This window comes from Homo sapiens, chromosome 10, assembly GCF_000001405.40.
Source record: "Homo sapiens chromosome 10, GRCh38.p14 Primary Assembly".
In the NCBI taxonomy this organism is placed as follows: domain Eukaryota; kingdom Metazoa; phylum Chordata; class Mammalia; order Primates; family Hominidae; genus Homo; species Homo sapiens.
This window is the reverse complement of record NC_000010.11, coordinates 122558678-122701411: the sequence shown is the minus strand read 5'-3', so window position 1 is coordinate 122701411 and position 142734 is coordinate 122558678. Positions and strand designations below refer to the sequence as shown.

The 142734-nt window shown below is 47.9% G+C and overlaps 3 protein-coding genes across 7 annotated transcripts, besides 3 other annotated features; 1 reads left to right on the top strand and 2 right to left on the bottom strand.

Moving 5' to 3' along the window:
• The first annotated feature begins 1565 nt into the window (after nucleotides 1-1565).
• C10orf120 (chromosome 10 open reading frame 120) lies at nucleotides 1566-3703 on the top strand. The gene is made up of 3 exons (NM_001010912.4): nucleotides 1566-1797; nucleotides 2000-2075; nucleotides 2924-3703. Exons 1-3 carry the CDS (start codon nucleotides 1622-1624, stop codon nucleotides 3677-3679), a joined length of 1008 nt encoding a protein of 335 aa, NP_001010912.1. The 5' UTR covers nucleotides 1566-1621; the 3' UTR covers nucleotides 3680-3703.
• An 18214-nt stretch (nucleotides 3704-21917) lies between these two features.
• SPADH (spermadhesin family member) lies at nucleotides 21918-28562 on the bottom strand. The gene is made up of 4 exons (NM_001364461.3): nucleotides 28485-28562; nucleotides 25742-25771; nucleotides 24521-24656; nucleotides 21918-22565 (listed from the first exon to the last, which is right to left on the bottom strand). Exons 1-4 carry the CDS (start codon nucleotides 28528-28530, stop codon nucleotides 22364-22366), a joined length of 414 nt encoding a protein of 137 aa, NP_001351390.1. The 5' UTR covers nucleotides 28531-28562; the 3' UTR covers nucleotides 21918-22363.
• Nucleotides 36217-36717: an enhancer, noted in NCBI's record as "H3K4me1 hESC enhancer chr10:124424211-124424711 (GRCh37/hg19 assembly coordinates)". NCBI's record gives its function as "activates a minimal SCP1, AML or CMV promoter by ChIP-STARR-seq in primed H9 embryonic stem cells {active_cell/tissue: H9 hESC(primed)}" and the evidence as "EXISTENCE:reporter gene assay evidence [ECO:0000049][PMID:30033119]".
• Nucleotides 53785-54079: an enhancer, noted in NCBI's record as "tiled region #5374; K562 Activating DNase matched - State 9:DNaseU". NCBI's record gives its function as "activates a minimal TATA promoter and a strong SV40 promoter by Sharpr-MPRA in K562 cells {active_cell/tissue: K562}" and the evidence as "EXISTENCE:reporter gene assay evidence [ECO:0000049][PMID:27701403]".
• On the bottom strand, nucleotides 57676-140658 carry DMBT1 (deleted in malignant brain tumors 1). 5 transcript variants are annotated; one of them, NM_001377530.1, is made up of 56 exons: nucleotides 140581-140658; nucleotides 135416-135445; nucleotides 131203-131250; nucleotides 130475-130522; nucleotides 129051-129098; nucleotides 127650-127697; nucleotides 124690-125013; nucleotides 123572-123601; nucleotides 122653-122694; nucleotides 121511-121834; nucleotides 120517-120546; nucleotides 119587-119619; nucleotides 118489-118812; nucleotides 117061-117090; nucleotides 116103-116141; nucleotides 115029-115352; nucleotides 112145-112468; nucleotides 110718-110747; nucleotides 109895-109933; nucleotides 108817-109140; nucleotides 107814-107843; nucleotides 106884-106916; nucleotides 105786-106109; nucleotides 104358-104387; nucleotides 103400-103438; nucleotides 102315-102638; nucleotides 101319-101348; nucleotides 100389-100421; nucleotides 99292-99615; nucleotides 98283-98312; nucleotides 96330-96362; nucleotides 95233-95556; nucleotides 94224-94253; nucleotides 92271-92303; nucleotides 91174-91497; nucleotides 90165-90194; nucleotides 88212-88244; nucleotides 87115-87438; nucleotides 86106-86135; nucleotides 84152-84184; nucleotides 83072-83395; nucleotides 82075-82104; nucleotides 81121-81159; nucleotides 80032-80355; nucleotides 76109-76135; nucleotides 75447-75479; nucleotides 71419-71572; nucleotides 70922-71124; nucleotides 70131-70451; nucleotides 69537-69557; nucleotides 68522-68551; nucleotides 68071-68221; nucleotides 65213-65421; nucleotides 64100-64284; nucleotides 60963-61372; nucleotides 57676-58290 (listed from the first exon to the last, which is right to left on the bottom strand). In NM_001377530.1, exons 1-56 carry the CDS (start codon nucleotides 140639-140641, stop codon nucleotides 58014-58016), a joined length of 7629 nt encoding a protein of 2542 aa, NP_001364459.1. In that variant the 5' UTR covers nucleotides 140642-140658; the 3' UTR covers nucleotides 57676-58013. The 5 variants fall into 5 exon arrangements, with proteins under 5 accessions (NP_001364459.1, NP_015568.2, NP_001307573.1 ...); NM_007329.3 differs by lacking the exons at nucleotides 86106-86135; nucleotides 87115-87438; nucleotides 88212-88244; NM_001320644.2 differs by lacking the exons at nucleotides 86106-86135; nucleotides 87115-87438; nucleotides 88212-88244 and having other exon boundaries at nucleotides 68071-68218.
• Nucleotides 60871-62070: an enhancer, noted in NCBI's record as "BRD4-independent group 4 enhancer chr10:124398858-124400057 (GRCh37/hg19 assembly coordinates)". NCBI's record gives its function as "activates an origin of replication core promoter dependent on BRD2, P300/CBP, MED14 and CDK7 cofactors, and independent of BRD4, by STARR-seq in HCT116 cells {active_cell/tissue: HCT116}" and the evidence as "EXISTENCE:reporter gene assay evidence [ECO:0000049][PMID:35650434]".

Genomic DNA, 142734 nt, shown 5'->3' with positions numbered 1-142734 from the left:
TAGCAGTTGAGTGTGGGACACATGGGAAAGTCAATGAATGCACTGCAAAAGGCATTTTCTTCACTGCTCAGAGGCCCTCTGCTGATGTCCAGGCTCACAGATGGTCCAGGTAACTGAATTTGCCTGTGTCAACTGGAAAAGTACCTCTGTATTTTAGTGCCTACATGGGTCTGAACACTGGCCCAACTCTTAATATCCACCATGGATTTCTGGTAAGGGAAAGGAGTTTTAGGACCTGTGTTTGTCAGCGATAACATGGCAATCTTTTTCCATGAGCTGCTTCCTTACTTTTTAAATTTATGTTTTCAAATACCTAATACATTCATGTGGTTCTACATTCAAGACAATATCTTCATGTATACCATGAAATGGCTCATTCCCACCACTTCTTCATCTGCTGAATACCTACTGTCTTACTAGTTTTTTGTGTATTATTCTGGTTTCTTTATGCAAATACAAATATATACATGCTTATTTTTTCCCTCCCCAACACAAAAGAGTATTCTAGAATTTATATATGTTTTCATCTTGCTTTTTGCATTTGATTATGTTTCTTGGAGTTATTTCCATATAAGTAAAGGTCTTCCTTCCTTGATCTTTTTGACTCCTATAGTCCTATACTCCATTGTATGGCTAACTAGAATTCTCTGACCAATTACTGGTTAATGGGTATTTGAATTTGCCATGAGGTTTGTCACCTCAAACAAAGTCACACTGACCAACCTTGGGAGTAATTTATTTTGTACACATAACTGGGTGAAAGGGCAAATACATTTATAATTTTGATACATATTGCCAAATTACCTTCCATAGAGTTTTGGCAATATCAATTCCCACCAGTGCCATTCTTAACCACACCTTTGAACAGGGTCTCAGGACAATTGTTTACTGAGTTAGCAAACTGAGCATCTGCCCTACACCATGCCCTATGCTGACAACCACACACCAAAGAAGAATAAGATGCTGTTGGTACCTTCTTTCAATAGAGGGAGAGACAGACTTACCAAGAAATCTGACTTACCAAGCAAGTCATTATGTGAGAAAGCACCATAGCATGAGGCAGAGAGTGCTATGAGAACATGGACAAAGGGTGATTTATTCTGCAAGGAGACATTCAGAGGAAGCAACAATTAAGCTGGGTCCTGAGAGACAAGCAAGTTGCCAAGGATAAGAGAGTTATTCAACACATGAGGGGACTGTGAACAATAGCTCAGACGCTTGTTTTGAGAATGATGGATAGTGTGGCGTTGATCAAGCATGAGGAGCTAAGGCTGAAGAGACTAGTGAAAGCCAGTGAGAGAGATTTTAGTTGACTGAGTCTTCCTCTTGTGAAAACTGAGCAGTCTTGTGGGTTTTTCAGTGGCAGTGACATGGTCAGATTGCCTCCCAGCCACATTCTCTATCCATTCTCTTCGACTCCAACACACCAGGAGCCTGGTAATGTGTGTCCATTTCACCCCAGGGGATCATTCAATGTCTTAAACTCAGACCTCACAATAGCCCCCAGGTAAGCCAGTTATGATGCAAGAAATGTTTGTGACTTACCCTCGGGCCCTCATCACATTGTCTTAGAAACAAACTCCAGGTGTGAACACCTCCCGTCCTAGCTTATTGCCGGAGTATGATCAGAGAATGGAAGAATGACTGTCAGAGGATTGAAAAACAGAGGGCTAGTGACACAATGGTGCAAGAAAGGAAGAATGAAAAGCCAGTTAGAATATTTAATACCAACTCTTCCTTTCAGGATCAAGCCCCAACGTGTTGCCAAGAGGATCTGAGTTCTGCTTCACCGTTGCGGTGAGTCTGACTTGCACTTTAGTCTGTCCATGTCAGAAAGAGGCCAAGTGGAGAAGCCTACCCAGTGGCTACAGAAACCCCTGCTCATGGCGGCCTCAGCCTGGCTAGTGTAGAATAACCCTTTATGAGCCTTCCCACTCCAGGAGGGAAAAGTAGGAAGAGCCTTTCCAGAATTCTGATATTCCTGCTTCTCTTCTTGCAGGATATGGAGCAAATTCTACAGATCAGACCCACGGATTGCCCTTGGGAAATACTCCCCCTTGGAAAAAGAGATCCTAGTAAGTGTCCCGCAGTTTTCACACGGAGAGGCCCCACTGAAGCCAGCCAGTTTAGCTAGAGGGAGCCAAAGGTTCAGAAGCCACCAGTAACAGAGCTGCCTCTCAAACAGTAGACTCCCATTGGCTGAATCTGCTAGTGGCTTCCACACTTGCACAGCAAAATACTCTTTTTTTTTTTTTTTTTTTTTTTTTTTTTGAGACGGAGTCTCGCTCTGTCGCCCAGGCCGGACTGCGGACTGCAGTGGCGCAATCTCGGCTCACTGCAAGCTCCGCTTCCCGGGTTCACGCCATTCTCCTGCCTCAGCCTCCCGAGTAGCTGGGACTACAGGCGCCCGCCACCGCGCCCGGCTAATTTTTTGTATTTTTTTTTTTTTAGTAGAGACGGGGTTTCACCTTGTTAGCCAGGATGGTCTCGATCTTCTGACCTCATGATCCACCCGCCTCGGCCTCCCAAAGTGCTGGGATTACAGGCGTGAGCCACCGCGCCCGGCCCACAGCAAAATACTCTTATTGACACGTCCCACTTACAAATATGAGTAAATAACAAATGATGGAACAGTTATTTCTTCAGCTCCTACCTTGCACTGGTCACTTTCGTATATGTTGTCTTGTCGAGGCTTCACCATGACCCTGTAAAGTCAACAAAATTATTCTGAATTCATTGTAGGTCAGAGGAGAGTCAGGATTTGAACCCAAGGTTATCTGACGCCAAAGGTTCACCTGTTTTCCACTACAGAGAGGCTCAAACACTTTCCACAATGGAGGGAGAACCAGCCACTAGCAAGTTTCTGTGGGTGCCGCCTGCCCCTGTGCTCTTGAGATTTTAATAGTCCTTTCTCCATTGTCAGCGTCTAGGTGGCATTCACACCATAGCAGCAAGAAGGCTTTTGGCTTACAAGCAAGAGGAAGAATGCAGAATGCTCAAGGAACTACAGTTGCTGTCTCCGGACTACAAACAAGCAATGGAGTATAAAAAGAAACATTCCTCTCCTTGTGCTATTTGTGTACCCCTAGAAAAAATATGGACAGCAAAGGTGATTGCGCCCCTGGAGGCATTTAAAATGCCACAACGAGAGCAGGTGAACGTCAGTAAGCACATAGAGAGGATGAGGCTTGCTCGGGCTCTGGGAAATCATCAGCCTTTACCCTACATTGAAAGGTTTACACGCTCCTCATTTCTGTCTGGGGTGGGCCTGGGTCCAATGGCAAAAAATAAGGCCAGACGAAAGGAAGACAACTATGACACCCATAATTGTGATGATGCCAACCAAGATAAGAAAGAGGAGGCAGAGGGAAAAAACACAAAAAGACGAGAAATAAAAATGAATGTAGTTTTCAAGTCAAAAGAACCAAAAAAATGTTTAACATACCATGGAAATGATCGCAAATCATTCCTCCCCGCAAAGAAACCGGAACGGTCCATCGCAGGCCTAACAAACCGAAATCTTTTCTGCATATCAGAATTCCCTGGTGACTTAATGCTAATGAATCAGGATTTTATATCACGGAGAGACCACTTCAGTGATCTGGTCAAGACCTACAGCCTGGAAGAAGAGAGTATCTGGAAAGAGCGCATGCGTAAAGCAACTCCTTATCATTATTAAAGTTTTATTTGTTGCCCAGGGTAACCAGGTGTACTAGTCCTTATTATTCCCGTCAGCTGTGCCCCAGGCTCCTTGCCACCCCATCTTATATTGGGATTTTGGCTTCCCCTGCCCAATCTCCAGGAGGGCCTCAAGGTAAGACCTACCTGACGAGGCTTCCTGACCTCAGGCAACTCTTGGCTATCGCTCCCACCCTCAGCAACAGCCCAGCCTTCTCCTAACCTACTCCCATTGGGGTGTGTGTCTGTTATCTATTTCTATGAAACAAATCACCCCCAAATTTAGTGGCTTAAAACGACAATCATTAATTTTGCTTGTAATTTTGTGGGTTAGCAATTTAAGCTGGGCTCAGCTGGGTGCCTCTCCTGATCTCACCTGGGTTCCTCATGTGTCTATAGTTAACTGCAGGTAAATTAGTTGGCTCTCCTTCTGGGAACTGACAGCTATCAACTGGGTCCATGGGGGTGACTGGGCCACATTTGTCCTCCCTCACGTAGGCTAGCCCAGGCTTGTTCACAGGGTCATTATGGGGCCCAAGAGGGTAAGTGGAAGTTTGCAAGGCCTATTAAGATCAAGGCTCATAACTGGCACACTGTCACTTTTGCCACATTTCTGTTGTCCAAAGCAAGACCTGAGGCCAGCCTAGATGCAAAAGTGGGTAAATGAACTTTATCCCTTGATGAGAGGCCACACTGCAAAAGGCATGAAGACAAAGAAGTGGGAATATTTGGAACCATTAGACAGTCAATAGCAGAGTCTCTGGAACTGGGAGCAGCCTGTAGTACAACTGAAGAAAAGAACGCTATGCCCACATCTAAAAGTTGGAGGTCTATTTCATGCTCTCCACTTCCTGCCCAGGCATACAGCTTCTGCCTTGGAAGGCAGAGCCAGCCCTTTCCAGCCTTATTTCTTTGCTACCCTCATCTTCAATGCAGCCAGGCAGTCCACACCCTCCCCATCAAGTCAAGTGCAGCCACAGGGCAGGCATGGCTGTAGCATGCACAATTCCTTTGGGCATGTCAGGAGCAGGTACCAAATGTCTCTGAGGTCACTATTGCTGCAACTATCAAGGCTTTGCCTGTGCCCCAATGTGGCAGATATAGTAGACAACAACTAGGGTAGTCAGACTTTACCAAGATGGAGCTCTTGTTTCTTACAGATGCTTGGCCATCAACAAGGAGGATGGCTCAGAGAAGGGCTGACCCTTCCAGGTTTGCTTCAAAATATGAAAATGGGTTCTCATGGGAGGAAAGAATTTGAAGCCAGGATTTTTCTAGCCTCTTCCCTGTACACTGCCTCCTCTAAACGGACACACACACACATAGACACTGCCAAGGGACCTTGTTTATTGTGCAGTTCTCATGACAAGTCTTAAGTTTTCACCAATGACCCTCACACCTGCTCTGAGCCACACTCACAACCAGCCACCAACTCATAGCCATTCTGTCAGACTTTCATGGCTAGCACAGACTTCATCAAATTCAAAGCACACATAGCCTGTATAGAACCTGGACATGTCAGTCCAATCTCCTTCCCTCCTTTCCTAATAATCAAGACAGAAGACAGCTGGCAATTGTCCATGACCTCAGGGAACTGTTCCAAATTGTAGGCTTGCTCATAGGCCATTTTCTTGATGCTGAGCTATTCAGTGAAAAACTGGAGTGCCCATTAATCAGTGGGCAATAGGAGTTGGGGGACAACCAGACCCTAAGCTGCACAGAGACGTGGGCCCTCACCCTCCTAAGTATCTTATGGGTCAGACTCGAGTTCCAGGTGTAAATATGAAGTGAAGCATTTTTAGACGTCTAGAAGAAATGAGGATTTTTTTTCCCCAAAAGACAGAACTCTTGTTGCCGAAAAAGGGGGTCCTGATCCAGACACCAAGAGAGGGTCTTGAATCTCGTGTAGGAAGAAATTCAAGGTGAGTTGCAGAAAGCACAGAGAAGAGATAGCTTATTGAAAGCTACTCAGTTACAGAGTGGGGCGTCCTCAGAAAGCAAGCAGAGGAATGCATCATCTTTAAGTTTTTCTTATACAAGGGTCTTATCTATGTAAAAGCTAAGCTATGACAATGTGAGGGTGGGCTAACAGCGTGACAAAATGTATTACTTTGTTGATTTAAAGAAAGTTATTTTTGGTATTTTAGTGTGTAGGTACATCAAAGCATGTCTAGAATCATCTTAAAAGCATATATTATTATGTGATATCGGGACATCTGGACATTTCATTGTAGTAGGAGTTTCCTCAGCCAGAAACATTTCATGACCATGGGTCATGACCAGCAAGGAATGTGCCTTGCTAGTTTAAAGATGGAGTTGATTTTAAAATGGTGTCACCCTGTTTCCCTAACAATCTCACCCTGAGTCCAGCCAGCACCTTCACCATTTGAGATGCATGATGCACTTACTCACTGTCTACATCTGAAGCATAGAGGAATTCCTCCGTTAATCACACTGTGTCCTCAGCAACTCCTCACAGAGTTGGGAAGACAGTGAACTTGTCTACAGGGACCTACAACTGCCTGAGGCAAGGTCAGGTTCCTTTCTAGCTCCCTCTTGCCAGTGGATTTTCCACAATCAGCCCTTTCAGAGCCACAGCTCCCCTCCAAGCAGAGGGAATGTCATTAGCAGGAGGCTTCACCCTTTCTGATTTTTCAGGACAACTCCATTAGCCACAGCTCCAAGTTAAGAGCATTTTGAAGTATTCTATCAGCAGCTGCTGTGGCCAAGACAGTGATTCTGGGCAGTGTAGCATTGTTCCCAAATATCAGTGGATTCTGACTAAAGAATCAGCATGAATCAAAGAAATGGGTTAACTTTTCAGCTGAGGCAAAGTTAGAAATTGGAGTTGGTGGGGGGGGGAGGAAACTATTATTTCCAATGTTGATATAACCTCCTAAATATGTATAAAATAGTGAATACCAAAGCATCACCTGAAAACTCAAGCCAGTTTGAAAAAACTGAAAACGATTTATCTGGACCCTAAAAATTGCTTAGGATCAGCAATATGATGTGGTATAAAGTTCTCTAAAGGAGAAATAAGGAGATCAGTGCTCTCCCTACAGCTCTGTTCCCAACCAGCTGTGAGGCATAGGTAAGCCACCAGGCACTCTGTGACTCAACTTACCCATCAGTTAAACGAGTGCATTGAACTAAATGGTCAGCAAGGCTCAGTTCTATAATTCATTTAATTAGCTGCGTTCAGTGGAGTTGGGAGTTGACTCAATACTTGCCGACTGCTCACCACCTGCTTAGTGTGGACAGTTACAACCTAAGTATTGTGTTACAAGAAGGCCAGGTGGTGCTGGCATAGAGATATTTTCACTGACCCAAATTCTCTGAGATGCGGAAATCACCTATGAGAACAAATTCAACCCTTTGGAAAGAGAAGAGGTCAACAGAATGCCAAGATATTGCCTTACTGGCTGTTATCAATACCAAACTTCTTGATAAGTGTGATATTAATTGCCGTAAACATTAATTACCTGGAGCCATCCAGAATATGCCCACAGTTTACCATGTATGTGTATGCCATCTTTCAGGAAGTCTATATGAAAATAAATGTAGATTCGGATTTGAATTTTTGAAGGTTTTAGAAAATTCCCTGGATTAAGTACTTATTTATCTTAAGCACCACTTACCTGAGTTTCATAAATACATCCAGATGATAATATTTGATAAAGAGATAAGTGACCACAAGGCCCTATGAGACTCTTATGCTCAGTAGATTATGCTAATGGTGATGACGAATTTAGAAAGTCTTTGACATAGCACTGGACACAAAAGAGAGCTCTGGTAATCAGTTGCTTAATCTGAAATTTCTAACAATCCCTGTTCCCTGAGAACGCTGATTAACAAAGAAGGCTTGGAGAACAAGTGATCAATTAAATTTTTACCAAAAGTTTATTATTGGGTTATCCAGCAGACGAAAACAAAATATAAATAGGCTGGGCATGGTGCCTCACACCTGTAATCTCAGCACTTTGGGAGGCTGAGGCGGGTGGATCACTTGAGGCCTGGAGTTTGAGACCAGCCTGGTCAACATGGTGAAAACCCATCGCTACTAAAAATACGAAAATTATCCGGGTGTGGTGACATGCCTGTAATCCCAGCTACTTGGGAGGCTGAGACAAGAGAATCACTTGAATCCTGGAGGTGAAGCTTGCAGTGAGCCAATAGTGTGCCACTGCCCTCCAGGCTGGGCAACAGAGCGAGACCCTGTCTCAAAAAACAGAAAGATAGATATTTTGGAGGAAAAGAATCTGATAGTAGATTTTCATATAAGCTGAAAGTAGTCATTATTGAACAGGTCAGAACTTCCTTGAACTTCCTTTTACTTATAAATTGGTATTGGTTTTATTTAGAATTGCTTTTGTAAACAGACGCCATCATTTGCTCCATTCCTAGAGGCTATATAGTTTTTAATGTGGTCTCACCCCTTACTCACGAGGGCCCTGTGAAATCAGACAGGGCTCACCTATGATGATGGTGTCAGAAGTGGGTGACTAAATTGGGGTCAAACAAGCTAAAGAAGGCTGAGTGTGGTGGCTTACCCCTGTAATCCCAGAACTTTGGGGTGCTTAGGCAGGTGGATCACTTGAGGTCAGGAGTTGAAGACTAGCCCGGCCAACATGGTGAAACCCCATCTCTACAAAAGAAAAAAAAAAAAATTAGCCGGGCATGGTGGTGCATGCCTGTTATCCCAGTTACTCGGGAGGCTAAGGCAGGAGAATAGCTTGAACCAAGGAGGCAGAGGTTGCAGTGAACTGAGATTACGTCACTGCACTCCAGCCTGGGTGACAGAGCAGGACTCCATCTCAAAACAAAAACAAAAACAAACAAACAAACAAACAAAAACAAGCTGGAGAATCCTGAGGTAAAACATCTGGCTAACAATTTGGATATGACCAGACATTTACCTCCATTTCCTGAAGAGACACTGCACTCGTTCTATAATTCATCCCTAAACCAAATCCATTGCCCTCTTCAGGGATCCCATAGCAACTTGACTCTGCTTCTTCCCTCTCACTGACTGCCTTCCTCCTTCCACATGCCATCTGTCTCATGTATAACCCACTGGATGACAAGCCATTTCTGTAGCCAGTGCATAAGCCCAATTTAATCATTCTAGTATCCCTAGTACCTAACATACTGTATGTACTTCAATAAATGATTTTAAAATCATAATGAGGCAGCATTTATATTCCTTAAGAGCTGGCACCCAAAATTATCTTAAGGTAAATTGTTTTTCTTGGGGAAAAATACCTTACAGTTTATTTGGGGCTGGAAGGGGATACTTGAGAAGCCTCCTAACAATGAAAGAATGGTTAGCCTCTTTGCATGAGGAAATGAGAGGAATTTTGTTTTTCTCTTAAAAAGAAAAGGAAGAAGGGAGGAAGAAGAGACAGCCACTAGTGAGATGTACCCCACTGCATGGGGATAAACAGCCATGTAAAACCCCACGTATCAAGGAGGCTGTGGGCTTTTGAGACGAGAAGTACCTAACATGTTGTTGTAAGTTGTTTGCTATGCAGAGCTCCAGAGATTACTCCCTGAGACCCTCACCATCAGAAAAGCCCATTAAATTCATGAGTACGTTGTATGAATGAGCTTCGGGGACTGGCGTTTGTGAATTGACGACAGGGCTGAGTTTCATATCAGGCAGAGAGTTCAGAAGAGAGACAGCATGTGTGGAAATGGTGTCCTACAGCCTGCTGGCAGTTTGCAGAAATCCCAAAGAAGGCTTTGAACTTCAACCAGAGGGAAATTGAGAAGTGGAGCCTGCCTCCTCCAGAGCCTAAGAAGCCAGTGAGCTCAAGCTAGATTTGGGGTTACAGACTGAATGAATGAATGAATAAGTGAATGAAAAATATAGGTGCTTAGAAATGCAGGCAGCTTGAATATTGAGTTAGCCATACATTATCTCAGTCACCCAGCTATTTGCTCTAGTCAGCTGACCATGAACACAGAACAAGACCGCCATTTGTTACCATATTATACCATTTTCAGAGATGGTTCCCTTTGTAGAAGAATTGGCCCCAAGTCCACCTTGCTCTGGTCAGGATGGGTTTCTCACCTGGCTCTTGGAGAGCAGCCCCAGTGGCATTGGAATGAGCTACTGTTTGCCCTGCACATGACCACTTTACACTGAGAATGCACTGCACTGGGTTAAGAGACTAGAAGGCTTTAAACTTAAACTTGACCACTTTGGAGTTGATAGAATAGTAATCAAAGTAGTTAGAAAATAAAGTTAATATGAATGAAGTGCCTTCTGCTCTGGGGGATGGGAACATCTAAATTAAAAGGGTATGAGTGAGTCAGGGTGGGGCACAGTGGTCATGTCTATCTGTAATGCTGTCACCAAAACCTTGACAATGTGAGAGATAAAAGGGAGCACTAAGGGCTGCCCATAGACAAGGGGATTAGATGCCTTGGACTGTAAGGAGAAATAGATTAAGCAAAGGAGAACCTCTTGAGTTCCCCAAATCCAGAGCTGCATCAAAAAGGAAGAAGAATGATTTCTTCTGATGAATTTATGAGGAACACTCTACATACTACACACAAGATATTTTATTGGAAAGGAGATCATGAAGAAGTTGAGTGCCTATTTTTCCTCTTTTGTCTCTTTCCTGGATTTTTAGTAAGTGTTTCTTTTTTTAATGCTATGTCAGTTTTAATGTGACTATAGTGGAATCAATTGGCATTCATTATGTCTCATACAATTTTGTCAACCAGTAATAATTGAATGGATGCGTTGGATTCCTGTTTGATCATGCAGTGATGCTACCCCCGACCTTCAAATAAAAGTCAAAAAAATGGTAGGTGGTTTTTATTTAATTTAAATGCCAAGTTGTAGCTTTGTTGGCAAATGGAGATTTTGTCTGTTCACTGCCCATTTATGTTTTGGAAATTACTGGGAGCCAGTGAACAGTAATTGCATTAAACATTCACAGGGGGTTGTAATTAATCCTTATGCTCTTATTACCAAAATGTCTGGGGAGTGACAAGAAGCAGGATGCCTAGAGGATCTTATGTAATTTGGTAGAAAGAAAATTTCATAAGAGAAGAGGAAAGGAGGAAGCAGAAAAGCATCGGTGATCTTTGGAACATTTCCCTTCCTGGATGAGGTTACCCTCTAATCCCTTCTGACCCCAGGCCCAAAGATCCCAAATATGAAGTTATCTTTGAAGATGGGAGGGAGTCTTTGAGTTTTCTGTAAACTTCTGCTTTTCTCAGATCACTACGCTGGTCAAAAACCTTTCATGGTTTCCTATAATGCTTAGCCATGCATAAACATCTCTGCCTCAATGTCAAAGCTACCTGCAATCCATCCAGCAGGTGTCCTGTCAACATCTGCCATGAGCTCAGATGTTGGAGGGGTTATATGAACCCTGGCTGTATCATCTAGGACATCTATCTCAACATCTCTGAGCTTCGAGTTCCTCTCCCACAAATGGAATCAGAAGAGTAGCTGCCTAATGGGGCTCCTGGATATGTTAAATGTGAGGTATTAGACAGTAATTCTCAACTAGGGGGAATTTTGTCCCTCAGGAGGTATTTGTTAATGTCTGGAGATATTTTTGGTTGTCACAACTGGCATCTAGCGGAGGGTAGAGATGCTACTAAACATCCTGCAATGCACAGGACAGCCCTGCGACAAAGAACGACCTGACCAAAATGCCAATATCGCTGAGGTTAAGAAAACCTGATTCAGAACGAGGCCCAGAACATGATAATAGCTCAATATTAGCATTGATATAGATAGATAGCTGAATATCTATATATCTATATATGGGTGTGGGAATATATATACACCCTTGTTAAGGGTAGAGTCCAGACTATATATATACTTATATATGGGTATATACACACCCATGTCTACCTCTATATGGATATATATATAGAGAGAGAGAGCCTGGACTCTACCATCAACAAGCTTATAAATAGTTGAAGAATGAGACAAATACTCATAAATAATTAAAATAGGAGCCCCACCTAACCAACGTTATCTCCCTCTGTGCCGTAAATCTCCAGTCTCAGCAAACAAGCCTTCAGCGTGTTCTGAAATAGAGTGCTGAGACGTCACCAAGAGCCTGGACGTGGCAGCAGCAGACATGGGTGGGAATAGCTGCTTCAATATCAGGTGAGCTGTGGGATCTCAGCCAGGTTTCTAGGCAGTGCTCAGCTTCATGTTCCCCATCTGTGAGTAGAGGCAATTATAGTGTCTACATCATAGGTAGTTGGAGGATTAAATGAGATAATTCATGGGAAAGAATAAGAACAGCTAATTGAGCATGAGGCTTAGTGAGTACTTCATAGTTACTTCATGTTAGCTAAGAGTTTATAATATCTGAATCTCTATTATTATCTTTGGCTTCAAGCTGCCTCACTTCCTGCCTGTACCGCAAGCTCAAGCCAAGGCTACAGCCAGACAGCCATTTCTCTCCATCCAAACTACCACCATCTTTCACCTGGACTAATGCAGGAGGCTCTTCAAAAGGACCCTCTTATAACTCACAATCCACCTAGCAGCCAGAGTGATATTTTTAAACACATTATGTTACTTCCTTGTTTAAAACTGCTATGTGTTAAATTGTGTCTCCCTCCCTGCAAAAGATATGTTGAAGTTCTAATCCCAGTACCTCAGAATGTGACCTTATTTGGAAATAGGGTTTCTACAGAGGTAGTTAAATTAAAACAAAGTTGGGAGGATGGAACCTAATCCAATATAACTGGTGTGCTTATAACAAGGGGGAATTTGGGCACAGACACTTGCGGGGGAAAAGGATGTGAAGAAACATGGGGATGAGATGGCCATCTACAAGTCAAGGAACACCAGAGGCTACCAGAAGGTGGGAGAACAGCCTGAGACACATTCTTTTCTAGCTCCGTCAGAGGAAGTGTGGCCCTGTTGACAGCTTGCTGTTGGACTTCTAGCCTCTGGAACTGTGAGAGAAGTTTCTGTTGTTCTAAACCATCCAGCTGGTGGTGCTCTGTTACAGCAGGAAATGAATGTAAAACCCTTCCATGCTTCCTCTTGCACTTAAACAGGATCCAAGATTCTAACAGTGGCCTACAAAACCTCCCCTGGTCTGTCCCCTGGTCCTTTCTCTGCTCTCACCTCTTCCTCTTCCCCCACCCTCACTCACTTGAGCAACACTGAACCTCTTTGAGCACCCAGAACAAGCCTAGTTTGCTCTTGCTAAAGATCCTCTGCGCTTGCAGGAATGCTCTTTCTGCAGATAGCTGGCTGCACATTTTGGCCGAAATGTCACCTCTCCAGAGACAGAGGTCACTGAATGCTTAATATATCTGGTCTTCGTCAGCACGACAGAACAAATGGTCTTTGCTGATCTTCCCTCACCCACAGATGATTGCCAAGGTCAACAATATGTCCCCAAAAGGCAGAATATTTGATGGGCAAAGACAGTTTCCTCATTCCTCTGCTGGATTCACTTTTCCACTGGTCATGTTCAGTTTATCGTAACTTTCCCTTTTTAATTTCTTCTCTTTAAGCACTCATTTCCTACTGGATACCTGAAGTATTCAGTAAAGATAACATAAAAACTCAAATTCAAGAGCAATATGGAAAAAAAAATGTCGGCCAGGCAGACATGACAGGTGACACTGTAATAGTTTCTGGAATGACTGCTCCTTGGGGCCCTACCAACCTCCCTCTGAAACCTGAGCCCAGTGCTGCCTGAATGGGCACCCCCACATTTGTGCTCTATGAGTCTCCCCTGCTGGTGATCAGCCATCCAACCAGAGGTGGATCCTCAACCGAATTCACACAAATCAGTCTCTCCCTGGAAATTTCCAGACAGAAATCAGAGGTGCAAGCGAATCTTTGCTGTCGTTTTGAACTATGAACAGTGATATGGCTTGAATCTGCGTCCCCTCACAAAATCTCCCGTCAAATTGCACCCCCCGATTCCCCAGCATTGGAGGTGGGGCCTGGCGGGGGGCGGTGATTGGATTATTCCCCAGCATTGGAGGTGGGGCCTGGAGGGGGGCGGTGATTGGATTATTCCCCAGCGTTGGAGGTGGGGCCTGGTGGGGGGCGGTGATTGGATTATTCCCCAGCGTTGGAGGTGGGGCCTGGTGGGGGGCAGTGATTGGATTATTCCCCAGCGTTGGAGGTGGGGCCTGGAGGGGGGCGGTGATTGGATTATTCCCCAGCGTTGGAGGTGGGGCCTGGTGGGGGGCGGTGATTGGATTATGGAGGAGGGTTTCTCATGAATGGTTTGGCACCATACCCTCGGTGCTGTTTTCGTGACAGTGAGCGAGTCCTCTTGAGATCTGGTCATTTGAAAGTGTGTGACACCCCCCACCCCCTGCCTCTCTCTTGCTCCAGCTTTGGCCCTGTGAAGTGTCTGCTCCCCCTTTGCCTTCTGCCATGATTGGAAGCTTCCTGAGCCCTCTCTGGAAGCTGAGCAGATCCCAGCGCCATGCTTCCTGTACAGCCTGTGAAACTGTGAGCCAACTAAACCTCTTTTCTTTGTAAGTTACCCAGTCTCAGGTATTTCTTCATAGCAACGTGAGAATGGACTAACACAAACAGACACGCTTGGGAGCTGAGCTGTAAGGCAGCTGTCCTCTACAATGTGCACAGAGAAGAGGATGTCGCCAGGCTGGAGGGGAGGAGAATGAAACACAAGGGTCAGGTGAGATGGCATCAAAAATAGAGAGGTGAGGGTAGCTTCCCAAATTGCTTCCCTGTCTACACCGCCCCTTCAGTTCTGAGACTTACTCTAGAATCCTTCAGTAAATTTCCTCATTTTTTGCTCAATCTACCTAAAGTGTATTTCTGTTACTTGTAACAAAAAGGACATTCACTAAGGTAATAGCAAGTGATTCTTCTCAGCATTCAGTCAACCTGGAAGAAGCAGGTAAATGGAGGTAGATAAATAGATATATTAATATATTGGTTTATACAGAAATATAGATACAGGAACAAATATTGGTTGTGATTCTTGCTGGTGTCATTATCCTGTTTTGGAACAGCATGATAAGAAGTACTGAATCAGGCTGGGCATGGTGACTCATGCCTGTAATCCCAGCACTTTGGGAGGCCGAGGCAGGCAGATCACCTGAGGTTAGAAGTTCAAGATCAGCCTGGCCAACATGATGAAACCCTTTCTCCACTAAAAATACAAAAATTAGCCAGATGTGGTGGTGGGTGCCTGTAATCCCAGCAACTCAGGAGGCTGAGGCAGGAGAATCACTTGAATCCAGGAGACAAAGTTTGCAGTGAGCTGAGATTGTGCCACTGCACTCTAGCCTGGGCAACAGAGTGAGACTCCATCTCAAAAAAAAAAAAACAAAACAAAACGGAAGTACTGAATCAGATTGGCCAGCCAATCAGTCGGGTCCCTGACTGCTACAGTTTGGATGTGTATTCCCTCTAAATCTCACAATGAAATGTAATCCCCAGTGTTGAAGGTGGAGCCTGCTGGGAGGTGATTGGATCATGGGGGTGGATTTCTCATGAATGCTTTATCACGATCTCCTTGGTGCTGTCTTTACAATAGTGAGTGAGTTTTCACAAGATGTGGTTGTTTAAGTGTGTGGCACCTCCTCCCCAACTCTCTCTCTCTTGCTCCTGCTTTGCCATGTAAAGTGCCTGTTCCCTCTTTGCCTTCTGCCATGATTGGAAGCCTCCTGAGGCCTCCCCAGAAGCAGATGCTGCTATGCGTCCTGTATAGCCTGCAGAACCATGAGCCAATTAAACCTCTTTTCTTATAAATTACCCAGTCTCAGGTATTTCTTTATAAGAATGCAAGAATGGCCCAACCCACTAACCCAGCTAGATTATGGTATAGTAATAGCCATTAAGTCAGTTCACTAAAACACTGAACTTTCATCTCGTTAGGAGAGGATGTCTTCCCAGAAGGCCACAGATATTTTTCAGTAGAAAATGGTTCCAGGAGCCTTCAAAGATGTCAAGTTAACCCAACAGCAATTGGAGAAGGGCACCAGCCTGTAAGTGAGGAGTAAAAAGGTTAGATCCCACCTCAAACACCCAAGATAGCATTTGAAGTCAACTTTCCACTCAAAGCAAAGAGCATTTAACTGATTCTCATCCATAAATATTATCGAAAGTTTCATTTTATACATAGCAGGAACTTAAGCATCATTTGTAGGCCAACTACTATCACGAGCAAGACAGAACTACTGGTTTTATGGAGAGTTGACTATACATATGGTCATGCACATTTGAACTATGATTGAAGAGGTTTCTATTCCTTAATCTCTACATTTCACAGAAAAACCTTAGCTGGGTATATTCATAGAGATACCAACGTCTGTTTAAAATGTTATGTGACAGCTGAAAACAACATAGGTAACTGGAGTGTGATGATCACACAAACAAGGTGGGCTTTTTGTTTTACTCCATGCAGAGGTTTTTAAGGGACCCAGTTCCATATGTAGTCTAATGTGTTTTTGACCAGTGGGAGATAGTAGAACTTTAACACCATCATCATAGCATACTGCATCACCACATTGGCAGAATGGTGATCAGAAAGCCGGCACCTTCTCAATTGTGTGTCCCTACAGGTCTTTTCCCAGTACAGGGGAGAGAAATAGCAAATAGGCTGTTCTCCTGCCTCAAGAGAGACCTCAGACAAACAAGAATCCATCTTATTTTAAAGACAGGTCAGAAGAGGCTGCACGATCATGCTCAGTGATGCCCAGGTCCCCAAAGTGTGATAGGAAGATTGTCAAATAATAAACCAAATCCCAACGTAGCTTTAAATAGATTGATATGGTTTGGCTGTGTCTCCACCCAAATCTCATCTTGAATTGTAGCTCCCATAACTCCCATGTGTTGTAGGAGGGACCTAGTGGGAGGTAATTGAATCATGAGGGTGGGTCTTTCCCATGCTGTTCTCATGATAGCAAATGAGTCTCATGAGACCTGATGGCTTATAAATGGGAGTTTCCCTGCACAAGCTCTCTTTTTGCCTGCCACCATCCATGTACAATGTGACTTGCTCCTCCTTGCCTTCTGCCATGATTGTGGCTGCTCCCCAGCCATGTGGAACTGTAAGTCCATTAAACTTCTTTTTTTGTAAATTACCCAGTCTCATGTATGTCTTTATGAGCAGTGTAGAAATGGACTAATACAAAGACTTTATTCAAAATGCTTATAGCAGTACTGAGAATGCTCCAACCAGAGGATTGGCAAGGATCTCAGAGGTCAGAGAGAAAGGAATTTGGTTTCTAGGGAGGATGACAGAAGCTAGAAGGACTGAGGGTGGGAGATGGGATGAGCAGGTAGTGTGACAGGTGACCAGGAATTTGTGTCTCCTGGTCAGCTCATTTCCAGAAGGGTCTTTGGGAGGATTATTCTGCTTTGCAGTGCTTGTTTATCTTGAGGGATGAATCAAAGGTGGGGAAGCTGTGGTGGGAGACCAGCTTAACTAAAGTTTGGTTAGGTCAATTTGGCAAGCATTTCATTTCAATTGATAAGGAAGGAAAATAGTTCAGCTAATCATTGAAGAGAAAATGAGTGAGAATTTGGGGTGTCCAGGTTGCCTAAGGAAAATGTGGGATCATATGAGTCTTATCTAAGTCATACAGGTGAGGGTGGTCTTTCTAGTAAGCCATTCTCCAGAACAAAAATGGTGGAGAACTTTCCTTAACCTTGTTGTTTTCCATTATCACAGATAAGGAGGATTAGTCTCAGATAAGTTTAAATTGTCACGATAATTGTACCTATCACAGTGGGTGATCTAGGATCAATTGTGTTCTTATTTGTAAAGCACTTAGCCCATAATTGAGCCCATAATTTCTGCCTTTTAAGCACTAGGTGGATAAACACTTTGGAAGTCCCCTATATCCTGAGAAAAACTCTCCTCCCTCCAACCAGCACCCTCCATGCTGCAGTTCTTCGCTCTTCCTTCAATGCTCTCATCTCTGACACTGAGGATGGAGCCGTTCCTCAGCTCTCCAGACTTCAGGGGTTTACAGGAGTCTCCTCTCCTGGGAACAGGCTCTGGAGGAGGTGGCCACTTTCTCTGCCCAGGAAGCTGCCCAGAAGGGAGGGCAGAGGAAGGTCCCTAGGACTTGGAGTTGCAGAGGGAGAGGGGAGGAGGAACAGGGAGGAAATAGTGGTGAGCACCTGGTAGGGAGGGTGATCTAGGGATTGTGAAGTGCTTAAGCAGATAGTCAGTTACTTATTCCACTTTTCTTTGGCCAAGAACATGTCTCAGAACATGATTTTTAGGGGTGAGCTGTTTGGATTCCAACCTGAAAATGCAAAGCCTCCTTGTGAGAAGAATGAAAGCATGAAATTAGATTGCCCACATTTACCTCATATCCTTCTTGGCTAATTGATTTTCCATAAAAGGACACAAAACAAAAAACAAAATGCCAAGCTGGGAGTTAGCTGTAGGTCAAGGCAGGAGAATCAATAATGACCACACTGTGAAAAGGGACTTGAGTGCAAAGAGATGGAGCTGAGCAGGGAGAGGAGGTGGCATCGCTGTCCCCATCCCTGGGAGCAACGCTGGGTCCCTCAGGGGCAGGGAGGAAAGAAGGACTGGCTCTCAGCATTTACAGACCAGCTCACTCACTGCTTTCTTCTTGTTTCTTTGATTCCACTCAAAGTACAATATCCCCACTCTGGAGCCACAGACAGAAAAGTCAGCCCTGACCAAGGCAACCTTCACGTCCTAGTTTTTGATAACGTTTGTTGTTTAGGACTGAAATTCTCCTGTCCCTGAAACCTCTTATTCCGGGCAAACCAGAAAAATCAGCCAATCTAATGCTCACCTGAATATTTCTTGTTTTAAATTCTGTAATGAGACCAATAATCAACCTAATGTTGAAGTAAACCTATTGAATACGATTTTTTTTTGGAGTTAGGAGAAATAAGCCATCTTAATTTATGAAATTTTCACCATTTCAGGGACCTGTCATGGACTTGAATGCAGGAGCCCTGAGTGCAGTCACAGGGCCTCCCTCTGGGACATGACTCTGTGGCTCGCACTCATGATGGACGTGTTGGCAGGAGCCCAGCCTCTGCATCAGATGGCCCTCGTCACAGTCCTAGCTGGCATGACAGTGTGTGCCTCTGGAGAAGTTATTTTCAACTAACTTTCTCAAATCCTAGGCCAGACACAATGGCTCACACCTGTAATCCCAGCACTTTGGGGGGCTGAGGCGGGTGGATCACCTGAGGTCAGGAGTTCAAGACCACCCTGGCCAACATGGTGAAACCCTGTCTGTACTAAAAATACAAAAATTAGCCAGGCAAGGTGGAGCGCACCTGTAATCCCAGCTACTAGGAAGGCTGAGGCAGGAGAATTGCTTGAACCCGGAAGGCGGAGTTTTTGGTGAGCCAAGATCGTGACACTGCACTCCAGCCTGGGTGAGAGAGTGAGACTCCATCTCAGAAACAAACAAACAAACATACAGAAAACAAAACAAAACAAAACCTTCTCAAATCCTAAGTAAACTAGGGATAGTAATACTACCCCAAAAGACTTCATGTCATGATGAAATTAGACAACCTGTATGACATTATTAAGGTAGTACCTAGAGAATGTTGTGTTGAATAAACATTTAATGGTTTTCACTATTATTATTCCTTTGTCATCTGTTTCTATCTCCAGTTCACACATGAGAAAACCATGGTTGACAGAGGTAAAAGGTCTGATGTTTCTATCTCCAGTTCACACACGAGAAAACCATGGTTGACAGAGGTAAAAGGTCTGATGTTTCTATCTCCAGTTCACACACGAGAAAACCATGGTTGACAGAGGTAAAAGGTCTGATGTTTCTATCTCCAGTTCACACACGAGAAAACCATGGTTGACAGAGGTAAAAGGTCTGATGTTTCTATCTCCAGTTCACACACGAGAAAACCATGGTTGACAGAGGTAAAAGGTCTGATGTTTCTATCTCCAGTTCACACACGAGGAAACCATGGTTGACAGAGGTAAAAGGTCTGATGTTTCTATCTCCAGTTCACACACGAGAAAACCATGGTTGACAGAGGTAAAAGGTCTGATGTTTCTATCTCCAGTTCACACACGAGAAAACCATGGTTGACAGAGGTAAAAGGTCTGATGTTTCTATCTCCAGTTCACACACGAGGAAACCATGGTTGACAGAGGTAAAAGGTCTGATGTTTCTATCTCCCGTTCACACACGAGGAAACCATGGTTGACAGAGGTAAAAGGTCTGATGTTTCTATCTCCAGTTCACACATGAGAAAACCATGGTTGACAGAGGTAAAAGGTCTGATGTTTCTATCTCCAGTTCACACATGAGAAAACCATGGTTGACAGAGGTAAAAGGTCTGATGTTTCTATCTCCAGTTCACACATGAGAAAACCATGGTTGACAGAGGTAAAAGGTCTGATGTTTCTATCTCCAGTTCACACGTGAGGAAACCATGGTTGACAGAGGTAAAAGGTCTGATGTTTCTATCTCCGGTTCATACATGAGAAAAACCATGGTTGACAGAGGTAAAAGGTCTGATGTTTCTATCTCCGGTTCACACACGAGGAAACCATGGTTGACAGAGGTAAAAGGTCTGATGTTTCTATCTCCAGTTCACACACGAGAAAACCATGGTTGACAGAGGTAAAAGGTCTGATGTTTCTATCTCCAGTTCACACATGAGGAAACCATGGTTGACAGAGGTAAAAGGTCTGATGTTTCTATCTCCAGTTCACACGTGAGGAAACCATGGTTGACAGAGGTAAAAGGTCTGATGTTTCTATCTCCAGTTCACACGTGAGAAAACCATGGTTGACAGAGGTAAAAGGTCTGATGTTTCTATCTCCAGTTCACACATGAGGAAACCATGGTTGACAGAGGTAAAAGGTCTGATGTTTCTATCTCCAGTTCACACGTGAGGAAACCATGGTTGACAGAGGTAAAAGGTCTGATGTTTCTATCTCCAGTTCACACGTGAGAAAACCATGGTTGACAGAGGTAAAAGGTCTGATGTTTCTATCTCCAGTTCACACATGAGAAAACCATGGTTGACAGAGGTAAAAAGTCTGACCTGGAGCCGCACGTCACTCAGCAACAGAATGGACACAGGTAGCTTGTTATTTTTCTTTGACTCTGCTTTTTGTCCAGGGTTTCCCTGGACCTTTTCCAGTCAAAGACATCAGCACGCTAAGCAGAAGTCATGTTCAGCTGGTCACATTGTATTATTCTACTCCAAGATGCTCTTGGAACATTAAAGACCTGACCTGCTCACACAAAGTCCCAGGCTACCGTGTGCTGTGCACCAGAGCTAGAGGACAAGTCCTCCTGCTGTGTCTCCATATCTGTACATTTAGAAAAACCAGAAAAGCCAACCAAAACTAGGATTTGTTTTTTTTTTTCTTCAAACATGTGAGTTTCAGGTGATCCTTCAAGCTCCAAGACAAACATTCTGGAACAACTTAGATGACAGACAGAGATGCTTGCTTCATGTGAGGTTTACAGGGTCCAGATGCTCCTTCCAGCTTCAAGGGTGGAGGGAAACTCCACAAGGTCAGCTCTGGAAGGTCCCTGACCCTGTGTCCTCCTCTCCCCTGGTCACATTCAGGGAGGACTGTGGGCCTCCTGGGGACTGACCAAGTATCCCGGGGAAAAAAAAACAAAACAACAAAAAAAACTGGACTCATCCAGAACCAAGACCAGGAGCCAAGCCTTCTTCTGTCCCCAGATAGACCTCACCCATGGTGAAGGAAGAAGTAGCCACTTCAGCGATGTGCCTGAAATGCACTCAAATGTGCCCAACACAGGCCCCACTGGGAGCTCTGCCCTTTCTGAAACACTCAGAAAGATGGAGGGGGCACCTTTCTCTGTGTTCTCTTTGTTCCTAAATTCACCCCATTCGGGTGACTCCACCTCTGCTCACAGCACCTGCTCAGCATGTCCTATTCCGGCCTTTCCAGACCTCCCCATGCTGGAGGCCAGACCTGAGCTCCACCTCACTGGGAAGCCTGGTGTGAACAGCATAGCTGGGTGAACCCCAGACCTCACAGTGTCTGCAGCTGTCACCCACTGCCTGATGGGGGTGTCAGGGGCCATTGCTTCTTGTGCTGCTGTTTGACTCTATGCAAGCTGGTTTCAGTCCTCAACTGAATACAAGTCTCTTAGGGATGGGGAGTGTGTGCTGTGTATTTCAGTGTGTCCAGAGACTCATAGGGCACCAAGTATAATCTCAGTCCAGGAGGCACAAGTTTCTTATTTATATATATTTTATGTATATATAATATATATTTCTTGTTTATATATATTTTCTAGGATTATATATTCATATAGAATATGTGTATTATACATTCCTTATAGTATATAGTTCATATACTACTCACTTTGCAGAAATACACTAGAAAATGCTACAGGGCATATAATAAGATCAATAGAGAGAAAGATGGCTTCTCAGAGATACCCACTTCTATATCAAGAAGACAGGAAAGATAAAGTTTTCACATATGATCTTCTAACACTAAAGATGTGGGTGTACAGAAATGCTGAGACAGAACCCGTACCTTTTTCTGGAAGGGTCACAGGGTCACATTCCCTCTCCCTCACCCAATGCTGATCCAGGAGAACTATGACTCAATCTTATTTCTGCAGTCCCAGGTATAGCCTCTGTCCAACATATGCAGAACCAGGCTCAGGCAGAGCAGGGGAGCATCAGCAGGTGCCTCTTCCCCCGATCTTCCTATTAATGTGTTGACCAAGCGTCAACAAAGTAATATATTTCAAAGAAGGTGGGTGGATGACTGGGTTCTCTGGAGTACTTGATGGTGATGATGTTGGAAGAAGAGTAATAGAATGTACTGAAGGCTTTACAAATCCTGTCCAAGGACTCAGACCCTGGAGGTCCATCCAGCACTTCCACGTATTCTTTGCCACATGCGAATCCTCTGGGTCAGAAGAAAAGGCAACCATCAGCATTTGGATTTGTCCTCCAGCCAGGCTGCCACCTCCCTCCACCAATGAATCCACACTAGATCCCAACAGCTTTGCTCATGAGAAGTGCAAGGACAGATGAGAACGAAAGAAGGAAAGTTTGTCAGTTCTTCAATAACGCAAGCAGGGGCCCGAGCACCCCCTCCATCTTCCCAGAAAACTTCACCTCCACCAGGGCAGCAGGTGGCTTCCCAGTCTCATGGTTTCCATGTCTTCCAGGGAGCCCAGCCCATGGCCCTAGGATTCCAACCCAGGAATTTTAGTCAAAACATCAGCTGTGTTTCAAGTTCCCCAAACAGGGAATGCAGCCAGCAGAGTGGTATGTTTCCTTAAACCACAACCTCTGTGTCAGGACAAAAATCACCAGAAATGAGTGTGTGGACACCACTCCCTGGTTCCTGCCTTCCTTTCCCCTGGCAGATGGGACAGGAAGAGGTGAAGCATGACCCCCCACTAGCATAAGCTTGGCCTTGCTTACTCACTGCAGAGGAGAGAGGGGTCTCTATCTCCATCCTGTGAGAGACAAGCTGCACATGGAAGTTCTCAGTCCTAGGAGACCTCCCTACTTCCCTCTCCTCCCTGTGCTTTTCCAGTCCTAATCTCCACCCCTCATCCTCAGGCCCCAGCAGGTCTCAGTTCACAAGGAGGGGCTGGAGCCTCTCTGGGGTATAATAAGACAACAAGGGGACACCCCACCAGGACACACACAGGGCTGACTTTATACTAGTTTTGCTCTTGGCCCAGCCTGTGTCCCTCCTTGGTGCCAAGGACAATCAGATTCAAAATCAACTTTGAAAAGGACAAAGGGACAATATGGGAAAATGTCCACAGCCGCCCATCCCGCTGGCCTTGGGGAAATTATGACACAGGAAGTGCACGACTCTTTCATTCCAGGTCCCTCCTCAAGCTCCTTCTCTCCTTGTTTCCCCATCTGGGTCTTCATGGCCACACATCCTTTTTGAATCCCTGGGCCTCAGGTTGGGTAGACAGTTTAAGCCCCGTATTTGAGGCAGGTGTCTCGAAGTGTCCTTGATCCCATAGAACTCCTGCATAACGTAGTGGGATTCTGAGCCCATAGGCTGTCTGGAGGGGACAGGACCTCTGGGTCACACAGTTCCACCATCTGTCTCATCCACCATTGTGGGCTGTGTTTGGCTTGGTCTGGAATTGATGGAAATGTGGTTTCCATGCTGAAATCTGTGAACACTGCCCTGGGATATCAATGCAGTAACTTAGGCTGCATTGGAAATGCCTTCTGTGGCTTTATCACTTCATTCATTCATTCATTTAAGAAAAATACCTGCAATCCAAAGACAGACTCCTAGTAGACACAAACAAAGTCATAGCCAAGAGTAATATTACACTATAAATTCAGTGTAGAGCTTTCCAGGGGTATTATGTAAACCCCTGTGAGAAAAAGATCTCTCCTCCTCTGCAGAGAGTCAGGAAAGTGGTTTTATTGTTATGGAGGTTGTTGTCCTTGAGCTAACTCATGAAATACAACATGAAAACCCTTTGCAGAGGGCAGATGAGTCTGGCAGGGATTGAAGGATGCATTCCAGGCAGAGGGCAGGTGTGAGCAAAGGCAAGGAGCTGCTGGACTCTGGTGTGTCCAGGAAACTCAGTGTAATGGCACAGCCCATAGCAGGGTCCAGAGAGGAGAAGTGATCAGAAGTGAGCAGAGAAGAGAAACCAGTTGTGAGGAATGAGAAAGGCATGACAAGAAAATCAACTTTATTTGGAGAAAACGAGCCAGTGAAAAGCTTTCAACAGGAAGTGAAAATGTCGTCAAATTGTGTGTCAAATGGCTGTCATGGATAGGGTGGAAGGTGAACCATATGAGGTCAAGATGGGATCTTTCCTAGAAATACCAACAACATCAAAGAAAACTCACAACCCCAGTACTCACTTGAGGTCTGGAATGGCCACCGTGACTATCTCCCCGGGGTTCAACTCGATGATCCAGACGCATTCAGTTTTCGGCCCAGCGTAGTTGAAGATCCTGCCATATTCATCTGTGTAGTGGCCCCCACAGTCACTGGGTGCTACAAGAGGAGAAACGGGGCCCAGGCACTGCAGGGATGCTCTAGGTCTGGGATTGGCTTGTGTCATTCCAGGGGCCCCTGTTATTACTGATTCTCCCAACTTCCCATCCTTGGGAAGAAAATTCAACCTTAATGGCCCAGTCTGATGGCTCCACAAACAAGGTGGGCTTTTTGGTTTCAGACTTTATTAGGTGACCCACACTTATTTTAAAGTACAATTTGTTTATGACCAGTGGGAAATAGAGGAACTTAACTCCCCTTACTAAAACTTTCTCACCAATCGTATTGCCCGATTAGTGAACAGAAAATCAGCACAAACACTATCTTTCCATTTCCCTACAGATCTTTTCTTAGGGCAGGCTGGACAAATAACAAATAGGCAGTGCTCCTGCCCCAATAGTAGCCCAATCCCTGAACAAATGAGAATCCATCTCCTTGAGGTTCAATGATGCCTCAGGCTCCGAAAGTGTGACTGAGGATGAAAAGAGCACTTTCCTTGAGTGGTCAAATGTGTTCCAGTTTCTAAAGCACTTAGCTTGTGCCCAGCAACTGGTTAAACACTAGGTGAATCCACCAATCAATCAACAAGCCACCCTGCATCGCAAGAAACTGCTCCTCCCTCTAGCCTGCATCCTCACGGAGAAGCTCGTAGGAAGAGGGAAGAACTGCACCCTGGAGGAAGCAGGTTAGAGGGAGGAGCAGTTTTCTGACACCCAGGATGGAGCAGCTCCTCAGATCTCCAGACTCCAGGTGTTTAGAAGAGGCTCCCAACCTCCAGGAACACAGGCTCTGTGGAGTGGTGGCTCCTTTCCCTGCCCAGCAGGCTGGTCAGACAGGAGGGCAGAGGAGACTTCGGGGGGGCTTGGAGGTGTTGGGGAAGTTGGGAGGAGTCTCATGGAGGGGAGCACTGAGAGGGTGGGAGGGGGAATTAGCGATTATGAAGGCTGAATCCAATTACCAAGTCCTTTTGGACAAGAATTATCCCTGGTACGTGCCCTTCTCATTGATCCATTTGGATTTCAACCCCAAAACAGTGTCTCTGTGTGAGGCAAGGGAAAGAGGGTAACAGTCTTGTCTGCATTTACCTGTGGCAAATGGAGCTTTAACAGTTGTGGCTGAAAGACAAAACAAAACAAAAAAAACCATGAAAATCTGAACTTACCAATGGGTGAAAGCAGAAGAAAGGAAAATGACTACACTGTGAAGAGGAGCTTGAGTGCAAAGGGACAGAGCTGAGCACAAAGGGACAGAGCTAAGCAGGAAGAAGAGATGGCGTCACTGTCCCCATTTATGGGAACAGCCCTGGGTTACCCAGAGAGAAGGATGGAAGGAAGCATCGGCTCTCAGCACTCACAAATTCACAAACTAGCTCACTCACAGCATTCTTGTTTTTCCCATTCCACTCAATTAAAGTTCAATTGTCTCACTCTGGAGCCATGGTCAGAAATGACTGCTCTGATAGAGTAGTCAGCTTATCTTGAATTATCCGAGACATTCCTGATTTTTTAGCTAAAGGTCTCACGTCCCACTTTCCTGGGAAAAAATAAAAGTCAGCTACCTTAACTCTGATATAAACACTTCTCCTTGTAAATTCTATAACAAAACCAGTGATTAATTTGAATTTGAAATAAATCTGTTGACTAAAATTTTTAAGTGAGTAGAAGTGAGCCATGTTTATTTATGGAAATTTCACTATTCAGGGACTGGAGTTAGATAACGGGATCCAAGCCAGCCCTGCACACAATCTCATACGTCCCACGGTGCACGTGACACTGGGATCATTGTCAGGCTATGATCTAGCGGGCAGGCCCACGGGTTCAGAATCAGATGTCCCTGGTTAACTGTCCCAGCAGCCTAGAGCTGAACGACTTTGGACAAAGTTTTTAACTCTCCCTAAGCCTCAGTCACTCATCTATACAATGGGCATCTTGATTTTAACTACCTTACAGGATGAAGCTGGGTGCACGAGCCCATGGCCCAATGCCCAGCACAGGGTAGCCTGGCATACACCTGATCTGTCACTCTAACGCTTTCAAGACAGTTGCTTCGTTTTCCAAATTAGATGATGTTTCTTTACTAAGTAAATTAGCAATCCTCATAATGCTACACAACCTATTCTGACAAGAAAGTCAACCAGGACATCTTAGCTGTCCTTCCTGAGCCTGAGACTATATTGGTCCTTTGTGGGTGCAAAGAAGAGTCTCCCCACAGCTGGGGCCTCTATCAAGTTGGCTCTGGAAGAAATAAATCACGATTCCCCAGAAAGCAGACCTCAAGTGCAAATCCTGAACATGCCTGTCATATTGAGTGACATTTCTGTACTGTAACCACATCTACCTTAAATTCCTTTCATCTAGATTCTTAGGCAAAGGCCTTGAGGCATGGGGAAGAAGCTGCTACTTAACAATCACTAACCACACAAGCTTTCAGGCTGTGAGGCTAGTGATCACTCCAGGGAGCTTTAGTAATGAACTTTTCTAAATTTGCTTGAATGGAAACTTTTGCTTCACTAACTCCTCACAACAGCCCTGTCGAGGCACCCCGATTCTACAGCTGAGGTTAAGAGGGGTTGGGTGACTTGGCCAAGCCTATGCAGCACTCATTAGTTTCTGCATTTAAGCTCAGCACCTCTCCCTCTTTTTCATCAAGTTGTCTTTGTGTCTCTTGATTTCACCAAGGATGAGGAAACCAAATGTCAAGCATATTAAATTTTTCCACCAAGCTGTTAGGGTTCCTATGACCAGTTGCCCTAAGGCCTCACTGTAGCCCTAATTTAGACAGAAGCTGTAAGCTGTTATCTGAGTTGGAAATGTAGATGGGCATCTGAAGCTTTAGCCAGAGGCAGCCATGTGGAGCTGGGGCCTACAGTGAGGCTGAAATCCTGGCAGGGGAGGAGAGCACCCGGTGATGGGGCAGCCCCTGACGTGAGTGTGCAGTCAGCAAAGTGGAGCAGCGCAGGAGAAATGGGCAAGGTTGGAAAGGACCCGGCAAGGGCAAGAGAGGAGAAAGAAGTGACGAGAGTAGGAAACAAGGAGCTCAGGAAGGAAAGGGGAGAGAAAGAGGAGGATACAAAGAAAGAAGGTGGGGAGAATGAGGGAAACAGGAAGCCAGGGGAAGAGAGACATAGAGACGAAGACATCTCCCTGAGGAAATCTATACCCTCTTCCTTTCCTGCCTGCATTCAAAATCAGTTGGCCAGTCCTCATGCAGTTGACACAATTCCCAGGGTCCAGCCCTCTAGAGGGCAAGTGACTCCCCCTCTTCCAGGCACTCCCAGCCAGCGGTGGGAGCTGCTGGTTATTGCTCCTCCCGAAGTTGCTGCAGCAGCCATGTGACAACCCGCTGGGCAGATGCAGAGCTCCCTCCTGCTGTGGGCTCCCCCAAGGGCCACAGTTACCCCCTCAGAAGTCCCCAGACACATTCAATGCAGGGCACCCTCACCAAGACACTGCCTGCCGTCAGACCACCTGGAAAGCCTCGAAAGCAAGACCATGTCTGATTTTCTCAGCCACTTCTGGGTGAGCCCTGCAGAATCTCAGCATACATTGCTTAAGGCAGGAAGGAGGGTCACAGAACACATCAAGACCGGGAACTCAGGAACCCAGAAATGTTTAAAAATCACGATGGCATCAGCACAATGACATAGATATTTTCCTATTTGTCTCTTCTTCCACCAGCACTAAGTGAAACATTCTGTATGGAAGAGAGTATCTTTCAGCTAATCAGCCATGGGCTTCTTCCTTGGCAATAAGCAAATTTTAAAATCTCTGCAGTTGAAAAGGAAAACAGTGCGAGGCCCAGAAGAAAGGGCCTGGGGCCATGCGTTACCTATACTGCACAGCAGCGGCCAAGCGAAGGCTCTGGACAGCCTCATCCTCAGCAGGGCCTGGCACCAACCTCAGGAGTGAGCTCAGCTCTGGTGGCTTGGGGTTATATAGAAACACCCATGAAATCTGATCTTCTCCCTCCCATCTGGAGCCAAGATTGGCCAAGCTGTAGGATCTGAGGGTGCTGCAGGATCACCTGGGTGGTCTAGAGAGGGAGGGATGAGGTGTGGCTAGATGCTAATCAACACTGATCTTTCTCAGCCAGGTTCCAGGTTTCACCTAGACAGAGATATAATGGCCAGGTGCTCCTTCTCCTTTCCGCCCAGGCAGACTCAAGGGAAGTATCACAAGCTGGCCTCAATCTGTGATCTCCTACTGGGGCAGCCCTCTTTCTTTGGGTTAACTTGTAGCATCTGCAGCTGTATTATGTTGCGGAAGCCTCACAACACCCCAGAGGTGAGGCAGGCCAGGAGTCCTTGGAAAGCTGAAGATCCGAGACCCAGAGAGAACCAGGAGACTTTCCCAAAGTCACAGGGCATCAGGGGCAGAACCAGGGTGAGGTCCCGAACTCCTGACTGCCCATCTCTCCCACAGCCCTCTCTGTGTCACAGGAGAGCAAAGGCATGAAATCAGGCCCTTGAGCAGATCAATGTGTGAGTGGGTCACAGTGGGGCCACTGCAGGGATAGGCCCACCCATGTAGGAATGTCCAGGTAGATGGCATGAGTACCTGTGTCTGCCTGTATTACCCATGTGTCATGCCAGGATCCACATGGCTCAGTCCCAGGGCAGGGTCATGGTTAAAAGAGGCTTCTGTGGAGAACAGGCTGGAAATTTCTTAGAAGGTTACACAGAGAGTTCCTTTATGGTCTAGCAATTCCACTAGCTGTATGCTAAAGAGAATTAACAGCATATGTCTAGATATAAATTTGTACATGAATGTTCATAGTAACATTGCTTATATTAGCCAAAGAGGGAAACTATCTAATATCAACTGAGAAACAGATGAAGAAAACTTGGTATAGCCATAATGGGAATTTATTCAGCCATATGAAGGAATGCAAGCCAATTTGTCAACCAAAGACTGTGACCAATTTATACAACAACCAGGACTTCATGAGGACCCATTTTCCTAAACTCTAACCAACTCCTGATTTTGTCACATCTTTTAATATGTCTTGTAATCAAATATGATGGAAATAATACCTAATGTTATAAAATGCATTTCCCCAAAGTCCAGTGGGGCTGGCACCCTTTCAATGCCTCCACTCCCACTACAGCTCTTTCAGAAATGCCTGTTCATATCTTCAGGGCAATCTTGTATTGCATCACTCGTCTTCTTATGGATCAAAGAAGCCACCCTCGGCCTTTATTTCCCACAACTTTGTTTGCACAGGCCATGATGGGTTCACAGTGTGAAGGGGCTTTCCAACTCAAGTAGAACAGACCGACACTGCTGGGCTGGGAGCCCAGTTGTTTCTCCCTACTCAGAAGTCACTGAAAAAGGCTGTTTTAGTGTTAAGTCCCCATGTATTACCAAAGTAAACTGCAATACTTCCTCACAATTCTCCTTCCTCCTCTTACTCCAGATACCCTGTCCCATTACCCCTCATTCACCCTACCCCTGGCCCTGGGCTGGGAAGAGGTCAAAGCTCCCCACAATTGGATGTGAATGCCCAGATGGAGCAAATGCTGGAGCCCATGGAGAGGATGCTTCCTTCCTCTTGTACCCCAGCCCAAGGATCCTGCCATGGGCTCCAATGTGTCAGGATGGCTACATGTCTTCCAGCATCGTCCCCGCATGGCTGTGGCTGTCTGAAGGAACAAAGACCTAGTATCTTTTCTGGAGGACCCTGGAAACCAAAGTCTTAGGTGCCCCAACTCACGATGTCAGCTTGGAGGAAAGATTTGGGTTAGCACCAGCTTCTGAGGATTTGCGTCCCTCAGATCTTTATCCTCCCAGGTCGTCCCTTGCTCCTATCTAGCCCTAAGTGGATTTGTTTATTTCCCTTTGTATGTTCTTCTCTCATAGCCTGCTGCACTCAGACCTGTCCTCTGCTTCTCCAGGAGAGGTTAGTAATTCTCTGCACCTTGTTCAAAGACCCCTGTGACTGATGCCATCCACAGTGTCAGAACTGTCCAACTGGTCTCCTCTGTTCCAGGTCTGCCATTATCTGCCTCCCCACCACCCTTACTTTTACTTTACCAGGAAGAATTTTAGGGTCTGATGGGCATTTTTTGTGTTGTCTCCCTAGCATGATTTCCCAGTTGGAAACAAAAAACCCCAACTTTTTCCAGGTATCTATTCTCACCCAGCATACCCAATGTGTCCTAGGAGCAACTGGCTCCAAGCCTAGCTCCAAATGCTGGCCTGAGTAGAGTAGGAAGGTGGCATGGATGGTGACAGAAGGCTCACCCTCTGCATCAGTGATGGATGCGGACTTGAGTATGTGACCCAGATTGGTCCAATGGCATCAAAGGAAGGTGTGACTCAGAGGGAGGCAGACATGGCTGCTCCCCCTTGCTACCAGGATGAGGATGAAGCCAACTGGCAGAGCTGCAGAGCAAGGCAATGGTGGGAAGGCCACACCAGAGCTGCTGCTGATGTCAGCCCTAAAGCCTCTGCATTGTCCAGACACAGGCATCAATCCCTGTCCTCATTGTTTAAGTCAATTTGAGATGAGGTTTTTGTTCATGTAGCTGAAAATATCCTAAGCTCTTCAAGGCCCCTTGAATACCAGAAATTAAAGTGCTTGCTCTTTAGAGAGTCTTAGAAGAATGAGAACCATCCATCACCTGCTAAAATCCCCCAGGCTGAGCAGACCTGCCATGGCACCTCATTTGGGAGATTCCAAACAGCTTGGGCAGGTGGCGCCACAGAAACCTCCAACGTCCCTTTGACAAAATGCTGACTATGTCAACTTCTCAGAGGCCCTGAGGCACATGTGCATGTGGGTCCTTCTATTTACTGCCTCACCAAAGTCTCCAGAAGCCAGCCACAGCCATCAGAAAATACAGCCATCTAAATTACAAGAATAAGCAGAGGGACATATGCAAAACATTATGCTTGGGAAACACTCATCCTGAAGATTTACATAAAATGGTAGTTATTGAGTAAAGTAACCATAATCTATTGACAGGGCTTCTGAAAATCAAATCATGGAAAGCCAGGCTATGGCTAAACTCCAAGCCCTTACGCTGGTAACTACAACAAAAATTCCATCTTCATTTGGCAGTATCTTTTCCTATGCTTATTTGTTATCTATCTTCTGTGAAAGAAAAATAAAAACTCCAAACTCCAATTTCCTATGCCAAAAGGAAAAAGGAAACTAAGCTGAAAGCTGAGGCATGCAAGAAGCTGCCTTTCCTTTTGTTCCTAAGCAGAGAGCTACAGATAAAAGGTTAAATATCTCCACAGGTAGTTACTCTATGTTCACCTTATCTTATATAAATGCCTATTTACTGAGTGTGAGACAAACTCATGATTGACTATCCCCTACCTGCTCCTTTTCTTAAGACTTAGAAACATTTTTAAAGTAATTGAATTAAGATTATTGATTGGGAAGGAAAAAAATTAACACAATGAAATGTAGGAACAGAAATGCAAGAGAAGTTGCTTAATCCTATGCCTTCCAGCCAGGATTATTGATTGGGAAGGAAAAAAATTAACACAATGAAATGTAGGAACAGAGATGCAAGAGAAGTTGCTTAATCCTATGCCTTCCAGCCCAAGCGGCACAGCGTAGACATGTGGATGACCATACCCTCCCTCTTTCCCTTCCAGCCATCTTTTCCCCTTTAAGTATTGAAGCCCACAAAATCTTCTTGGGACCACAAGCTTTTTCTGTGTGTGTGTGTGTGTGTGTGCATGTGTGTGTTTGTTTTTTCAATTTCTAGTCATGTCCTTAACCTTGGCAAAATAAACTTTTAAATCAATTGAGACCTGTCTCAGATACCTTTTGGTTTACAAATTGGCGACCAACTGAAGAGACTCTGAGTGGAGGTGCCCCTGACCTTTGATGAATCTCCTGTGGGTGCTTGGTACTGGCTTGGGCTATCTTTATTGCTCAAACCAATGGGACAATTTGCTGAGGCCTGGGAGCTTCCCCACTCCAGAGAATCCCTGATCTCCCCCAAACTTGGGTGAGATCTAAGGTGTATTTCACCATACGACTGCTTTTCTGGAGTTTTACTCACTTCTAACAGGGAAGGCAAGTTTTCCTGCTTTCCATGACATTGGAAACAGGAGAGCAAGTCCTTCCTGGAATCTCTGCTTACTTGCAAAAGGGAAGGTGAGTTTGAGTTTCTTTCCTGCTTCTAAGATGGTAGAGAGCAATCTTCGGCCTGGGCCCCATTCCTAGGTAAGTAGCTGAATTGGGATATTGTGTTGAAAAGTCTCCTTAATGACTAAAAGTTAAGACTGATAACCAGCTGGTCTTAATTTCTCCTTACCATTAGAGCGTTCAGTGGGGCAAGTGGTGACACAGAAACCTTCAAGGTCCCTTTGACTAAATGCTGACTATGTCAACTTCTCAGAGGCCCTGAGGAACATGCACATATTGGCTCCTTCAGTTTACTACCTCACCAAAATCTCCAAATAGCCATCCTCAGTCATCCAAAAAATACAACTATATGAATAAGAAGAATAAGCATATTGTTTGGCTTTTCGCTGTTTTTTTTTCAGTCTTTCTCCCATTGGATTTGACCAACTGTACTGGACTTGGTCAAATCCGGATAAGAATTCCAAATTATGGAGGCCTCTGAATTGGCTAAAATCCCCCACAGCTGCAAAAAGAAAAACAAAAAGGTGCTTGGCTTCTCAGTTCACTTCCTTTCTTAAAAATTGTTGTTTCACTTACTTCCACCCTGTTGCCATCTTCAGTACCAAGTGAAAAACATATCTAGAAAGGCTTCTAATAATTTGGGTCCCTTAAAGAGCTCAGGATAAAGGCACCGCTCACTCCTTTTAGGGGTGTTCTTTCTTTGTGGAGTTTCAACAGTCATGGGCAGATTGTTCTCAGGTCTAAAGCTCTTCTGTCTTGTATTGCGTTACCTGGTTTCTTTGGCTTTTGGGGGTACCAGAGATTACCTTGTACTGTGAGAGGATCTGACTTTAGTGTGTGTAATGGCAGAAGATAGCTACAATTTTAGGGGTGGCTGAGGACAGTTGGCAGGAAATGGTCATTACTACAGGGAGATACTCTTTTCTTCACACATTTGAATAAGAACATTGTGGTTTAGTCCTTAAAAAATGCATGAATTCTTGGCCCCATTCCCCAAAGAGCTTTACCCTAAAGCCGGTGATCTAATCAAGCTAAGTTAAAAGACCACCTATCATTAGCTGGGCGTGGTGGCGGGCCTCTGTACTCCCAGCTACTCAGGAGGCTGAGGCAGGAGAATGGCGTGAACCCAGGAGGCGGAGGTTGCAGAGAGCCGAGATTGCGCCACTGCACTCTAGCCTGGGCAACAGGGCGAGACTCTGTCTCAAAAACAAACAAACAAACAAATAAAAACACCTATCAAATTAAGTCACTTTAATAAAAACATTTTGTAAAGAAAATTTACATCATTAAAGGAAATCTCCGTTTTGTAAGAGCATCTCTGTCTCTGCATCTGTACCACCAGGAACCTTAACTAGGGGGAAGACAATGGCTTAAAGTTTACATAACAGACCTTGACTTTGTTTAGGTCTAAGTCTGTGCCTTTGAGATGTACATTTTCTACCCTATTTCACCAAAGTCATGTCTTTGGAGTTGTACATTTAGAGTTGCTTCGTTAACAATTATTTTGGACTTGGAACAGATCATCAGGAGACCAATAATCTGAAGTAGGGGACAGAAAAATTTTGAAAACACACAAATGAAAAATCTAAAGTGTTTAAGATCTGCCTCTGTCTGTGTCCGTCTATAGAACTGTATGTGTCATGTGAAGTGATATTTCACGACCAAGTTATATGAAACAGCGCTAATTAATTGTCTTAAAGTCTAAAGAACTCTAATTAATTGTCTTAAAGAAAAGTCTAAGTGTTTATTGGACTAACAGAAACTAGTTCAGAGGCTTTTCAGTTCACATGACTTTGGTCATCTTTGGTAAGTTTAATTTGGTAAATTTAATTTTCTCTATTGATTTGAAATCTTAAAGTCATGTTATGTTAAATTAAGTAATCCTAGAATTTTCACTAGGAATTAGAGTTACTAGGAGTTAGAGAAGTAGGAGAATAAGATGTGTGTTTGGTGAAACAAAAACATAAGGATATGGTTTTTGCTTAAGAAAATGTATTTTTTCTAGTTTAGAGGACCATTCTACTGGTATTAAGATAAAAACAACTGCTTACATCCAACCATTTTTTGATAAGCTGGTGAGTTTGTGTAGATATCTCTTGGCTAGAGTTCCAAAGTTAAAGCTATAGGATCTTTGTATGAGTGTGTATGTGTGCTCAGATGTATTTATGTGTGCATACATCTGTTTTGTTATGTGTTGTGGCCAGAAGGTACTAAATTGGCTTAAAAATAAAGGAGTACTCATAAATTAAGGAAATGTGCCCAAATGTGTGAGAAGGCCCCATGCACTGGAGCCCTTTCAGCACTTTCTTGAAGAAAACTACAAAACAAAATAGAGGACCAGTGACTTAGAAGCCCACCTGAGCAGATAACACCAACCCCTCACCCATGGCCACAGTTATGGGAGAGCAAGTTGTTGTTAGGGCAGCTCCACAGGAGCAGCCCTGTTCTGAGCAGAGCGTGTCCTCCAGGAAGAAGGCCTGCAGCCCTGGCCAGACCAGGCACTTTTCAAGGCCAACACTTCAGCCTGATCCACCACCCCTCGTGTTCACTTAGCCCCCAGTGTATCTCCTGCTCCCAGGCGGGAGCCCAGAGGCTCTGTAGGATAAGAAGATAAGAGGGGCACATCTCAGAACAGCAGAAATATGGGGACCTTCTGTACGAGTTTTCCTACTGGCTGAACCTTGAGCCTCTTGGTGACAGGGACAGTCAGAACCAAAATACCTTTGAAAAAGGAAAGGGTCCTTAGGAAAATGTTCCAAACATCTCACTCTTCTGACCCCTGGAGAAATAGCGACACAAGAAATGCCTGGCTCATTCAGCCCTGTCCTCCCCTCAAACTCCTCTCTGTTCCCTGAATCATGACCTTCATGAACATACCATTATTTGCTGCCTTATGAAAACAAAGTTTTGTAGAGGGTTGTAGCACTGCTCGTGTAAGAGCCATTTCCCAGGTGTCCTTCATCCTAGAAAGCCCCGAGAAACTTAGTGGGGGTCCTGACACCACTCCACCTCTGGAGCGGGAGGAGCCCTTAGTCACTCAGATTTCATCACGTCTCTCATCCATTACTGTGGCCTGCCCTTGGCTTTGTCTGGAGTTGATGGAAATGTGACTCCCACGTTAAAATCCATGATGATGGCCCTGGGATAGCAGGGCAGTAACTTACTGCTATGTTGCTAATGCCTTCCGTGATCTTATCACACTAGTCACACATTCATTCATTTAGGAAATATGGCTTGAACCCAAAGTTAGAGTTTCCATAGTGGCAGACAAAAATAAAAATGCAAGTAACATTTTATGCTAAAATCCACTATAGATTTTCATGGGGTGACTGATGAGGCAAAAGGAGAGAGAGACGCAGTCACCTGAGGAGTTAAAAAAGAAGTGGCATGGAAGAGGTGTTCTAGGATCCAATATGTTCCTATTTTAAAAGGTTTGTTCTGTACCTGGCAAGTCCTCTGTCCTTGGTAAAAAATAAATGAATAAGCTGCCTGCATCACAAGGAAACTGCTCCTGCCCCCAGCCCGCATCCTCCATGCTGCGATTCTTCCCTTTTCCTTCACAGCTCTCACTTTTGACTCTGAAGTTGGAGCAGCCCGTCCGCTCTCCAGACTCTGGGTGATTAGAGGAGGCTCCTGTCCCCCATGGGACACAGGCTCTGTGGAGAGGCAGCTCCTTTCCCTGCCCAGTGAGGCTTCCCAGATGGGAGGGCAGAGGGGCCCCCCATGCTGGAGAGGAGTTGACAGAGCTGGGGGGATGTTCCAGGAAGGAGACCCCTAAGAGGTCCAGCCTCATGTCTGAGCCTCTCAAATGCTCCACCCAGCCGTCCTGCCCCAAACCACCCCAGTGCACACATCTCTGCACCAGCAATGCCTACAGGGCCCATGAGGAAGTGCCTCTCTCTCCTTGTCCTTCAGTTCGCCCCACTCAGGTGACTCCACTCCTGGTCATGGAACCTGCCCAGCACGTCCTTTGCAGTCTTCCCAGACCTCCCCATGCCGGAGGCCAGGCCTGAGCTCCACCTCACTGGGAAGCCTGGTGTGATCAGCGCATGTGGGGCCGACCTCAGACCTCACAGTGTCTGCAGCTTCCACCCATTGCCTGGTGGACGTGTCGGGGGCCATTGCTTCTTGTGCTGCCACTTGACTCTGTGTGAGCTGGTTTCAGTACTCAACTGAATACAAGCCTCTGGGGATACAGACTGGGCATTATTCTACTCATGTGTCAACATGAGTTGCTCCAGGCTATAATCGTATGTCCCAATGCATTTTTTGTACTACCTGTACTCAATACTTGGCCACTGGAAAGCGGTCTCACCTTTTTTTCTGGCAGTCACAGAAACATCTCTATATGCAGCATGCCACTCAGCTGGCTTCCACAGAGAAGGGGAGAATCAGCAGGTTTTCCCCTTCCCCACCTACCTTCTGAGTCACTATGGTAATATGCATCCCACAAAGAATGTGGATGGTTGGCTGAAAGTTCTGTTATATGTGATGGTCATAATATTGGAAGAGGATTGGTAGGTCAGGGACATATCTTTACACATTTTGCTCAGGGATCTGGACCCCAGAGATCCATCCAAGACTTCTACCTGTTCACTCCCATAGGTGAGGCTGTGGGGCAGAGAACTGACAGGTGTCAGCATTTGGAATCAGCCTAACTCCAGCAGGCAGCTTCCTCCCCAGCGAGTGGCACCAGCTCTCATTAGCTTACTTCTCAGAAGTGCAAGGCCCGGGGCGAGCAAGGAATGGAAAGTCTAACAGCTCTTCTGCACACAGATTAGTCTCTTTCCATAACCCCTGAATAAAATAAATGTTTTCTTCACCAGGACTGCAGGCGTCTTCCGAGTGCCCTTGGAAGCCCTGCCTGTGGATGGGAATACCACTCAGGAATTTTAATTCCAGCCACCAGCTGTGTTTCAGGCCCCACAAGCTACAAAATCTGCATCTCAGGGACATGTGTTTTCAGCCACAGCCTCTGTGTCAGGATGAGATGCTCCAGACATGAGTGTGTGGATGCCACTCTGTGATTCCTGCCCTTGGCAAATAGAGGGGCAACAAGGGTCCCCAGCCCAAGCTTGGCTTCCCTGACTCAAGGCAGGGAGGGGCCTCCATTTCTTACCTACAGTGAGATATTGTGGACATGGAATGTCGCCCTCCTGAGGGGTCTCCCCACTCCTCTTACCCCCTTCAGTCTTCAAACCTGACCTCTCATCCTCAATTAGCCCCCAGCAAGCTTTATGTACATGGGAGAGTGTTTACAGCTTATTTGAAGTATGAGAAGACAGTTAAGACATATCCCATTAGGACACACACAGGGTTGACTTCATACTAGTTTTGCTTTTGGCCCAGCCTGAGTGCTTCCTTGATGCCAAGGACAGTGAGATCTAAAACCAATCTTTGAAAAGGGCAAAAGGACAATACAGGAAAATGTTCAGAGCTGCCAATCCTTCTGAGCCCGGAAAAATGGTGGCACAGGGAATTCCCAACTCCAACCTCCTTCTCTCCTTGTTTCTCCATCTTGGTCTCCTGTGCTGCAAGTCCTTTTTCAGAATCACTGGAGCCCGTGTTGGGCAAATGGTCTAAGTTCTGTATCTGAGGCAGCCATCCAAAAGATGTCCTTTGTCACACAGAGCACCTGCATAACCTTGAGGTCCCAGCCCAAAAGCCAGTGTGGAGGGAAAGGGGGACCTTAGTCACATATATTCCATCATCTTTCTCATCCACATCCTGGGTTGTGTTTGGCTTTGTCTGGAATTGATGGAAATGTGGCTGCCATGCTCAATCAAAACAGACTGTCTTGGGTATAAATGCTACAGGGTTTTCTGCCTTCTGGGATCTTATCACTGCTTTCATTCATTCAATCATTCATTCATGTATTCATTCATTAACAATTTTGCCTTGAACCCCAAAAGAGAGCTTTCATTGCAGTGGCGTCAAAGAATGAAACAAGTGTCGGTGTACATTGAAAAGACAACTCGGCCTTTTCTGAAGGTATCTAGTAGGGTGCAAAAGAAAGAGCTCTGCCCGTCTGGGAAGGAGTCACGCAGACACTACAGAAGAGCTGGGCCTCCAGCTGAATCATGAAATCCTCGTAGAGGACCCTAAGGATAGGGCAGATGAGTCTGACAGGGGTAGAAGTAGGCGTTCTCATCAGAGCCCAGTGTGAGCAATGGCATGGAGCTGCTTCACAGGTGGTGCCAGGAACCCCAGTGTGGAGGGGGCCGAGGGCAGGAGTGGGTGGAGGGGAGGAGAGGTCCAGGAGCCACATTGGGAAGTATTTTGCAATGCAGGCTAAGGAGAGAGCACCTGACCTGGAAGACAGGGAGGCACTAAATGCATTTGCAGCAGGAGTGGAAGCCTCCAATTCTATTTAGAGGCCTCTGGGTTGGGTGGGGGTAAACTGGCAAGACGCCATGTGGATTTCATCCCAGCAAACTATACCATCAACAAAGGAAATCACATCCTGAGCACTCACTTGAGGAAAGGAAATAACAGATAGATTTCCTTTTAGTTTCACCTGGATGGCCCAGACAGATTCTGTTTTGTTCCTGAGTTGAAAACCTTCCCAGAGAATGCGTGAGGACAACCCCCACACTGAGGACACCCCCCACACCGAGGACACCCCACACACCGAGGACACCCCCACACCGAGGACACCCCCACACCGAGGACACCCCCACACCGAGGACACCCCCACACTGAGGACACCCCTACACTGAGGACACCCCTACACTAAGGACACTCCTACACTGAGCGGGTCCTACAACCAGAGAATCAGGAACCACCGTGGCTCCAGGGCATCTCCTGAGCTGAGGGACTTTGCTATCTCTGGGGCAAATGGTTGTTGATACTCTCAACTTCCAGGTGTTCTCAGAAAAATTGGTGATCAGGCCAGGTGCGGTGGCTCACGCTTGCAATCCCAGAACTTTGAGAGGCCGAGGCAGGCAGATCACTTGAGATCAGAAGTTTGAGACCAGTGTAGCCAACATGGCGAAACCCCATCTCTACTAAAAAGTACAAAAATTAGCTGGGTGTGGTTGTGCACGCCTGTAATCCCAGCTACTCAGGAGGCTGAGGCACAAGAATCACTTGAATCCAGGAGGTGGAGGTTGTAGTGAGCCAAGATAGCACCACTGCCCTCCAGCCTGGGTGACAGAGCCAGACTTGGTCTCAAACAAACAAACAACAACAAACAAAACAAAACAAAAACAAAAAAGGAAATTGGTGACCAGATAGCCATTCCCCCAAAACTAATGTGGCTTCTGTTTCATACACTCAGAGATTTTGAGTTATCACACCCATTTGTAGTATAATTTCTTTTAGATCACTGGGAAATAGAAGAAATTTAGCACCCCTCACCAAATCTTCTTTATCATCTACCCCACCGCCACAGTGGAAAACAGAAAGTCAGCACGAACACCTCCTTTCTACCACTCTGATTGTCTTTTCCTAAGGAGGCCAGAAAAAATAGCAAATAGGCAGTGTTCCTGCCCCCAGAGAGGCCTAACCACCCCCATACATGAGAATCCATGTCACTGTAAGACCTGAGGGTGCGGTTCCAGAACACTGTTCAGTGAGGATGAAAGTAGCACCTCGCATAAGGGGGCAAATGTGTTCGGGTGTGTAAAGTGCCCAGCAGGTACCCAGCAACTGGCTAAGCACTAAGTAAATGAATCCATCCATCAACAGGCTGCCTGCAGCAGGAGGAAACCTCTCCTCCCTCCGACCCACCCTCTCCACGCTGCAGTTCTTCCCTGTTCCTTCAAGGCTTTCATCTCTGACTCCGAGGATGGAGCAGCCCCTCAGCTCTCTAGGACTCCAGGTGTTTAGAAGAGGCTCCCATTCTCCTGGGACACAGCTCTGTGGAGAGGTGGCTCCTTTCTCTGCACAGTGAGGCTACAGAGAAGGCAGGAAAAGAGGGGGGCTCCATGGGGCTGGAAGGAGTTGAGGGACACACAGAGGAAGACCATGTGTGGAGAGAGAAGTTTCAGGATTGAGCTGAAGTTGTATCAGTGCTGAAGCTGATATTCAGATACATGTACCACATTCTTTTGGCCCAGAAAAAGGCTCAGGTCCTACACTTCCTGTCGAGACATATGGTGTCCAACTCAGAAATACATAGTCCTTGTGTGAGGAGAGGGAAAGGGTGAATATATATTGCTCATGTTTACTTCTTGTCATTGTTGGTAAATGGATTATTCCTGAATAATCATGAAAACAGAAAAGCAAAATGAAAAGCCGAAGTTACCAATGGGTCAAGGGAGAAGAATGGAAAATGACCACACTATGAAGAGGAGCTTGAGTGCAAAGGGACAGAGCTGGGCAGGGAGAGGAGGGGATATCGCTGTCCCCATCCCTGGAGCAGCCCTGCATCCCAAGGAAAGAAGGAATGGCTCTCAGCACTCACGGCCCAGCTCACTCACTGCTGCTTTCTCCTTGCTCGGTTCGACTCAAAGTCCACATTCTGACACCACAGTCTGAAAAACTGCTCTGATCAAGGGGACTGTCTTGTCCTAGTTTTGATGATTTTTGTTGCTTTAGCGTGGAAGATCACTTGTCCATGAAACCTTTCATCCTGGGCAAAACTGGAGAGTTTTTCACACTAAACCTTTTCTAAACATTTCTTATTGTAAATTTCATAATAAAATCAATAATCAACTTGAATAACATTGTTAAGTGAAGGGAAATGACACGTTTATTTATGGAAGGCTCACCATTTCAGGGACGTGTCACGGACTTGGATGCAGGAGCTCTGGGTGCAGTCGCAGGGCCTCCCTCAGGAGACGTGGCTCTGTGGTTCACACTCGTGACAGACATGGCGGCAGGAGCCCAGCCTCTGCATCAGAATGGCCCTCATCACAGTCCTAGCTAGCATGACAGCATGTGCCTCTAGGGAAGCTGTTTGCAACTTATTTACTTTCTCAAACCCTAAAAATTTTGGGAAAATTATTACTATTCAAAAAGTTCCAATCATGGTGAAATTAGACAACCTGTATGAAATTATTGATGTAGTACCTACAGAATGTTGAGTGTTGAATAAGTGTTTAATGGTCTTCACCATTATTATTTCTTTGTTACCTGTTTCTATCTCCAATTCATAAATGAGAAAATCGTGGTTGACAGAGGTGAAAGGTCTGACCTGGAGCCGCATGTCAGTCAGCAGGAGAATGGACATAGGCGCCTTGTTATTTTTATTTCTTTGGCTCCTTTTTGGCCAGGGTTTCCCTAGACCCTTTCCAGCCAAAGACATCAGCGTGCTAAGCAGAAGCTAGGACTCAGCTGGTTCCATCATATTATTCCACTCCAGGGTGCTCTGGGACCATCAAAGACCTGGATCTGCTCTCACTAAATCCCAGGGGACCGTGCGCTGCATGCCAGAGCTAGAGGACAAGGCCTGCCTGCAGCACCTCTGTATCTGTTAATTTAGAAAAATCAGAAAGGGCAAATAAAAGTAGGATTTGTTTTTCCTCTCCAAACGTGTCAGTGAATTTCAGGCAATCCTTCAAGCTCCAGGACAAACATTCAGAACAACTTAGACGACACGACAGAGATGCTCGCTTCATGTGAGGTTTACAGGATCCAAACGCTCCTTCCAGCTTCATGAGTGGAGGGAAACTCTGCAAGGTCAGTTCTGGAAGGTCCCTGACCCTGTGTCTTCCTCTCCCCAAATCACATTCATGGAGGACTGTGGGCCTCCCCAAGGCCCACCAAGTGTCTTGGAAAAAGCCCAGACCTATCTAGAACAAAGACCAGGAGCCAAGCCCTCTTCTGTCCCCAGAGAGACCTCACGCATAGTGAAGCAAGAAGCGGCCACTTCAGCAATGTGCCTGAAATGCAGTTGAACATGCTCAAATGTGCCTAACCCAGGCCCCAGGGTGAGCTTTGCCCTTCCTGAAACACTCAGACTAAGGAGGGAGCACCTTTCTCTGTGTTCTCTTTGTTCCTAAATTCACCCCATTCGGGTGACTCCACCTCTGCTCACGGCACCTGCTCAGCACGTCCTATTCCGGCCTTTCCAGACCTCCCCATGCTGGAGGCCAGACCTGAGCTCCACCTCACTGGGAAGCCTGGTGTGAACAGCACAGCTGGGTGAACCCCAGACCTCACAGTGTCTGCAGCTGCCACGGCTGCCTGGTGGGGGTGTCGGGGGCCATTGCTTCTTGTGCTGCTATTTGACTCTGTGTGAGCTGGTTTCAGTCCTCAATTGAATACAAGCCTTTTAGGGATGGGGAATGTGTGCTGTGTGTTTCAGTACAGAGAGTAATTCATAGGGCACCAACTGTCATCACATTCCATGAGTTATGAGTTTCTTTATTTTATATATTTTTTCCAGGATTATATATCTTATATAGACATTGGGTATTATACATCCTTGATATTATAAAGTTCATATGCTACTCATTTCGCATAAATACATTGGGAAATGCCATAGGGCTTATAATAAGATCAACAAAGAGGAAGAAGATAGAGTCTAACAGACACATGCTCCAATATCAAAAGGACAGGAACGATAGAATAGTTTTCACATCTGACCTACTGACCCCAAAGAAGTAGGTGTACAGAAATGCTGGAACAGAATCCATGTATGTTTCTGGAAGGGTTACTGGGTCATACTCCTTCTCCCTCACCCAAGGCTGATGCAGGAAAACTGTGGCTCAATCTTATTTCTGCAGTCACAGGTGCAGCCTCTGCCCAACATGTGCAGAGCCAGGCTTGCATGAGCCAGGGGAGCATTGGCAGATGCTCACACCACCTGGAACGCCTCCAAAGCAAGACCGTGTCTCATTCTCTCAGCCACTTCTGGCTTGCCCCCCGTAGAATCTCAGCCTAAGTTGCTTAAGGCAAGGAAGAGGCCCATAGATCCAAGAGCTGAGAAACATTAAAAATCATGCTGACATCAGCCTAGTGACCAGAACAATCCCTGTCTGTCCCTTCCTCCTCCAGTACTAAGGGGAAAGTGACACATTTTGTATGGAGGAGAGTATCTCACAGCCAATCAGCCATGAGCTTCTTCCTATGCAAAAAGCAAACTACAACAACCTCAGAGTGGAACAGGAAAGCAAAGAGAAGCCCAGGACAGAGGGCTCGGGGGCCACACATTACCTGTACTGCACAGCAGTGCCCAAGCGAAGGCTCTGGACAGCCTCATCCTGAGCAGAGCCTGGCACCAGCCTCAGGAGTGAGCACAGCTCTGGTGGCTTGGAGCTATATAGAGCCGCTCCTGAAATCTGATCTCCTCCCTCTCACCTGGAGCCAAGGCTGTCCAAGCTGCAGGATCTGAGTGTGCTGCAGGATCACCTGCAGCACTGGGTGGTCTAGAGAGGGAGGCGTGAGGTGTGGCTAGCTGCTAATGAACACTGTTCCTTCTCAGTCTGGTTCAGAGTCCTCTGTCACCTAGAATGAGATATAATGATCAGGTTCTCCTCTTTTCCTCTCTGGGTGGTCTCAGAGGAAGAATCACAAGTTGACCACAGACCATCATGACCTCCTGATTGGGCAGCCCACCTGCCTTAGGTTTAGCTCATAGCACTTTCACCTGTGTTACATTGAAAAAGTCTCATAACACCTGAGAGGTGAGGCAGGCCAGGAGTCCTTGGACAAGCAAGGAACCAAGACCCACAAAGAGCAGGAGACTTACCCAAAGTCACAGGGCATCAGGGGTGGCACTAGGGCGAGGTCCCAACCTCCTGACTGCCTGTGGCTCCCACCGCCCTCTCTGTATCTGTGGAGGACAAAGGCACAGAATCAGGCCCTTGAGCTGCTCGAGGTGTGAGTGGGTCATGGTGGGGCCACTGCAGGGGCAGGTCCACCTGTGTGCGAATGTCCAGGTGGATGGCATGAGTACCTGTGTCTGTATTTATTATCCATGGGTCATGCTAGGACCTACACGGCTCAGTCCCAGGGCAGGGTTGTGATTAAAATAACACAGCACAAGCCTCTGTGGAAACAGGTTGGCAGTTTTCCTTAAGGTTACACAGAGAGTTCCCTTATGGCCCATAAATTCCATCAGATATATACTTCAGAGAAATGAAAACATAAGCCCACACAAAAATTGGTACATGAATTTCCATAGCAGCATTGCTCATAATAGCCAGCATGTGGAAGCAACCCAAGCGTCCATCAGCTGATGAGTAAGTAAATAAAACGTGGTATGGACTTAAGATGGACTGTTCCTCTACCATGAATAGGAATGTGAGCTGCAGTGCCTACCAAGGACTGTTGCCAATTTATACAACAACCAAGACAACAGGAGTATCCACTTTTCTGAACTATTTACCAAATCTTTTAATGTGTCTTGCTGATCAAATATGCTAGAAACAATACCTAACTTTATTAAATGTGTGTTTTCCTGAATTCCAGTGGGACTGGCATCTTTTCAGTGTCTCTGCTCCAGCTGAGGCCCTTTTGGAAATGCCAGTCCATGCCTTCAGAACAGTTTTCTCTTGCATTGCTCTTCTTCTTCTTATGAATCATAGAGGCCACACTTGTCCTTTCCTTCCCGTAATTATTTGCACAGGCCCTGATGGGTTCACAGTGTGAAGGAGCTTTCCAACTCAAGTAGAACAGGCCGACACTTCTGGGCTAGGAGCCATCTAGCCACTCATAGCATCCCAACTGAGGAAGGGAGGCAGAAGCGAAGTTGGTAAGTTTCCTCTCTGCTCAGAATTCAGTGCTAAGGCCGTTTTAGTGTTAAGCTCCCAGGTATTACCAAAGTAAACTGCAATGCTTCCTCACAATTCTCCTTCCTCCTCTTACTCCAGATACCCTGTCCCATTACCCCTCATTCATCTTTCTTCAGGCCCTGGGCTGGGGGAGGACAAAGCTCCTCACCATTGGATGTGAATACCCACATGGAACAAATGCGGGAGCCCATGGAGAGGATACGTCCTTCCTCTTGTTGTCCATGCTGAGGATGCTACCATGGGCTCCAATGTGTCAGGGCAGCTGTGCTCCCCGCCAGCAGCATCCCAGCATGGCTGCGGCTGCGTGGGAAGAAGAAGCAGTTAATCTCTTACTATCTAACTTGTTTTCTGGGGGACCCCAGAAATCAATGTCTTAGGTACCCCAAGCAGTGTCCTCTTGGAGGAAAGATCTGGGTTCACACCAGCTTTTGAGGAGTTATGTCCCTTGGATCTTTGTTCCTTCAGGTAATTCCTAGTTTCCAAATGGTCCTAGGCAGACCGGCATTTCTCCCCTTTGTATGTTCCTTCCTCATGGCCTTCTGCACTGCAGTTTTTCTCTCTGCTTCTCCAGGAGAGTTTAGTAATTCTCCACATCTTGTTCAAAGACCCCCTCTGACTGTCTGTCCCCCACAGATTCAGAACTGTCGCACTGGTCTCGCCACTGCCCCAGCGTCTGTCATCATTCACCTCCCTAGCACCCTTGCTTTTATTTTACCAGGAAGAGTTTAAGGATCTGGTGGGCATTTCATAAGTTTCTTCTCCAGCATAGTTTCCCTCCTTTTTTATAGAACCCCAATTTTGTCCATGTATCTATTCTCACCCCATGCGCCCAATGTGCCCAGGGGGCAACTGACCTCATACTCAGGTCTGAGAACTGGCCTGAGTTGCCACTTCCCACCTGCCCATTATTCACTTAGGAGCCATCTGGGTTACCAGATTGAGTGTGTTGGATAGCAGTGCTTGCATCCAAATAACCTTTATTTTATTTAAAATTGGCCTTAAGGTGCAGGACATGGAATCACGGCAATCCGGATATGCCATAGGGAAGTCATGAAGTGGTTTCTTTAAGTGAAAATGTGAATCTTCTCGGCTTAATAAGGAAAAAAGATGTGTATGTGAAGTTGCTAAGATCTACAGTACAATAAGATGTTTTGAGAAACAAAGGCAGACCACATTTACATAACTTTTATTATAGCATATTTTTATAATTGTTCTATTTTATTATCATTGTTAATTTCTTACCATCTAATTTATGAAATAAAGTTTGTCATAGGTATGTATGAATAGGAAAAAACACTATCTGCAATTTCAGATATTCATTAGGGTCTTGAAATGTATACTTTGTGGATAAGGGGGAACTACTGTATTTGTCCTTGCTGTTTAAGCCAACTTGAGTGGGTTTCTTTCATATGAAGCTGAAAATATCCTAACCCCTACAATGTCCCATGAATACCAGAAAATAAAACACTTGCCCCTTAAGAAAATCTTTCAACAGTAAGAACAACACTCCATCACCTGTTAGTCACGCCCCTTCCAAAACTAACCAGACATGCTCTGCCTGTTCACTTTTAGAGATACCAAACTCCTTGGACAGGTGGTTACAAAGAAATCTTCCAGGTCCCTCTGACAAATGTTAACTTCACCTTCTTAGAGGGATATGTGCATATCTGTGACTTTGGTTCAGTGCTTCACCCCAATCTCCAAAATCCTGTCAAAGCTGTTCTAGAATACAACCAAATAAATATCAAAAATAATCAGATAGAAATATGAAAAATACTATGCTTGGAAAACACCTATCCTGACAGCTTACACAAAATGATTCTTAATGACTTTCCTAATCTTAAAATATATTGACAGGGCTTGCAAAAATTAAACCATGGAAAACGAGGACATAGCTAGAACCAGTGGACTATATGTTGCTAACTACCACTACAATTCCATATTCACAATGCAACAGAGAACCCCAGTACCCTTGTGAGCAATTATTGCTCATCTTTGGTACAGACTCAGAATGCTTTAAATTAAACAGACCCAGAAATTTCAAAAGACTTCATTTTCAATGAAAATATCCAAATTCCTATATAGATTAATTGATGCTTTTGTTTAACCTCTCTCTCTTTTTTTTTTTTTAATTCTGTGGTAATAGCCATCAGAGAGATGAAGCACTTAGGACTTAAAGTCTACAAAAATACCAAATGCATCACTGAATTTCACTCCATTCCAAATTGGCCTATCACTTGTCATTCGGTAACTGCTCTTATTAAGGAGTTGTATAGTTTTTAGCTTTCAAGTCAGCCATTATCTGGAAATCCTTTTCATTCACTGCTTTTGACCATCCAATTCATCTCACATATCAGAGGTTGTTTCAGCCATTTTTGACATGGAGAGCATAAAATATTCTTTCCTGCTTATAGGGGAGTTTTTTCTATTTAAACATGAAATGCTTTCAAAGAGAAATACCATGACTTTTAAGGAGTTAGAAAGCATTCCTGTCACGGTAGTATTTATTGCTTGTAAGGTGGGGGTTAAATGTTAGCCAGTTATATTTACATCCTAATGAGTAACTGGTTCATAGCTACCAAACGATAAACATTATGACCTTAGTAACTATGTCTCCAATAGAAAAAAGAAAGAAAAAAGAAAGAAAGAAAGAAAAGAAAAGAAAAGAAAAGAAAAGAAAAGAAAAGAAAAGAAAGGAAGAAAGGAAGGAAAGAAGGAAGGATCAACATCAACCTACTTTCACCTTGCTCCTTATATCGAAGGTGATTGTGTACACCCACAAATGTAGGCCCAAGAAACTTTTATTACAATTATCCAGGCTTATACAGTTCAAGGCTATATGCCAACTGATGAATTTATTTGGTTAAAGAAAAAATGTCCAAGGCAGAGGGAAGGGTGATGTGAGCAAGATGGCAGAATAGGAATCCCCAGCTCTCACTTCTCCACAAAACAACAATTTGGCAACCATCCACAGACACATATACCTTTATGGAAGCTTCAGGACCCAGGTAGGAGGTTGTGACACACCACTGAAACATAAGAGCATAGAAATCTGCTTCTAGAAGGTATGCCTGTGTCCCAGGAACAGGTCAGCTACCATAGACTCAGCCCCAGACTGAAAACCAGCCTGCATAGTCAACTCTAGCCCTGGTTTCTGTAGTGTTAAAGGCAGTCTCTTTTCTCTGGGGACCCCACAGAAACTATACTCACCCACACCCAGGATAACAGGACTGCCAACCATGGACCCAACTGAAGACATGAAAGAAGCCCCATGACCAAGGGCCATCCCAGCTTGACTGCAGTCCCAGAGGCGGCATATCTGTCTTGAGACCCAGTAGATCTTTTCCTACCAAATCCAGTCTTTAAAGATCAGAAGAGGCGACTGCTCCTTCTGATGCACAGACACCATTGCAAGATTACAAGGACCATGAAGAATCAGGCAAACATGATTCCATCAAAGGAAACTAATAAGGCTCCAGTAACCAGCTCTAAAGAAGTGGAAATCCATTAACTACTTGACAAATAATTCAAATAATTGTCTTGAAGTTCACTGAAAAGAACAGATTTAGTACTACATGAAATCTATGAAACAACAATGAAAAAAATTATAAGTTCATTTAAAAAATAGAAACCATAAAAAAGAAACAAGCAGAAATCCTACAGCTGAAGAATACAATGACTGAGCTGAAAAACTCAAGAGATCTTCAATAGTAAGCTTGATTAGCAGAAGAAAGAATCAGTGAACTCAAACAGGTTATTTGAAATCATCTGGTTAGATAAACAAAAAGAAGAAAGATGAAAAATAGGGGGAAAAGACTGGGATTTACGTGATACCATCAAGTAAACCAATGTACATATTCTGAGAATTCCAGATGCAGAAAAGAGACAGAAAAGGGAGAAAAACATATTTAAGAAAATCATAATTGAAAATTTCTGATATCTAGGCAGAGAAATGGACATCCAGATTCATGAAGATCAAAGGTTCCCAATAGGTTGAATCCTAAAAGGTTTACAATGAGACACAATATAATTAAATTTTCAGTAGTCGAAGAGAGAATTTTGAGAGCGACAAGAAAAGCAACTTATCATATACAAAGGAGCTCCCCTTAAGTCTATGAGTTAACTTCTCAGCGGAAACTTTGCAGGCCAGGAGAGACTGGGATAATGATATATTCAAAATACTAAAAGACAAAAAGTCAGTCAACCAAGAATACTTTAGACAGGAAAACTGTCCTTTGTAAACGAAGGAAATATAAAGACTTTCCCAGACTAACCATAACCAAGGGAGTTCATCAGTTCATAACCACTAGACCTTCCCTACAAGAAATGCTAAAAGGAATTATTCAAACTGAATTGAAAAGAGACTAAAAAAGTGAAAGTCTAAATTTCATTGCTAAAGGGTTTCCAGTCTTCTGTGTTTGATGATTGTTATAGCATCTGGACCTCCTCTTCCCTGTAGCCTTGTCCAGAGGCTCTAGAGTGACCAGCCATTCTGGCTTGTCTGGGATCGAAGGGTTCCAGAACTTGAGATTTTCAGTGCTAAAACTGGAAAAGTCCCAGGAAAATAGTACTGAATTGGTTCCCCTACCAAAGTTCTGGGTGTAATTTAAAGGAAAATCCAGTGATCAGAGGAAGGGAGAAGAGACAGAGATTTTATTAACCAAAGTCCCAGGAAAATAGTACTGAATTGTTTCCCCTACCAAAATTCTGCATGTAATTTAAAGGAAAATCCGGTGATCAGAGAAAGGAAGAAGAGACAGCAATTTTATTAACTAGGCAGCCATCCTGACACAATGGGAGCCAACCACATCCTGACCAAACTTAACCAGTGAGGCTTCCACAAAGATTTAAGAGTTCCAGTAGCTTCCTGATACCCCCTCCCCAACTCTTCTGCTCTCCTCACAGCACACAGAAGGCATCCCTCTGGGAGAAGGTGACAAGCTGGGACAGTCACTGTGGGTCTCTATCCTGAGAAGTTACTGATCCTGTGTTCCCTGTGAGTTTCTTCATAATTTTCCACCCCCACCCACCCCTCCAATACAAAAGTCTGAGCTTGGCACTATGCCTAGGCACCCCAGGCCAACACTCAACCCTCCAGTATTTACATACTTGGGAGAAGACAGGTATCAAGAAGCAGACTCCCCATCTTTGCCACCTGTAGTCCCATATGTAGAAATCTGCAGTGGTGCATGGGGTGGAGGTGGGTTGGTTGAGGAGAGATTCTAACTCATCAGAACACAGGAAAGCCTGGGTGGCTGTGCACCCATTCCAAGCCTCCTTGACCATAGAGAGCTCCCCAGCAGGCTGTGAATGAGGATGGAGCAGATTTTGAAAGCGTTCACTCCTCTATGTTCCCTGCTAGCTCTGTACAAATCTTAGATCTCAATCAGATGAGTCATTACCCAGCATGGTGGCCTCACTCTGCCTTGGCTTCTCCTTTGTCCTGAGCAGTTGTCCCAGGCCAAGCCCTTGGAGTCATCAGTGCCCCCACATGACTCCATCACTTAATCTTGGAGCTTAAGCCTCTTGGAAGATGCTGTTACAGAAACAAATCTTTGTCTCTGATTCAGCAGGGATGCTGTTCCTCATTTCGAAGCTTGGACAAACCATATGGGCTCCCAGGCACTTATAGGTATAGAGTTCCAGGGAAAACAGAACTGTCACCTGAAGGTTGGCTCAGGCCAGATATCCAAAGATGGAGCTGAGGGATATCAGACGTCCTCATGGCTAAGAGGAGCAGGAGAGGGAATTTGGTGCTGGACTCAGGCAGAGGGAGATGAGGCAGGACTCTGACGTGTGCCATCCCATAGCCTCCACCACCTGGCTTCCCGTCTTTGGCCTGCCCCTAACCTGTACCTGGACAGCTTTCCCTTCCCCAGGGGCCAAGAGTAGGCCAGGTGCCACAACCACTGCTTTCATCAGAGCCTGTGGGAGCTTCCCAAGGCATCTCCCTGCCGAGGTAGCTTTGGATTCCACACTTGCTAAAACACAGACGCTTTCCAAAAAAATTTAATGCCAATGAAGGAAACTTGAACATGGTGGCAGGCCAATGAAGCCTTTTTCCAAGCTCTCCTAGTGTATTTGCCCCTTTCTGGGTGAGCTGTAGGCAGTGGGGCATTGTGAAATCTTTAACAACAGGCTCTGGGAAGGTGGAAGCTTCCTTTGTAGCGTGATTTCCATGGTGTGAATCCTCCCCCCATGGCCATTTTATGCCAGCAATAAGACGCCATTGCATGTGGAGCTGGGAGAGCTGGGCAGTCACTCCGCGGGGGACAGTATTTCCAGCAGACAGACACAACGTGATGTAAATATCCTTGGGCACAGGTAATAGTAAAATGGAGTCAAATAACCAGAAAGTGCTGAGTTTTGGTATTTAATATTTTTATTTTTAATATAATATTTATTTAATTGTAAGACTCTACAATTTAATTTTTAATAATGGCCACATAACATCCAGCTTGTATGATTTCTGAAAATGCAGCATTTCACAGACACAGGTTTCCCGAGAGGACCTTCTCCCTCCAGTCAGTGCACACCTGAGTGGCCTTGCCAAGCACTCGGGACACTAAGTACTCCAGCCAACACAGGCAATGGGAAGAGATGCTGAGGTCAAAGTTTCATCCCCTACAGGAAACGACCATTGGCTGGGGCTGTCCCTGATTCCCACACACCAGAAGCCATTCAGGTGCCATCAAACCTGCAGAGGATAGAGCCCCTGCCCAGGGCAGAACCCCTTACTAGCCACTGCAGGGATTTGGATGCCAGGAACAGGGCTGGAGGGGACAAGATCTCAAGGGGCTGCTGAATGCCACCTTCAGCCTGTGGTAGGGACCAGGCAGAAAGGGGAGCTACCATCCACTCTGTTGTCAGACAGTAGATCGGATTCTGTCCCCTTAAAGTAATGGAAAGGAGCCAGGACAGGCTTTCACAGGAGTCCTTTATTAGAGCTGAAAACTGTGGAACCCCTTCCTGTAATGGACAACCACGGGCACTCACAGTAAACACAGTAACAAGTTCTTCAGGAATAAAATAGCTCCAAGGTTGTTCTGCAGCGCCCTCTGGCACTGGCAGGTGGGATAACAGGAGGATGGTGAGATGCTGTGGTTCGAAGGGGCTGGAGGGCAGCCTCTGTCCCTACAAGGTCACAGGAGACAGCTCAAAACAGGTGCCATGTGGCCCGGCCTTGTGTTCTCTTGGCCCCTGGTTGTCAGTCACTCTGCTGAAGGTGGAGCCTGGAGCAGGATCACCGGGCTATGAGCAGGTACTGGAGGTGCGGAGAACTTGGAGGAGCCACCACAGGTCAAGTGAGTAGTCCCGTGGGGCCAGCTGGGGTGTGGGTGTGGTGTAGACATCACAACCCTCCTTTAAGCCCTCCTTTTGCACCTGGTACCACATCTTACATAGGAGCTGCAGACAGGAGTGTGTCTGATGCAGTTCTCTGTGCAAACTCAATGTGAGGCCAGGCCTCCTGGGCTCCTGGGCTCCTGGTGCCTTGGGGATGATGGAACAGGGAGGAGGGAACCTAGGACCAGAAGTCAGTGACCCCGACTCAGACCCCAACTCTGCCACTCGCTACCTGAATCCTGTGCAGTTCTGTGCTGACTTGCCTCTCTCAGCCTCAGTTTCCATCCCTGCCAGGTGAGAATAATACCTGGCCACATGGAGGATTAGAGGATTATGTCCAAGGTGCCAGGCTGGCAGAAGATGCTTAATCAGTGTTTCCTCCATGGCATGTTCTTATGGATGGCAGAGGCTGGGGCAAATATGAATCAGCAGAAATGAGGCACTTTAGGTCAGTGGGATTTTGATACGGTCTTTTGGGACTTGGAAAGTAGATCTTTCAGGAACACTCAGGGCAAGCCTGCTGAGAACCCCGCACCAGGGTCCCCCTCATCCTCACAGCAGGGACCCATAGTCTCCACTGCTCCTTCTTAAGCACAGGGCACAACCTGGACTCTCTCAGAGGGATTTAAGGAGTCCTAAACCAGCAGCTCTCAATCTTGGAACAACCTGAGTCTGGTGGGTCACCAATGTCCAGGCCTACCCTCTGATTAGATTCTGATCTAACTGGCTTGGGTGCAGCCTGGCAGCAGCAGGTTCAAAAGCCCCCGGGCCATTCTCACGTGCAGTAGAGTTGAGCACCCTTGCCTCAAACCACAGTCTCAGTTGCTGGGAATCACAGCCACTTGGTGTCAGCCCAATCCTCCCTGAGTGTGGAGATGTGGTGTGGATGGGGAGGATGGGTCCCTGCTCCCAAGCAAGCCCACTTCTCTGTGTCCCCTGTGACTGGACCCTCAGTCACACTCTGACAGCTTTAGTCCAGAGCCCCTGTCACCGGTGGCCCTGTCTTCTGCTCTACCTTTCACCTGGACCTCACTGCCTCTTGCTACCAAACTCATCTGTCCCTACTAGCCACTCTCCTGGCTGGGCCCTGCTGATAAAGGGGCCATTACCTCCTTCCTTGAGAGGCTGCCAAGTGGCTAACACTGTGGTGGTTATCTGTGAAGAAGCACTGGCTACTGGGGCTATTTTTAAGGAGAGGGGACACTTCAGGAGGTGGAAATGTTTCCTGTGGAAATAAATTTCCCCTTATAATGGTGACCCCTGCATGACCCCTCTTTGTATCCACAGGTTCAAGTACAGAGCCTGGCTTGGGGCTGGCGCTCATGGGGACCACTCAGGGCAAGCCTGCTGAGCCCCCAGCCCCAGGGTCCCCCTCATCCTCACAGCAGGGACCCACAGCCTCCACTGCTCCTTCTCAAGCACAGGGTACAACTTAGACATTCATGAATGAGTGAATGAACGAATGAATGAATGAATGAATGAATGAACGAACGAATGAATGGATGGAGTTGGGATTCCATGTTGGGTTCCCAGCCTCTGAACTTTTTTGAATTCTCGGATGTCTGACTTGCCACTTTGTTACTCTGATTGATGTGTACCTCAAACCCGCACACCACTCCAGCTTCCTGCTGCTTCTGCATCTGCTCAGATCCAGTCCTGGGCTGGTGCCTGCATTCCACTGCATTGACATTGCTTTTCAGGGCAGACTCATGGTCACAGGGGAACCCTTAAGGCTTTCCTTAACTGCCCCAGCCTGGGAGGTTAAGGGTGAGTGTTGGGGGTGATGGCAAGGAGAATGGAAACCAACAAGAGACAGTCCCTGGGGCCCCCTAGCTCCTCTGACTCCTGGTAGGGCTCAGGACGCACTCTGAATCCCACGGAGGCTCATGGCGTCTCACCACAGCTGCCGGTGGTGGGCAGCTCTTGGGCAGCCCTAGTCAGAGCTGGCAGCTATGGCCAAGTCTCTGCTGGAATTCTCTGTCCCCTTGTCCTGGGGTTTCCCCTGTAGCCATTGCCCTGCTGGGGTCTCATGCAGCTCAACTCACACATCCAGAGTTAGGCTGTCTTAGCTGTCCCCTCTTGGGACAGGGGTCCTGAGATTGGCTTCATGGGGCAAACACTGGCATTGCCAGGGCAGTACACAAAAGCTCCCATTCCTGCCAAGCCTGACCTAGGAGCCCTGAGCCTGATATCTCTCTGATTTTCTAGGCAAATGTACTGCTTCCTTGGAACCCAGCTCATCCCTTTGTTTCTTCTGAGCTCCTTGGGTCACCTGTCAATCTCCTTCTCTCTGGAGACCTCATGCAAACAGGACTCCCTTCCTAAGGGCCCTAAGGAGTTTGCTTCTTTCCCTGAACCGCCCCAGCCCATAGTTCTGGAGATGAAGTGTCAAAAACCAAAAGAGGCAGATCCCTAGAGAAATGGAGGCAATCATCTTTAATTTTCAATCACAGCCACTGAAACTTACAATGCATTTAGCATTCTTGTCTTTCTCCAGGCTGCATCCTGCATATCCTGCTTTGGGAAGAACCAACACTCCAAGGACACTGGGAAGACACACGAGTTGCCCCTTCTCATTCTGTATGACAACCACCCCACCTGTCTGCTTAATTTGAAAGGATCTAGTTCTTAGGAGAAACGAAGGCAACAGTGGCCAAATTGACACTTACTCTGAAAAAGGTTCTTTATTCAGCTGGCTCTACCCTAAGGAAAGGCTGAGATTTATGCTACAGGCCTAAGAAGCGAGCTTATAAAAGGTCAGAAAAGAGGCCGGGTACAGTGGCTCACACCTGTAATCCCGGCACTTTGGGAGGCCTAGGCAGGCAGATCACTTGAAGTCAGGAGTTTGAGACCAGCCTGGCCAACATGATGAAACCCCGTCTCTACTAAAAATACAAAACTTAGCTGGGCATGGTCTAGCCTGTCTGTAATCTTAGCTACTAGGGAGGCTGAGGCAGAAGAATCGCTTGAACCCAGGAGACGGAGGTTGCAGTGAGTTGAGATTGTGTCACTGCACTCAAGCCTGGGCAACAAAGCAAGACACTGTCTCAAAAAAAAAAAAAAAAAGGCTCAGAAATTCCACCTAGAGAAAGCTCTGCTGTTACTAATGTTTGGCTTAGAGTTGCAGGTGAGGCTTTAGACGTTAGCACCTGTTTACCTTTGACATTTTGACCCAGCACTGAGCCTTCGGATCTGGGGAAAACCTCGCTCCACCTTTCTTCACCCCACCTCTACCCACCCCATCTTTCTTCACCCCACCTCCACCCACCCCACCATACACCTGTGCCAAGCTAAATGGAGTTCAGGTGCTGCTGGGCGCCAAGCTCTGCACCCTTGTTTCTTCCATCCTCTCTCGGGTGCCTGGGCTGGCAGAGCCAATATCTAAACACCTTCTCTGGGCTTCATATCTAGGAGCTCAGAGGCCGGCCACTGGTGCTGTGTGCCTTCCTCCCCAGGGTGAAGGCTGCCACAACCAGAACCACAGCCAGGAAGACCCCAGAAGAGATGGCAGTGCTGTGATACCTCCCCTGGGTGCTGGCTGTCTCCTCCACATCAGCCACCAACACGTCTGGGAAGGAGAGGAGACCACAATAACAGACAGGGCACCAGGACAGAGCCTGGCAGAGGAGGAGAGGAAGACAAGTAAAGGCCATGGCCCCCTGGGCATAGTAAAGGCAATCAGAACTGTTTGGTGGGAAAGGATAAAAAACTTGGAGAAGGAAGTGCTGAATGGGAAACTGAGGCCAGACCCCAATGGGCAGCTGACTGTCAGACTAGAGAGATTTCACGTTTATCAGCCAAGGAGAGTCAGGGAAGTTTTTCTTAGCAGGAACTGGGAACTGGGCTTTGGGAGAACAAATCTGGCCTGAGGCTCCAGATGAATGGGAGGGGAGAGAGTTGGGCATTTTAGACCAGCTGGGAAATGATTACAAGAGTCCCAGGTAAGAGGCCCCCAGGACGTGAGCTACTACGGCAGCTGCAGGGAACAGGAGGGAGAGGAGGGAAGTGAGCCTGTGCCCACAGGCACCTTCGCCCTGCCCTGATGTCCTTTGCTCCTCACTCCGACCCCATTGCATGCACCATTCATGAGACTTATTCTGAATTGCATCTTTTCCTCCAAGACTTTATCTGCCTCCTGGTGCATAACAGTCCTTCATTAAACATGCATTGAATGAATGAACAAGTGAGGAAAGAGTCTGGACTCAGGTGGACATAAAGACGGCCTGAATAGGAATCAAGAGGAAAGAGCTGTCAAAGATGCCCCATGGGCAGCGCCCTGACCAAGGAGAGGGCTTGTGACAACTACTGCTGCCCCACCCACCCCCAACACCATGGCCACCACATCTGTTGACCTAGCCCCAGACTGGGCCAGAAATCCTGGGCATCACTCTGCAAACATTCATTCCCTCGTCCATGCCCACAACACAGCAGCACAGCCGCACAGCAACACAGCAGCACAGCCGCACAGCCGCACAGCCGCACAGCCGCACAGCATCACAGCATGACAGCAGCACAGCCGCACAGCATCACAGCAGCACAGCATGACAGCAGCACAGCAGCGCAGCATCACAGCCGCACAGCAACACAGCAGCACAGCCGCACAGCAACACAGCAGCACAGCAGCAGATGCACTCCCTGTTCTGGAGAAGAAAAGTGACATAGCTTGTGCCCAGTAGAGCCTGCCAGCGATCAGGACAAATCCATGCAGCTGGCGTCCCCATGGCCCTGTCTAGACCCTGATGTCAACACGTCTGCTGTTATAGTTATTATCGTTGTGAGGAATACTGTCATCATTGGTGTTGTTAACATGGGTGACAACAACAGGAGTAACAAAAACTACCATTTACCAAGCACTCAATGACTTGCACCAGGAACAGGCTGAGGCAGTTTCACCAAAATTCCTTTATGTAAGTAACCCTCTCAACAGTGCTAAGAAGTAAGTATTGACATTTTCATTTTGCAGATGAGAAGCATGGATTCTGGGACGTCAGGTCTATGGGCCATCCAGGTCAGAACTCTCTTGACCTCACCCTGCAACGGGTCCTCCAAGGACCATGAGCCTTGGGGGAGGCGGGAACCAGGTCTGATTCAACTCCGTATGACCAGGTGCAGCACAATGTAGGGCTCAATCTGAGTTGGAATATGACACCAAGAGGAACATCCCAAGTCCCCGAGTCAGGGGTCTGCGCCCCGGTGGACAGTGGGGTCTGAGAGCGACCACCTACCGAGGCTCCTCTTCTCGGCGTGGGGGGGTCTGCAGCTGGATGGGACCCAGGACGACGTCCACCTTTTCCTGGTAGGAGCCCACATCCCTCTTCGACCTCAACACACAGCCTCGGTAGCAGCGGGAAGAGGGGTCATACGCTCTGCACACCACCATTTTACAACGCAGGTACACGGAGGGGAAGCGGTTCAGGAAGTGGAAGGCCCTGAACCGGAAGCGGGCAATGCGAAGAGATGGCGAGGAGTAGGGTCCGTAGGTGTCATCCCTCACGCATCTGGAAGAGAACAGTAGCCCCTTAGCTCTCACCAAGGCCCGATTCTTCCTTCATGACTCAGTTGTACCAGGTGAGGAACTCCACAGCCTGTCCTCACTGCCCCTGCCTCCTGCACACCTCACCTTCCTTCTGTCAGAACGTGTGGATCAGACACTCACTGAGGGGCCTGCAGAGAAATCCTGGCAGCTCCGGTACCTCACCGCCATCCTTAGGCAGCAAAGCCTGTGAGAGCTTTCCCGATAGACAAGCAGGTCCCATACTGCACAGTGGGTTGAGGCCTAATCCCACAATGACCACATGCTCCATGCACCCAGGTAAACCAGATGAGTCAGGGAAGTAGCTGGAGTTTGGAGCCCAGGAGCGGGACCCAGAGACAGGGCAGAAAAGTAAATGACCTTCCCTTCTCTCACCTGGTGTCAGGGCCAGGCAAGGTCTCATTCGGCTGCACTCTGAGTACAGTGCCCTGACCCTCCCTCTCCCAGGGCCTCTCTTTCCTGACCCTCCTCAGCCTGCCCTGAGCCCCATGCAGCTGTACGTTCCACACTGGCCTGCGAACCCTCCAGGAGCCCCTATACCGATATAAACCCCCTCCTCATTCCCTGGGGCACCTCCTCTCAGCAGGGGTCAGAGGGAAAATAACCTAAGGATATGCTTACAGGAATTTTCCTAAGATGGAAGAAGCAGCTCACACTAACCCAGTTATTATAGATTGGTGGGATTTTGAAGGGCATGGCAAAGAGAAAAGCCAGGAAAACTGGCCCACTGGCCTAGGATGGGCATTTCTCGTGGGTGGTGGATGTGGTCTCCAGGGCAGTCTGGCTCAGCCTGGGAACCTGGCCAGGATCTGCTCCCCTCCTTCTGTCTTCTAGAGCCTCCTTCCTTCCTCCATAGGCAACCCAGATTCTCTCAAATACCAAGTTTTCTTTTTTGTTTTTGTTTTTTTTTTCACAGTAGCTCCCTTAGTGGCAAAGGAGGAAGCAAAAATAGCCAGAGGCTTGTTCAGAGGTGGGACACTTGGGAAAAAGGTCAGGGTCACTTAGAAGCCCCTGGGCAGTCATTGCATTTGCCGTAAAACCCTGCCATTCAGGGCTCCACGCAGACCAGAATGCCACAGCGAAGCCACAGCCATGACTCCACCTCAGAATCACTCAAGATTTTTTAAACGTAACATGCCCAAGCCCCACCAGGCCAAACAGAGAATGTATGGGTAGGGCCTGGGCAGGGTGTGTTTGGAGCCCCAGGTCATTCTAATGGACTTCCAGGTGGATGATCTTGTTGATGGCCAGGTGTAGCCAATAAGTCCCTGTGCTCCAGGTATAGCCAGGGTACATCTACCCCTGCACACACATCCCCGTCTTCCCAGCAAATTGCATTGTCATATAGAAATGGCAGGATTTGACCAGAAAGAATCCTTTGGCAAGGAAGAACTAAGGTCACCCACTCATTTTCATTAATGTCAATCAATTCACACAAATTCAAAAGTCACCTTATGACTATTTGTACAACGGGAATCTGGTTAAGCTTTCTCCCCTCCTCTCAGCCACCAAGGGGGCTGCTGTGAATTGAGCAAGCTGCATAGACTGTAAACAAGGTGAGCCTCAACACCTACCTACTGAACTGACATATGTTCACACTGTGCCTGGAAAGAGGTGCTACGTTTAGCATATCAAGAGGGTGTCGAATTGAATCTGCCCACCTCTAATTCCTAGTAGAACTCTTTATCCTATTGGTATAAATTCTCTTGGAAGGCAATGGCTACTGAAGTGTCCAGGTCTATATTGTAAGCCAAGAAGTGTGGTACACATCTATCAACAGAGACTTCAGAGGGGGCTGGAGTTGCACATCATGGTGTCATCATGAGTGCAGAAGAGTCAAACCCCACTTCACCCACATGCAGTCATCCAGGGAAGCTGGGCTATGGTAGAGCAGCCCAGCCTGCACACCCTCTGGCCCCAGCCTGACATCTCTGGCCTGACCTCTGCACCTCCTGAGCTTGACTGGAACCCGTGGACTCCCAGAGCTTCTATTCCCAGGCTGAAGGAGGGCAGCAGGGCTCCTGCCATCTTCAGTGCACATTCCTGGTGGACCACCTGCTGCACACTCTCTGTGCTCAGTGCCACATCCACTCTCTCTCATCCCATCCTCCCAACAGCCTTACAATGTGCGTGTCATTATCCCCACTTGACAGGCGAGCAACTGGTCCATAGAGGTGCTTTCACTGGCCCAGAATCATGCAACTGGCACGTGGCAGAGCTGGCATTTCAACCTTGGTCTGCTCCAAATCAATGCTTTTCCCACTATACGCAGGTCTTTTTAACCGTATGGCTGGAGTTCAGTCACCTAGAGTCTGATCACGGTTTACAGCTAACCTGCTGAGTGAACACTGCTGAGCTGTTCTATTCTCCAGAAACCCATCTCCCCAGATGTTAACTGGAGATGATACATGGTCATCCTACCTGATGAGAAATCAGGGATGTGATACAGAACACAGAGTAAAAGCACCTCAAAGGTGAAAGCTACAGGACATCACTACATGTAGAAAGGGATCCAGTTAAGCTGGAAGTACTGGGAACTGCAGTTCATCAAAATTTGCATTCTTCAAGCCTTTGGGGCTACTCATGTTTGAGTTATCAAGTAAAGGTTTAAGGCCATCGCATAAAGACACTCCTTACCCACTCCGGATTAGATCATAAGTCAAAGACGTGAAGTCATTGGAGTATGGTGATGCCACGCAGGTGTCCACAAACAAGGTCAGTACAGCATCAGAATGGAGGATTTCAGCCTGAACGTACAAGTCCTGGTTCAGGTCCACGTAGTAAGGGCGGCTGGTCACAGGATACAAGAAAGATGAGGAAGTATAAAAGGAAATGTTCACGTCAAAATTGCCATACTGGACTTCCTCGACCTGGATGGTGTTATTAGCAACGTGGATGGTGTCATTAGCAATGTACATGGTGTCGACCCAGGTGTTCTGAAGCATTCTGCAGCTGACGTGAATACGGAGGTCTGTCCTCCTCTTGATGATGCCACCTGAGACAGCTGCTGTGAGGAAGTTGGAATAGTCGATGGTGTCATTGTCTGCCTAGGAGAGGCAGGCAAGAGAGCAGAGTCAGGCACATGTCACCTGCTAAGGGAATCCCATAGCTGATTTGGGTGTGAATGAGAGGGACGTGACTCAACAAGACTTCCACCCCTCCCAGAACCACTCAGAGATGGCCATGGCACGTGCCTATCCTTTGGCTATGAGCCAGCACAGGGTGCCAGAGCTTACACTCTGGGTCCAGGTCTGGGGAAGACCCACAGGAAGGGGTTCTACCTTGTCCACCTGCTCTTAGCGTACATTTTCTGACTTTAAACTGTCTTAAAAATTTGTTTTTGCTTTATATTTCAGTGCCAACAGTTGTCACAATAAACCGTATGACTTAAACCATACGACCGCAATAAACCCTTTTGTCAGGCCTCTGAGCCCAAGCCTGCACATATACATCCAGATGGCCTGAAGTAACTGAAGAATCACAAAACAAGTAAAAATGGCTGGTTCCTGCCTTAACTGATGACGTTACCTTGTGAAATTCCTTCTCCTGGCTCAGAAGCTCCCCCACTGAGCACCTTGTGACCCCCGCCCCTGCCCGCCAGAGAACAACCCCCTTTGACTGTAATTTTCCACTACCTACCCAAATCCTATAAAACGGCCCCACCCCTATCTCTCTTCGCTGACTCTCTTTTTGGACTCAGCCCACCTGCACCCAGGTAATTAAAAAGCTTTATTGCTCACACAAAGCTTGTTTGGTGGTCTTTTCACATGGACGCACATGACAGTATGACCCTTCTTACTCTTTCAAAGATGCTCTCAAGTGCTTTCCATTGAACCCTGTACATTAACATGATCATTTGCATGGATGTCACATTTGCCTGTGGTGCCTACGATGGAGGTAAATTCTGAATCCACTCCAAATAATGAACATGGAGTGCAGATTTATTTCTTGGTCAGAAGAAGCAGTTCTAATTTTAGATAAAAATTCACTATCACAGGCCAGCCTGGTGGAGCTGTGGGAAGCTCCAGCCATGGATGGCACAGCCCTACTTCTATGTCTTAGACCCGCAGCTCATGGCCATATGGTTCTGGGCAAGTGGCTTACCTTCTGCAAGCCTCCGTTGCCTCATAATTAAGTGGGAATAAAGTTGTCCTGAGAATTTTAAAAGTTATATAGCACACTTAGTTCAGTGTCTGATATCTGTATGAGCTGTTAATAATACTATATCAACTCTTAGGCTCAGGACCAGGGGCACTGGGGGTTGCAAAGATGAACAAAACATTGGCCCTGCCCCTGAGGCACTCAGTGTGATAGGCAATATGGTTATTTAAAGAAATAGAGGAGGCCAGGAGCAGTGGTTCATGCCCGTAATCCCAGCATTTGGGAGGCCAAGGCAGGAGGATCACTTGAGCTCAGGAGTTCGAGATCAGCCTGGGACACATAGCAAGATCCCACCTCTACAAAAAAAAATTTGTTAATTAGCTGGGTGTGGTGGTGCATGCCTATAGTCCCAGCTACTCTGGAGGCTGAGGCTGGAAGATTGCTTAAGCCCAGGAGTTCAAGTCTGCTGTGAGCTATGATGCACCCCTGCCTGGGCATCCAGCCTGGGCAACAGAATGAGAACCTGTCATTAAAAAATTAAAATAAAATAAAAATAAATAAATGAGTGGAGGAATAAGAATGTGGCGTGTGCTATTCATGATCAGCCAAGTTAGAAGAAACAGGGCTGACAGAGTTGTCTGGCCGCTCCAAACGGGTGTGAATGGGTGTGAACGAGTGTGAATGGGTGTGAATGGGTGTGAAGGGCCCTCAGCGGGGCCGCTCAGGGAGTCTCCAGGCTGCTCACTTGGCATAGGAACAATGGTCACCTTCAGTGGACTGACTTCCACTGACCAAACTCACAGCAAGCCAGAACCCAACACAATTAAGGCCAGGCCTTCACTGGGGGAGTATGACAAGGACCAATCACAGCATCTGCCACTTGTAGGGTGACTAACCGTCCTCATTTGCCTGGGAGTGAGGGGTTTCCTGGAACGTGGGACTTTCTATGCTAAAATCTGCAAAGTCCCAGGCAAACCACAGAAATCGGTGGTAGGGGCTGTTGAAAACTTCAGTATAATCATAGTTGCAGCCACCTTCAAGCCTGTAGAGAAGGGACACACCATATTGGCTTCACTTTCACCCAAAATTGGATGCAGGGGGCCATCTTAGATGGTGATAGCTCAACAAATGGTAGCTGCAGAGGCCAGCTGACTATGGAGCTAATGAAGCTGAAGCTTTTGGGCCCCCTCTTCCCTGCCTACTGCAATGTGCAGGCCTCCTCCAAGGCCTAGCAATGTGTTTGCACAGCCATACGTTTTTGCAAAGTTTATAAAAGTTCATAGATATTGCATTCTTTGACTTAATGAGGCCCCTGCCCATCTCAACACCTGCCTCTCACCCCCAACCCTAACTGTATAAGCTTCAGGCCCTGCAAAATCTGGAGCTGCTCCAGGAGCTGCTGTTGTTATTGCTGATGGGAGTGGCGGTCTGCCAGAAGCCCTCTCTGCTGGACACAGCTGGAGATACTCTTTCTGCTCAGCTTCCTTCTTCCTATTTGGAAGTAGCTGCAGCCATATCATAGCACCAAAGGTTTTTTATCTTCCTTTATTCCAATTATGTCCTGATTATCCCAAAATCATAATTTCTTCATCCCCAGAATTCAAGAAGCACAGGACATACCGCTCTAAGAAAGCTTGTGCACTGGGAAATGGAATGGGAAGCCCCAGGCTTACCTGCTTGAAGGTGCCGCAGCCTGAGTAGGGAATTGTGAATATCACCAGGTTCGGCGTTATCTGGGGCCGACACTCGTAGTATCCATTCCAGGTGGAAATGACAAGGTCACTGGCAGAAAAGCCCAAGGATTGGAGATAGCTCCTGCTCACACTGGCTTGCATGTGATTTGGCAGACAGAGCAGGTCTGATAGACAAGGACAGATAAGGCACTCAGTCACTGCCCCAGACTCCACAAGTCCTACGGGGCCAGAGGCTGTTTCCACTTAAAAAGTGCACAGACCAGGGTGGCTGACAGGGAGGGTCAGCACTTAGGATGTGGGCATAGACCTCACTGCAATCCCCCAAGGACCCGAGGGTCAAGTCAGCCCCATCCTTATGAAAGCCCAAGGAGAGCACGTGGACTCAGGATTTCTCTGATGGAGAATTGGAGGCAGGATTTTTAAATAAGTGGTATGTTTGGCCAAGTTACCATTTATCTATAAAGTAAAGTAACTGTATGATCAAATTGTGGGAATGTCATGAAACAAGGTCTTTTAGCCATGAAGCAAGTCAGTCTTTAATCCTGACTGCATAAGAGACCCTGGATGTCACCTTGCCTGGCCCTTGGCCATTCTACATATCAGTCCATACAGCAACTCAAATCATGGCCATACAGGCTCTGCTGGAAGTGTCTGAGTGACCTTATCTCAGCCACTTCCAGCCACCCAGCTCAGTCCATCTTCAGATAGAAACCAAATGTGTTAGGTCTCAGGCCATGGCCACAGTGTCCCACACTCTGAGAAGGTCACAAGGTTTCAAGCCAAGAGGTCACCTCTGCCTTTGGCACTGACTCATCACTCTCCACGAAGAGCATCATCTGGGACCCTCTACTTAGTCTCTGCTGACCACAGTAAGACCAATCATCACCCATCAGCCAGTTCTAGCCCTGACTTTATTTCTGGGCAGCCAGAGTCCCAAGTCCCACTGCTCCTGGTCCCTTTCAGCTGAAAATCAAGCCCTGGTGACCTGAAAGGGTTCCTTCATTTCTTATTTCACAACAACAGGACAGTTGAGCCACAGATGCTCTCAGGATGTCCCCAGTCCCAACAGAGCATTTCCACAAGGGGACTTACTGGTGCTGTCATTGGAGGGACTGGAGTAGTACTCAGCCCGGAACCCTCTCCTTGTGATGCTGTGGTCACTGATGAAGCGAATGGACATGAAGTTGGAGGAAGAAGTGAAGGAGCCTCTGGCCCCATCACAAACTCGAGCAATGAGAGGGGAACTGCGGTAGGGGCCATCGAAAACTTCAATATAATCATAGTTGCAGCCACCTTCAAGCCTGCAGAGAGAGGACACACCATTTGGCTTCATTTCCTCCCAGAATTTGACGCAGGGGGTCAGATCTCAGGGTGGGGTCACACCTCTGTGCCAGAAACTCTGACAAAGTTCATCGATGAAAGTCATAGGTCTCCTTGGCTGGGCGCAGTAGCTCACACTTATAATCCCAGCACTTTGGGAGACCAAGGCAGGTGGATCATCTGAGGTCATAAGTTCGAGACCAGCCTGGCCAACGTGGTGAAACCCTGTCTCTACTAAAAATCCAAAAATTAGCCGGGCGTGGTGGCACAAGCCTGTAGGGTGAGGGAGGCTACTCAGGAGGCTGAGGCAGGAAAATCACTTGAACCAAGGAGGCAGAGGTTGCAGTGAGCCGAGATCGTGCCACTGCACTCCAGTTTGGGCGACAGAGTGAGGCCCTGTCTCAAAAAATAAAAAGAAAAATAAAAATTGAAACAAAAGAAAGTCATAGGTATCCTTAAATCAAGAGAGTCTCATCTTCCCTCAACCTCCATGCCTGGGTCTTAGTCCTGCCCTTTGCAATCACACATATGAAATCTACAGCCCCTCACCTGTCAGCCCTTTACATCAGGAAAGGAAGGGCTCGCATCCTGATTTAGACCATTTTTCTTCCATCGAAAAGTCCCTAGTGCCCCCACAGAATAAAATCAATATGCATGAATTCATAGTGAGAGAAATAAATAATTGAATAAATAAATACTGGGCAAGTCAAATAATCTCTCTAAAGCTTTTCCTATTTACAAAGGCAAAGTAATCTGATCCATGCACACTGAAGAGGGCTATGGTGAAGCTCAAATAAAACAACATACAGAAAAGGGCTTTGTAAAATGTCACAAATGGTGATGGTCATTGCTATCAAGATGCTGGTTAAAGAACCAGTCATGGTCAACCTTTTCCCATAGGACTGCATCAGCTTTAAGTGCAATCTTTGTATTGTAATGACAAAGAGAATAAAATGATGTATCTTTTGCAAAATCCCAAATGAATCACTAAAGCAGAGACTCCAAAGCCCACTGCAAACAGAAATCAACAGGGAAAACTATTTTGTTCAACAGTGGCTGTTAGAGAAGAAATTAGTGTAGCCCCTTGTTCAGGACACTAGCAAACACTGGTGCCTCTTCACAGTTAGCTGGGCCACCCGCCTCCTTGGATAAATCATATATTAATGTACTTTTGACATCAGGCATGGTGGCTCACACCTGTAATCCCAGCACTTTGGGAGGCCGAGGTGGGAGGATAACCTGAGGCCAGGAGTTGAAGACCAGCCTGACCAATATGGTGAAACCCCGTCTCTAATAAAAATACAAAAATTAGCCAGGCATTGTGGCGTGTGCCTGTAAGCCCAGCTACTTGAAAGGCTGAGGCAGGAGAATCGCTTGAACCCGGGAGGCAGAGGTTGCAGTGAGCCGAGACCGTGCCACTACATTCCAGCCTGGGTGACAGAGCGAGACTCCATGTCCGGAAAAAAAAAGAAAGAAAGAAAAAGAGAGAAAGAGAGAGAGAGAGAGAGAGAGAGAGAGAGAGAGAGAGAGAGAGAGAGAGAAGAGAGAGAGAGAGAGAGAAAGAAAGAAAAGAAAGAAAGAAAGAAAGAAAGAAAGAAAGAAAGAAAGAAAGAAAGAAAGAAAGAAAGAAAAGTGCTTTTAGTAATGTCCTCTCTGCTTAAAACGATGATTTCTACTTATGATTGGATGCAGAGCAGATACCCTACCCTCTGGAGCAGCAATTCCTCCATCTCTGCCCGACCCCTGGGGAACTCACATGAAGAAAGGAATGGGTGGAGAAAAAGGGTTCCACAAAACAGATACAATTGTTCTTTTTGTTTTGTTTTGTTTTCCTGAGACAGGGTCTCGTTTTGTTCCACAAGCTGGAGTGCACTGGCGCTATCATAGTTCACCACAACCTTCAACTCCCAGGGCTCTAGCGATTCTCCCACCTCAGCCTCCTTAGTAGCTGGGACTACAGGTGCAGGCCACCACACCCAGCTAATTTTTGTACTTTTTTGTAGAGATGGGGGGTCTCCCTATATTGCTCAGGCTGGTCTTGAACTCCTGCATTCAGGTGATCCTCCTGCCTCGGCCTCCCAAAGTGTTGGGATTACAACCCTGAGGCAGCATACCTGGCCAGTGTGGTTGTTAATAGGATTATTAGTGCTATTATTGCCCCTAAGTCTATCATTACTACTTAACAACCATCTTTTCCACTGGACAACATTTTGTAAATATTTTCACATCTCTCTCCCTCTCTCTCCTCTCTGTTTCTCGTGACCTTCCCAGTAAACAGTGAGGTGAGGAAAGCAGGTATTTTATTCCCCTCTTTTGACTGAGGCTCAGGAAAGTTGAGTGACTTCCTGTGGTCACACAGCAAATTGGTGAAAGACCTAGGACTTGAAACCAGAGCTTTTGTCCACTCCAAGGCTCTCGTGCCCCCTCCCCAACTCTCCACGGGATGCCTCTGGGCTAGGTCAAAAATGTCTCTCAGCAAACTTCTCTCCTGGCTTTCTAAGCACCATTTATTCCCTCTTGAAAGGTCTGTGGGGCCCCAAGGCATTCTTCTGGGCGCACACTTAAGCACCATTTATTCCCTCTTGAAAGGTCTGTGGGGCCCCAAGGCATTCTTCTGGGCGCACACTTACTGGACATCTCTGAAGATCACAGTCACACGGTAGTTGTTTTGCACCTCAATGTCCCACACACACTTGGCATTGTTTGGATAGTTCCCGGGATAGAATGGGCTGGAAAAGTCCCCTGATGGTTGGGATAGGAAGCCTCCGCAGGAATAATCTGCTGTCAGGACAAAAAGTGGGAATGTCGGTGACCCCCAGAGCACACTGCACAGTCTACCTGCGGACTACTTTAAATTTAAATTACTTTAAAATTTTATAAAATAATTCCCAAGACAGAAACCAAGTAAGAGCAAGAGGTGGCCTAGATCTGGACCGTCCACTGAGGGCTGGCAGGGCACTCTTGCAGGGAGACCACTTTGGGGGAAGCCATCTCCTCCCCAGCCCCATTGTCACTGAGGAAATGGGAAGGGGAATTTCCAGGCCACTCTGCCACAGACTTGTCAGGGAGCTCAGAACTTACTGTTTGGACGGGTGATGTTGAGAAAAGGAGCTGTTGACAAAAAGAAAAGATCAGGATCAGTTTTCTGGCATCCCTGACACAGCTGTCGACTGCTCATGAGCTGTGCAGATGCTGTGCCAAGCCTGAGTCCACAGGGAGGAGCTGGACACAGGCCTTGCCCTTGGGGAGCTCACTTGCCTTTGGGGAGGTCTGGAGGAGAGCGAATCCCAGCACACTGGGAAAAGGATGAGATTGACCAAAGCCTGGGGAAGGAGAGGAGCCTGGAAGTCTGGCCCCTGCCCCAGATGGAGTGGGGAAAAAAGGGCAGTAATTAGGGGGCAGGCAAAGAGGTAGAAACGGGGTGTCCCAGGCAGAGGAACAGCAGGTGCAACTGCACCTGGGTGGAATAGATTTGGGAACCTCCGTGTAGATGGAGCAGGCAGAGGATGGGGAGAGGGCACCAAGCATAGGGAGCAGATCATGGGGAGCCCTGGCAGTCATGCTGTGCTGAGGAGCGGGGTCATCACCAGAAGACCCTGAGGAATCTCTTGAAGGGGCTGCACAGTGGAGAATGGATGGGAGGGCACAGGCCTGAAGCTGCTGCTATGGGAGGCCAGGAGGGGATGACAAAGCAAGCAGGGGGCGGGGCAGTGGGGGGTGTTGGAGAGGTGCCAGGGCCATGCTGGGAACACTCAGAGCAGCTCAGGGGCAGGCAGGGAGGAGCTCTGCGATGCAGTGGGCCCCATTTGGCCAACACTGGTCAGGGTCTGGTGTCTGTGAGGACAGTCAAATCTGACAGGTGGCGGGCCTCACCTCGGGACTGACTGGAGATCCTAATCTTAGGTGGGTCAGGCCACTGAAGCACAGAGAGGGGCACACTATCCTGGTGGCCGGCAGGGGAGGGGACAGGGGCTGTAGAGGATGGTACCACAGATGAACTCCTTGGAGAGTGAGCAACATGCCCTGCACAGTCTAGGCAGCAGTAATGGAGAGACCTGGAGACCAGGGAAGTGGAATGGAAATCGGAGGGACTTACCAGGTGTCGATAGATGGTTTCCTGAAAAAGGAATAGAAAAAAAGCATAGGTCACAGACATGTGGCTTGGAGGAGGGGCCGGAATGAGACAGAGATACACTTACATGGCCCATAACCTGACCCCCCTCGGCGAGGGTCCCCAGGTCCACCCAGCAATTGCTATTGAGAAGCCTTCCCAGCTTCCCCAGATGCTCCCTAAGTCCCGTCATACTTGTGGTCATCAGGATTACAGCTGAGGTCATAACACCCATCACTCTCTCCTTGACCATGATTGTTCTAAAACCATCCCAATTGTCACCAGTAGCAAGTACTATCATAGCCACCCCGACTCAACAGTCAAGGAAACTGAAGCATAAAGAAGTAAAATCATTGCTGGAGGTCCTTTAGTCAGATGAGTGTTCAGCATAATGGCCCTGGGTCCAGAAACTGGCCAAAGATAAAGCAGCCCCCTGCATGCTCTTCTGGAGTGCGCAGGCCACGAGGACACAATGACCAGCTCCTGCCTGGGCCACAGACACCATCAGCCACTGGCCTTAAGCTCTTGCTTTATAGCAAGTTACAGGTGAAATGGGCCTTCCATGGCATTGGGCCATACCTGAGCAGATGACACCAGCATCTTCACGATGATTACAGTTGTGGGAGAACCAGCCTCGGTTCCGGCACTGCCAGAGAGTGGATTCCGTCCCTGAGCACTCTACATCGTCCAGGGTGATGGGGCCAGAGCCAGAGCCAAAATATGCATTTCCAAGGGCTGAAACTGCACGTCCACACCCTAGCTGTCTGCAGACCACCTCAGCTTCCTGAATGGTCCAGGAGTCATCACAAACTGTCCCCCAGGTGCCACCATGGTAAATTTCTACACGCCCGGCACATAGACCATAGGATGAATTTAAATTGACCAACCTCAAGGTGGCATCTGAAAGACACATTAACTGAGAGATCATGGCCATGTCCCACAACAAATGTCCCACAACAAACCTCAAAGGCCAAGCATCCCACAGGCCTTTTCCCACCTCTAAAGTCGCCAAATAGAAATGTGGAAAAGCTGGGGTGGAGGTACTGGACCGCTCCATGCAGAGCTGAAAGGGGCTCTAGACATCGCCAAGCTCAGATCCCCTCACCTCCAGACGGAGAGGGGTGGCTCTGAAGGAGAGTCACCAGGTCCCCTGGAGAGTTGGTGGCAGACCCAAGGCCAGGTGGAACCCCCAGTCTGCACCCTTTGCTGCCTTCCCAAGGGCCTGCCCACACAGTCAGTGCCAAGAGAAAGAGAATGGGCCGTGCATCGCTGAGGCCCTTCTTTGATTTCCTTGGGGAACCATGGTGCCCCCAAAGAGGCAGCTGGGTAAATCCACCAAGCCTCATAGGCATGGTCTAGTGTGCACTTACCGCTTGGGAAGGAGTTATACCAAGCCAAAAAGCCAGTGTTTTGGAAACTGATGTCACTTCGAAAGTGAATGGTCATTCGGTTGTAAGAAGATGTAAATATTTGCCTGGTATCATTACAGATTTTCCCCAGCAGGAGACTGCTATTCAATGATCCATCAAAGATTTCAACATAATCAAAACTGCAGTTATGGTGTGCCTCCAATCTGTATGGAGAAAATGTATTCAAGTCAACATTGAAATTCCTATTGCCCCTCCATTTTATAAATAGTTTGCACTTTACGAGGGATGCCATTGAATACAGGTTTTTCTTCTAGCTCTTCCTCAATTAAGTCAAAGGACATCAGTGTTCCCTGATGCTTTATGGTAGGAATCAAAGCCACCAAAAGCTTGTCCATGGCACATGAGAGTGAAAAGCATCCCAGCCCAGGACACAGTCTAAACCAGTGGGTGTGCTGCAGAGGAACTCACCCCTCACCAGATGACCAGGCATTACTTACTTCAGATTACTGAAGCCCAGGTTTATGCGATAACCAGAATTCACTTCTATTTCCCAAACACACTTAGCATTGTTGGGGTAGTATGCAGGGTAGGATGGGCTGGAGAATGTCCCACTGGCATAGAATAAGAAGCCACCACAATTTGAAGAGGGTCCTAGAGAGGAGAGAGGGGACATCTCCATTGTACCAGGTCTTCAGGTATTTTGTGACAAGGAATCATCTGTGTAAGTATCATCCAGTTTCATCTTCTGCACTTTATAACAAGACTTAACTTTCCCTGTAAACAAGTCCCCTCTCTTGGGCCTGGTTCTAGGTGGCCCAACATTAGAAGCTTTGATTCAAGTCCCTGCTTTCCCTGTTAGGCCTGGACAGCAACCCTCTGCGAGGAGGTGACCCAAGCTTCAGAGGGAGCATGTGTCACCTCTAGCAAAAATGCCAAGAAAGCAACAAAGTGACAGCTATCATTGTTCAATCAGCTACAGACAGGGACGTGGGATAGTCCTGGCTGAACACAGTGCTGACCCGTGGAGAGCACTCCATAACACAGTGTGTTCCCTAGCGTCTTCCATGAGCACAGGACTCTGCCAATTCACAAGTAGCACAACGTTGGGTTAGGAGCAGGGTTTCTGCAACAAGAAGCCTGGGTTTGCATCTTGGCTCTGCCTCTATCAGCTCCATGATCTGGAGCCAGTTACTTAACCTCTCTGCCTCAGTTTCCTCATCAGAAAAATGAGAGTGGTAATGGCATCTGCCTCATCTGTCTGATGAGGGTATTAAATAAGATATGTATATATGAACATTTATACATAAACATAAGATAGGTTTCTATGTCTATATAAACTCTTAGAGAGTGCCAGGCACATAAGCACCCAGCAATATTAGCTATTGTTATTTATCAGAAAAGGATAAATATTAAGTGGTCAAACATTTTGTTGGTTGGTTTATAGTAATAAAAACTTTTTAAAAACATGTGCACACTCAGTGATAGAAATTAAAACGTCTTTTTTTTTCTTTTTCATAACTCTTTGTTTACTTTTTCTAAGGGGATAAGTCCATGGTTTTTAGCATACTGAGAGCTCTGAAATCACCACAGTCAATTTTAGATTATTTTCATCACCCCAAAAAGAAACCCTGTACTCATTAGCAATCACTCCCCATTTCTTCTCAACACCCTCCATTCCTGGCACCCACTGATCTACTTTTCTGTCTCTATAGATTTGCCTATTGTGGACATTTCATATAAAACAAATTGTACAATATGGTAGTTTTTTTGACTGACTTCTCAATGTGTTTTCAAAGTTCATCATGTTGTAGCATAAATCAATATTAAATTCTTTTTTTTCTTTTGTTTTGTTTTGAGATGGAGTTTCGCTCTTGTCACCCAGGCTGGAGTGCAGTGGCACGATCTCAGCTTACTGCAACCTCCGCTTCCCGGGTTCAAGCGATTCTCCTGCCCCAGCTTCCCAAGTAGCTGGGATTACAGCCGCCCACCACTATGCCCAGCTAATTTTTGTATTTTTAGTAGAGACAGGGTTTCACCACGTTGTCCAGGCTGGTCTCGAAGTCCTGACCTCAGCCAATCCGCCCATCTTGGCCTCCCAAAATGCTGGGATTACAGGTATGAGCCACCGCGCCCGGCCACTATTAAATTCATTTTTATTGCCAAATAATACTCCACTGCATGGACATATCATATTTGTTTCTCGATTCACCATGATGGACATTTGCATTGCATTCACATTTGGCTACTATGAATAAAGCTGTCCTGAACATTCACATACAAGTTTCTGTATGGACATATGTTTTCATTTCTCCTGGGTATATACCTAGGAATACAACTGCTGGGTCATATGGTGACTCCAGGTCTAACCTTTCGAGGAGCCACCAAACTGCTTCTCAAAGTGGCTGTACCATTTTACATTCCCTGCAGCCGTGCATAAGGTTTCCAATTTCTCCACATCCTCATCAACACTTGCTATTATCTGGCTTTTTGACTACAGCCCACCTACTGGGTGTTTCATTTGCATGACCCTGACGGCTAATGACATTGAGCATCTTTCCAATGCCTTCTCTGCTATCTGTGAATCTTCTGTAGAGAAATATCTTTCAGGTCTTTTGCTCATTGTTCAGTTGGGTTATTTGACTTTTTATCATTGACTACAAGAGTCACTTATATATCCTAGATACAAGTCCCTTATGAGATAGAAATACGTTCTCCCATTTGATGGGAAGACAGTGTTTCTTGAAGATCATGTGGCCTGCCCTCCCTTTCTATTTCTACACTGGGAAATAATTAAGGATAAAGTCAAACTTTCAGAGACAAGGATACGAGTTACATATTTCTAATCATTAAATATAAATGGTTATAAAATATGCTATTGTATATAGTCACTTAACATTATAAAATATAATTGGAAACAATGTTTTTGCCCCACAATTAGTAACCGTTTAACTAAATGATGATATATCTATACAGTGGAAAATCATATAGTCATTAAACCTTCTTCTATACAAATAATTTCAATGTTATAAAAATGCTAATTTTAAGGTCATGAAAAAAGTATTATATACACTTAAATGAAAATGATGGGTTATACAATGGGATATAAAGCATGCCATACTGTGTGTGTGTGTGTGTTTGTGTGTGTGTATACAGTGTATGGAATGTATGCCAAAATGCCAACAGTAATTATGTATTTATTCATTAATTTATCCATTCATTCATTCACTCATTTATTCCTTCAATAAACAGTTCTTGAAAGGCAGACACAATGCTAGATAATAAGGATACATTATGAAAAAGGCAGACATGGCCCCTGCCTTCAGGAAATGCAGTTTGGCAGAAAAGATAAACATGATCTTTTGCAAATATATTTCCAATTAGCTAATTCTCAAGATTAAAATCTTTCTGCAGCCTCCCTACCTTTAGGATAAAGATGGGAGTCTTAACCCACCCACAAGGCCCTGAATGATCTGGCCTCACCCGACAGATTTCCTGCAGTCCCTCCTTGCCCGCACCCCACCCTCCTTCAAAGAGCCAAGCTCCTTCCCACCCTAGGGCCTTCAAAGCATCCCTTCTGGTTAGAAGACACTTCAGCAAATGAACCTGCTCCTCTATTAACTCCCAGCTTAAATGTCACTTCCATAAGGAACTTCCCCTAACTCCCCAATCAAGGAAGATCTCTACTAATACTTCCTCTTTGCACACTGAACTTTTCCTTGGAAACAGTTGTCACAACTGTAATTTTCTAGTTTGTTGTGTACAAAATAATATTGTGAGCTCTGAGGAAGAAGATCAGTTTGTCTCTTACATCATTCCATAATTTTACAACCATTCTTGATGGTAGTTTGACCATACACACAGCAAGATCTTAAAATACCTAACACAGTAAAAGTTAATATGCATGAAGTACATTCTATGTACCAGGCACTACAATGACATTGACTTTGGTCCAGTAAACCCATTTATATCCTAAAGGAAAAATTAGTGAGGTATGCAAAAAAATTATCTATAAAAATATTCTTCATCACAAAATCATTTACAGTAATGAAGAAATACAAACAAATATCTAGCATCTGATGATTTGTCAAATAATTCATGGCATATCTGTATAATAGAATACAATACAGGGACTTAAAATGATTGTGAGAAAAGATTTAATAACACAGAAAAGTATCCCTATTATTTTTTAAAAGCAATGAAAATCTATTGAAACATAGCCATATGGTGAAATAAAAATGACATGGAAAAGCATAATTTGTAGTAAAATTATCCATTTACTATTTGTCTCCCTTCTTCCTCCTAAAGCTTTGGAGATACCCCCCAAAATAAAAGCCTTTAAGTCTATTATTTTAAGAATACTTATCTCATTGATTCAAATGAAGAGGTGAAGGGTATAGTGGGACAGGCCAGGGCTATGTGCAGATTGAGGAAGGCTGGGGTGGGGCAGAGCATTCGCTCATGGATAGCCAAGCTTGGGGATAAGAAATGTATGACCTATGGTTCAGGTAGAAAATGTGATACCTACTTGCAGTGGTTGTAGTTGTTGGATGCCACCAATCTAGAAAAAAAAATGAAGCTGTTTAGGATTTTAGTAGATAATTTTTCCATTCCATAGTAATTTGTTTGACTGACAAAGTTAAATCCTTTTCCTTAGTACAGGACTTCTCAGAGCCTTGACCATTCCAGTTTACACTGTTCATGGCCAGTAAGGTCTAGAGTATGTAGCACCTCCCAACATATTTGGCCCAGGATATTTTCACTGTGGCACAAAAACGCTTTGCGGATGGCTCCCTCAAAGTGAAAGTATTCTTTATTTGACAAATACGTGCAGAAGTATTACTTGGCTATGTTTCTAAAATGAAGGTCCTAATTTTCCATGGGTTAATTTAGACAGTTATTTTCATCTGAAATAATGGGAGGACCAAAGCCTCCTTCCACAGCAGCATCTCTGCCAGCACTTAGCACTATCAGCAGGCAATAGCAGGAGGCCACAGGGGCCCTCCACGGTGAACCAGACATGAGAGTGATGGCAGTGGGAACTCAGCTCGTCACCCTAACAAAGATCAGAGTCCTCAGAGAGAAATTACCCCCCCAGGGGGAGTCTACCCTACTCCTCCTACTTCTGGAAACAAGAGAGGGTGGAATTCCCAAGAGAAATATTGCTGGACTGGGGTGTAGCAGACTCACCTGTCGTAGTAGAATTTATTTGGGTGGCTGCAAGGAAAAGAAGAAAACATGAGTCAGTCCCAGTGCCCAGGATGATGAGCGAGAGAAATGCTGAGTGCCTGTCCCCATCTCATCACTTAGAAATGCTCCCCAAGAGTCATCCAGGAGAGTGGAATAGTAGATATAAACCTTAACGGTTAGTCTCAAAAAAAGATGTTGGAAGAATTCATTCTTACAGCCTGAAAGTAGATTGAACCCTTGTTTGCTATAGGAACCTACATAAGAAAGAAGCTAGTGCCTACCCATAAAATTCAAAGACGCCAACAACATTTGCTGAGGTTATTGCCTTGCTGAGGTATCAGAGAAACTGGCCATCTTGAAGAGAAGCTCAGGCTGGGAAGAGGCCAGTGCAAAGAGAAGCCTTGTCATGGAGAAAACCACACACTAAAATAGAGGCCCAAGGTCTTGGAGGCCCATCTGAACAGATGACACAGCATCTTCACTGTGCTGACAGCTGTGGGAGAGCCAGCCATTGTGCGGGCAGCTCCACAGTTAGGACTCATTCCCTGAGCAGCACACATCATCCAGGACAATGGGTCCTGAGCCCTGATCAAACCAGGCATTTCCTGGGAATGCCACGGCCCAGCCACGGCCCAGCTGCCTGCAGACCACATTGGCGTCATTGGTGTCATCATACACGGTGCCCCAGGAGACTTGGTACAGGACCTCCACCTGGCCCTGACACTGGTCACCTCCATTCACCAGCCTCAGGGCCAAACCAGAATTGGATTCTAGAAAAGACAGGAAAATTAACTCTCTCCTGTATCTCCTAAAGGAAGAGGATCTGAGGTCAAGTGAAGTTCAGAATTCTTCCAGAAGGCCAAGGTTTCTGGGTCTCCAGTTAATGTTCTCCAGCAGCATAGACATTGACGGAAGCCTGTTCTTCATCATTTTAAGTTGATGTTCTTCATCAACTTAAGGGTTGTTTTCTAGAACCCTTGGGTGTGGACTGAGCTGTGCATGTTCTCTGATGGAGTTACCCCAGTGACCAGCAATTCAAGTGCTGAGCCAGGCCTTCAGATTCAGAGGTTAAAGTGCAGGAGCCATCAGCATGGATCTGCAGGGACCACTGGGCTCAAGTGCCCCTGCAGCAGGATGCAACCGAGACCAGCTCCCAGCTGCCTGGCAAGGTGCAGCCCTAGGACCTGGTTCTTGGGAGAGTCCACCTCTCCACCTCTGGCTGACTCACTCTGCTCACAGGGACCACCCCATCAGGCCCGAGGCTTATTCCTGAGTCACTTTCAAACCCACAGCTTGCCTTCAATCTGAAACAAAACCTGGACCTACTGAATACCATGAGCTACAGGGACAGTGGGCAGAAGCAACTATGAGGACACTTAGTTGTGCATACCTAGCAGTGCCTATGCCTGAGAATGGAGAAAAAATGGCAGAGTTAGGCCTCCATGAAGGAATGTCACATGCTAGACACAACACTGGGCCAGGCATCCTGATCCCTCTGTGTACCTGAACCCTGTCCTGTGAGCCTGGGCTAAGATACTGACATTAGTCTAGTTCCTCTGGCCTTCAGCTTAGTATCTATAAAATGAAGCCCCTGTTCTCCCAAGAATATATACAAAGGGCCCACCAACACATGAAAAGATGCTCAACATCATTAGTCATCAAGGAAATGCAAATCAAAACACCATGAAATACCACCTTACACCCACTAGGATGGCCATGATGAAAAAGACATCATAACAAGTGTTGGTGAGGATACGGAGGAATCAGAATTCTCAGGCATTGCTTGGGGGAATGCAAATTTGGTGCAGCAGCTGTGGCAACTGTTCAGTGTTTCCACAATAAATTAAACATAATTACCCTATTACCGAGCAATCCCACTCCTAGGTATATATCTCCCAAAATTGGAAACACAAGTGCAAACAAAAAACCGTACACTAATTCTCATAGCAGACTTATTCACAACAGCCAAAAGATGGAAGCAACCCATATGTCCATAAGCTGATAAATGGATAGACAAAGATGGCGTAGCCATACAATGGAATATTAGTTGGCAGTTAAAAGTAGTGGAGTTCTGACACATGCTAAAATATGAATGAACCTTGAAAACATTATGTTAAGTGAATGAAGCCAGACAGAAAAGGCTATGATTCCATTCATAGAAAGTGACCACAATTCTTAGTAAAATCTGTATACAGAGGCAGAAAGCAGATTAGTGGTTGCCAGGGGCTGAGGGAAAGAGAAATGGATTATGAATGGTTAAGGGGTAAGAGCTTTCAGTTGGGGATAATGAAAAAGTCCTGGAACTAGATAGAGATGATGGTAATGAACATGGGCAACAGCCAGGGAGAGGGAAGGTTCCATCTCAGGATAGAGGGGTAACGTCAACCAGCAAAGAGCAGATAGTATCAAAAGAAAGGAAGGGTCCAACTGAGGGATGGCTATCTCTGTCACAAACATCCTGCCTGTTTTTTATTCTAATAGAAACAGTCATTCCTATTTTAAAAAGTAGCATCCTACAAGATTCAAGTAGAGCCTAGTGCCCCCATCCTTCCCGTCGCCCCAAAGGAACACAAAGATGGGTATAGAACTCTGGCTGAGCCGTCAGAGCTAATAGAGATGGTTTGGAAGAAAGCACCTGTTTACAAGCAGGTCAATCAAAGTCCTCCCAGGCCTTGTCAGCCAGAGGTACTGGGACAGACTGACTCCTTCTCCTGGTGGGATATAGACTTGGGGCTGCCCACTGCTGTCTCTCAGCCACATGCAAAAAGCAAGTTGATAGTGAAGCCCACACAGATAAAAGAGTAGATGTAAGCAAAGCATGGGGAAAAAAGACTTGGAACTTCTGGAACCAGCTGTACCTGAAGCTCCAGATCCACCACTAAACATTCTGGATAACTGAGACAATGAATTCCTTTCTAGCTTAAGAGTGTTTGAGTTGAGTTCCTGCCATGTGCAAACAAAAGCATCCCTAATAATAGATCCTCTTTAAAGATCAATTGACAACTGGTAGATACCACATTGATTGAGGTAGGGAGCGGCCAGAGGCTTCAAGCAAGACCCAGGAGTTTCACCCAGACCTGCTGAATGCTAGTGCTTTGGCTGGATTCAAAGACGCTCCTTATAAGGGATCCAAGCAGATTCTGTCCACCATTTCCAGCTCCAAGGCAATTAACTCTGTGTCTGGATGTGATGTCCAATTGAACCAAAACCAACCCTTTCCCTTGCAGGTTTTAGCAATTCACCAAGTCAGCAAGTCTCAGGATACCACTCCAGCAAAAATCCCCTGTGTGATCTTCCATCCCAAACCACACGTAATAACAAGGCTTTGCCTGGCAGATCTCATGGGAGCTGCCCTCCCAACACCATGCTTGCTAGACACACAATGCACTGCAGTTCTTTGGAAGGAGCTGAAACTGACCAAGACCCAGGTCACACATGCACAGATACCCGTTTGCACTCTTAGCCCATATGCCTCCAATCCAAATGCTCCTTACTGGGGCCTCAAGTGAGAATTCCCTACCCCAACATATGTCCTTTCCTTACCATGAGCCTCCTCCTAAGGAGAGGATCCCTCCTCTGCCCCGCTGTCTGTGCTGTGTCCACCATACCCTCACCCAGTGCTACTCAGTAGGGGAGAAATGGAGCCCTGGGGAGCCAGAAATTTTTTCTTCTGCCTCTTCCTTGCACTGCCTCAGGAAGGGGATAAAGTCTGGGTTGTTGTTTCAGTTTGGTCCCCTGTCCTAAGTGACCACAGGAACACTAGGCAGTGAATTCATATGGATTCTTAGCAGAGAGCTAACAAGTCTTCAAAAACACAGGAAACACAGGAGAAGCTTTGAGTGAGGAGATCAGAATGTAATTAGGAGTTTCTTCTGGAGCAAACTCCACCCCAAGAGAGGGAGCCCCAGGTCTTGAAGGCCCACCTGAGCAGATGACACCAGCGTCTTCGTGATGGCCACAGTTGTGGGTGAGCCAGCCTTTGTGGGGGCAGCTCCACAGGTAGGACTCATTCCCTGAGCAGCGCACATCATCCAGGACAATGGGTCCTGAGCCCTGGCCAAACCGGGCATTTCCTGGGGCCGACATGGCCCAGCCACAGCCCAGCTGCCTGCAGACCACATTGGCATCATTGGTGTCCCAGCTGTCATCACACACGGTTCCCCAGGAGCCTCGATACAGGACCTCCACTCGGCCTCGACACCTGTCACCTCCATTCACCAGCCTCAGAGCCAAACTGGATTCAGATCCTACAGGGGAACACAAGAACCCTTCATCCATACTGATTATGAGGTCAAGGATTTAAGGAATGTTCCACACTCAGGGCACTTCCTAATGGCCAAAGTCACGTGTGCAGGTAATCACCTTTGAATATGAATACAGACAGAGGTTCAGCTTCATGATAGTGGAAGAAGCAGTGATGTCCTACTCCACCCAAGTCTATGGAAGCTCAAGTATTGGGGAAGCACCTGTGACCCCACTGGAGGTGACAGGAATGGACGCCTCACTCCTCATTCTGAGCTCCATTCTCACACAGGATGAAGCTGCACAGCTCCAGATAGGAGGCCAAGACCTGCCTCACGTTCAGGAGTTTGGTGGCACCCACATGATCCTCTCTGGCTTCTAGCAAAGTGCCAGGAATGGTAGGACATTGGCCAGACAGCTATGGGGACAGGCACTTTCCCCACTATTCGCAGGTCTGCAGCCTGTGGCCTGAGGGCCAGGAACAAGGTCCCAGTAGGATTAGGGAGCCCTCCAGGGCTTGTCCTGAGCACCTGGCTGAGGATCTTTCCTGACTACATAAAACAGAATCCCAGGGGAGACAGGTCACCAGCACCCTCCAGCCTCCAACATCTGACCCAGGACTAGGTTCCCAGGGAGTCTACCTCCCCAGGCAACTCGCGGAAACATGAAAAACAGAGGCGCCAGCTTGAGCCTCATTCTTTCATTTTCAAAAGAAACGTTTGTCCAGAGGTAGAGAGTGAGCCCTAGGGAGGGGCGAGAGGATTATTTACCTACTGTCAATGCCGGTAAGTTGGTGGTCAGCCAAGTATCTGTAAATTGCAACAAAGAGAAAGGACAAAATTAGACTTGAGGGAGGAAAGCTACAAAAAAAAATCTCTGAACCAGGCAAGCATCATGAAAACTATTCAATTTCTGGTTCCTGCCACTTGCTCCAAGTGCTACCCAAGTCTTCAGCTCAGTGAGCACAGCCAGGAACAAAGGCCTTGCTGGAGACCAGTTCGATCCCTCCTACCTCTGAAGTGTGAGATGTCCTCTTCTCAGCTACGAAGGGTTAGCCTGCCCCATCCAGTGACACATGGACTGATGGGCACATGTGACACCATTGCTGAGACTCTGACAGTTCGAGCTAAAATGTTAGGGGAACCAAGGAGCCGCCCAAAGGGGTATCAAGTTTCCTGATAAGTGGAGGCACCAGAAATATTTATTATCCCTCTCCCTGCCCGAGCATGGCCTCTGCCTTTTCTGGATGCAGATATGGCCTTGCAAAATCTGGGGTATTTGAAGGAGTGAGGGACGGAGGTATCAGGCCTGCACTGACATTGCTTGCCCATGGCAGAAGTCATGTTTAAGGCTTGAACTGACATTGCCTTCCCAGGTGACTTTGGCAGTCACTCTCAATTCTCAGAAAGGTTGTATCAGCTCTGAATATAAATGAGCTAAAGCTCATTAAACATGAGGCCACTTCCTGAACCTGTAAGGCTTGTCCATTGTACAGTATGAAACTGCTTCATGAAACCTGAAATAAATTGAACAGAAGACAGAAGCCTCCTGAACCCTATGTCTGTTGAAGCACTATGCTGGGGTCTCAGTTACAGAGTGGTGGGAGGAAAAATAATATGCCCCACAGTATCCGCACAGAAAAGCAGGAGAGCTCTGTGGAGTGGGGAAGAGGTAACTGGGCAGAAAGAGAAGGGACATCCCGATGAAGGATGCTGGGGACTCACCTGGCCTGGGCGTTGACTGGGACTGAGCAGCTGTGAGAAAGAGAAGAGAAGGTCAGATCAGATGCACTATACAGAAAATGGCAAAACTGGAACAAAGATAGAAGGAACTGGGCAAGCCTGACACTCAGTCCATCCTAGTCCCTATCACAGAGGGAGGGGCATTGCCATGTAAATTCCCACAGAGATGCACCATATAAGGGGTGCAGGCAGATCCTGGCCACTATTGTCAGCTCCGAGGTGAGTAACTTTGTGTCTGCCCAGGGTGACCAGGTTGACCCAAAACCAACACTCTCCCTTGGATGTTTTGGCAGTTCCTGAGTCAGCAAGGCTGAGGAGGCCACTCCAGCCCAAATGCCTTGTGTGATCTTACAGCCCCGACCACAGGCAATAACAAGGCCATGCCTGGCCAGACTCATGGGGGCTGCCCTCCCCACACCAGACCTGGGGCACAGGCAGTGCTCTGCAGCATTCTTAGAGGACCTGAGGTCAAGGACTCCAAGCAGGCCTGACACAAACAGACATGCATTTGCACTCCTAACCCTTGAGCCTCTATTTCCAGACCTCCTCACTGGGTCTCAGCTGAGAACCCACTTCCAGACAAGCATCTTTAGTTCACAGTTCCTTGTAGTGAGAGGATCCCTCCCTGCCCCTGCTATCTGTGCTGTGTCCACGATACCCTCAACCAGTGCTACTCAGCAGGGAAGAAATGGAGCCGTGGGGAGCCAGCACTTTTCTCTTCTGCCTCTTCCTTGCACTGCCTCAGGATGGGGATAAAGTCTGGGTTGTTGTTTCAGTTCGGAGCCCTGGCCTAAGTGGCCACAGCTGCACCAGGTACTGTAGCAAAATTCATAAAGATTCTTAGCAGAGAGCTAACAAGACTTCAGAAATATAGAAAACATAGAAAAAGCTTTGAGTGAGGAGATCAGAATGTAATTAGGATTTTCTTCCTGAGCAAACTTCAACTTAAGAGAGGGAGCCCAAGGTCTTGAAAGCCCACCTGAGCAGATGACACCAGCATCTTCATGATGGCCACAGTTGTGGGAGAGCCAGCCATTGTGGGGGCAGCTCCACAGGTAAGACTCGTGTCCTGAGCAGCGCACATCATCCAGGACAATGGGTCCTGAGCCCTGGCCAAACTGGGCATTTCCTGGGGCTGACATGGCCCAGCCACAGCCCAGCTGCCTGCAGACCACGTTGGCATCATTGGTGTCCCAGTAGTCATCACACACGGTGCCCCAGGAGCCTTGGTATAGGACCTCCACTCGGCCTCGACACCTGTCACCTCCATTCACCAGTCTCAGGGCCAAAGTGGATTCAGATCCTACAGGGGAACACAAGAACCCTTCATCCATCCCCACCAGGAGGTCAACAATCTAAGGCAAGTTCCACACTCAGGGTACTTCCTAATGGCCAGAGTCACCTGGGCAAGCAGTCACAATTGCATACAACTGCTACCGGAGGTTCAGCTTTATCATAGGGAAAGGAGAGGTGATACACTATGCTGCCTGGGTTTATGGAGGCTCAGATTTTGGGGAAGCACCTGTGACCCCACTGGAAGTGACAGGAATGAATGCCCCACTCCCTACTCTGGGCACACACAGGATGGAGCTCCACAGCTCCAGAGAGCAGGCCCATGCTGGCCCCATGTTTAAGAGTTTGGTGGCATCCACATGGTCCTCTCTGGTTTCTGGCAAATTTCCAGGGATGGCAAGGACTTGGCCAGACAGCTGCAGGGACAGAAATTTTCACCCACCCTTGCAGGTCTGCAGTGCGTGGTCAGAGGGCCAGGAAAGAGGTCCCAGCAGGATTAGGGAGCCTTCCAGTGCTCGTCCTGAGCACCTGGATGAGGATCGTTCCTGAACACTTGGAACAGGGTCCCATGAGAGACAGTCACCAGCACCCTCCATCCTCAAACATCAAACCCAGGGCTGACTCCCTAGAAACTCCACCTTCCTCCCACCCAACCCACAGGGACATGAAAAGAGAGGGGCCCACCTTGAGCCTCATCCTATCAGTTTCAAACACAAAATATGTCCAGAGATAGTGAGCCCTAGGGAGGGGTGAGAGGATTGTTTACCTGCTGTTGATGCACGAGAGGTTGGCCAAGTGTCTGTAAATAGCAACAAAGAAAAAAGACAGAATTAGACTTGAAGGGAAAAGGCACAGAACAAAAGGTTCTCTGGGAGGGGGAATCAACCTGGCAACAATTCCACTTCCTGTTCCTGCCACTTGCTTCCCATGTGTCTTCCCAGGTCTCCTCTGCTGTGAACTCATCCATGAACAAAGGTCCTGCTGGAGACCAGACTGAGCCCTCCATTTCTCTAATCCTGGGGTATCTTTCTATCTGTTAGAGGATGCCCCCCACCATGCAATCCCACATCTGCTGATGCATGGACTGACTAGGACATCAGATGCCATTGCTGAGGCTCAGACACTGGCAGATAAAATGTTAGGGGAACCAGGGGCTGCCCAGGGGACAATCAGGAATCAGGTTTCTGGCTAAGCAGAGACACTACAAACCTTTATTATCCCTTTCCCTGCCCAAGCACAAACCCTGCCTCTTCTGGATACAAATGTGGTCCATCATAATCTCAGAATTTTTCCAGCAGTGATGGATGGGGGTATCGAGCCTGCCCTGACAATGCCTTGAACAGGTCAGAGGGTGACACCCTCAATTTTCGAAACTATATGTGAGTCCTGAATATAAAAGGACCAAAACTCATTAAACATGGGGCCACTTCCTGAACCTGTAAGGGCTGTCCACTGGGACAGTATGAAACTGTTTCATGAAAGCTGAGAGGGGTTGAAAAGAAGACAGAGGCCTCCTGAATCCTATGTGTGTTTTCAAAGCACTGTGCTGTGTTGCGGGAAGTCAGGGACCCCAAACAGAGGGACCGGCTGAGGCCATGGCACAAGAACATAAATTTGAAGATTTCATGGACATTTATTAGTTCCCCAAATTAATATTTTTATAATTTCTTACGCCTGTCTTTACTGCAATCTCTGAACATAAATTGTGAAGATTTCATGGACACTTATCACTTCCCCAATCAATACTCTTGTGATTTCCTATGCCTGTCTTTACTTTAATCTCTTAATCCCATCTTCTTCATAAACTGAGGATGAATGTCACCTCAGGACCCTGTGATGATTGCGTTAACTGCAGAAATTGTTTAAACAATATGAAATCTGGGCACTGTGAAAAAAGAACAGGATAACAGCGTTGTTCAGGGAACAAGGGAGATAACCTTAAAGGCTGGCTGCCTGTGGGCCAGGCAGAACAGAGCCACATTTCTCTTCCTTCAAAAGCAAATAGGAGAAATATCGCTGAATTCCTTTTCTCAGCAAGGAACATCCCTGAGAAAGAGAATGTGTTCCTAAGGGGAGGCCTCTGAAATGGCCGCTTTGGGAACGTCTGTCTTTTACGCTTACAGATAAGGGATGAAATAAGCCCCGGTCCCCCGTAGCGCTTCCAGGCTTATTAGGATGAGGAAATTGCCTCCTAATAAATTTTGGTCAGACCAGTTGTCTGCTCTCAAACCCTGTCTCCTGATAAAATGTTTTCAATGACAATGCGTGCCCGAAACTTCATTAGCAATTTTAATTTCACCCCAGTCCTGTGATCTTGCCCTGCCTCCATTTACCTTGTGATATTTTATTACCTTGTGAAGGATGTGATCTCTGTGACCCACACCCTATTTGTGCACTCCCTCCCCTTTTGAAAATCACCAATAAAAACTTGCTGGTTTTGCTACTCAGGAGGGATCACGGAACCTGCTGACATGTGATGTCTCCCCCCAACACCCAGCTTTAAAATTTTGCTCTTTTGTATGCCTTCCCTTTATTTCTCAGACCGGCTGACACTTAGGGAAAATAGAAAAGGACCCATGTGAAATACAGCCGGTGGTGGCGGTAGAAATAATATGCCCCACAGTATCCACACAGAGAAACAGGAGAGCTCTGTGGAGTGGGGAAGGGGTGATTGGGCAGAAAGAGAAGGGACATTTTGAGGAAGGACACTGGGAACTTACCTGGGCTGGGTGTCGGCTGGGACTGGGAAGCTGTGAGAAAGAGAAGAGAAGGTCAGATCAGGAATGTTACACAGAAGTCGACAAAACTGGAATGAGGAGGGAAAGAAATGGGCGAGTCTGACACTCAGTCCATCCTAGTTCCTATCACACAGGGAGGGACATTGCCATGCACATCCCCACAGAGATGCACCGTGTAAGGGGTTGAGGCAGATCCTGTCCACTATTGCCAGCTCTGAGGAGATCAAATTGTGTCTGCGCAGGGTAACCCAGTTGACCTAAACCAACCCACTCCCTTGCACATCTTAGGTGTTCCTGAGTCAGCAAGGCTGAGGAAGCCACTCCAGCCAAAATCCCTTGTGTGATCTTCAAGCCCCGACCACAGGCAATAATGAGGCCAAGCCTGGCCAGTCTCATGGGGGCTGCCCTCCCCACACCAGACCCAGGGCAAGGCAGTGCTCTGCAGCGTTCTGAGAGGACCTGAGGTCAAGGACTCCAACCTCACACAACCCAGGCCTGATAGAACCAGACACCCATTTTGCACTCCTAACCCTTGAGCCTCTGTTTCCAGACCTCCTCACTGGGTCTCAGCTGAGAACCCACTTCCAGACAAGCATCTTTGGTTCAGAGTTCCTCACAGTGAGAGGATCCCTCCTCTGCCCCGCTGTCTGTCCTATGTCCATGATACCCTCAACCACTGCTACTCAGCAGGGAAGAAATGGAGCCCTGGGGAGCCAGCAGTTTTCTCTTCTGCCTCTTCCTTGCACTGCCTCAGGAAGGGGATAAAGTCTGGGTTGTTGTTTGACTTTGGTCCCCTGTCCTAAGTGACCACATGAACACCAACCGCTGTAGCAAAATTCATACAGATTCTTAGCAGGGAGCTAACAAGGCTGCATAAATACAAGAAACATAGAAGAATCTGTGAGTTCAGAGGAGATCATAATGTAATTAGGATTTTCTTCCTGAGCAAACTCCAACCTAGGAGAGGGAGCCGAAGGTCTTGGAGGCCCACCTGAGCAGATGACACCAGCGTCTTCATGATGGCCACAGTTGTGGGAGAGCCAGCCATTGTGGGGGCAGCTCCACAGATAGGACTCATGTCCTGAGCAGCGCACATCATCCAGGACAATGGGTCCTGAACCCTGGCCAAACCGGGCATTTCCTGGGGCTGACGTGGCCCAGCCACAGCCCAGCTGCCTGCAAACCACATTGGCATCATTGGTGTCCCAGTAGTCATCACACACGGTGCCCCAGGAGCCTCGGTATAGGACCTCCACTCGGCCCTGACACCTGTCACCTCCATTCACCAGCCTCAGGGCCAAACTGGATTCAGATCCTACAGGGGAACACAAGAACGCTTCATCCATCTCAAATATGAGGTCAAGGATAAGGCATGGACAACAATCAGGGCAGTGGGCAAAGTAGTCAAGTTTCAATACGAATGCAGAAGTCACCAGGGCATGCAGTCATGATGGAAGATAGCTGCACCCAGAGGTTAAACTTTGTCATAGTGGAAAAAGTGATGCCCTATTCTACTCAAGTCTATAAAAGCTCAAGCTATGGGTAAGCATGTATGACCCCAGAGGAGGGGACAGGAATGGACACCCCATTCCCCACTCTGGGTACACAAAGGATGGAGATACACAGCTACAAATGACAAGCCCAGACCCCCTCCGAATTCAGGAGCTCATTGGCACCTGCATGGTCCTCTCTGCCTTCTGGCAATTTGCCAGTGATGGCAAGACCTTGGCCACACAAGTGCAGAGACTGGCACTTTCACCTGCTCTTCAGAGATCTGGATCCCATGGCCTGAGGGCCAGGAACGAGGTCCCAGTAGGATTAAGGAGCCCTCCAGTGCTCATCCTGAGCACCTGGATGAGGATCTTTCCTGACCACTTGGAACAGGATTCCATGGGAGACAGTCACCAGCACCCTCCATCCTCAAACATCAGACCCAGCACTGGCTCCTCAGAGATTCCACCTTCCTCCCACGCAACCCACAGGGGAGTGAAAAAAGAGGGGCCCACCTTGAGCCTCATCCTATCAGTTTCAAACACAAAATATGTCCAGAGACAGTGAGCCCTAGGGAGGGGTGAGAGGATTATTTACCTGCTGTTGATGCATGTGAGGTTGGCCAAGTGTCTGTAAATTGCAACAAAGGAAAAGACAGAATTAGACTTGAAGGGAAAAGGTGCAGAACAAAAGGTTCTCTGGGAGGGGGAATCCACCTGGCAACAATTCCACTTCCTGTTCCTGCCACTTGCTTCCCATGTGTCTTCCCAGGTCTCCTCTGCTGTGAACTCATCCATGAACAAAGGTCCTGCTGGAGACCAGACTGAGCCCTCCATTTCTCTAATCCTGGGGTATCTTTCTATCTGTTAGAGGATGCCCCCCACCATGCAATCCCACATCTGCTGATGCATGGACTGACTAGGACATCAGATGCCATTGCTGAGGCTCAGACACTGGCAGATAAAATGTTAGGGGAACCAGGGGCTGCCCAGGGGACAATCAGGAATCAGGTTTCTGGCTAAGCAGAGACACTACAAACCTTTATTATCCCTTTCCCTGCCCAAGCACAAACCCTGCCTCTTCTGGATACAAATGTGGTCCATCATAATCTCAGAATTTTTCCAGCAGTGATGGATGGGGGTATCGAGCCTGCCCTGACAATGCCTTGAACAGGTCAGAGGGTGACACCCTCAATTTTCGAAACTATATGTGAGTCCTGAATATAAAAGGACCAAAACTCATTAAACATGGGGCCACTTCCTGAACCTGTAAGGGCTGTCCACTGGGACAGTATGAAACTGTTTCATGAAAGCTGAGAGGGGTTGAAAAGAAGACAGAGGCCTCCTGAATCCTATGTGTGTTTTCAAAGCACTGTGCTGTGTTGCGGGAAGTCAGGGACCCCAAACAGAGGGACCGGCTGAGGCCATGGCACAAGAACATAAATTTGAAGATTTCATGGACATTTATTAGTTCCCCAAATTAATATTTTTATAATTTCTTACGCCTGTCTTTACTGCAATCTCTGAACATAAATTGTGAAGATTTCATGGACACTTATCACTTCCCCAATCAATACTCTTGTGATTTCCTATGCCTGTCTTTACTTTAATCTCTTAATCCCATCTTCTTCATAAACTGAGGATGAATGTCACCTCAGGACCCTGTGATGATTGCGTTAACTGCAGAAATTGTTTAAACAATATGAAATCTGGGCACTGTGAAAAAAGAACAGGATAACAGCGTTGTTCAGGGAACAAGGGAGATAACCTTAAAGGCTGGCTGCCTGTGGGCCAGGCAGAACAGAGCCACATTTCTCTTCCTTCAAAAGCAAATAGGAGAAATATCGCTGAATTCCTTTTCTCAGCAAGGAACATCCCTGAGAAAGAGAATGTGTTCCTAAGGGGAGGCCTCTGAAATGGCCGCTTTGGGAACGTCTGTCTTTTACGCTTACAGATAAGGGATGAAATAAGCCCCGGTCCCCCGTAGCGCTTCCAGGCTTATTAGGATGAGGAAATTGCCTCCTAATAAATTTTGGTCAGACCAGTTGTCTGCTCTCAAACCCTGTCTCCTGATAAAATGTTTTCAATGACAATGCGTGCCCGAAACTTCATTAGCAATTTTAATTTCACCCCAGTCCTGTGATCTTGCCCTGCCTCCATTTACCTTGTGATATTTTATTACCTTGTGAAGGATGTGATCTCTGTGACCCACACCCTATTTGTGCACTCCCTCCCCTTTTGAAAATCACCAATAAAAACTTGCTGGTTTTGCTACTCAGGAGGGATCACGGAACCTGCTGACATGTGATGTCTCCCCCCAACACCCAGCTTTAAAATTTTGCTCTTTTGTATGCCTTCCCTTTATTTCTCAGACCGGCTGACACTTAGGGAAAATAGAAAAGGACCCATGTGAAATACAGCCGGTGGTGGCGGTAGAAATAATATGCCCCACAGTATCCACACAGAGAAACAGGAGAGCTCTGTGGAGTGGGGAAGGGGTGATTGGGCAGAAAGAGAAGGGACATTTTGAGGAAGGACACTGGGAACTTACCTGGGCTGGGTGTCGGCTGGGACTGGGAAGCTGTGAGAAAGAGAAGAGAAGGTCAGATCAGGAATGTTACACAGAAGTCGACAAAACTGGAATGAGGAGGGAAAGAAATGGGCGAGTCTGACACTCAGTCCATCCTAGTTCCTATCACACAGGGAGGGACATTGCCATGCACATCCCCACAGAGATGCACCGTGTAAGGGGTTGAGGCAGATCCTGTCCACTATTGCCAGCTCTGAGGAGATCAAATTGTGTCTGCGCAGGGTAACCCAGTTGACCTAAACCAACCCACTCCCTTGCACATCTTAGGTGTTCCTGAGTCAGCAAGGCTGAGGAAGCCACTCCAGCCAAAATCCCTTGTGTGATCTTCAAGCCCCGACCACAGGCAATAATGAGGCCAAGCCTGGCCAGTCTCATGGGGGCTGCCCTCCCCACACCAGACCCAGGGCAAGGCAGTGCTCTGCAGCGTTCTGAGAGGACCTGAGGTCAAGGACTCCAACCTCACACAACCCAGGCCTGATAGAACCAGACACCCATTTTGCACTCCTAACCCTTGAGCCTCTGTTTCCAGACCTCCTCACTGGGTCTCAGCTGAGAACCCACTTCCAGACAAGCATCTTTGGTTCAGAGTTCCTCACAGTGAGAGGATCCCTCCTCTGCCCCGCTGTCTGTCCTATGTCCATGATACCCTCAACCACTGCTACTCAGCAGGGAAGAAATGGAGCCCTGGGGAGCCAGCAGTTTTCTCTTCTGCCTCTTCCTTGCACTGCCTCAGGAAGGGGATAAAGTCTGGGTTGTTGTTTGACTTTGGTCCCCTGTCCTAAGTGACCACATGAACACCAACCGCTGTAGCAAAATTCATACAGATTCTTAGCAGGGAGCTAACAAGGCTGCATAAATACAAGAAACATAGAAGAATCTGTGAGTTCAGAGGAGATCATAATGTAATTAGGATTTTCTTCCTGAGCAAACTCCAACCTAGGAGAGGGAGCCGAAGGTCTTGGAGGCCCACCTGAGCAGATGACACCAGCGTCTTCATGATGGCCACAGTTGTGGGAGAGCCAGCCATTGTGGGGGCAGCTCCACAGATAGGACTCATGTCCTGAGCAGCGCACATCATCCAGGACAATGGGTCCTGAACCCTGGCCAAACCGGGCATTTCCTGGGGCTGACGTGGCCCAGCCACAGCCCAGCTGCCTGCAAACCACATTGGCATCATTGGTGTCCCAGTAGTCATCACACACGGTGCCCCAGGAGCCTCGGTATAGGACCTCCACTCGGCCCTGACACCTGTCACCTCCATTCACCAGCCTCAGGGCCAAACTGGATTCAGATCCTACAGGGGAACACAAGAACGCTTCATCCATCTCAAATATGAGGTCAAGGATAAGGCATGGACAACAATCAGGGCAGTGGGCAAAGTAGTCAAGTTTCAATACGAATGCAGAAGTCACCAGGGCATGCAGTCATGATGGAAGATAGCTGCACCCAGAGGTTAAACTTTGTCATAGTGGAAAAAGTGATGCCCTATTCTACTCAAGTCTATAAAAGCTCAAGCTATGGGTAAGCATGTATGACCCCAGAGGAGGGGACAGGAATGGACACCCCATTCCCCACTCTGGGTACACAAAGGATGGAGATACACAGCTACAAATGACAAGCCCAGACCCCCTCCGAATTCAGGAGCTCATTGGCACCTGCATGGTCCTCTCTGCCTTCTGGCAATTTGCCAGTGATGGCAAGACCTTGGCCACACAAGTGCAGAGACTGGCACTTTCACCTGCTCTTCAGAGATCTGGATCCCATGGCCTGAGGGCCAGGAACGAGGTCCCAGTAGGATTAAGGAGCCCTCCAGTGCTCATCCTGAGCACCTGGATGAGGATCTTTCCTGACCACTTGGAACAGGATTCCATGGGAGACAGTCACCAGCACCCTCCATCCTCAAACATCAGACCCAGCACTGGCTCCTCAGAGATTCCACCTTCCTCCCACGCAACCCACAGGGGAGTGAAAAAAGAGGGGCCCACCTTGAGCCTCATCCTATCAGTTTCAAACACAAAATATGTCCAGAGACAGTGAGCCCTAGGGAGGGGTGAGAGGATTATTTACCTGCTGTTGATGCATGTGAGGTTGGCCAAGTGTCTGTAAATTGCAACAAAGGAAAAGACAGAATTAGACTTGAAGGGAAAAGGTGCAGAACAAAAGGTTCTCTGGGAGGGGGAATCCACCTGGCAACAATTCCACTTCCTGTTCCTGCCACTTGCTTCCCATGTGTCTTCCCAGGTCTCCTCTGCTGTGAACTCATCCATGAACAAAGGTCCTGCTGGAGACCAGACTGAGCCCTCCATTTCTCTAATCCTGGGGTATCTTTCTATCTGTTAGAGGATGCCCCCCACCATGCAATCCCACATCTGCTGATGCATGGACTGACTAGGACATCAGATGCCATTGCTGAGGCTCAGACACTGGCAGATAAAATGTTAGGGGAACCAGGGGCTGCCCAGGGGACAATCAGGAATCAGGTTTCTGGCTAAGCAGAGACACTACAAACCTTTATTATCCCTTTCCCTGCCCAAGCACAAACCCTGCCTCTTCTGGATACAAATGTGGTCCATCATAATCTCAGAATTTTTCCAGCAGTGATGGATGGGGGTATCGAGCCTGCCCTGACAATGCCTTGAACAGGTCAGAGGGTGACACCCTCAATTTTCGAAACTATATGTGAGTCCTGAATATAAAAGGACCAAAACTCATTAAACATGGGGCCACTTCCTGAACCTGTAAGGGCTGTCCACTGGGACAGTATGAAACTGTTTCATGAAAGCTGAGAGGGGTTGAAAAGAAGACAGAGGCCTCCTGAATCCTATGTGTGTTTTCAAAGCACTGTGCTGTGTTGCGGGAAGTCAGGGACCCCAAACAGAGGGACCGGCTGAGGCCATGGCACAAGAACATAAATTTGAAGATTTCATGGACATTTATTAGTTCCCCAAATTAATATTTTTATAATTTCTTACGCCTGTCTTTACTGCAATCTCTGAACATAAATTGTGAAGATTTCATGGACACTTATCACTTCCCCAATCAATACTCTTGTGATTTCCTATGCCTGTCTTTACTTTAATCTCTTAATCCCATCTTCTTCATAAACTGAGGATGAATGTCACCTCAGGACCCTGTGATGATTGCGTTAACTGCAGAAATTGTTTAAACAATATGAAATCTGGGCACTGTGAAAAAAGAACAGGATAACAGCGTTGTTCAGGGAACAAGGGAGATAACCTTAAAGGCTGGCTGCCTGTGGGCCAGGCAGAACAGAGCCACATTTCTCTTCCTTCAAAAGCAAATAGGAGAAATATCGCTGAATTCCTTTTCTCAGCAAGGAACATCCCTGAGAAAGAGAATGTGTTCCTAAGGGGAGGCCTCTGAAATGGCCGCTTTGGGAACGTCTGTCTTTTACGCTTACAGATAAGGGATGAAATAAGCCCCGGTCCCCCGTAGCGCTTCCAGGCTTATTAGGATGAGGAAATTGCCTCCTAATAAATTTTGGTCAGACCAGTTGTCTGCTCTCAAACCCTGTCTCCTGATAAAATGTTTTCAATGACAATGCGTGCCCGAAACTTCATTAGCAATTTTAATTTCACCCCAGTCCTGTGATCTTGCCCTGCCTCCATTTACCTTGTGATATTTTATTACCTTGTGAAGGATGTGATCTCTGTGACCCACACCCTATTTGTGCACTCCCTCCCCTTTTGAAAATCACCAATAAAAACTTGCTGGTTTTGCTACTCAGGAGGGATCACGGAACCTGCTGACATGTGATGTCTCCCCCCAACACCCAGCTTTAAAATTTTGCTCTTTTGTATGCCTTCCCTTTATTTCTCAGACCGGCTGACACTTAGGGAAAATAGAAAAGGACCCATGTGAAATACAGCCGGTGGTGGCGGTAGAAATAATATGCCCCACAGTATCCACACAGAGAAACAGGAGAGCTCTGTGGAGTGGGGAAGGGGTGATTGGGCAGAAAGAGAAGGGACATTTTGAGGAAGGACACTGGGAACTTACCTGGGCTGGGTGTCGGCTGGGACTGGGAAGCTGTGAGAAAGAGAAGAGAAGGTCAGATCAGGAATGTTACACAGAAGTCGACAAAACTGGAATGAGGAGGGAAAGAAATGGGCGAGTCTGACACTCAGTCCATCCTAGTTCCTATCACACAGGGAGGGACATTGCCATGCACATCCCCACAGAGATGCACCGTGTAAGGGGTTGAGGCAGATCCTGTCCACTATTGCCAGCTCTGAGGAGATCAAATTGTGTCTGCGCAGGGTAACCCAGTTGACCTAAACCAACCCACTCCCTTGCACATCTTAGGTGTTCCTGAGTCAGCAAGGCTGAGGAAGCCACTCCAGCCAAAATCCCTTGTGTGATCTTCAAGCCCCGACCACAGGCAATAATGAGGCCAAGCCTGGCCAGTCTCATGGGGGCTGCCCTCCCCACACCAGACCCAGGGCAAGGCAGTGCTCTGCAGCGTTCTGAGAGGACCTGAGGTCAAGGACTCCAACCTCACACAACCCAGGCCTGATAGAACCAGACACCCATTTTGCACTCCTAACCCTTGAGCCTCTGTTTCCAGACCTCCTCACTGGGTCTCAGCTGAGAACCCACTTCCAGACAAGCATCTTTGGTTCAGAGTTCCTCACAGTGAGAGGATCCCTCCTCTGCCCCGCTGTCTGTCCTATGTCCATGATACCCTCAACCACTGCTACTCAGCAGGGAAGAAATGGAGCCCTGGGGAGCCAGCAGTTTTCTCTTCTGCCTCTTCCTTGCACTGCCTCAGGAAGGGGATAAAGTCTGGGTTGTTGTTTGACTTTGGTCCCCTGTCCTAAGTGACCACATGAACACCAACCGCTGTAGCAAAATTCATACAGATTCTTAGCAGGGAGCTAACAAGGCTGCATAAATACAAGAAACATAGAAGAATCTGTGAGTTCAGAGGAGATCATAATGTAATTAGGATTTTCTTCCTGAGCAAACTCCAACCTAGGAGAGGGAGCCGAAGGTCTTGGAGGCCCACCTGAGCAGATGACACCAGCGTCTTCATGATGGCCACAGTTGTGGGAGAGCCAGCCATTGTGGGGGCAGCTCCACAGATAGGACTCATGTCCTGAGCAGCGCACATCATCCAGGACAATGGGTCCTGAACCCTGGCCAAACCGGGCATTTCCTGGGGCTGACGTGGCCCAGCCACAGCCCAGCTGCCTGCAAACCACATTGGCATCATTGGTGTCCCAGTAGTCATCACACACGGTGCCCCAGGAGCCTCGGTATAGGACCTCCACTCGGCCCTGACACCTGTCACCTCCATTCACCAGCCTCAGGGCCAAACTGGATTCAGATCCTACAGGGGAACACAAGAACGCTTCATCCATCTCAAATATGAGGTCAAGGATAAGGCATGGACAACAATCAGGGCAGTGGGCAAAGTAGTCAAGTTTCAATACGAATGCAGAAGTCACCAGGGCATGCAGTCATGATGGAAGATAGCTGCACCCAGAGGTTAAACTTTGTCATAGTGGAAAAAGTGATGCCCTATTCTACTCAAGTCTATAAAAGCTCAAGCTATGGGTAAGCATGTATGACCCCAGAGGAGGGGACAGGAATGGACACCCCATTCCCCACTCTGGGTACACAAAGGATGGAGATACACAGCTACAAATGACAAGCCCAGACCCCCTCCGAATTCAGGAGCTCATTGGCACCTGCATGGTCCTCTCTGCCTTCTGGCAATTTGCCAGTGATGGCAAGACCTTGGCCACACAAGTGCAGAGACTGGCACTTTCACCTGCTCTTCAGAGATCTGGATCCCATGGCCTGAGGGCCAGGAACGAGGTCCCAGTAGGATTAAGGAGCCCTCCAGTGCTCATCCTGAGCACCTGGATGAGGATCTTTCCTGACCACTTGGAACAGGATTCCATGGGAGACAGTCACCAGCACCCTCCATCCTCAAACATCAGACCCAGCACTGGCTCCTCAGAGATTCCACCTTCCTCCCACGCAACCCACAGGGGAGTGAAAAAAGAGGGGCCCACCTTGAGCCTCATCCTATCAGTTTCAAACACAAAATATGTCCAGAGACAGTGAGCCCTAGGGAGGGGTGAGAGGATTATTTACCTGCTGTTGATGCATGTGAGGTTGGCCAAGTGTCTGTAAATTGCAACAAAGGAAAAGACAGAATTAGACTTGAAGGGAAAAGGTGCAGAACAAAAGGTTCTCTGGGAGGGGGAATCCACCTGGCAACAATTCCACTTCCTGTTCCTGCCACTTGCTTCCCATGTGTCTTCCCAGGTCTCCTCTGCTGTGAACTCATCCATGAACAAAGGTCCTGCTGGAGACCAGACTGAGCCCTCCATTTCTCTAATCCTGGGGTATCTTTCTATCTGTTAGAGGATGCCCCCCACCATGCAATCCCACATCTGCTGATGCATGGACTGACTAGGACATCAGATGCCATTGCTGAGGCTCAGACACTGGCAGATAAAATGTTAGGGGAACCAGGGGCTGCCCAGGGGACAATCAGGAATCAGGTTTCTGGCTAAGCAGAGACACTACAAACCTTTATTATCCCTTTCCCTGCCCAAGCACAAACCCTGCCTCTTCTGGATACAAATGTGGTCCATCATAATCTCAGAATTTTTCCAGCAGTGATGGATGGGGGTATCGAGCCTGCCCTGACAATGCCTTGAACAGGTCAGAGGGTGACACCCTCAATTTTCGAAACTATATGTGAGTCCTGAATATAAAAGGACCAAAACTCATTAAACATGGGGCCACTTCCTGAACCTGTAAGGGCTGTCCACTGGGACAGTATGAAACTGTTTCATGAAAGCTGAGAGGGGTTGAAAAGAAGACAGAGGCCTCCTGAATCCTATGTGTGTTTTCAAAGCACTGTGCTGTGTTGCGGGAAGTCAGGGACCCCAAACAGAGGGACCGGCTGAGGCCATGGCACAAGAACATAAATTTGAAGATTTCATGGACATTTATTAGTTCCCCAAATTAATATTTTTATAATTTCTTACGCCTGTCTTTACTGCAATCTCTGAACATAAATTGTGAAGATTTCATGGACACTTATCACTTCCCCAATCAATACTCTTGTGATTTCCTATGCCTGTCTTTACTTTAATCTCTTAATCCCATCTTCTTCATAAACTGAGGATGAATGTCACCTCAGGACCCTGTGATGATTGCGTTAACTGCAGAAATTGTTTAAACAATATGAAATCTGGGCACTGTGAAAAAAGAACAGGATAACAGCGTTGTTCAGGGAACAAGGGAGATAACCTTAAAGGCTGGCTGCCTGTGGGCCAGGCAGAACAGAGCCACATTTCTCTTCCTTCAAAAGCAAATAGGAGAAATATCGCTGAATTCCTTTTCTCAGCAAGGAACATCCCTGAGAAAGAGAATGTGTTCCTAAGGGGAGGCCTCTGAAATGGCCGCTTTGGGAACGTCTGTCTTTTACGCTTACAGATAAGGGATGAAATAAGCCCCGGTCCCCCGTAGCGCTTCCAGGCTTATTAGGATGAGGAAATTGCCTCCTAATAAATTTTGGTCAGACCAGTTGTCTGCTCTCAAACCCTGTCTCCTGATAAAATGTTTTCAATGACAATGCGTGCCCGAAACTTCATTAGCAATTTTAATTTCACCCCAGTCCTGTGATCTTGCCCTGCCTCCATTTACCTTGTGATATTTTATTACCTTGTGAAGGATGTGATCTCTGTGACCCACACCCTATTTGTGCACTCCCTCCCCTTTTGAAAATCACCAATAAAAACTTGCTGGTTTTGCTACTCAGGAGGGATCACGGAACCTGCTGACATGTGATGTCTCCCCCCAACACCCAGCTTTAAAATTTTGCTCTTTTGTATGCCTTCCCTTTATTTCTCAGACCGGCTGACACTTAGGGAAAATAGAAAAGGACCCATGTGAAATACAGCCGGTGGTGGCGGTAGAAATAATATGCCCCACAGTATCCACACAGAGAAACAGGAGAGCTCTGTGGAGTGGGGAAGGGGTGATTGGGCAGAAAGAGAAGGGACATTTTGAGGAAGGACACTGGGAACTTACCTGGGCTGGGTGTCGGCTGGGACTGGGAAGCTGTGAGAAAGAGAAGAGAAGGTCAGATCAGGAATGTTACACAGAAGTCGACAAAACTGGAATGAGGAGGGAAAGAAATGGGCGAGTCTGACACTCAGTCCATCCTAGTTCCTATCACACAGGGAGGGACATTGCCATGCACATCCCCACAGAGATGCACCGTGTAAGGGGTTGAGGCAGATCCTGTCCACTATTGCCAGCTCTGAGGAGATCAAATTGTGTCTGCGCAGGGTAACCCAGTTGACCTAAACCAACCCACTCCCTTGCACATCTTAAGTGTTCCTGAGTCAGCAAGGCTGAGGAAGCCACTCCAGCCAAAATCCCTTGTGTGATCTTCAAGCCCCGACCACAGGCAATAATGAGGCCAAGCCTGGCCAGTCTCATGGGGGCTGCCCTCCCCACACCAGACCCAGGGCAAGGCAGTGCTCTGCAGCGTTCTGAGAGGACCTGAGGTCAAGGACTCCAACCTCACACAACCCAGGCCTGATAGAACCAGACACCCATTTTGCACTCCTAACCCTTGAGCCTCTGTTTCCAGACCTCCTCACTGGGTCTCAGCTGAGAACCCACTTCCAGACAAGCATCTTTGGTTCAGAGTTCCTCACAGTGAGAGGATCCCTCCTCTGCCCCGCTGTCTGTCCTATGTCCATGATACCCTCAACCACTGCTACTCAGCAGGGAAGAAATGGAGCCCTGGGGAGCCAGCAGTTTTCTCTTCTGCCTCTTCCTTGCACTGCCTCAGGAAGGGGATAAAGTCTGGGTTGTTGTTTGACTTTGGTCCCCTGTCCTAAGTGACCACATGAACACCAACCGCTGTAGCAAAATTCATACAGATTCTTAGCAGGGAGCTAACAAGGCTGCATAAATACAAGAAACATAGAAGAATCTGTGAGTTCAGAGGAGATCATAATGTAATTAGGATTTTCTTCCTGAGCAAACTCCAACCTAGGAGAGGGAGCCGAAGGTCTTGGAGGCCCACCTGAGCAGATGACACCAGCGTCTTCATGATGGCCACAGTTGTGGGAGAGCCAGCCATTGTGGGGGCAGCTCCACAGATAGGACTCATGTCCTGAGCAGCGCACATCATCCAGGACAATGGGTCCTGAACCCTGGCCAAACCGGGCATTTCCTGGGGCTGACATGGCCCAGCCACAGCCCAGCTGCCTGCAAACCACATTGGCATCATTGGTGTCCCAGTAGTCATCACACACGGTGCCCCAGGAGCCTCGGTATAGGACCTCCACTCGGCCCTGACACCTGTCACCTCCATTCACCAGCCTCAGGGCCAAACTGGATTCAGATCCTACAGGGGAACACAAGAACGCTTCATCCATCTCAAATATGAGGTCAAGGATAAGGCATGGACAACAATCAGGGCAGTGGGCAAAGTAGTCAAGTTTCAATACGAATGCAGAAGTCACCAGGGCATGCAGTCATGATGGAAGATAGCTGCACCCAGAGGTTAAGCTTTGTCATAGTGGAAAAAGTGATGCCCTATTCTACTCAAGTCTATAAAAGCTCAAGCTATGGGTAAGCATGTATGACCCCAGAGGAGGGGACAGGAATGGACACCCCATTCCCCACTCTGGGTACACAAAGGATGGAGATACACAGCTACAAATGACAAGCCCAGACCCCCTCCGAATTCAGGAGCTCATTGGCACCTGCATGGTCCTCTCTGCCTTCTGGCAATTTGCCAGTGATGGCAAGACCTTGGCCACACAAGTGCAGAGACTGGCACTTTCACCTGCTCTTCAGAGATCTGGATCCCATGGCCTGAGGGCCAGGAACGAGGTCCCAGTAGGATTAAGGAGCCCTCCAGTGCTCATCCTGAGCACCTGGATGAGGATCTTTCCTGACCACTTGGAACAGGATTCCATGGGAGACAGTCACCAGCACCCTCCATCCTCAAACATCAGACCCAGCACTGGCTCCTCAGAGATTCCACCTTCCTCCCACGCAACCCACAGGGGAGTGAAAAAAGAGGGGCCCACCTTGAGCCTCATCCTATCAGTTTCAAACACAAAATATGTCCAGAGACAGTGAGCCCTAGGGAGGGGTGAGAGGATTATTTACCTGCTGTTGATGCATGTGAGGTTGGCCAAGTGTCTGTAAATTGCAACAAAGGAAAAGACAGAATTAGACTTGAAGGGAAAAGGTGCAGAACAAAAGGTTCTCTGGGAGGGGGAATCCACCTGGCAACAATTCCACTTCCTGTTCCTGCCACTTGCTTCCCATGTGTCTTCCCAGGTCTCCTCTGCTGTGAACTCATCCACGGACAAAGGTCCTGCTGGAGACCAGACTGAGCCCTCCATTTCTCTAATCCTGGGGTATCTTTCTATCTCTTAGAGGATGCCCCCACCATGCCATCCCACATCTGCTGATGCATGGACTGACTAGGACATCAGACGCCATTGCTGAGGCTCGGACACTGGCAGATAAAATGTTAGGGGAACCAGGGGCTGCCCAGGGGACAATCAGGAATCAGGTTTCTGGTTAAGCAGTGACATCACAAACCTTTATTATCCCTCTCCCTGCCCAAGCACAAACTCTGCCTTTTCTGGATACAAATGTGGCCCATGATAATCTCGGAATGTTTCCAGCAGTGAAGGATGGGGGTATCGAGCCTGCCCTGATGATGCCTTGAACAGGTCAGAGGGTGACACTCACAATTTTCAGAAACTATATGTGAGTCCGGAATATAAAAGGACCAAAGCTCATTAAACATGGGGCCACTTCCTGAACCTGTAAGGGTTGTCCACTGGGACAGTATGAAACTGTTTCATGAAAGCTGAGAGGGGTTGAAAAGAAGACAGAGGCCTCCTCAATCCTGTGTGTGTTTAAAAAGCGCTGTGCTGGGGTCTCAGTTACACAACTGGTGTTGGGGGTAGAAATAATATGCCCCACAGTATCCACACAGAGAAACAGGAGAGCTCTGTGGAGTGTGGAAGGGGTGATTGGGCAGAAAGAGAAGGGACATTTTGAGGAAGGACACTGGGGACCCACCTGGACTAGGTGTTGGCCGGGACTGGGAAGCTGTGAGAAAGAGAAGAGAAGGTCAGATCAGGAACATTACACAGAAGTCGGCAAAGTGGAACGAGGAGGGAAAGAAATGGGCGAGTCTGACACTCAGTCCATCCTAGTTCCTATCACACAGGGAGGGGCATTGCCATGCACATCCCCACAGAGATGCACCATGTAAGGGGTCGAGGCAGATCCTGTCCACTATTGCCAGCTCTGAGGTGATCAACTTGTGTCTGCCCAGGGTAACCCGGTTGGCCTAAACCAACCCTCTCCCTTGCACGTCTTAGGCATTCTTGAGTCAGCAAGGCTGAGGAAGCCACTCCAGCCAAAATCCCTTGTGCCGTCCTCAAGCCCTGATCACAGGCAATGACAAGGCCATGCCTGGCCGGCCTCATGGGGGCTGCCCTCCCCACACCAGACCTGGGGCACAGGCAATGCTCAGCAGTGATCTGAGAGGACCTGAGGTCAAGGACTCCAACCTCACACAACCCAGGCGTGATAGAATCAGACACCCATTTGCACTCCTAACCCTTGAGCCTCTATTTCCAGACCTCCTCACTGGGTCTCAGCTGAGAACCCACTTTCAGACAAGCATCTTTAGTTCAGAGTTCCTCACAGTGAGAGGATCCCTACCCCGCCTTGCTGTCTGTCCTGCATCCATTATACCCTCACACCGTGCTACTCAGCAGGGGAGAAATGGAGCCCTGGGGAGCCAGCACTTTTCTCTTCTGCCTCTTCCTTGCCTTCCCTCAGGAAGGGGAAAAACTCTGGGTTGTTTGAGTTTGGTCCCCTGTCCTAAGTGACCACAGGAACACTAGGCAGTGAGTACATAGGGATTCTTAGCAGAGAGCTAACAAGTCTTCAGAAATATAGAAAACATAGAAGAAGCTTTGAGTGAGGAGATCAGAATGTAATTAGGAGTTTCTTCTGGAGCAAACTCCACCCCAAGAGAGTGATCCCAAGTTCTTGAAGGCCCACCTGAGCAGATGACACCAGCGTCTTCACTATGGCCACAGTTGTGGGAGAGCCAGCCATTGTGGGGGCAGCTCCACAGGTAAGACTCGTGTCCTGAGCAGCGCACATCATCCAGGACAATGGGTCCTGAGCCCTGACCAAACCGGGCATTTCCTGGGGCTGACATGGCCCAGCCACAGCCCAGTTGCCTGCAGACGACATTGGCATCATTGGTGTCCCAGCTGTCATCGCACACGGTGCCCCAGGAGCCTTGGTATAGGACCTCCACTCGGCCCTGACACCTGTCACCTCCATTCACCAGCCTCAGGGCCAAACTGGATTCAGATCCTACAGGGGAACACAAGAATCCTTCATCCATCCCTATCATGAGGTCAGGAATCTAAGGAATGTTCCACACTCAAGGCATGTCCTAATGGCTAAAGTCACCTGGGCAGGCAGTCACCTTTGAATATGAATAAAATCAGAGATTCAGCTTCATCAAAGTCAAAGAAGCAGTGACACCCTATTCTGCCTGGGTTTATGAAGGCTCAAGTTTTGGGGAAGCATCTGTGACCCTACTGAAGTTAACAGGAATGGAAACCCCATTCCCTAACCTGGGTACACACAGGACAGAGCTACACAGCTACAGTAGGCAGGCCAGACTCTCCCCATCTCAGGAGCTTGGTGGCAATCCTATGGTCTTGTCTGACTTCTGAAAATTTCACAGGTATGACAAGGCCTTGGCCAGACAGGTGTGGGGACAGTCACTTCCACCGACTCTTCACACCTCTGCAGCCCATGGGCTGAGGGACAGGAATGAGGTCTTAGTAGGATTAGGGAACCCTCCAGGGCTTTTCCTCAGCACCTGGATGAGGATGTTTCCTGACCACTTGGAACAGGATTCCACGGGAGACAAGTCACCAGCACCCTCCAGCCTCCAACATCAGACCCAGAGCTGGGTCCCCAGAGACGCTACCTTCCTCCCATGCAACCCACAGGGACATGAAAAAGAGAGGGGCCCACCTTGACCCTCATCCTATCATTTTCAGAAAAAACATTTGTCCAGAGGTAGAGAGTGAGCCCTAGGGAGGGGCGAGAGGAATATTTACCTACTGTCGATGCAGGCAAGGTGATGGTCGGCAATGTGTCTGTAATTGCAACAGAGACAAAGGCTAGAATTAAAGTTGATGGTGAAAATCTCCAAAAGGAAAGGTCTCCGGAGAAGGCAAACATCATGAAAACTACCCCACTTCTGGTTCCTGCCACTTGCTCCCCATGTGTCTGCCCAAGTCTGCAGCTCAGCAAGCTCAGCAAGGGTCATAGGCCTTGCTGGAGACCAGTTCGATCCCTCCTGCCTCTGAAGTGTGGGATGTCCTCTTCTCAGTCACAAAGGGTTAGCCTGTTCCATGCACTGACACATGCACTGACGGGTACATCTAACACCATTGCTGACACTCTACTAGCTCGAGCTAAAATGTTAGGGAAACCAAGGAGCTGACCAAAGGGGTATCAAGTTTCCCAGTAAGTGGAGGCACCAGAAATATTTATTATCCCTCTCCCTGCCCGAGCATGGCCTATGCCTCTTCTGGATGCACATGTAGCCCTGCAGAATCTGGGGTGTTGGAAGGAGTGAGGAAGGGAGGTGTCAGGCCTGCACTGACATTGCTTGCCTGTGGCGGCAGCCATGTTTAAGGCTTTAGCTGACATTGGCTACCCAGGAGACTTTGGCAATCACTCTCAATTCTCAGGAAGGTCATATCAGCTCTGAATAGAAAAGTGCCAAAGCTAATTAAATATGAGGTCACTTCCTAAACCTCTAAGGGTTGGCCATTGGGACAGTATGAAACTGCTTCATGAAAGCTGAGATAAATGGAACAGAAGACAGAAGCCTCTTGAACCCTATGTCTGGTTCAGAAGCGCCATTCCAGGGTCTCAGTTACAGAGCAGGGGAAAATTGTATGCCATGTAGTATTCACTCAGAGAAGAACGAGGGCTCTGTGGAGTGCAGAAAGGGATAATTATACAGAAAGAGAAGGGACATCCCAAGGAAGGACACTGGGGACTCACCTGGACTGGGCGTCGACCAGGAGTGGGCAGCTGTGAGAAAGAGGAGGTCAGATCAGATGCACTATACAGAAGCTGGCAAAATCGGAACAAAGGTGGAAGGAACTAAACAGATCATGCCTTCAGTCCACCCTAGGTCCCCATCACAGAGGGAGGGCATTGCCATGCATGTCCCCACAGAGATGCTCCTTGGAGGGTGTCTGGGCAGATCCTGTCCACTATTGCCAACTCCAAGGTGATTAACCTTGTGTCTGCCCATAGTAATCAGGTTGACACAAAACCTACCCTCTCCCTTGCATGTCTTAGCAGTCCCTGAGTTAGCAAATGTGAGGAGGCCACTCCAGCCAAAGTCCTGCCTCTGATGTTCCAGTCCAGCCCACAGGCGTTCATAACAATGCTTTGCCTAGCAGACCTCATGGGGACTGCACACTCCACACCAGACCGGTGCACAGGCAAGACACTGCAGTGCTCTGGAGGGAGTTGTGGTCAAGGACTCACAGCCCCCAAATCTCAGGCCAGAGAGGGACAGACACACATCCGCACTCCTAGCCTTGTGTCTCTATTAAGACATCACCTTATTGGGCCTCAGCAGAAGACCGCGCTTCCTAGCAGGAGCCTGTGGTTCTGGGCTCCTCCCAGGGAGACAGTCCCTCCCCCATCCTCTATATGTGCTTCATCCATGTAACCCTTTGCAAAATCTTTCAGTAGGGGAAAGATGGAACCCTGGAGAGCCAGGGTGCTATACTTTAGAGGCTTGTCACATCCAAGTGTTATATTGCAACTGAATCCCCAAGTTTAGAGGTGAGGCCTGATGCACCAGGTCTGGGTCATGGAGACCAACACTGCATGAATAACTTAGTGCCCTCCCTGGTCAGGGGTGAGTTCTTCTCTTAGTTCCTAGCAAGAGCTGGTGGTTGAAGAGTCTGAGCCCTCCCTCTTGCTCTCTCTTCCTTCCTCCCTCACCTTGTGACCTCTGCCCAGGCCACCTCCCCATCCCTTTCTGCTAGGAGTACAAGCAGCCCGAGGCCCTCATCAGAAGCTGAGCAGACGCCTGCACCATGGTCCTATGCAGCCTGCAAAGCCAAGACCCAAATCAGCCTCTTTCCTCATGAACAAACCAGCCCCAGCTATTCCTTTCCAGCCACACTAAAAGGCAAAGACCTGGCACTTTCCTCTTCTCCCTCTGCTTGCGCTGCCTCGGTAGGTGAACAAAGGCGTGACCCTTATTTCACTTTGGCCCGTTGTCCTACCTGACCTCCTCAAAACCTGGCAATGAAGACTCATGCAGTTTCCTAGGAGAGAGCTAAGGAGATATCAGATATATAGGAAAGGCTGAAAAAGCTCTGAGTGAGGAGATCAGAACATAATGAGACCTCGCTTCCTGAGCAAAATCTACCCCAAGAGAGGGAGCCCAAGGTCTTGGAGGCCCACCTGAGCAGATGACACCAGCGTCTTCACTGTGCTGACAGTTATGGGAGAGCCAGCCATTGTGGGGGCAGCTCCACAGGTAGGACTCATAGCCTGAGCAGCGCACGTCATCCAGGACAATGGGTCCTGAACCCTGGCCAAACCGGGCATTTCCTGGGGCTGACGTGGCCCAGCCACAGCCCAGCTGCCGGCAGACCACATTGGCGTCACTGGTGTCCCAGCTATCATCACACACGGTGCCCCAGGAGCCTCGGTATAGGACCTCCACTCGGCCCTGACACCTGTCACCTCCATTCACCAGCCTCAGGGCCAAACTGGATTCAGGTCCTACAGGGGAACACAAGAATCCTTCATCCATCTCCATTCTGAGGTGAAGGAAAAGGCATGGACAACACTCAGGGCAATGGGAAAAGTAGTCAAGTTTGAATACAAATGCCAAAGTCACCAGGGCACGCAGTCACAATGGCAGATGGCTGCACCCAGAGGTTAAGCTTGGTCATAGTGGAAAAAGTGATGCCCTATTCTACTCAAGTCTATAAAAGCTCAAGCTATGGGTAAGCATGTATGACCCCAGAGGAGAGGACAGGAATGGACACCCCACTCCCCACTCTGGGTGAACACAGGATGGAGCTACACAGCTACAAATGACAGGCCTAGACCCCCTCCATATTCAGGAGCTTATTGGCACCTGCATGGGCCTCTCTGCCTTCTGGCAAATTGCCAGTGATGGCAAGGCCTTGGCCACACAGGTGCAGGGACCGGCACTTTCACCCGCTCTTCAGAGGTCTGGATCCCATGGCCTGAGGGCCAGGAATGAGGTCCCAGCAGCATTAAGGAGCCCTCCAGTGCTCGTCCTGAGCACCTGGATGAGGATCTTTCCTGACCACTTGGAACAGGATTCCATGGGAGACAGGTCACCAACACCCTCCGTCCTCAAACATCAGACCCAGGACTGGCTCCTCAGAGATTCCACCTTCCTCCCACGCAACCCACAGGGACATGAAAACAGAGAAGCCCACATTGAGCCTCATCCTATCAGTTTCAAACACAAAATATGTCCAGAGATAGTGAGTCCTAGGGAGGGGTGAGAGGGTTATTTACCTGCTGTTGATGCATGTGAGGTCGGCCAAGTATCTGTAAATTGCAACAAAAGGAAAAGACAGAATTAGACTTGAAGGGAAAAGGCACAGAACAAAAGGATCTCTGGGAGGAGGAATCAACGTGACAACAATTCCACTTCTTGTTCCTGCCATTTGTTTCCCATGTGTCTTCCCAGGTCTCCTGTGCTGTGAACTCATCCAGGGACAAAGGTCCTGCTGGAGACCAGACTGAGCCCTCCATTTCTCTAATCCTGGGGTATCTTTCTATCTGTTAGAGGATGCCCCCACCATGCCATCCCACATCTGCTGATGCATGGACTGACTAGGACATCAGACGCCATTGCTGAGGCTCGGACACTGCCAGGTAAAATGTTAGGGGAACCAGGGGCTGCCCAGGGGACAATCAGGAATCAGGTTTCTGGTTAAGCAGAGACATCACAAACCTTTATTATCCCTCTCCCTGCCCGAGCACAAACTCTGCCTCTTCTGGATAGAAATCTCGGAATCATAATCTCGGAATGTTTCCAGCAGTGATGGATGGGGGTATCGAGCCTGCCCTGACGATGCCTTGAACGGGTCAGAGGGTGACACCCTCAATTTTCAGAAACTATATGTGAGTCCGGAATATAAAAGGACCAAAGCTCATTAAACATGGGGCCACTTCCTGAACCTGTAAGGGTTGTCCACTGGGACAGTATGAAACTGTTTCATGAAAGCTGAGAGGGGTTGAAAAGAAGACAGAGGCCTCCTCAATCCTGTGTGTGTTTAAAAAGCGCTGTGCTGGGGTCTCAGTTACACAGCCGGTGTTGGGGGTGGAAATAATATGCCCCACAGTATCCACACAGAGAAACAGGAGAGCTCTGTGGAGTGTGGAAGGGGTGATTGGGCAGAAAGAGAAGGGACATTTTGAGGAAGGACACTGGGGACCTACCTGGACTGGGTGTCGGCCGGGACTGGGAAACTGTGAGAAAGAGAAGAGAAGGTCAGATCAGGAACATTACACAGAAGTCGGCAAAACTGGAACGAGGAGGGAAAGAAATGAGCGAGTCTGACACTCAGTCCATCCTAGTTCCTATCACACAGGGAGGGACATTGCCATGCACATCCCCACAGAGATGCACCGTGTAAGGGGTCGAGGCAGATCCTTCCACTATTGCCAGCTCTGAGGTGATCAAATTGTGTCTGCCCAGGGTAACCCGGTTGACCTAAACCAACCCACTCCCTTGCACATCTTAGGTGTTCCTGAGTCAGCAAGGCTGAGGAAGCCACTCCAGCCAAAATCCCTTGTGTGATCTTCAAGCCCCGACCACAGGCAATAACAAGGCCATGCCTGGCCTGTCTCATGGGGGCTGCCCTCCCCACACCAGACCCAGGGCAAGGCAGTGCTCTGCAGCGTTCTGAGAGGACCTGAGGTCAAGGACTCCAACCTCACACAACCCAGGCCTGATAGAACCAGACACCCATTTGCACCCCTAACCCTTGAGCCTCTATTTCCAGACCTCCTCACTGGGTCTCAGCTGAGAACTCACTTTCAGACAAGCATCTTTAGCTCAGAGTTCCTCTCAGTGAGAGGATTCCTCCCCTACCTTGCTGTCTGTCCTATGTCCATGATACCCTCACCCAGTGCTACTCAGCTGAGGAGAAATGGAACCCTGGGGAGCCAGCAGTTTTCTCTTCGGCCTCTTTCTTGCACTGCCTCAGGAAGGGGATAAAGTCTGGGTTGTTGTTTCAGTTTGGGGCCTGTCCTAAGTGACCACAGGAACACCAAGCCCTGTAGTAAAATTCATACAGATCCTTAGCAGAGAGCTAACAAGACTACATAAATATAGGAAACATAGAAGAATCTTTGAGTGAGGAGATCAGAATGTAATTAGGATTTTCTTCCTGAGCAAACTCCAGTCTAGGAGAGGGAGCCCAAGGTCTTGGAGGCCCACCTGAGCAGATGACACCAGCATCTTCATGATGGCCACAGTTGTGGGAGAGCCAGCCATTGTGGGGGCAGCTCCACAGGTAGGACTCGTGTCCTGAGCAGCGCACATCATCCAGAACAATGGGTCCTGAGCCCTGGCCAAACCGGGCATTTCCTGGGGCCGACGTGGCCCAGCCACAGCCCAGCTGCCTGCAGACCACATTGGCATCATTGGTATCCCAGCTGTCATCACACACGGTGCCCCAGGAGCCTCGGTATAGGACCTCTACTCGGCCCTGACACCTGTCACTTCCATTCACCAGCCTCAGGGTCAAACTGGATTCAGATCCTACAGGGGAACACAAGAACCCTTTATCCATCCCTACCATGAGGTAAGGATCTAAGGCACGTTCCACACTCAGGGTACTTCCTAATGGCCAAGGTCGCCTGGACAAGCAGTCACGATTGAATACGACTGCAACCAGAGGTTCAGCTTCATCATACTGGAAGGAGAGGTGATACCCTATTCTGCCTGGGTTTATGGAGGCTCAGATTTTGGGAAAGCGCCTGTGACCCCAGTGGAGGTGACAGGAATGGACACCCCACTCCCTACTCTGAGCACACACAGGATGGAGCTCCACTGCTCCAGAGGGCAGGCCTATGCTATCCCCATGTCGAAGAGTTTGGTGGCACCCACGTGGTCCTCTCTGGCTTCTGGCAAATTGCCAGGGATGGCAACACATTGGCCAGACAACTGCAGGGACAGAAATTTTCACCCTCCCTTGCAGGTCTGCAATGCATGGCCAGAAGGCCAGGAATGAGGTCCCAGGAGTAGGGAGCTCTCCAGGGTTTGTCCAGCACCTGAATGAGGATCTTTACTGATACTTGGAACACGGTCCAACAGGAGATAGGTCACCAACACCCTCCACCCTCTAACACCCGACCCGGGACTGGTTCCCCAGAGACTCAACTTCCTCCCACTCAGCGCACAGGGATGTGAAAAAGACAGGGGCCCACCTTGACCCTCATCCTATCATTTTCAGAGAAAACATTTGTCCAGAGGTAGAGAGTGAGCCCTAGGGAGGGGTGAGAGGATTATTTACCTACTGTCGATGGAGGTAACGTGATGGTCGACAACGTGTCTGTAAATTGCAACAAAGACAAAGGCTAGAATTAAAGTTGAGGGAGAAAAGCTCCAAAAGGAAAGGTCTCTGGACAAGGCAAGCATCATGAATATTCTTCCATTTCTAGTTCCTGCCACTTGCTCCCCATGTGTCTGCCCAAGTCTGTAGCTCAGGAAGCACAGCCAGGGACATAGTCCTCACTGGAGACCAGTCCGATCCCTCCTGCCTCTGAAGTGTGGAATACCCTCTTCTCAGCTACAAAGGGTTTACCTGCCCCATCCACTGACACATGGACTGATGGGCACATCTGACACCAATGCTGAGCCTCTCACGCTTGAAACTAAAATGTTAGAAGGATCAGGGAGCTGCCTAAGGGAGTATAAAGTCTCCTGGCAAGTGGAGGCAACGGAAATATCTAATATCGCTCTCCCTGCCTGAGCACAGCCTCTGCCTGTCTGGAGGTAGATGGGGCCCTGCCGCATCTGGGGGTGTCTGAAGGAGTGAGGAATGGAGGTATCAGGCCTGCACTGACATTCTTGCCCATGGACAGGCATGTTTAAGGCTTTAGCTGAAATTGCCTTCCCAGGAGACTTTGGCAATCACTCTCAATTCTTAGAAAGATCATACCTTCTTAACCATGTCTGGTTAAGAAGCTCCATGCTAGGGTCTCAGTTACAGAGCAGGGAAAATAGTATGACCCACAGTATCCACACAGGTAAGAAGGAGGGCTCTGTGGAATGGGAAAAAGGATAATTGTGCAGAAAGAAAAGGGACATCCCAAGGAAGGACACTGGGGACTCACCTGGCCTGGGCGTCGACCGGGACTGGGCAGCTGTGAGAAAGAGGAGGTCAGATCAGATGCACTATACAGAAGCTGGCAAAACCAGAACAAAGGTACAAGGAACTAAACTGGTAGCGCCTTCAGTCCACCCTATGTCCCCATCACAGAGGGAGGGGCATTGCCATGCACGTCCCCACAAAGATGCTCCTTGAAAGGCATCTGGGCAGATCTTGTCCACTACTGCCAGCTCCAAAGTGATTAAGTTTGTGTCTACCCACAGTAATCAGGTTGACACAAAACCAACCCTCTCCCTTACACGTCTTAGCAGTCCCTGAGTCAGCAAGTATGAAGAGGCCACTCCAGCAAAAATCCAGCCTGTGATCTTCTAGCCCAGCCCACAGGCATTCATAACAAGGCTTTGCTCAGCAGCCCTAATGGGCACTGCCCGCCCTACACCTGACTGGTGTACAGGCAAGATGCTGCAGTGCTCTGGAGGGAATTGCAGTCAAGCACTCACACCCCCAAAACCCAGGCCAGACTTGGACAGACACAGATCTGCACTCCCAGCCTTGTGTTTCCAGTCTGATGCCTCCTTACTGGGCCTCAGCGGAAGACCCTCCCTTCCCAGCATAAGCCTTTGGTTCTGGACTCCTCCCGGTGAGATCGTCCGTCCCCCAACACCTATATGTGCTCCATCCACCTCACCCTCACCTAAACCTTTCAGTGGGGGAAAGATGGAACCCTGGAGAGCCAGTGTGCTATAGATTGGATGTTTGTCCCATACAAGACTCATGTTGGGATTGGATCCCCAAGTATAGAGGTGAGGCCTGATGTGCCATGTCTGGGTCATGGAAGCCAACCATTCATGAACAACTTAGTGCCCTCCCTGATCAGGGGTGAGTTCTTCTCTTAGTTTCTAGCAAGAACTGGTGGTTGAAAAGAGCCTGGGCCTTCCTTCTTGCCCTCTCTTGCTTCCTCCCTTGCCACGTGACCTCTGCTCAGGCCACCTCCCCATCTCCTTCTGCCAGGAGCACAAGCAGCCTGAGGCTGTCAGCAGAAGCCAAGCAGATACCACGCTCCTATGCAGCCTGCAAAGCCAAGACCCAAATCTGCCTCTTTCTTCATGAATAACCTGACCCCAGCCATTCCTTTCCAGCCACACTAAAATGCAAAGACCCAGCCCTTTCCTCTTCTCCCTCTGCTTGCGCTGCCTTGGTAGGGGAACAAAGGCATGACCCTTATTTCACTTTGGCCCATTGTCCTCTCTGACCTCCTCAAAACCTGGCACTGTGGTGAAGACTCATGCAGTTTCCTAGAAGAGAGCTAAGGAGATATCAGAAACATAGGAAAGGTTGAAAAAGCTCTGAGTGAGGAGATTAGAACATAAGACCTCTCTTCCTGGGCAAAATCTACCCCAAGAGAGGAAACCAAAATTGCTGGAGGCCCACCTGAGCAGATGACACCAGCATCTTCATGATGGCCACAGTTGTGGGAGAGCCAGCCATTGTTGGGGCAGCTCCACAGGTAGGACTCATGTCCTGAGCAGCGCACATCATCCAGGACAATGGGTCCTGAGCCCTGACCAAACCGGGCATTTCCTGGGGCTGACGTGGCCCAGCCACAGCCCAGCTGCCTGCAGACCACATTGGCATCATTGGTGTCCCAGCTGTCATCACACACGGTGCCCCAAGAGCCTCGGTATAGGACCTCCACTCGGCCCTGACACCTGTCACCTCCATTCACCAGCCTCAGGGCCAAACTGGATTCAGGTCCTATAGGAGAACACAAGAACCCTTCATCAATCCCTATCAGCAGGTCAAGGATCTAAGGCACATTCCACACTCAGGGCACTTCCTAATGGCCAAAGTCACCTGGGCAGGCAGTCACGATTAAAGATGACTGCAACCAGAGGTTCAGCTTCATCACAGTAGAAGGAGAGGTGATACACTATTCTCCTTGGGTTTATGAAGGCTCAAGTTTTGGGGAAGCACCTGTGACCCCAGTGGAGGTGACAGGAATAGACAACCGACTCCCTACTCTGGGCACACACAGGATGGAGCTCCACAGCTCCAGAGGGCAGGACCATGCTGTCCCCATGTTCAAGAGTTAGGTGGCACCCCCATGGTCCTCCCTGGCTTCTGGCAAATTGCCAAGGATGGCAAGGCTTTGGCCAGACAGCTGCAGGGACAGAAACTGTCACCCACCCTTGCAGGTCTGCAGTGCATGGCTGGAGGGCCAGGAACGAGGTCGAATAGGAGTAGGGAGCCCTCCAGGGCTTGTCCTCAGCACCTGGATGAGGATCTTTTTTTTTTTTCTTTATTATTTCCTGATACTTGGAAGAGGATCCCAAGGGAGACAGGTCACCAGCCCCCTCTACCCTCCAACACCAGAAGCAGGACTGGCTCCCCAGAGACTCCAACTTCCTCCCACTCAATGCACAGGGATATGAAAAAGACAGGGACCCACCCTGACCCTCATCCTCTCATTTTCAGAAAAAAACATTTGTCCAGAAGTAGAGAGTGAGCCCTAGTGGGGGTGAGAAGATTCTGTACCTACTGTTGATGCAGGTAATGTGGTGGTCGGCAACGTGTCTTTAATTGCAACAAAGACAAAGGCTAGAATTAAACTTGAGGGTGAAAAGCTCCAAAAGGAAAAGTCTCCAGATAGGGCAAGCATCATGAAAACTACTGGATTTCTGGTTTTTGCCACTTGCTCCCCATGTGTCTGCCCAACTCTTCAGCCCAGTAAGCTCAGGAAGGGACATAGGCCTCGCTGGAGACCAGTCCAATCCCTCCTACCTCTGAAGTGTGGGATATCCTCTTCTCAGCTACAAAGGGTTTGCCTGCCCCATCCACTGACACATGGACTAATGGACACATCTGACACCATTGCTGAGCCTCTGATTGTTACAGCTAAAATGTTAGAAGGATCAGGGAGCTGCCCAAAGGAGTATAAAGTCTCCTGGCAAGTGGAGGTACCAGAAATATCTAATATCTCTCTCCTTGCCTGAGCACGGCCTCTGCCTTTCCGCATGTAGATGGGGCCCTGCTGCATCTGGGGGTGTTTGAAGGACTTTGTGTCTGCCCATAGTAATCAGGTTGACACAAAACCAACCCACTCCCTTGCACATCTTAGCAGTCCCTGAGTCAGCAAGTATGAAGAGGCCACTCCTGCAAAAAAAAAATATCCAGCCTGTGATCTTCTAGCCCAGCCCACAGGCATTCATAACAAGGCTTTGCTCAGTAAGCCTCATGGGCACTGCCTGCCCCACACCTGACCGGTGCACAGGCAAGACACTGCAGTGCTCTGGAGGGAATTGCAATCAAGCACTCACACCCCCAAAACCCAGGTCAGATATGGACAGTCACGAATCTCCACTCCCAGCCTTGTGTTTCCGGTCTGATGCCTCCTTATTAGTCCTCAGCAGAAAACCCTCCCTTCCCAGCATGAGCCCTTGGTTCTGGAATCCTCCCAGTCAGACCGTCCCTCCCTCAATGCCTATATGTGCTGCATCCACCTCACCCTCACCTAAACCTTTCAGTAGGGGAAAGGTGGAACCCTGGAGAGGCAGCATGCTATAGTTTGGATGTTTGTCCCATCTAAGACTCATGTTGGGATTGGATCCCCAAGTATAGAGGTGAGGCTTGATGTGCCATGTCTGGGTCATGAAGGCCAACTCTTCATGAATAACTTAGTGTCCTCCCTGGTCAGGGGTAAGTTCTTCTCTTAGTTCCTAGAAAGAGCTGGTGGTTGAAAACTGTCTGGGCCCTCCCTCTTGCTCTTTCTTGCTTCCTCCCTCACCATGTGACCTCTGTCCAGGCCACCTCCCCATCTTCTTCTGCCATCTTGCTTCATCCCTCGCCATGTGACCTCTGCCCAGGCCAGCTCCCCATCCCCTCTGCCAGGAGTACAAGCAGCCTGAGGTCCTCAGCAGAAGCCGAGCAGATGCCTGCACCATGCTCCTATGCAGCCTGCAAAGACCCAAGACCCAAATCAACCTCTATCTTCATGAACAACCTGGCCCCAGCTATTCCTTTCCAGCCACACTAAAAGGCAAAGACCCGGCGCTTTCGTCTTCTCCCTCTGCTTGCGCTGCCTCAGTAGGGGAACAAAGGTGTGACCCTTATTTCACTTTGGCCCATTGTCCTCTCTGACCTCCTCAAAACCTGGCAATGTGGTGAAGACTCATGCGGTTTCCTAGGAGAGAGCTAAGGAGGTATCAGAAATATAGGAAAAGTTGAAAAAGCTCTAAGTGAGGAGATTAGAACATAATAAAACCTTCCTGAGCAAAATCTACCCCAAGAGAGGAAACCAAAAGTCTTGGAGGCCCACCTGAGCAGATGACACCAGCGTCTTCACTATGGCCACAGTTATGGGAGAGCCAGCCATTGTGGGGGCAGCTCCACAAGTAGGACTCATTCCCTGAGCAGCGCACGTCATCCAGGACAATGGGTCCTGAGCCCTGACCAAACCGGGCATTTCCTGGGGCCAACATGGCCCAGCCACAGCCCAGCTGCCTGCAGACCACATTGGCATCATTGGTGTCCCAGCTGTCATCACACACGGTGCCCCAGGAGCCTCGGTATAGGACCTCCACTCGGCCCTGACACCTGTCACCTCCATTCACCAGCCTCAGGGCCAAACTGGATTCAGATCCTACAGGGGAAAACAAGAACCCTTCATCCATCCCTATCATGAGGTCAAGAATCTAAGGAATGTTCCACACTCAAGGCACGTCCTAATGGCTAAAGTCACCTGGGCAGGCAGTCACCTTTGAATATGAATAAAACCAGAGATTCAGCTTCATCAAAGTCAAAGAAGCAGTTCTGCCTGGGTTTATGAAGGCTCAAGTTTGGGGAAGCACCTGTGACCCTACTGGAGTTAACAGGAACGGAAACCCCATTCCCTAACCTGGGCACACACAGGATGGAGCTACACAGCTACAGTAGGCAGGCCAGACTCTCCCCATCTCAGGAGCTTGGTGGCAATCCTATGGTCCTGTCTGGCTTCTGAAAATTTCACAGGTATGACAAGGCCTTGGCCAGACAGGTGTGGGGACACTCACTTTCACTGACTCTTCACACCTCTGCAGCCCATGGGCTGAGGGACAGGAATGAGGTCTTAGTAGGATTAGGGAAGCTTCCAGGGCTTTTCCTTGGCACCTGGATGAGGATGTTTCCTGACCACTTGGAACAGGATTCCACGGGAGAAAAGTCACCAGCACCCTCCAGCCTCCAACATCAGACCCACAGCTGGGTCCCCAGAGACTCTACCTTCCTCCCATGCAACCCACAGGGACATGAAAAACAGAGGGGCCCACCTTGACCCTCATCCTATCATTTCAGAAAAAAACATTTGTCCAGAGGTAGAGAGTGAGCCCTAGGGAGGGGCGAGAGGATTATTTACCTACTGTCGATGCAGGTAAGGTGATGGTCGGCAACGTGTCTGTAATTGCAACAGAGACAAAGGCTAGAATTAAAGTTGATGGTGAAAATCTCCAAAAGGAAAAGTCTCCGGAGAAGGCGAGCATCATGAAAACTACCCCACTTCTGATTCCTGCCACTTTGCTCCCCATGTGTCTGCCCAAGTCTGCAGCTCAGCAAGCTCAGCAAGGGACATAAGCCTTGCTGGAGACCAGTTCGATCCCTCCTGCCTCTGAAGTGTGGGATGTCCTCTTCTCAGTCACAAAGGGTTAGCCTGTTCCATGCACTGACACATGCACTGACGGGTACATCTAACACCATTGCTGACACTCTACTAGCTCGAGCTAAAACGTTAGGGAAACCAAGGAGCTGACCAAAGGGGTATCAAGTTTCCCAGTAAGTGGAGGCACCAGAAATATTTATTATCCCTCTCCCTGCCCGAGCATGGCCTATGCCTCTTCTGGATGCACATGTAGCGCTGCAGAATCTGGGTGTTGGAAGGAGTGAGGAAGGGAGGTGTCAGGCCTGCACTGACATTGCTTGCCCATGGCGGCAGCCATGTTTAAGGCTTTAGCTGACATTGGCTTCCGAGGAGACTTTGGCAATCACTCTCAATTCTCAGGAAGGTCATATCAGCTCTGAATAGAAAAGGGTCAAAGCTATTTAAATATGAGGCCACTTCCTAAACCTCTAAGGGTTGGCCACTGGGACAGTATGAAACTGCTTCATGAAAGCTGAGATAAATGGAACAGAAGACAGAAGCCTCTTGAACCCTATGTCTGGTTCAGAAGCGCCATTCCAGGGTCTCAGTTACAGAGCAGGGGAAAATTGTATGCCATGTAGTATTCACTCAGAGAAGAACGAGGGCTCTGTGGAGTGCAGAAAGGGATAATTATACAGAAAGAGAAGGGACATCCCAAGGAAGGACACTGGGGACTCACCTGGACTGGGCGTCGACCAGGAGTGGGCAGCTGTGAGAAAGAGGAGGTCAGATCAGATGCACTATACAGAAGCTGGCAAAATCGGAACAAAGGTGGAAGGAACTAAACAGATCATGCCTTCAGTCCACCCTAGGTCCCCATCACAGAGGGAGGGCATTGCCATGCATGTCCCCACAGAGATGCTCCTTGGAGGGTGTCTGGGCAGATCCTGTCCACTATTGCCAACTCCAAGGTGATTAACCTTGTGTCTGCCCATAGTAATCAGGTTGACACAAAACCTACCCTCTCCCTTGCATGTCTTAGCAGTCCCTGAGTTAGCAAATGTGAGGAGGCCACTCCAGCCAAAGTCCTGCCTCTGATGTTCCAGTCCAGCCCACAGGCGTTCATAACAATGCTTTGCCTAGCAGACCTCATGGGGACTGCACACTCCACACCAGACCGGTGCACAGGCAAGACACTGCAGTGCTCTGGAGGGAGTTGTGGTCAAGGACTCACAGCCCCCAAATCTCAGGCCAGAGAGGGACAGACACACATCCGCACTCCTAGCCTTGTGTCTCTATTAAGACATCACCTTATTGGGCCTCAGCAGAAGACCGCGCTTCCTAGCAGGAGCCTGTGGTTCTGGGCTCCTCCCAGGGAGACAGTCCCTCCCCCATCCTCTATATGTGCTTCATCCATGTAACCCTTTGCAAAATCTTTCAGTAGGGGAAAGATGGAACCCTGGAGAGCCAGGGTGCTATACTTTAGAGGCTTGTCACATCCAAGTGTTATATTGCAACTGAATCCCCAAGTTTAGAGGTGAGGCCTGATGCACCAGGTCTGGGTCATGGAGACCAACACTGCATGAATAACTTAGTGCCCTCCCTGGTCAGGGGTGAGTTCTTCTCTTAGTTCCTAGCAAGAGCTGGTGGTTGAAGAGTCTGAGCCCTCCCTCTTGCTCTCTCTTCCTTCCTCCCTCACCTTGTGACCTCTGCCCAGGCCACCTCCCCATCCCTTTCTGCTAGGAGTACAAGCAGCCCGAGGCCCTCATCAGAAGCTGAGCAGACGCCTGCACCATGGTCCTATGCAGCCTGCAAAGCCAAGACCCAAATCAGCCTCTTTCCTCATGAACAAACCAGCCCCAGCTATTCCTTTCCAGCCACACTAAAAGGCAAAGACCTGGCACTTTCCTCTTCTCCCTCTGCTTGCGCTGCCTCGGTAGGTGAACAAAGGCGTGACCCTTATTTCACTTTGGCCCGTTGTCCTACCTGACCTCCTCAAAACCTGGCAATGAAGACTCATGCAGTTTCCTAGGAGAGAGCTAAGGAGATATCAGATATATAGGAAAGGCTGAAAAAGCTCTGAGTGAGGAGATCAGAACATAATGAGACCTCGCTTCCTGAGCAAAATCTACCCCAAGAGAGGGAGCCCAAGGTCTTGGAGGCCCACCTGAGCAGATGACACCAGCGTCTTCACTGTGCTGACAGTTATGGGAGAGCCAGCCATTGTGGGGGCAGCTCCACAGGTAGGACTCATAGCCTGAGCAGCGCACGTCATCCAGGACAATGGGTCCTGAACCCTGGCCAAACCGGGCATTTCCTGGGGCTGACGTGGCCCAGCCACAGCCCAGCTGCCGGCAGACCACATTGGCGTCACTGGTGTCCCAGCTATCATCACACACGGTGCCCCAGGAGCCTCGGTATAGGACCTCCACTCGGCCCTGACACCTGTCACCTCCATTCACCAGCCTCAGGGCCAAACTGGATTCAGGTCCTACAGGGGAACACAAGAATCCTTCATCCATCTCCATTCTGAGGTGAAGGAAAAGGCATGGACAACACTCAGGGCAATGGGAAAAGTAGTCAAGTTTGAATACAAATGCCAAAGTCACCAGGGCACGCAGTCACAATGGCAGATGGCTGCACCCAGAGGTTAAGCTTGGTCATAGTGGAAAAAGTGATGCCCTATTCTACTCAAGTCTATAAAAGCTCAAGCTATGGGTAAGCATGTATGACCCCAGAGGAGAGGACAGGAATGGACACCCCACTCCCCACTCTGGGTGAACACAGGATGGAGCTACACAGCTACAAATGACAGGCCTAGACCCCCTCCATATTCAGGAGCTTATTGGCACCTGCATGGGCCTCTCTGCCTTCTGGCAAATTGCCAGTGATGGCAAGGCCTTGGCCACACAGGTGCAGGGACCGGCACTTTCACCCGCTCTTCAGAGGTCTGGATCCCATGGCCTGAGGGCCAGGAATGAGGTCCCAGCAGCATTAAGGAGCCCTCCAGTGCTCGTCCTGAGCACCTGGATGAGGATCTTTCCTGACCACTTGGAACAGGATTCCATGGGAGACAGGTCACCAACACCCTCCGTCCTCAAACATCAGACCCAGGACTGGCTCCTCAGAGATTCCACCTTCCTCCCACGCAACCCACAGGGACATGAAAACAGAGAAGCCCACATTGAGCCTCATCCTATCAGTTTCAAACACAAAATATGTCCAGAGATAGTGAGTCCTAGGGAGGGGTGAGAGGGTTATTTACCTGCTGTTGATGCATGTGAGGTCGGCCAAGTATCTGTAAATTGCAACAAAAGGAAAAGACAGAATTAGACTTGAAGGGAAAAGGCACAGAACAAAAGGATCTCTGGGAGGAGGAATCAACGTGACAACAATTCCACTTCTTGTTCCTGCCATTTGTTTCCCATGTGTCTTCCCAGGTCTCCTGTGCTGTGAACTCATCCAGGGACAAAGGTCCTGCTGGAGACCAGACTGAGCCCTCCATTTCTGTAATCCTGGGGTATCTTTCTATCTGTTAGAGGATGCCCCCACCATGCCATCCCACATCTGCTGATGCATGGACTGACTAGGACATCAGACGCCATTGCTGAAGCTCGGACACTGCCAGGTAAAATGTTAGGGGAACCAGGGGCTGCCCAGGGGACAATCAGGAATCAGGTTTCTGGTTAAGCAGAGACATCACAAACCTTTATTATCCCTCTCCCTGCCCGAGCACAAACTCTGCCTCTTCTGGATAGAAATCTCGGAATCATAATCTCGGAATGTTTCCAGCAGTGATGGATGGGGGTATCGAGCCTGCCCTGACGATGCCTTGAACGGGTCAGAGGGTGACACCCTCAATTTTCAGAAACTATATGTGAGTCCGGAATATAAAAGGACCAAAGCTCATTAAACATGGGGCCACTTCCTGAACCTGTAAGGGTTGTCCACTGGGACAGTATGAAACTGTTTCATGAAAGCTGAGAGGGGTTGAAAAGAAGACAGAGGCCTCCTCAATCCTGTGTGTGTTTAAAAAGCGCTGTGCTGGGATCTCAGTTACACAGCCGGTGTTGGGGGTGGAAATAATATGCCCCACAGTATCCACACAGAGAAACAGGAGAGCTCTGTGGAGTGTGGAAGGGGTGATTGGGCAGAAAGAGAAGGGACATTTTGAGGAAGGACACTGGGGACCTACCTGGGCTGGGTGTCGGCCGGGACTGGGGAGCTGTGAGAAAGAGAAGAGAAGGTCAGATCAGGAACATTACACAGAAGTCGGCAAAACTGGAACGAGGAGGGAAAGAAATGAGCGAGTCTGACACTCAGTCCATCCTAGTTCCTATCACACAGGGAGGGACATTGCCATGCACATCCCCACAGAGATGCACCGTGTAAGGGGTCGAGGCAGATCCTGTCCACTATTGCCAGCTCTGAGGTGATCAAATTGTGTCTGCCCAGGGTAACCCGGTTGACCTAAACCAACCCACTCCCTTGCACATCTTAGGTGTTCCTGAGTCAGCAAGGCTGAGGAAGCCACTCCAGCCAAAATCCCTTGTGCGATCTTCAAGCCCCAATCACAGGCAATGACAAGGCCATGTCTGGCTGGCCTCATGGGGACTGCCCTCCCCTCACCAGACCTAGAACACAGGCAATGCTCAGCAGCGTTCTGAGAAGAGCTGAGGTCAAGAACTCCAACCCCACGCAACCCAGGCCTGATACAAACAGACACCCATTTGCACTCCTAACCCTTGAGCCTCTATTTCCAGACCTCCTCACTGGGTCTCAGCTGAGAACCCACTTTTAGCCAAGCATCTTTAGTTCAGAGTTCCTCGCAGTGAGGGGATCCCTCCCCTGCCTTGCTGTCTGTGCTGCATCCATTATACCCTCACACCGTGCTACTCAGCAGGGGAGAAATGGAGCCCTGGGGAGCCGGCACTTTTCTCTTCTGCCTCTTCCTTGCCTTGCCTCAGGAAGGGGAAAAACTCTGGGTTGTTTTAGTTTGATCCCCTGTCCTAAGTGACCACAGGAACACTAGGCAGTGAGTACATATGGATTCTTAGCAGAGAGCTGACAAGTCTTCAGAAACATAGAAAACATAGAAGCTTTGAGTGAGGAGATCAGAATGTAATTAGGAGTTTCTTTTGGAGCAAACTCCACCCCAAGAGAGTGAGCCCAAGTTCTTGAAGGCCCACCTGAGCAGATGACACCAGCGTCTTCACTATGGCCACAGTTGTGGGTGAGCCAGCCATTGTGGGGGCAGCTCCACAGGTAGGACTCATGTCCTGAGCAGCGCACATCATCCAGGACAATGGGTCCTGAGCCCTGGCCAAACTGGGCATTTCCTGGGGCTGACATGGCCCAGCCACAGCCCAGCTGCCTGCAGACCACATTGGCATCATTGGTGTCCCAGTAGTCATCACACACGGTGCCCCAGGAGCCTCGGTATAGGACCTCCACTCGGCCTCGACACCTGTCGCCTCCATTCACCAGCCTCAGGGCCAAACTGGATTCAGATCCTACAGGGGAACACAAGAACCCTTCATCCATCCCTATCATGAGGTCAAGAATCTAAGGTAAGTTCCACACTCAGGGTACTTCCTAATGAACTAAGTCACCTAGGCAGGCAGTCACCTTTGCATATGACCACAGACTAGGCTTCATCACCGTGAAAGTAGCACTGATAACCTACTCTGCCCAGGTCTATGGATGCTCAACTTTTGGGGAAGCACCTGTGACCCCAGTGGATGTGATGGGAATGGATGCCCCACTCCCCAGTTGGGTACACAGAGGATGGAGCTGCTCAGCTCCAGATGGCAGGCCCAGACCCCTCCCTTATTCAGGAGCATGGTCCTATCTGGGATCTGACTGGCAGAGTACCAGAGATGGCAGGGATGAGGTCCCCATAGGATTAGGGAGACCCCCAGGGCTTGTTCTGAGCCCATAGATAAGGATCTTTTCTGACCACTTGGAACAGGATCCCACAGGAGACAGGTCACCAGCACCCTCCACCCTCCAATATCACATCTAATTCTGGGTTTTCAGAGACTCCAGCTTCCTCCCTACCCAACCCACAGAAACATGAAAAAGCAAGGGGCCCACCTTGAGCCTCATCCTATCATGAGCCTAATGATTCCTAATGATCTTCTGGGAGGTCCTGCTCTTGTTCCCAGTGCCGAGCTGACTCTTGAGCCAACTGTTTATCACCTGCTGCCACCCTCCCACGCTTAGCCCACTTCCCCACCTCTCTTTATGGCAATCATAAGTGAACTATGAAATCCAAAGTGTATCCAGAGGTAGAAAGTGAGCCCCAGGGAGTGTTGAGAGGATTCTTTACCTTCTGTGGGTACAGGTGGTGATATCCTGACAGGCCAACTTTCTGTAAACAGCAACAAAGAGAAAGGATACAATTGGACTTGAAGGGAAAAAGGTAAAAAACAAGCGGTTCTCTGGACCAGGCAAGCACTGTGAAAACAATTCCACTCGAAGGTCTGGCCACTTGCTCCCCATGTGTCTGCCCAGGTCTCCTGCCCAGGGAACTCATTCAGGGACAAAGGACACCATGCAGGCCCTTCCACCTCTCTCTGAGAGAGGGATGACCTATTCGCAGTTAGGAAACCTTCACCACCCCCATCCCCCACCATCCACTGACGCGTGGACTGACTGGCTCATCTGACACCACTGCCAAGACTTGACACTTGCAGCTAAAATGTTCGGGATACTAGGGGTCCGCCCTGGGGGAAATCAGGTTTCCTGGTAAGTGAAGGCACCAGAAACATTTCTTAGCCTCTCTCTCCCCTCAGCATGGCCTCTGCCTCTTCTGAATGCAGACGTGGCCCTGCAGAATCTGGGGGTTTTTCAAGTAGTGAGAGATGGGGGTATCAAGCCTGTACTGACCTTGCCTTCAACAGAACATTAGAGGGTCTCACCCTCAATTCTCAGAAAGGTTGTGTCAGCCCTGAATATAAAGAGGCCAAAGCTCATTAAACAGCAGGCTTCTTTCTGAACTTCTAAGAGTTGTTCATTGGGACAGCATGGAACTGTGTGATGAAAGCTGAGATGGACTGAAGAGAAGGCAGAAGCTAAATCCCATGTGTGGTTAAGAAGCCCCATGCTAGGGTCTCAGTTACAGAGTTGGGGGTGAAATAATATGCCCCAGAGTATCTGCAGAGAAGCAGGAGGGCTCTGTGGAGTAGGGAAGGGGTAACTGAGCAGAAAGAGAAGGGGTATCCCGAGGAAGGATTCTGGGGACTCACCTGGCCTGAGTGTTGACTGAGGCTGGGCAGCTGTGAGAAAAAAATAGCAACATTAGACACCAAACACTCAGTGACTCCAAGTAGAGTTAAGGCTGAAGTGACTTGGGGTATCTACACCCTGAGCTGATGCCCATCACACGCCCACCAAGTGGGCCCTGCCAGTGCCCACCGTGAAGCCCTCGGTCCCTCAGGGACCCCACAGCCCCTGGCATTGCCTTCTCTGTGCCTGTGGCTCACTCTCCAGGGATATGAAGGTCACTTCGGTGCCTGGGACCGGCCACAACAACCTCGGTATCAACACCCAGGGAGCAGCAAACAGCCACCCTAAGCAATGAGTAGATGAAGACCCTAACTCTCCACGCTTGAGCTGCGATGAGTCTGAGGTTTGACGTGGATTCCTGGTGATACTCTAGGAGGTCCCCCTGCTCCCTATGCTGAGCTCACTCGTGAGCCCACCATTTGCGACTCACTGCCATCCTCCCACCCTTACCCCACTTCCATGCCTCTCTTCACAGCAATCATAAGTGAACTATTTACAATTGCATCCTTCCCTCTGGGTCAGCGGCTGACAACACTCAAGGTAATACAGTGTTCAAGGGGAGGGAAGGCTTCACCAACCAGATCCCCAAAACGTGCTGTCCCTGAGAAGGAGCCTCGGGGAAAATGGGGGTATGAGTTATGCGGATGTTCCTGGAGCAGAATAAAAAGCTCATCATTTCTGATGTCAGCATGCTGGACCCTGTGTCTGAACACTGGTGCCTCAGTCACCTCCAAACCAATGTTGCGGCACTGCTCGCAGCTTGGGGATTTGTGCTGACCGTGGCATTGTACCCACAGGCCAACTGCCCCAACTAAACTCCAGAGCCACCAGATAACCAGGAAAGACTTGGGCGGGGGCCCTGGAGTGAGAAACCTGTTACTATATTCTCTGAATACAGTCTGTCCCCAGAATGGGCCCAAGTGATTTTCTTTTTTTAATAGAGATGGGGTTTGCCATCTTGCCTAGAGCTGGTCTTGAACGCCTGAGCTCAAGCAATCTGCCTACCTCATCCTCCCAAAGTGTGGGGATTAAAGGCATGAGCCACCACACCCAACCCTCCAGAGATCTGGATGCCTACCTGAGCAGATAACACCAGCATCTTCACCATGGCCACAGTTATGGGAGAGCCAGCCATTGTGGGGGCAGCTCCACAGGTAGGATTCGTGTCCTGAGCAGCGCACATCATCCAGGGCAATGGGTCCTGAGCCCTGGCCAAACCAGGCATTTCCTGGAGCTGACATGGCCCAGCCACAACCCAGCTGCCTACAGACCACGTTGGCATCATTGGTGTCCCAGCTGTCATCACACACGGTGCCCCAGGAGCCTCGGTATAGGATCTCCACTCGGCCCTGACACCTGCCATCTCCATTCACCAGCCTCAGGGCCAAACCAGAATCAGATCCTAGAGGAAGGCACAGAATTTCTCTTGCACATTCCTACTGAGGCACAAGGTCTCAGGGCCTGCAGGGCATTCAGGGTCTTCCCCATAGGCAGATATCTTTGAGAGAATCTCTAATTGGGCTGGGCTTTAACAGGCCTTAAGGTTAGAGTTCTTCATGGGGAAGAGGACAGTGACTGCTTGGCCCAAACCCAAGCCTTAGAGCTTCAGCTGGAGCAGAATAAAAGGCTCCTCCTGATCTGCATCCTGGAGGGGACCTAGAGATACACATGACCCTTCTCTAAGCAGACCATGGGCTCTGCCTGATTCCCTCAGACAGGGGACACACAACACCCCACACTGAAGAGCAGCACGATAACATCAAGATGTCCCGGGAGGAGCTCTGATGTGTATCTGCAGCTCTAAGGTTGGTTTGGAGCACATTTGTCACGTGATATTCCTGGCCTTATAGCCTTCCTCAGGGCCAGGATTGTTAGGGTCAGCACAGAGCTGTGGAGATGGGGGAGCTGGGCTGTCACTCTGGACTGGAGACTGATCCCACTGGTCTCTGCTTCCAAAGCACACAGGCTCTTGGAGACACCATATTCTGACTGATTTCTCCCTACCTCCAGGAACATGGGCAATGAAGGAAGCTTCACTCTAGCTGACCTCTGGGATCCAGAAGGTCACTGTGTACTCACAACATTCCCTCCCATCCCATTCCCTAAAATTTTTCCTGAGTAACAGTAAAGCCCATGGATATAGTTGGCAACATGACCTACAGAAAGGGATTCAAAGTTACTCATTACCTGTCACAACAGTAGACTCAGTATTTGTAGTGGTAGTCTCTGCTTTTGCCAATTGTAGAAGATGAAAAACAAACCCCACCACACCCCCCCAAAAAAAACCAGAAAATATAAAGTTAGGTCTCCTCTGAAGACACTCATGGGCTGAAAGTAAACTAGGATCTGCTGAGGAGCCATCACTCCTGATCTGGATATTGTCTTGCTGTGTAAATTTGGGAAAGTCAAGAAACCTGTCTAGCATTGAGTTCTTTGATTCTAAAGGGCTGCTTGGGGAGGAAATATTTCTGTACCAACATACTCACTCTGATTCCGATGTGCCTACATGTAACCTATACAGAACTCCAGAAGAGGGATGCAAAAATAACTTTTCCCATGCTTAGGCCTCTAATTGATTTCTCTTCTCTCATTGCATTGGCTACTACCTCCAGTACAACATTGAACAGCAGTGGAGATGGAGGGCATACTTGCCTTGTTTTTCACATTAGCAGAAATGCTTCTAATATTCCCCTTTAAGTAAGGTACTGGCTTGGAATCTCCGTTTTTGAATTGCTCCAGAGCCCTGGAATTTGTCCAGGGCACCTACAGGAGCTGACTGAGTGCTGGGGCTTGGAGAGGAAGTGATCTGAGAGTTACCCTTAACCCACTGCAGCCACAGCACTCAGCTTCTGTCTGAGCTCTCCACTGGGCTGCTACGTGAGGTCTCCAGATCTAGAAGAAATGTGACTCCCAGCTGACACTAGAGTTCCTGATAAGAGCAACTCCAGGTAAGTCCTATCTGCAGTCCTGTGTGACAGGCAGATCAGCCAAATACCTCTGCCCCCTCACTCCCATCCCTGGCTGGACCAGTTATACCAAAGGGCTTGTCCCACCAAGGTGTGGTCCTTAACATGTAACAGGGACCTCAGGGGAAACCACTCAAGAGGAAGGAACAGATTCTCCTCTTATAGCTGCTGCAAATAAGAAAATGTGGGAATCTTGCGAAGGGACATGGCTAAGTCAGAATAAAGCCAGTCTCACCCTCACTTCAAGTGTCTTCTGTGTCCTTCATCATAGGAAAGAGGAAGAGGTTAAGTCAGACCTCACCCCATGGGCCAGAGGGAGAAGGGAGAAGAAAGAAGACGACCTGAGGAACAGGAGGGCCCGATGCATGTACCATCAGCATTCCCAACTGCATGCCAACCCTGGGCAGCGCAGAGGCCTTGGTGAGAATGTTGTCCTTGAGCTTCTCCTAGGGCCAAGATTTCCCATGGGAAATGGGAAGTGACTTCCCTTCCCAAAGCCCAGGCTGCCAGAATCCCAGGATGTATTGACTATGTCTCCCAGATTTCTCACTGGAGATACCCAAGGGGGAAGTACATGAGCTCTGATGCCCATGAGCTGAAGGATTGTGATTTCTCTCTGTTAAGAAGAAACAAGGGTGGCATAATATAGGCTTAAAGAAAGGGCAAGGGCAAGGATGCTGTCCTAGCAATTTGGCTACGTTAGCAGGTAGGCACCTGACCCTCAAGGCCCTGTAGCCAGAGATCCAGAACCCTAGGCTGGCCACGGATGAGCACAGCTGGGTGAGGAACACAGGAGTGAGCAACAAGCAAAGATAACAGAATCTCTAGAGACAGAATAAAAGGCTCCACTGAGAACTCCTTGGAGACGCGTCTTCAAGTTGATTCCTCCTCAGTCTCAGACATGATCGATGCAAGATATACCTGTTCAGACCTGAGGCCTTTTGTGGAAGGGCCCCTCGTGGGAGCTAAGCACCCTACTTTCTATGCCCTCTGCACCTCATCTGAATCAGAGATTAACCTAGGGGTGCAGGGGGGTAATGAGCCTACAGGGATCCCCCATAGTAGACGTTACCTTCTGCTACAGTTGACTCCAGGGTTGACTCTGAGGGAATCAGAGAACCTGCAGGGTGGAGAAAGGAAGAGCTCATTGATCGTAGCCCTCGCTTGGGGAGGGTTGGTCCAGGGCTTGCTCAGCTCTGAAGCAAGGGCTGGAAGCACAGGTCCTAAGGGCACCATCCATTGCTAAAAGCCAACCATGTGCCAATCGCTTTGTCATTGTACTGGCCCCAGACTGGGCTAGGATGCCACATGAGCATCCTTTACTCTTATTACCCTACCCCCATGTCCTCTGCTGCCACAGCCTCTATTCAAAAAGTCACCCAGTCCATTCACAACCCCATGCTAGTCACAAGATTGAATGTCAAAAGACATCTGGCGGTTTCTATGGCTCAAACACACCCTTAAATGACAAATATTCACCATCACTGAAATATTTCTGAGAAGGTGGTTCAACCAGAAAAAAAGGTGGTTTCGAAAGAAAACCAACCTTTCCAGAATGCAAAACTAAACCACTCACAAAGTGGCTGCATGGAGGACGATGCCCCCTTGGGGAGCCCAGTCCCACTTGGTGGTTGGATTACCAAGGACACACCCCAGGCATGGTGGCATGGGCTCAGTCCAGCCCACACTCCAAATGACAGAGTTGCTCTTGAAGTAGACAGTTTAACCAGAAACTCGTCTTTGGGGATCACGCCATGGGACAGTGTCCTTGTAGGTTTCTTTGTGAATTAAAAAAACCTCTTGGTGTCTGCACACATCCTGGCACTATGTGAACAAAGGAAATCAGCACTGGGACTTGCTGGGTTAGGTCCAGGAGAAGTTCTCTTTTCCATTGAGCATGTTAAGTATCTTTTATTTGTCACTTAATTTCCAGTAAAGAGAATGCCTGGGTTCCCTCCTCAATTTGATGTTGATATACATTTATGTCTTAAGTCCCAAGAGTTCTCCCACTCTCCTCAAATTTTAAAAAGGGAGAAACTGCCACTTAGGAAGATATATATTTGGTATCCCAGGCCAGGTCGTGATGCTGCTAAAGTGATTGCATCAGCAGGCTCTGAGGGGCTGAGACTGAAGCCTACCTCCACCACATCCAACTTCAGGATATGTAGATGATCCCTTGGCCTTCATTGTCTATGAAAAGGGGTGGTACCACTCACACTCCAACATCAATGAAGACATCACTTACAGCAAAGCAAGTAAACTACAGAGCACACACACGTGTACAAACGTGCTCGTGTGTGGTGATATGGACTCAGAGTTGCACATACACAGCACAAGGTGATATCCACACTACCTGAGCACCTGACGCCAGCACACTACTTTCTATGTCCTCTACACCTCATCTGGGTCAGAGATGAATCTAGGAGTACAGAGGGGTAATGAGCCCATAGAGCTCCCCCATAGTAGACGTTACCTTCTGCTACGGTTGACTCCAGGGTTGACTCCAAGGAAATCGGAGAACCTGCAGGGTGGAGAAAGGAAGAGCTCATTGATGGTAGCCCTTGCTTGAAGAGGGTTGGTCCATGGCTTCCTCAGGTCTGAAGCAAGGGCTGGAAACACAGGTCCTAAAGGCAACCTCCATTGCTAAAAGCCAACCATGTGCCAATCACTCTGTCACTGTACTGGTCCCACGCTGGGCCAAGGTGCCGCACAAGCATCCTTTGTTCTCCTTACCCTCCCCCAACCTCTTCTGCTGCCACAGCCTCTATTCAACAAGTCACACAGTCTATTCACAGCCCCATCCTAGTCACAAGAATGGACGTCAAATGACATCTGGCTGTTTCTATAGCTCAAACACACCCTCAAATGACAAATATTCACCATCACTGAAATATTCCTGAGAAGGTGGTACAACAAGAAAGATGGTTTCCAAAGAAAACCAACCATTTCAGAATGCAAAACTAAACCACTCAAAAAGGTGGCTGCATGGAGGACGATGCCCCCTTGGGGAGCCCAGTTCCACTTGGTGATTGGGTTATCAAGGGCACACCCCAGGCATGGTAGCCTGGGTTCAGTCCAGCCCAAACACTGAATGCCAGAGTTGCTCTAGAAGTAGACAGTTTCACCAGAAACTCCTCTTTGGGGAGCACACCATGGGACAGTGTCCTTGCAGGTTTCTTCATGAATTAAAGAAATCTCTTGGTGTCTGCACACATCCTGGCACTATGTGAACAAAGGAAATCAGCACAGGGATTTGCTGGGTTGGGTCCAGGAGAAGTTCTCTTTTCCATTGAGGATGTTAAGTATCTTATTTGTCATTTAATTCCCAGTAAAGAGAATGCCTTGGTTCGCTCCTCAATTTGATGTTGGGATACCTTTATGTCTTAAGAACCAGCAGTTCCCCCATCCTCCAAAGCCTTTAAAAAAGGAAAAACTGCCACTTAGGAAGATAAATATTTGGCACCCCAGGACAGGGGTTGTCGTGATGCTGCTCATCAGAACCAGTCCACAAGGTGATTCCATCAGCAGATTCTGAGGGGCTGAGACTGAAGCCTGCCTCCACCACGTCCAGCTTCAGAAGGACAGGAAGATAACCGCTTGACCTTCATTGTCTATGAAAAGGGGCAGTACTACTTACCCTCCAAACACCAATTCAGACATCACTTACAGCAAAGCAAGTAAAATGCAGAGCACACACACGTGTACAAACACGTGCTCATGTGTGGTGATATTGACTCTGAGTTGCACATACACAGAGCAAGGTGATATCCACACTACCTGAGAACATGACACCAGCACCCTACCTTCTATGCCCTCTGCACCTCGTCTGAATCAGAGATGAACCTAGGGGTGCAGTGGGGTAATGAGCCCACAGGGATCCCCCATAGTAGACGTTACCTTCTGCTACAGTTGACTCCAGGGTCGACTCCGAGGGAAATGGAGAACCTGCAGGGTGGAGAAAGGAAGAGCTCATTGATGGTAGCCCTTGTTTGGGGAGGGTTGGTCCATGGCTTCGTCAGCTCTGAAGCAAGGGCTGGAAACACAGATCCTAAGGGCAACCTCCATTGCTAAAAGCCAACCATGTGCCAATCACTGTGTTACCGTACTGGCTCCAGGCTGGGCTAAGATGCCGCACAAGCATCCTTTGCTCTACTTACCCTCCCCCAACCTCTTCTGCTGCCACAGCCTCTATTCAACAAGTCACACAGTCTATTCACAGCCCCATCCTAGTCACAAGATTGAATGTCAAAAGATATCTGGCTGTTTCTATAGCTAAAACACACCCTCAAATGACAAATATTCACCATCACTGAAATATTCCCGAGAAGGTGGTTCAACAAGAAAGAAAGATGGTTTTGAAAGAAAACCAACCATTCCAGAATGCAAAACTAAACCATCACAAAGTGGCTGCATGGAGGACCATGCCCCCTTGGGGAGCCCAGTCTCACTTGGTAGTTGGATTATCAAGGGCACACCCCAGGCATTGTAGCCTGGGTTCAGTCAGCCCAAACACTGAATGCCAGAGTTGCTAGAAGTATGGCTTCTGCATCTCTTCTGGATCAGAGATGAACCTAGGGGTGCAGTGGGGTAATGAGCCCACAGGGTTCCCCCATAATAGACCTTACCTTCTGCTACAGTTGGATCCAAGGGCACCTCCGAGGGAATCAGTGAAGCTGCGAGGTGGAAAAGGAAGAGCTCATTGATGGTAGCCCTTGCTTGGGGAGGGCTGGTCCCTGGCTTCCTCAGCTCTCAAGCAAGAACTGGAAGCCAGGGCCTAAGGGCACCCTCCATTGCTAAAAGCCAACTATGTGCCAATCGCTCCATCACTGAAATGGCCCCAGGCTGGGCTAGGATGCCACACCAGCATCCTTTGCTCCTGTTACCCTCCCCACACCTCCTCTGCTGCCACGACCTGTATTCAAAAAATCACCAAGTCCACTCATAGCCCCATCCTAGTCACAAGATCCAATGTCAATGACAACTGGCTGTATCTATAGCTAAAACACACCCTCAAATGACAAACATTCACCATCACTGATATACTCCTGATAAGATGGTTCAACTAGAAAGAAAGGTGGTTTCGAAAGAATACCAACCTTTTCAGAATGCCGAAATAAATCACTCACAAAGTGGCTGCATGGAGGACCATGTCCCCTTGGGGAGTCCAGTCCCACTTGCTGGTTGGATTATCAAGGGTACATCCCATGCATGGTGGCATGGGCTCAGTCCAGTCCATACGGCAAATGCCAGAGTTGCTCTAGAAGTGAACATTCTAACCACAAACTCCTCTTTGGGGAACACGCCATGGGACAGTGTCCTTGAAGGTTTCTTTGGGAACTAAAGGACCCCTTGGTGTCCACACACTTCCTGGCACTACGCAAACAAAGGAAATCAACACTGGGATTTGCTGGGTTGGGTCCAGGAGAAGTTCTCTTTTCCATTGAGGATATTAAGTAGCTTTTATTTGTCATTTAATTCCAAATAAAGAGAATGCTTTGGTTCACTCCTCAATTTGATGTTGGTATACATTTATGTTTTAAGGACCAGCAGTTCCTCCATCCTCGTCAGCTTTTAAAGGAGGAGAAACTGCCACTTAGGAAGATATATATTTGGTATCCCAGGCCGGGGGTGGTCGTGATGCTGCTCATCAAAACCACTCCATGAGGTGATTGCATCAGCAGGCTCTGGGGGGTGAGACTGAAGCCTGCCTCCACTATATCCAGCTTTAGAAGGACTGGCCGATGATCCCTTGACCTTCATTGTCTATGAAAAGGGCCAGTACCACCTGCCCTCCAATATCAATTAAGACATGACTTACTGCAAAGCAGGTAAGCTGTAGAGCACACACATATGTACGCACACATACTTATGTGTGGTAATATTGACTCAGAGTTGCAGATACACAGAGCAAGGTGATATCCACACTACCTGAGCACATGACACCAGCATCTTCCCTGTGGCCACATTCGTGGTTGTACCATCCGCTGTGGGGACAGCTTGACAGGTAGGACTCCCTTCCCAAGCAATGCAAGTCACCCAAGGGAATGTTACCCAAGCCCTGACCAAAGTGGGCCCCGCCCAGGGCTGACATGGAATAGCCACAGCCGAGCTGCCTGCAGACAACATCTGCATCCTGGGCGTCCCAGCTGTCATCACACATAGTGCCCCATTAGCCTTGGTACAGGACCTCCACCCGGCCCTGACACCGGTCACCTCCATTCACCAGCCTCAGAGGCAGACCTGCAGTGACACAGCCAGAAGCTTTTATCTTGGTGCTCTCGGCCCCCTTGACTTGCATCCCTACCCTCCTCACTCCTCCTTCTTCCTCTCACCACCCTGCTTATTTACAATCTTTCTCCCAGCAGGATCTTAAGTATCCTTGTTCTTCCATGTTCTCTCTTTGCCCTCTTCTCATTCTGTATTTTCCCCCTGGAGAACCTCATGTACTCTGAGAACTTTCCAGAAGACCCCCAAATCCACCTCTCTGGTTCTGACTCAGCCCTGACAGCCCAGCCCTGAGCTCTAGACCAGCATTTTCAGTGGCCTCCTGGCCATCCTACCCCCCACATCATCCCAAACTCAACACAGCCTCTTCCCTCCGTTTGAATTAAGGATGTCATCATGCTCCATATTAACCATGCTGGGAATAAGGGCATCATATTCGACTCCTCCTTCTCCTCACATCCTACATCTAACATCACCAAGGTCATTCCTTCCGTGTCGTTCCCACTGCCATTTCACTGGGATAAGCCTTCATCCCCTTGAACCTGGCCTCCTCCCAGCTGAATCCTCAGTGTCTGCTCTTCCTTTCTCTAGTCCATCCACATTCATTGATTCAATCAGCATCGATGGAGTGCTTACTCTGCACCCATTTCTATACTAAGAGGATTCACTGGTCTCCAGGTGGTTTTCAAGTTTTATCTTTAGAAAGTACAAATATATTCAATTCAATTCCTTGCTCAAAATGCTTCAGTACACTCTCCAGTCCCATCAGGATCAAGTCCAAGAGCAAGCCTCGACCTACTTTTCCAGCCTCCTCTCCTGGGAGGGGCTAATTGAGCCTGCTTCCCACCATGGAGCTGGCCATGCTGGGAAGTCAATAAGCACCATGTTCCTGCCCGACGTGATGCCACTAGACCACCCACTGGGGTAAGCTGTATTGATGGTGTGAGGAAAATAGGTACAGGTCCTGAGGGGTGCAGCCCACCGTCCTGACAGTAGGAGCCAGATCCTGGGTGTGGCTTTTCAATGGTGAGTTTGAGATTATGAGAAACTTGTGGTCACAGAGTGAGAGGCTGGAATGGGATGCAAAGGGAGGGGGCAGGTTGCTTTTCCTCCCAGAGGGAGGAAAGGCCAGCTGGACCATCTTCAGGGTATCCCCAAAGTACATTCTGGACTTCCCATGCTCTGTCCTTCCCCAGTCTCAGGGACATAATCCATGGAGATGCCTGTTCAGACCTGAGGCCTTATTCGGAAGGGCCCCTCTTACGAGCAAAACACCCTACCTTCTATGCCATCTGCAACTCTTCTGGATCAGAGATGAACCTAGAGGTGCAGCAGGGCAATGCGCCCCCTCCTGGTCACCCTGTGAATGGTCCCTCCAGGAGAGTGCTCGGTCTCCCTGCCTCAGCCTCTCCCTTGCTCTGTGTTGGTCAGAAATCTGCCTTTCCCAGGCCATTTCTGGATCTCTCAAGTCATGTCCTGGAAGGGGAGGGACTGACCTCAACAAGGCCAAGGGCCCAGGAGCAGAGTCATCCTAAGTGAACACATGGAAGGCCCTGAAAAATTAAACTTGGGCACAAAGTTCTCTGCACATTCTCACTGGAGAGGCAGGGACATTTAGCCAAAGTCAAAGACCAGGGCAGGGGTAAGAGGAGGCACCCATCCTAGCCTCAAATCTCTGCCCTGCTACTCACCAGACACATGATCTTAGACATAGAAATATTGACAAATTAGCTAACTGTGCCCTGGTTTTCCCATCTGCAAAATGGGTATAATCGTATTACTTACCTCAAAGTGTTCTTGGAAAGATTTCATGATAATAGCACTCACTATGTGCATTAGTTGAGCACTTATTAGGTGCCAGGTGGTATTTTAAGTATTTTTTAAAAATATATCAATTCATTTCATACATGAAAATCATTTTATGCAGGGTATATAACAAGTGCTTGGTAGATGTTAGTTATCTTCAAGATACCTGTCATTATTAGTGAAAAGAAAAGGTAGGCCGGGCGCAGTGGCTCATGCCTGTAACCCCAGCACTTTGGGAGGCCGAGGTGGGTGGATCACGAGGTCAAGAGATCAAGACCATCCTGGCCAACATGGTGAAACCCCATCTCTACTAAAAATACAAAAATTAGCTGGGCGTGGTGGTGCGCACCTGTAGTCCCAGCTACTCTGGAGGCTGAGACAGGAGAATTGCTTGAACCCAGGAGGCGGAGGTTGCAGTGAGCTGAGATTGCACCACTGCACTCCAGTCTGGTGACAGAGCAAGACTCCATCTCAAAAAGAAAAAAGAAAAAGAAAAAAAAAGAAAAGGTACTGACCTTTATTTTCAACTATCTCTCCTCACACCAAACTGAAACTAACCTCATCTGATAAATGACTGAGAGTCAGAGAGCAAGAGGAAGGAGAATGACAGCTGGGATTGGCCGAGTGTGCACTTGAGACATGCCCCAGGTCTTGGCACGCACGTCTCCTGTCCCCCCGGCATTCCTGCATTCGACAAGGCAGGCGTTTGCTCTGTGACCTCAGCTGTGCTCAGCCTCAACTAGCCAACAGTAGCAGAGGAGAACTGGCCAACCCCACCAGGGAAGAGGAGTGAAGAAAAGGTCTTACCGTAGTCTGTAGTCCTTGGGATCCACCCACCTGGAAAGAACACAAATTCGTCTTAGAAACACTGTTTAGAAATGATTTCCTACAAGTCACAGAAATTGGCTTTAGCTTCACCGTACAATCACACCAGAGGGCGCTGTGGCTCAATCTTGGGTTTGTGTGTCCCCGACGTTCTTGCTAAATGAATTCTGCAATAGCGGATTAAAGCAAGTGGATTGGATATGAGGAGCTCAATCATTTTAGATGTAATGAAGCATATGTCTCTTTACTAGGCCCCTAACACTACAGCTTATGGTGACAGGATGTAATCTATGCTTGGAAAGAAGGGCTGGACAAGAGAAGACAGCTTAAGCTCGTTGTCCAGTCTGAAATTTGAGTATAGCTGGCATTGACAACAGCCACTCAGATGACCCCTAAAGAAGAAAATATGTTAATGTCAGATATTCTGTTCCTTCTGACTCATAACCTGAAAACATTTTATTCCATCTTGAAGCAAATGGAAATCTAGAGATCCCTGGATCTTTATATTCAGTGAGGCCAGACAAGGTCCATCGGACTCAACTGTAGCTTTTGAGTTTCTTTTTGAGCAGTTCTAACTATACTCGTGAGTGTTGATATTTAACAACTTTTATATATTTTAGAGGTCTTTCAAAGATCAGAGAGAGTATTTATTCATTTAAAAAAAAGGATAAAACTCATCCTATCTTGTAATCACCATATGGATCCATTAGATCCTTTTATAAATCCAAGATTCATTATTGGCTTCTGATTTTATTTTTCCTATGTCTTGAAGCATTTCACTATTTCATCATCCAAGAAAGTATTGCATCATTATTCATCAATTATTAAATAGTAAGAAAATGATAGAATGGTGAAGTTGCCTAGAAGGAAGATGAACTAGTGAAATAAGTCATAATTCTTCCATGCCCAAAGTATTGTATTATCTTTCAAGAAGATTTTTTTTAAGATTGGAGACACTTTCTTCATAGTCTGTTTTTAGCTTTCATTGAATGCAGTTAAAAATTCAAATTTTTTCATTTTCTACTTGTGATGGCAAAGAGAAGAAAACTGACAAGGGAAGATGTTTCTGCAATAATTAGATGAACCAGAAGAGGAATATAGAGACAAGATATAGCACTCCAGATACTAATAATGGTAGAATTGATTGTACAACAGAAATCTCAGACTATGAGTCTTCAGATGATGATATCCTAGATGAATTTCTCAAATTCAAGAATCCAGGGTCAATGATACAATTCTAAGGACAAAAATAAAATACAGTACTCTTACACACTTCGATAGGGATTTCATCACATGATATTTTGCAACAAGAACTTCAACCATCTTATTTTGCTAAAAAAAAAAAATACATGTGATGGTATTCTTTTGTCTTTTATGATGTTTATATACCAAAATGTATGTGATACAAAAAGGTCTGCTATGTTTAAATTCTTATTAACAATTCCAGCATACTTTCTTTCATTATTCCTTTTCTTTTTACTTCCTGGTAAAAGGAGGATTAAGGCATTTGACAAAATTATCAGATTATTATTTTATTTTTAGAGATAGAGTCTTGCTCTATTGCCCAGGCTAGATTCAAATTCCTGGGTTCAAGCGAGCCTCCTGCCTCCAGCCCTAGAGTAGCTGGAACTACAGGCATGTGTCACCATGCCCGGCTCTTCAGATTCTTTGTAAATGTGGGTCCTGAGAGCAGTGACAGTCACAGTTCAGAGATTTGAATTTCTCTAATGGAACCAACAGGCCAGTGACAGGACTTGCCGTATGTCAGAGAACATCTTCACCTGCCTCAACAGCCTGAATATGAGCTCCATGATGGGCTCCCCCAGCTGCCCTGCTTCATATTGATGGCTTAGGAAGGGGGCCACTGAAACCATGTGGCTATGCATCCCTGAAAATGAAGAAGAAACTCGCAATAGAAACCACAACATTCTTTCAACAGAGATAGCAAACTAGGGAACTCTGTACCAGAACATCCCCACCTCTTTTCTGACATGCCATCCCTGCTCCCACACTCAAGAACGAGCTGATAGATGTGCCTAAGAGAGCCTTCCATTCAAAACTCGGCCATTTAAACACAGTCTACCTGACACCATGCAATTCCCACTGCCAGGTCCCAGGTATCCTGCCTAATCCCATGGCAGTCGAACTCATCCAGCCAGAGCCTTGACAAGGCTCATCCACAGCATGGAACACCACATTGAAGTTGTTCCTGGTTCTGCTGTGTCCACACATTTTGAATAGACCCTTCTGCACATACTGAGACCAATCTGTAGTCTTCCAAGAATCAACCACATAGCTGTAGGTTACTCCAGCTGCCATTGTGGGAATGGTGGTAAATTGCCTGAAGGGAGAAGAATCACTTCTGGAAAATGATTTATTAATTTTTTTTTTTGAGACAGAGTCTCACTCTGTCACCCAGGCTGGAGTGCAGTGGCACAATCTCGGCTCACGGCAACCTCTGCCTCCTGAGTTCAAGTGATTCTCATGCTAACAAACACTGGTACCTTCCTACTAAGTTTACTCCAGGCTTTATCTGGATTTCACCAGTTTTTCATTTTCTGTTGCAGGATCCAATCCAAGAGCTCACATTACTTTTAGGAAGCTGCTTTTGGATAAAACATGAGGAAAATGTCTAGAGTAGTAACACTAAATGGTTCTGAGGCTCTGTCTATGTGCCAGATACTGCATGGGTTGGAACATAACCTCCATTTATAAATGAGTAAACTGAGGGTCACAGAGGATCCACAGCAGGCAAGTGGCAGAGGAGGGGCATTGCTGGGGCTAGCAGTGGGTACCACAGCCTTTCCTGCCCAGCACAAACCTGGGCATACTGAGTTTTTCTCAAGAGTTTGCATGAAGACCAGAGCTGACAGGTGCCTGCCACCTCGGTACTTCCAGCGCAAAGCTCTGTGGTCAGGCTCCAAGCACTGAGTTAGATGCCACAGTTCAGTTCATCACCTCAGTTCCCTGCAAGGAGCAGCAAGGGCCAGTGGGCCAGAGCTGTCATCTGAATGCTAGTGAATTTGATCCAGATTCAAGCCCTAACCCAGCCACTCACCAGTGCTGTCTTTGGACAAGCCAATAACCTTTCTGAGCCTCAGTTTCCCCATCTGAAATGTGGAAATAATTGTTCCTAACTTCAGCAATGTTAGAAGATTTAAATAAGAGAATACAGGTCCACTTCAGAGAGCATGAATTCCCACCTCTGAATGGCAAACACAGGCATGCATGCACATGTGTGCATGTCTGTCCATATGCATGCACATAACATCATGGGCAAACTACAAATGTCCTCAATCCAAGAGCACTGCTGCCTGTTGTTTCTTTGTAGATAAAGACGAGGCAATTCACTCCCTGTCTACAGTGGCTGATGTGAATTCCATGTCATGGTTCAGAGACAATCTGGAGGGTGAACTCGGTACTGACAAGAGCTGGGGCTGAGGACGCAGCCTCCCAGTTTCAGATGCTTCTGATGGAGGCAGGATGAGGATGCCCAGTCTCCACTCCCCTGAGGTCCTGGGCCTGGTGGCCCCCAGTCCCTCCACACACTCATCACAGGGGGTGGGCCTGCTCCCTACCACCTGGGTGGGAGGGCTGGGTTTGGGGGTGCTGCTTTCATGAAAGCAACCAACCAGATGAACCTTAATCTTCAAAGCTTCCCCCACTGAGCCTAGGGGGAGAGTGACAGTTCCAGAAGTTACCTGAAAATTAGGTGATTTTTACCCTGTATCCTGAAATTCATAAATCTAGCAAAAGATGACATAAAAGAAAAAAAAGGCAGTAGGAAAGATAAAAGAGAAGAAGGAAGAAAGAAATGAATAAAGAGAGGGAGAGAAAGAAAAAGGGATGGAAGGAAGGTAGAAAGAAGATAGAAACAAAGGGAGAGAGAGAGAGAGAAATAGGGAGGAAAAGTGATAAGAGCTGCCCAATAGATGATGAGAAAGAGTGAGAGAGAAAAAGAGAGGGGGAGGGAAGGTGATAATAGCTGCCTGACAGATGAAGAGAAACAGATAGAGAGAGAGAGGAAAGGTGATAATAGTTGCCCAATAGTTGAAGAGAAAGAGAGACAGAGACAGAGAGAAAGGTGATAATAGCTGCCCAATAAAGAGAAAGAGAGATGGAGAGAGAAACAGAGAAGGAGGAGGAGGGAGGGAGGAAAGGTAATAACTGCCTGATAGATGAGAAAGACAGGAAGATACAGTGAGGGGGGCAGGGAGAGAAAGGCAGAGGCAGAAACAGAGGGAGGAGGAGGAAGAAAAGGTGATATCTGCCCAAAAGATGGGAAAAAGAGAAAGATACAGAGAGAGAGAGAAACACAGACAGACAGACAGAAACAGAGGGAGAGAGAGGGGAGAGAAAAGATGATAATAACTACACAATAGATAAGAGAGAAAGAGAGAGAGAGAGAGGCAGAGAGACAGGAAGAGAGAGACAAAATAGGCAAACTGAGAATCACTTGTTCCTCTAGTATCTCTGCAAAATGCCATTGAGATGCAGCAATCAGAGTGCGCTACCGACGGCTCTCTCACGTTTATCATCTGACTCTCTAAGAACATACAGCTATGCTTGAGTGACTGGGCTTCAAGTGTTTGTTTAAAGCTGTGCATGACAGAGAAACTTGGAATTCCAAGACAAACTTGGAATCTTAATGATCTTGTCTGCGCTCAATTACTTGACCTGATTTTGCTCGGCAAATATTAGCCATCAAGCCAGACACACCTGTAGAAAGAAGCCACATAAAGGGCATTTGCAGTGGGAATCCTTTCTGCCCGTTTTCATAGCACACAAATTGTGTGTTTAACCAATTGTTGCAAAGTTTAAGGGCCTCTTAATAATACACATCCACCTTTCCTAAACTTCAGGGATTTTTCTAAGACAAATCAATCATTCCTTTAGTTGAATGACTTACTGAAAACATTGACTTAATGACTGGCTTTTTCTAACTACAACCATTTATATTTCTCAGCCAGAAATAAAACAAAAAAGAGCCATTCCTCCTGAATACCTGCAAACAATTACAATTATCAGCAAAGTGCTACCCACTCTTTGATATAAAACTTCCCTTGTAATGGAAAGTAGTAGATATAATTTGCCATGATTGGGTCTGCAGGAGAGAAATTAATGAATATAATAATTAAACGTAATACCTGTAGATAGAACTTGTCCCCATAAAAGACACATTTCAAGGATGACTGTGGAGATCCCCATTTTGCTGGGTTCTTCTCAATTGAATAGAAAATCCTGGACATTTATAGGTACCTAGCTAAAAGGAGGTGTGTCCTCTAGGGTGGTATATTTCTACTGCTGCTATAAATCAATATAAAGGAAGTGAGGGCTTTTGCTAACAGTCGATGGCTAATATGTGGAAAAAACTTAGGTGTGTTTGATTGATTGCCATATGAACAATCTGGCTGTTGCCCAACTGCAAACGCACTGACATAAGTGAAAAATTTCCAACTTCCCTCTCGGTGAACCTCAAGGACTCCCAAGTGTTTCCTGAATACGGGCTTGATTTTAATCTTGGGGAGTTCAAATTCACCTGTGGGAAGTCTGCCCCAAGGTTTGGGGAAGAACAGGATGTGGGCTGCTGAGCAAATACAGGACACAGTGCCAAGGGGGAAAGCATCTCTGGGATGGTTTTTCCTGGCAGGACATGCTCTCATCAGCCCCTGTGCAGTACTAGTAACCTCACCTTGGAAGAACGAGGATGACATGAGTGTGGATGTGATCAGAGAGCAGAAGTCATGAGGGATGATTCCACGGAGACCATGGGTCCATAATAGCTTTGGCCACAGTCTTCTGGGTCTCACACTAATTCCACAACAGGAGCTGAGAAACACATGACCTCAAACTGAACCACCTCCAACCATTTCACATGGCTTTGATTTCTTGTCCTTGACATGCACATTGTATGACCCTTGGAGCTTGGCAAACCCACAAAACCTGCCCCCACCTCCACCTATATTGCACACAATCCCCCTCCTTGGATTTGCTATGTAAATATCACTTCACTCTTTGGGACCCTCAGAAGTCATTACCAGACTCTGATAATGCCCCCCAACACACTCTACCAAGAAGGTTGCCTGACACTTATTTTTTAACCAAGACACTTGATGGCCAGTAACTCTTGGTTAAAAGCAGACAGCTTTCCAGGACTTGCCTCTGTTTTCCTAGCCTGGGTGAGCTGTGCCCTGCTTCTCAGCTGAGAGGCTGAGGCCATGAAATGACACTTGGCTTCTTTGCCATGCACTGTTCATCAGTAGTCTATGCTGCATTCTAGAAGGGTACCATGAACCCATGTCCTGTGTCAGCCACCAGTCAGAATTTAGGGCTGGAAGTCTGCCTTTGGCTTCATCCAGATGAAAGTTACATTTAATCTTGGATGTCCTTTTTAATCCTACAACTCTTCCTGTTGTTTCCAGGTGCCTCTTCACCCCTTGAGTAGAACAGGAACACAGAATAGGCTCACTGTGTTTCATCCTCCTACTGCCAGATCAGCAACTGATAAGCACTGGGTGACGAGAGAACAGGTTTACTCACCTACCAGGGAATGCCCAAGACCAGGCACATGCTGGATTCCTCTTAGAAGTGGATTGTGATCCCTTGGTTCCTGGAGTGTTGGACTGAGAATGATAATGCAGCTGGGTCTGGGATCATCAGAGTGTCATGACAGATTAGAATTGTCTGCCGGGAGCACAGCAGGGAAAGATGATGGTAAGAATACTAAATACCTGTGAACAGGAAGGGGTAATAAGTGTCCTTCCAAGACAAAAGCAGACTGTCTGGTCTTAGAGACAGACCTGCCTGGTGACAATTTCAACAGGGGGTAGCAAGTATTAGTACAAGCTGCTATGAGAAGGTAAAGAAAAGCATCTAAATCAGATGAGGGAGGCCATCTCTCAGAGAGGGTGGCACCAAACAGTCTTGAAATACCAGCAGAGGTCAGCCCAGCAAATGAGAGCGAGAAGATGGGATGACGAACAGGAGCGACTCTCCCGGCTGTACAGGAATGGGGGCAGGGAGCCTTCCCCTCCAGGAAAGCATGATGTCCCAGGTATCTCTCAGCTTGGCGGGGACACCCTTCTTGAGAATGTGTGGGATTTTCTGAACTGCGTAACCTCCCCGTTTTTGTTGTTTTGACTGCATCTTTTGCCCATGGTGGTTAGCAGAAAAGATCCTGAGAAAATAAGGTTTGTGAGCTTTTTGTTCAGGAGACACCAGGAAGAAGGAAGTGGTGAAGCCTAGCTGTCATTTCAAAGCCAGCCCAGGTAGGCATCCCAGGTGGGAAATGGGTGACGTCA

Bases quoted from the DNA above. Each gene is read 5' to 3' on its own strand.
- C10orf120 (NM_001010912.4), top strand. From the start codon at position 1,622: ATGATCAGAGAATGGAAGAATGACTGTCAGAGGATTGAAAAACAGAGG. The intron at 1,798-1,999 runs GTGAGTCTGACT...CTCTTCTTGCAG, and splicing joins AGTTCTGCTTCACCGTTGCG to GATATGGAGCAAATTCTACA. The intron at 2,076-2,923 runs GTAAGTGTCCCG...CTCCATTGTCAG, and splicing joins CCTTGGAAAAAGAGATCCTA to CGTCTAGGTGGCATTCACAC.
- SPADH (NM_001364461.3), bottom strand. From the start codon at position 28,530: ATGAGGCTGTCCAGAGCCTTCGCTTGGCCGCTGCTGTGCAGTATAG. The intron at 25,772-28,484 runs GTAACGCATGGC...TTTGTCTTTCAG, and splicing joins GCCGCTGCTGTGCAGTATAG to CCACAACTGTTAAAGCTCCA. The intron at 22,566-24,520 runs GTGAGTACTGGG...CTTCTGACCCAG, and splicing joins GTGGCCATTCCAGACCTCAA to AGGATTCGCATGTGGCAAAG.
- DMBT1 (NM_001377530.1), bottom strand. From the start codon at position 140,641: ATGGGGATCTCCACAGTCATCCTTGAAATGTGTCTTTTATGGGGACAA. The intron at 86,136-87,114 runs GTGGGCCTCCAA...TCTTTCTCACAG, and splicing joins CGCTGGTGTCATCTGCTCAG to CTTCCCAGTCCCAGCCGACA. The intron at 83,396-84,151 runs GTAAACAATCCT...GTTCCCCTGTAG, and splicing joins CTCTCGTGCATCAACAGCAG to GATCTGAATCCACTTTGGCC.